Here is a 142,827-nt window from a genome sequence, read left to right as displayed (position 1 = left end):
TAAGGAGTCATGTTGAGTAGTTATATCCAAGAAATAAGCAGTCTTACTACTTATCTTTTAGAGAAAGGATTTCTGTTCATTGTAGGGACAGTTCTTGTTCACCTGTTGTAAATTGTCACTTTGGCTATCTGTGCTGATACCATTTCAGGAATACTTGTACCTTTTTTTTTTTTTTTCCCTCTGTAGAATTACTGACTCTAGATCTCATGGGTAGACACCCCTTAATGCATAACTTTGCATAGCTTGTTTATGGTATGATGAAAAAATCAGAATATGTTTCTTCACTGTCCTTCAGATCATTCACATACTTTTTTGGCTGATGAAAGTATGACACCATGGAAAGTCTGAGCATTTGTAATAGTACATCTGAATGAGTTTGCTTTTCCATGCAGGTCAAGTGGACCATGGAGGTGCTCTGTTATGGCCTGTCACTACCTCTGGAAGGAGACACTGTCAAGCTCTGCGTTGATGTCTACACAGACTGGATTATGGCTCTAGTGGCCCCTCGAGACTCAATCCCCCAGCCAATCATCAAAGAGCCAAACCTCTATGTCCAGACTATTCTGAAACACCTGCACAACCTTTTCTTACCCAGGTTGCAATTGGCATCAATCCAGCTCTCTTCTGTTTGTCATTCCAACTCTCTCTGCTGCAGGACAAGCCACTGACTCTCCATGTCTCTTGTGCGGCAGGTCAGAGCAGCACAGCCACAGTCACTTCCGCCTCTGCCAGCAGGTCCTTGTGGCAGTGCAGAGGCTGGCCAAGGAGTCTAACAGCATGGCAAGGGAAACATGGGAAGTGCTGCTGCTCTTCTTGTTGAGAATCAGTGACACCATGCTGGCTCCACCAACGGCCGGAGGTTTGTTTCGCTCCCACTCTGTCCACACCCCCTCATGCTCCTTCCCTCAGGGACTCAGCTGTCTCCTCTTCCTGGGCCTTCTTTTCGTGTTGTCAGATCAATAATGATCAAAACTATTAAAATGGATTGGGCTATTTTCTGCAGTTTTTAATGACTTGATGAAAGGCTCTACAGATATTATATGCTGTATGAAAACCTCTGGACTCTTTGTTGGTTCCCAGGATTTTCTAAATTTAGACATGGCTTCACTGTGAGTGTGTATATTCCTGTGAATAAATAATGTGGCACTAAAAAAAACTACCATGATGCAACAGCTTTGTGCGTTACAGTCAGAGTACTATGCTTTTCTGCAGACCAGTTAAGTTTTAATGTGGACTAACTTAGCTGAAACGTTCAACCATGCTTTTACAAAGAATACATGCACAAAATAAGCAGCTGCTCTTTCAGATTTTGAATGTTATGTTTTATATGTATTCTTCAGCATATGAGTTTCTTTTTGGACCAGTGGGGTCAAGAATGTTTCTGAGAATGATTCTGTTGGTCTGTAAAGAAACCAAATTTGCTGACCACTGCAGGGAGGCAGTCTAGTCAGAAACCAAAGCTCCTGCCGTAACACCACCTGTTCTACACATCTTAGAAGCCAAAAAAAGACACAGAAGGTCACAGAAAAACCACATTACATCTACTATATGTATATTATTGCAGAACGAGCAAACCTCAAATGTTAAACATACAGTTCTGCAGTTTTTCAATAAACCTGAACTTTCTCTACACTTATTTCTCATAAGTCTAACTAGAACCTATATTTTTTACATGTCTCTTTCAAGGATACATAGAGCATTCTGAAGAAAAAAGTGCACAGAACATTGTTAAAACATCATACATGTAGTGATGCATATGAGCAGAAAGTATTTTTCTCATAGTAGCAGAAGTATAAATAATGAATAAAATTGTGAATAAAATCAGGGAAGGATTTAGCTTGAAAGTAACAACCCATCACACCTGCATTAGACAAGCGGCTTAAGTTATTGTATCAAATACTTGTTCCAGGTATTTCTGTGATCTGTAAAGACACACTGACTCCTTGCACTTGGTATTTCACAGGAACATTATGCCTGTAATAAGTACTTGGAGTATGCTGGCTGCTGCACTCTGAGCATTGCGTTGAACACGTTTTTCAGGTGGGATAGCAGAAAAGCTGGCAGAGAAGCTGATCAGCGTGCTCTTTGAGGTGTGGTTCCTTGCCTGCACACGCTGCTTCCCTACTCCGCCTTATTGGAAGACAGCCCGGGAGATGGTAGCGAACTGGAGACACCACCCTGCAGTTGTAGAGCAGTGGAGCAAAGTGATATGCGCTCTTACCTCCAGGTAACCATACCAGGACAGCGCACCCGTCCTGTACTTTACTTCTTTTAATTACAAGGGAGAGTATATTGTAAACGCTTATATCTGAGTTACTGCTGAGAAACCTGTGCTGTTTACCACTAGTAGAGGCTGGGGTGCCCCACTGCTCCGTTAAACAGTGTATTTTATGAAGTGTTTTGATGTCAGGCATTGCCACACTAAGTTGAGTGGTTCAAAGTATATTTCACCTTTTTTAGCTTCATTGCAGATGCTGATTTACTTAATTAGCTTGTTAATGCAAATTATATAATGGTCTGTGTAGATGATGAACTGAAACCTGACTGGTGACCTAGTGCAGCCCACAGTGTGTTTTTCCAAACACTGAAAGAAGTTTGGATTGGTTTTCCATACAGACTGCTGCGGTTCACCTACGGTCCTTCGTTCCCTGTGTTTAAAGTTCCCGATGAAGATGCCACCATTATTCCAGCTGAGATGGACAATGACTGTGTGGCTCAGACCTGGCTCCGCTTTCTGCACATGTTGAGGTGGGGGCAGGCACTGATCATTTTTATTGTTTTCACTTATCCATATGGAGCCTTTCTCCCCTACCTTCAGACTACATTAGGTTCCTGTTCCTGAGTATGTTTTTCGGCATGATACATTCCAGTAATCCGGTGGATCTGAGCAACCCTGCCATCATCAGCACTACACCCAAGTTTCAGGAGCAGTTCCTTAGTGTCAGTGGCGTTGGTGGAGTCCCCCATGAGATGATCCAGCATCCATGTCTCAAGCAGCTGCCCCAGATCTTCTTCCGTGCGATGCGGGGAATCAGCTGCTTGGTGGATGCTTTCCTCGGTAAGTAAGGCCACTGAAGAATGGAGGCCAATTCTGACCTTTCATCTTGCTGTTTACCTGTTTATAAGTGTCTGAGAGGGTATGCAGGGAGCTTCCAGCACCACTGGCTGGTTTTTGCAAAATGTCACAAGAACTTTAAGGTGCTGTCATACTATTTGTTAAATATAAAGTATGTAAACTTGTTCTCTTCTTTAGGCGTTGCAGGCTCAAAAGCAGAGATGAATGAGAGGCTGCCCTCTTACGGTACATACTTGTCGGTATATGTCAATCAAAACAAAATAATGCTACAAATTGGAGCTGAAAGGTTTACAAAAAAATGAATGATTTCTGTTCATGTCACAATTAAAACTAGTCACAAAAAGGAAATATGATTGACATTTTGTTTGTTAAATATGGCTGTACTTCTGAATGTTTGATAAAAATGCTTGAACTACATTTTACGTTTATTCCAAATTGTAAATCAGCTGGGAAGACCATGCCTTAAAATGTTCAAGTGAAGTAGGGAAGCATGCCACTTCCTCTTGCTCAGTGATGTATTTGAAAATCCTCAATACTTGTGTTATTGAGGAGCTGCTTACTCACTGTTTCTGTGCTCTTATCCATGAAGACACTGCAAGTCAATAGCCCATAGCTGAAACTACAGTAGATAAGTTTTACATGGTTTTTTATGTTTTGTATGTTTTTGGGAGGCACGGCTATTGTCAAACACTGTCTTTTTTTTCTTTTTTTTTTCCCCTCCCTGTAGGAGTTACTGTGTCTAGGACCTATATCCGTGACAGGCTTCCCTCTTTAGGTATCCCTAGCGTAACAATATTGAATTGGCAAGGACTTTTGGTATTAATAATGTAAACTTAAAGGTTGAATTATGGTTTCTTTTTGTATGTAGCTGTACCATAAATTGCTTATTAAAACTTGGATTAAATAATTTGTCATTAGTTTGTAGCAGTGCTGAAGTACAGCTTAATGGATAAACTGATTACAATAATATGCTTTCTGTAAAATTCTATAAAGCTGTCACTCTGATTTTGTCTTCAGATTTTCTGTTGACTCATGTTGTATGCATGTTACTGACTGTATCTCACAGTTTTATGTGTAAGTAGGTATGGCAATGGTTTTTTTCATTCCCAGGTGTTGCAGTATCTAGGAACAATTTTCGAGAACGGCGGCCGTATGGTATTTAGTGGTGCTCAGCAGAATCATGGGGTTTGATTTGGGTTTATGGGCATGACACAACTGATCATGTGGTTAGCCATTGCATATGAATTCAGTATTGAACTAAAACATTACATTTAAGAAAATACGCAGGGCATGACAAAATTAATCTTAATTAGTTAACAGTTGATATACACGCTGAAGTGATGTGTATTGTAGATGGAGCTCATAGTATTTTATTAACTGTTGCCTTTGTATAGCCTGCTCCATCATGAGTCTGCCTGTCCTGAAATATGCAATGTGTCATTCTTGAACTGTACAACATGCCATTATGAGACTACTTTATATCTCTCAGAAGGATATAGAGTGTCTCTGATGTTATGGAATTTTTTGCGCAACTGCATGGTCAGAGGTAGCTCACTTGTGGTCACTTAGATCTGAATTTTTCAAACCTCTCTGACTTGAAAGTTGGGGTGAAAGTTGGCACAGAGGTGCATGATGAAAAGTCACAAATTCTATATTGATTTGTGTGAACAAGTAGCTCTTAACCAAATCAGTAACCTGGGTATTTGCATAATTTTCTTGAAAATGTGGATCAAATGTACCTTCTTTTGCATTTTGACATTTTTGGTTCCATCAACAATTTTTTTTTTTTTGATAGGAGACATTACACTTGAAATAAGGTTCTGTCCATGGTGACAGCTTAATGTAAAGCCAAATCAAGTATGGCAATGTGGCGAAAAATGAGTGTTCAGAGTAACAACTCACTTGGTCACAGGTTTTTGGGAAGGAGGTGCTTGATGGGGTTTGTTTTTACTTGTGTCATCCATCCTGCATCTCTCTCCCAGGTATTTCCCGGCCCCGATCAGACAGTGCCCCACCCACTCCTGTTAACCGTTTGAGCATGCCTCCCGCTGCTAGTACCACCAACACAACACCCCCCCACAACCGGAGACATCGGCCCACCGTGACTACCAAGACCACCAGCAAAGCCTCTACGGTAAGCCACTTGTCCTGGAAACCCAGGGTACTGCTATTCAGGCTTCCTTTGTGCATTTCTCTTTGGACTAGAAAGAAGAGAAGTCCTTAAAGCAGCAAGTCACTCCTCCAGATAAGTCGTCATAATTCACAATAGTTTACAGAAGTTTAATGTACAGCAGGTCCCCTATTTTACAAATGTACCTGGGGCTAAGAGTTGGTTAATTATTCAGTTTTAGTTGGATGCAGCATGAAGTTGGCCAGGGGCTCATCAGCCGTTCTACATTTCTATTCTAATTCTGTATACGGGTACTTGTGTAATGTATGCCAGAAAAACTGTGGTTTTCGACTAATTTGGTTAATTGACTCTACCTTGATCACGTCTGTTAAAGTGCACGTTCATGTCCACTGAGTTGTACATTACTTTGGAGAAAAATCTGCTAAAAGAATAAAGGTAAATGTCAGCAACCCTGAGAGGCAGCAGTAAGACTGTTTGGATGAGAACATTGTGGCACCATGGATTGTCACCTCCACTGAACAGCTCGCAGAGGCCTGGGTGTTAAACAGCCACACACGAGCTTGTACATTGAGTCTCCTAGTTAGGCATTTTTGCCCTGTTGTAAATAAAACACAGTAAAGAACTGTGGTCAGAGCTAGGGTGGGATGTTAAAAACCTTAAGGCAGTATATTCAGTCCCTGTCTGTCAGTGAATCAAGTGAGACTTTGTCACATAATTTGAATTGGTTTGCTAGCTTTATTTATGGGGGGAAAAAGTGCCCAGAATAACAGACTACAGGAGGGACACAGTGTCTCCTCAGAAAACGTTTCATTTTCTGCATGTGTGCGTATACATATGTGCACGCATATATTGTATGTACTGTATATACAATGTGTTGGCAATTTAAATTCAAAGCACAATGGGTAATGAGCTCTGTGAAACATGCAAACAAAAGCCTACATTACAAAATTTGAGTGAGGGAGGCATTCAGCTTGGCTCCCTTGCAATGCTTGTTCTGATAAGCTGATATATAACGCAAGCTGTAATAGGCCTACATGCATGGCTCTCCAAAAGCACATTTTGCAAGTGTTTCTGCACACACAGGCACGTGGGTATGTACATTTGTTTGTGTTTATCTAACAGCTTGTGTTTTTTTTATCTAACCAAAAAAACTCAGCCCCTCTGTTCTGGTGTACGTTGTTCTACGGATGGACTGGAAACATGCTTTTTCTGTAATGGTGGGGGCGCACTTTATTTTATGTTTACTTTAACATATCTGAACCAAAGAACAAGACTGAGCAATTCATTTCCACCGGCAAACAAAAAATATTGAAATGATGGCTTTAATGGATGTGACAATATTATAGTAGATATTGTCTCTTATTGTAAATGCCTTTTGATTTTTCTCTCCAGGGAAGTACTGCCCACCCAGCCAAAGTGTCTCATCCGACAACCTCGCCTTCTCCCCTGTCCAGTCCTAACCAGACAAATGCAGAGCCCCGGCCTCTTCCGGCCCCCTCCAGACCAAAGGTCAACAGCATTCTCAACCTTTTTGGCCAGTGGTTGTTTGATGCCTCGCTGGTGCACTGCAAACTTCATGAGGGCTTCAACAGGGAGAACAGTATGACTGGTAAGGATTGCTAATTTTTTTTTGGAAATTTTGTATTAAATTGTTTTGTTTTGCTATGCGCCTTTTCCTTCTCTGGTGCTCAAGCTTCCTACCTGCCAAATTAACAACGCCATCTGCTGTGCCATCTGTCTGTGTAGAGTTGTGAGAACTGCATCTGTCGTTGTGCCATTCTTGCTTTCAGGGCAACCCCTTCCAGCTCAGATGTCTCCCAAACCTTTGCTCTTCCTTGAAATCATTTTGACAATTTCTCTACTAAATCTTCCATTGTAATGATACATATGATACACAGTATGTAGTGATGATCTGATCTTTTATCAGCAGTGGGGTCACTACAACATGACCTTATTTAACTGCGCTGTGTGTAGCTGGGACGGAGCAGTTTCACTGGAAATCACTAATGGAATTATTCCATATCGCACAAAATATTGCTACATTGCTCAGAATTTTTCATTTTCTAGTAAAGAATAGATGATTCAGGACATTTTTGTGGACTACAGTCTGCAGTGAAAAATATGCATACCTTTACTGTTCTGCAACAGTTCTCTTCCATGAGCAAGTAAAAATTTTTTGGTTTAAATTTGATTTATGAGCTACCTACCTTGAAGCACATTTAAAAGCCACTCCCTCAAACCAGTAAGCTGTTGTGATTGGCTGGAGGGATTTAAAATACACCCAGGCTCACTTGGTCTTTCTCTAGCACTGTTGAGGATTCATTTGAATTTTAACATCTGAATATCCCACTTGAAATTGTAGTATTCAGTTTTTTAACTTGAATTTTAGAATTTGACTTTCACAGAGGTGAATTCAGTTTCTTTTTCTCATTGAAATTCTGTGGACTCTGATCTGACGCCATAATATTGCTATGTTTATGATAACAGTAAAATATAAGGGAGGTGCAGTGGATAGCACTGTTGCCACACACCGCCTGGATTGTTCAGGCCCAGTGTCTCTGTGATGGGTTCTGGGCCACTGTGACCCGTGACCAGGACAGGCGGTTAGTGAAAGTGAGTGAGCTCGTGAGGAAAATATTGGCTGATTAACTTTGGCAGCCTTTCTATCCTTGTTTCTGTCATTTTGTGGGACTGCAACAAAATCTTTAGTGTCTATTTGTATTTGACATCAGGAAGGTCGACACAAATCTATCATTCCAGTACAGTTTGTACATGTCTCTGACCTGAAGGGGTTGATTAAATCTTTCTGCAGAAGCTGGGAAATATCTTTTAATCCAGTCTGTCTCTACCCATTGTCCATTTTGTTCTGGTATCCTCTTGTGCATGCTAGATGTCCAGTTCTTGGCTGTTGTTGGCCTTGTTGTTGTTTTTTTTTTTTTTTTGGTTTTTTTTTTTTTTTTTTGGGTGTAGTCGTCTTTATCTGACTGCTACTCTGCTGTGTTTAAAGCACTGCCTGAAAGCAGGCTCACTAAAAGTCACCAACTGTTGTTCTCTGAAAAGACGAGTGCCTTGTAATTGGTGCTTACCAGTTATGCGTTAAATCACCCTGCCACTCTGGTGTGACCTTGAGGGTAACTATGAAACATTTTTTTGGCTTTAATTTTGAAATTAATGCAGAACATAACATTTTTATGCTTTAAATGGAAAGTTGTGTTGAATTATTTTCAGAGAACAACCTGAGGTTTTACTTTTAATGGAATATTCTAAAGCAAAAAAAATCTGTGCTACTTTAGTCAGAAATGCCAAATTGGTTTACCATTTAAGATATTTATAATATTGCTGTGCTTTGATTTGTTTCCATTTTTATTTCTATTATCTTGCAGCATCTTTTATCCAAATTCTTCTTTCTTATAAGTCTTGTAAGTAGGAGCATTAGCTTCACTAAATTGCAGTCAGTTTTGTTTTGGGTTTTCATTGCTGCCAATTTTTTTTTTTGTTTTGTTTTTAACGTTGTCATTGCGTCCTTGCTGTTGCACTGCATCCTGGGGATGTAGAACCACCCCTTTCCTTCCTGTGTTACAGGCCAAAGCCAACTGTGTCTCTGATCTGATTCGCTATGTGTCTGGTCTGTCATTGTCATTTGTCCTAGGATTTTGCTAATTATTTTTCCCAGATAACAAGCCATCACATTTGCTTGGAATTGTTTTTGTTTCTTTTCCCTTCATTGTTGATTTGGTTTGGTGTGGATGTTAATGCATGATTTTGGTGTCTGTCTTATGGCAGTGATATCTTGTTTGATGGCAGAACTTCAGGGTGGCAAAATGCAGATTTTTGCAGTTTCTCCTCTTTCACAAGTGAACTGCCAGCTCTGCTGAGGAAAAAGTACCACTGGGCGTATGCAGTGTGCCCTCTATCATGTAAGATGTGCCTGCAGAGGGAGAAAGTACTTAAACAAGTGTTATGAGAGAGAGTGCAAACCACTGGATGGTGAAATGGGTTTGTCAGACTAAAGTGTGTGGAACACAGCTGTGAATCTTAAATTCAGTGGGGTGTCCAGAGCAGGCGTTTCCCCACAGTGGGTGCAGTTTGGCAGTGCTCTGTGGGAGAGGACCCTGCTTCCCTTATGTGCTAAGGGTGGGTCCATTCATGCCTTCTCTCTCTGTCTGTGTCTCTGCTCAAAGCCCTGGCCACTCAAGCTGGTGTGGAGTACCGCAGAAAAGGCTCCCAGATGTCCACTGACACCATGGTCTCCAACCCCATGTTCGATGCCAATGAGTTCCCTGATAACTATGAGGCTGGGCGAGCTGAGGCCTGTGGCACCGTGTGTAGGATCTTCTGCAGTAAAAAGACTGGGGAGGAGATACTGCCTGTCTACCTCTCTAGGTACACACACACACACACACACACACACACACACACACACACACACACACACACAACCACGTTCTCTCTCTCTCAAGGTGTTTGGGCACAAGGGCACGGCTGTGATGCTAAGATCCTCTCTGGTTATGTGTATATAGACCTCTGTTTGTTAATTTTATTAGCTCACTTCATTACACTCTCAGCTTTGTTGTAATTTGAACATGGCTACAGTACAAAGGAGGGTCCTGTAGTGTTTATTTTCCGTGTTGGAAAAAATATCTTCACGGTTGGTTTGTCAGTATTCTGGTTTTATCCCTTGGCAGAGCTTGGGGAACAACATCTCCAACTGTTCTGACTGTGGGATTCCTTCCTCTGCAGGTTTTATATGGTTCTTATCCAGGGTCTACAGATCACAGATTTCATCTGCCGACCCGTGCTGGCCAGTATCATCCTCAACTCTTCGTCTCTATTCTCCTCTGACCTGAAGGGAGTTAATGTTGTTGTCCCCTACTTCATCTCTGCACTAGAAACTATTTTGCCTGACAGGTACAGACACCAGAATCCCGGGGTAAAATGTTCAGTTTTTTTTTTTTTTTTTCCCTTCCCCCTTCCTCCTGTCCTTTACCGCATCCTGCACAGCAATGCTCATGTCAGAACAATAGAAAAAGTGCATTACATCACTTTTTATATTTATTTATTTACTTGACAGTTTTCTTCAGAGTGACTTACAATGTTAAGTTATTTACAAGTGTTTACCCATTTATACAGCTGAGTAATTTTTTTACTGGAGTAATTTAGGGTAAGTACCTTGCTCACGGGTACTACAGCCGGAGGTGGAAATCAAACCTGTGACCTTTGGGTCTAAAGGCAGCAGCTCTAACCACTACACTACCAGGTGTCCTAGAAGAATTTTACAGAAGGGTGACTTTTGACTGTGGGTTCTGTTGCTAGAGCTGTGTTCTGTTTCCACCCCTCAGAGAGCTATCCAAATTCAAAACCTATGTCAATCCCACTGATCTGAGAAGAGCCTCTATCAGCATCCTGTTGTCGATACTTCCTCTGCCTCACCACTTTGGGAACATAAAATCGGAGGTAAATGAGTCTAGTTTGTTAGGTGCTTTATCTTCCTTTCAGTAGCACACAGAGAGAGACCTTTTTTTTTAATGAGGGGAAAAGGCTTCATTAGTGTCTTTACTCAGGCGGTCATACAAAGTGTACAAGTCATTTTCTTTTTGCAGGTCCTTTTGGAGGGAAAATTTAGCAATGATGACAACTCCCTTCCTGACAAAGCTGTCACCTTTCTGTCCTTGAGGCTGCGACTGGTCAACATCCTGATTGGAGCTCTGCAGACCGAGACAGACTCAGTCAACACACAGATGATTCTGGGTTTGTCCCTCTGCTCTTTGCTGGCCTCTTGACTTGCCTTTGCACAGTAAACACCCCTTAGAGTAATTGTCACTGTCTTTATCTGCAGGCGCAATGCTGAACATTGTCCAGGATTCTGCACTTCTGGAATCAATAGGCACACAGACTGAACTGGTATGACATTACTGAAGTGAAGTGTGCAGTTATCAGCTCAGCGTTTCCCTCCAGCAATGTGTGAGCTGGCATTATCAGGAAAAAAAAAAAAAAAACAATGCATGTCTGTGTGGCTCATGTGAAAAGGTATTCCTGGGCTACTGTAGTGTCTCAGCCATGGATCTGTGTTCCACGCTGGTAATGGAACTATCTGTGGCTGTGCAGGGTTGTGCAGATGGCAGCAACACACTAGTGAAGAGCCACAGTCGTAACAACAGCGGTCTGAGTACAGCCAGTGGGGGGAGCTCTGAGGCCACCACGCCAGACAGTGAGCGACCAGCTCAGGCACTCCTCCGAGACTACGGTAAGGATGCTGCCCCAGCAAGCGTAAGTTAGAGCTGTTGTGCATCACTGGACGAGGGATACGTTGAAGACCGGAAGGACAATGACAGTGTTGCTGAAGAGACCAATGGCTAATTTCCATTTTTAACTTCTGCAAAATGTTCAAATGGCACCCAAGTGAAAATTGTTTTAACTGTTACTTTTTTGTATCAGTTTTTACTGCCCATGTTTTATTTATATCTACGTGATTCACATACTGAAGTCAGAGAAAACACAAAGTTGACTGTGCCTTTATCTTTTTAGCCTACATGGTAAAAACACTAAGCAGATGTAGGAAGTGCTGGGTAAAAAGCATTTGTATGTATGATGAACTTGCTTTTTTTTTTTTTTTTTTTTTTTCGTTTTTGGTGTGTTTTTTTTTTTTTTTTTCCTCTTGTGGTATTTTTAAGGACATGTTTTCCACAGAGAAGCAAATTAATACTTCTATGATGTATTTTTACATTTTCTATTTGTCTCTTGTGCATATATGGAGATGTGTCACTAACAGCATGTGTCACTGTGTGTAACCTTTGCATGTTGTGGTGTTGATTTGCCTTGATTTGATTGGAATGTGTTGAGTGAATGGGCTTGTGCTGGCTGGCCACACAGTGACTGAACAGTTAGCCTCTACTTTCATCATGTCTGTTTATTACCTGAAAAGTATTTTTTTTTTCCATAATTTATTTGTGTGTTTAACAAAAATGCTGTTATGACCATTGTACCCTCAATTAAACTATTTTTAAATGCTTTTTCACAGAATTAGGGATATTGGGTTGGGATGTAGACATTGTTCAATTAAATTGTCTAAAGTGTCTCTGTATGCTAAGACTGCTTTAACAGATGGTTTGATTGCAAACTCTTATGAAATGCAGTTGTTGCATGTTTGTAATCTTGACCTGTTTTACAGCAGGTATGTATTTGCCCTCTTGGCAACAGACCTTCCTGTTTTGCATTGTGACATTTGTGTGACAAGGTGTCAGGATGCCTGTGCAATAGAAAGTCGTCACCTCTCGAATGGTCGTCTGTGGTTTTGTGACATGCTGACCGGCTGCGTGTGCTTGTTGCTCATAAGGTTGCTTTGCGTGTAGTTACTAATGCCTAGTTCTCCTCCCTCTCTGTGGTGTGCATGCGGTATTGGGGTTACATCATAGCTCTTCATACAGATACAGCCACTGGCCTCCTGATTCGTAGTATCCACCTGGTCACCCAGAGGCTCAACTCGCAGTGGCGGCCCGACATGAGCGTTTCGCTAGCAGCGCTGGAGCTTCTGGCTGGCCTGGCCAAGGTAACCCCTGTGGGCTATCAGGACCACATTAAAGCTTTCTTTGTTGTGAGGGAAAGCCTTGCACTTTGCCACCTGTAAGCAATTACAGTTAGCGCTGAGCTTCAAGTGCCACTGGAGTTGTTTAAAAGATTCTCACTTTCCTCAATGATTGACTGCTATGCCTCAGGTGAGGGCGGGCGTGGAGTCCACAGACAAGAAGCGTGCTGTCAGCTCGGTCTGCAGCTACATAGTGTACCAGTGCAGCCGCCCAGCCCCCTTGCACTCCCGGGACCTGCACTCTATGATCGTGGCGGCCTTCCAGTGTCTCTGCGCATGGCTGACAGAGCACCCCGACATGCTGAATGAAAAGGTAGATACCCCGACCCCCCCCCCCCCCCATCCTGATTGTGTCTGGCTTTGCCCCACAGCTGCTAAAGTGAAGGTAGATGGTGTCAATATGCATGTGGTCTGCTCTTCACAGGACTGCCTCATAGAGGTGCTGGAGATTGTGGAGTTGGGTATTTCAGGGAGCAAATCAAAGACTGGTGACCAGGAGGTGCGCTATAAAGGGAAGAAGGAGCACAGCCCAGCCTCCATGAGAGTGAAGGATGCTGCGGAGGCCACGCTGTCCTGGTGAGATCACATCAGGCTAGACAAATTACTGTGCACTTACTCCTGCTTACTGCGGTTTCTTAAAGTGGGTTTTGTTGTGATGTTATCTAGCTGGTAATCTCAATTTATCAAAAGGAACTTTGTGTGTATTTATATATATGTGTGTGTGTGTGTGTATGTATGTATGTATATACACATATATGTACAGTATGCTTATGAATTATGCAAATGCACCATTTCCTGTTCCAGCTGTAACATCAGCTTTCTCAGGGGGTCTGTAGAATTGGTTTTTCAGAGATTTTTTTTGGTAGTGTTCTCGTCTCATTCAATTCTTTTTGTCTTCATACCCGTCTACCTTCTGTATACTTGCCACCTGTGTTGATTAGTCATTTTTCCCCTTGCTGGCTGCGCTCCCCACACCAACAGCATCATGCAGGTGCTGGGAGCTTTCCCATCCCCCAGCGGGCCTGCCTCCCCCTGCAGCTTGCTGAATGAAGACACCTTGATCAAATACTCCAGACTTACCTCAACCAGCAGGAACAACTTCCGCTACTTTGTCCTGGACAACTCTGTCATCTTGGCCATGCTGGAGCAACCGCTGGGGAACGAGCAGAGTAGGTGGCTTTGCTGCTGAATGCAGGCAGCAGCACTTATTCAGCCAGCTGCCTTCTGTGAGAGTACAAACATGGCCTCACTGACTTCTGGGAAATGTATAAATTATTAATACCACTCTTCTCATAACACTCATTTGCTGCATTTTGCATTGCACTGTGTAAGTGAACCCGAAGATCAAGACAGTCTGTCTTCCTCCTTCTAAAATGCTGCTCTATTCTTGCCCTCAGATCCCTGTCCAGCCCTGACCATGTTAGTCCGGGGCATGTCTGGAAGACATGCCTGGACCATGCAGCTCTATCACCAGCCCAGAGGTGCCCGGGCCAGCCAGAAGGTGAGGCATATCTGTGGCATTCCCAGTGAGTCCAGAGTTTGTGTGGCCAGTACTGGTGCTGCAGATAAGACTCTGTACGTTGGTACCTAATACACACGTGTGTACACCATGCAACAGCCATTGTCATCCCTGTAATTACATCAAAGCAAGTAGCAGTTGAGGTAGAGTGAAAACTTACATTTACTGTAGGGCTGGCCAACCTGCAGTACACTTGATGGGTTTAACGCAATGTAATAATACCCCCAGTAGTGAATGATAGATAGCTGTTTTGTGTTAGTTGGCTGTTTCTCTTTGTTCCTTAGAATATTCTCAGTGGATCCTTTATAGGAGACCCCTCAAGGAAGTAATTGTAGTTAATGCTCTTGGATTGTTTTTCTTCTAGCAGGTTTTTGTCCCTGAAGGCCGCCCAACCCCCAAGAATGATGTTGGCATACGGTTTAATGTGAAACACAGAGCCTTCCCAGAAGAGGTGGATAAGATTCCTTTTGTAAAAGCTGATGTGAGCATTCCAGACCTTGATGATATTGTAAATAAAGAGGTAAGATCCAGCAAGTTTACATTTTACACTTATTTGATCTTCAGTTATTTTCAAGGACAGAAGAAGAGGATTGATGGTCCCTTACATCGGTGATGTGTTTTTCGGTTTACTGATGTTGTGTCCAAATGGAAAATTGCAATTCTTAAGCACATAAGCTGAACGATTTGTGCAGTAGTAAAAACTAAACATTACTACAGGTTTCTAAAGGGTCATGCCTTACATTAGCAGTAAGCATTTTTTGGTCATGTTTTTTTTATCTGACAGGATGAACTGTTCATGAACTGTTCACTTCATTATAATGAAAGAGAAGTGAGTCATCTTTTGTCTGGAAGGGGGCTCAAGTAGGGATAGCATCTTTCCTGTTAGTTTCATGGCATTTATTTTCCTCTGCAGTTTACTAACATGCATAATCAACAGACATTAAAAAAATCAAATTACATGTCAAGTTTCTTTCCCTTCTCTCTGTGTTATTGGGTGTGGGTACCTCGGTGCTTTGGTTCGGAGGTCGAGATGAGGTTTGGGGTCCCACTGAAGGCATAGGTTCCACTGAATGGCCTGTCTTTCTCAGCTGGAGGTGCAGCATGAGAAGTTGCGTAATGTGATGGTGAAGCAGATCGAATACGAGTCAGCGCTGGAGCATCACAGTGAGGATCTGTGGAGGAACAAGCCCTTTCCAGACCCCAAGATTGACTGCAAACCCCCTCCACCCTCACAGGAGTTCCAGACAGCCCGCTTGTTTCTTTCTCACTTTGGATTTCTGTCCCTAGAAGCACTAAAGGTATAGAACCTAAATTATTAGCATCCACGGTATATCATTCACCTTGTCTGAGACTTGTGGTGTACTGGCAGTGCTACAACTGCTCATATTAATTCTTCACACAGGAACCTGGCAATAGCCGCTTACCTCCTCACTTGATTGCACTGGATTCAGCGATGCCTGGATTTTTCGATGACATGGCGCTCTTAGATCTGCTTCCGTGCCGGCCGTTTGACACTGTTTTCATATTCTATGTGAGGGCAGGACAAAAGTGTAGCCAAGAGGTATGAATTTGAACACTGTAAATGGGTAAATCTGTAAGTTAATTTGGTTGAAACAGCTTGGCAACAAAGTAATTACACCCCCCCAAACTCATTCCTTCAATAGGAGTTCTTTGCCCACTGCTTCACTAGTCACATTTTATTGGTCTTTTATTGATCTTTTCTCACTTGTAGATCCTGAGAAATGTGGAATCCTCAGCCAATGTCCAGCAGCACTTCCTGGAGTTCCTGCTGTCACTAGGCTGGCCAGTGGACGTTGGTAGTCACCCTGGATGGACCGGGAGTATGGACACCAGCTGGTCGATCAATGCCTGTAGCGACAGCGATAGCTTACAGCAAGGTGAGTGAGCCTGCAGTGTTGTTCCGTGCTCATTAGTTGTGTGGAGAGCAGCTGCGGTGCTTTCCCGCACTTACTCATCTGCTATTCTGCCAGAGGAGGCCTTCACAGCTGAGGACAGTGGAGGAGCTGTGTTCAACGGCGAGAAGAAGGTGCTGTACTATGCTGATGCACTGACAGAAATCGCCTTTGTTGTCCCCTCTTTAATGGACATGTCCAGTAAGTTCCTCAAATGTGTTTTGTTGATTCATAGATGTTAATTTTGACTGTTTGATTTTTCCAGCATTTTCTCCATTAGTATAACTTAGTAACTGGGCTGGTCACTGGGCTGCATCATATATTGGTTTTTGCTTCAGCTCAAGGTTGAATATGGAAATGAAGTTCCAGTAACTCCTAAATCCTACTGTATTGTGACTCTCCAGATCCAGTGCTCACCCAGTCTGTTTCAAGGGTACTTTTGCACAAAAATAGGATTTAGCTGTGTTTATATTGTTCTGAATTTAAAGGGTTGTTTTGACAATATGAAGTTATACAGGCAGCTAGTGCGGTAGTGGTTAAGAGTTACTGCCCTTGCATCCAGAGGTTACAAGTTCAAATCCCACCTCCATCTGTTGTACCGTCAAGCAAGGTACTTTACCCTAAATTGCTCCAGTAAAATTACCCAGCTGTGTAAATGGATAAATATTTGTAACTAACTTAATATTGCAAGTTGCTTTGGAAAAAAGTGTTGGCTAAATAAATAAATGTAATAAGGATTATTTCTTGTGAGATAATCATTTAATTTTACTCTAAACTCTTGTACAGTGACATGTTATATGTTCACATGCATGCTGGTGCAGGTGAATCTTCAGAGAATGGTTACACACCAGTGGAGGTGGATTCCCAGATGGACCTGCTTCCTGGCCTCCTGAACCAGCCAAGCCTCACACTGGAGCTGTTCCCGAATCACTCTGACAACTTGAGTTACACTCAGAGGGTGAGGCAGGAGTGCTGGCCGGATGGGAATGCTTCTGTCTGAGTCTTTACTTGTGTTGTCCTGGAGACATGATGCTCTCTGAATATTTTTTTAGTGTAATTACATGTTCATGATTTTTTTTTTACTTAATTTGTTTTCATTGCAAATCAATATTCATTTACATTTATTCATTTTGTAGACACTTTTCTCCAGAGCAACATGCATCTCACATTTCACTTTCATGTCTAAATAGAATTTTTCAGTCTCTGACTTGAAATATAAATTTGAGTTGGTCTACTTGTTGATTTCTTTTGTTAGCTAAGTCCCACAGCAAGGGTAAAGAAAATGTCCTCTGGAAGGCCAGTACCTCCTCTGGGTCCCGAGACCAAGGTGCTTGTGGTTTGGGTGGAGCGCTTTGATGATATTGGTAAACACCCTTATGACATCTTTAGGCTGTATAGAGATTTGTTTTACTTGAAATAAAGAACAAATGAATGTTGTATACACTGCTGAAGATTATACACTGACAATTTCTTAGTTTGCTTGTATTAATAACCCTCCATTTGTTTCACTGCCCCCTTCAGAAAATTTTCCCCTTTCAGATCTCTTGTCTGAAACAAGTACTGGAATTGAGACCTTTTCAAACAACAGGTATTATTCGTAGTTCTCAATGTTATTTATTTCCATATCATGCAAGTACTCTTTGTATTTTACTTGTGAAAAGGTGGAGTCTTCAGTTCGGGGTCTTTTGAATGTTTCTCTCCCTGCACCCTTTAGTGGATATATGTGATTTTCTATATCTTAAGAACTTTCAATTTCTGAAAATTTATCAAATATTTCTTGTTAAATACTTTCTTGTTTTTCTGGGATTTATTGCATCATAGAGTATATTAGACATTCCCACAGATATAGGGAAAATAGGTGTGTGCACGTGCATTTCAGTAGGTGTGTTCTATCTTGCTACGGCCACCAAATTGTCTAGCTGTGCCATGGTGTTTGGATTCTGGACCGTGTCCCCCTTCAGAGCCTTGTCAAAGCAGAAGTGCCCAGCAGGGGCTTTATTACCATGTCTTACTGAAGCTCCATGTGCTGCCTCAGGGCTGCTGCTTCGGAGAAAGATGTGCCCATTGTGTTCATTCACCCTCTGAAGACTGGTCTGTTCCGCATCAAGCTTCATGGAGCCACGGGCAAGTTCAACATGGTCATTCCCCTGATAGATGGCATGGTGGTCAGCAGGAGAGCATTAGGTGAGCGTTATATACATCCTCCCCCTAAACCCAATCCCGTTCTTCGTGTAGGCACAGCCCCCCCCCCCCCCCACCGCCTTCTAAGCACTTAGCAGCTCTTGTCTTCTCTGCCAACAGGGTTCTTGGTAAGACAGACCGTAATAAATGTGTGTCGAAGGAAGAGGCTGGAAAGCGACTCCTACAACCCACCACACGTGCGTCGGAAACAGAAGATCACAGAGATTGTCAACAAATACCGCAACAAGCAGCTTGAACCTGAGTTCTATACCTCGCTGTTTCAGGAGGTTGGTGGGATAAGACAGAACCCATAACCCCACCCTAAACACAAAAAAACTGGGAGGGACTGTGAAAATTCTATATATTTCTAAAACAGTTTGTTACATCTGTCAGCACTTGGTCACGAACCTTGAAAGTAGAGCACCATGAAAAGCAGTGCAGAACTCACAGCCATCCTCGCCTTCCAACTTTGGCCCTCTTCACAGGACACACAGCCGCTCCCTTGGGGGTCAGACTGCACTGGGCTGGACAGCAGTGTACTAGTGAAGTGGTCTGAGTGACTGTTACAGCAGAGTTTAAACCATGTCACACATTAGAGCAGTGAGGTTACAATGTTTTCCCATGGGATTTTCCCCCCTGTAAATCATCAGCCTGGGCCTCTTTGCGGATACTTTGTTTCACTACAAGTAGGGGGACACTTATAGGTTGACATTCTCTTTATAATGCCTCCATTTAAATCAAATTGGGTTGTGAAATAAGTATTTTCTAAACAATTACTTAAGCTTCAAATTTTACCCAACTCCCCTCCCAGTAATAGGCACGTGGGGGGGAATCTTCCTTTTCCATAACATACCTTTGGTTCCAGCCTCTCATGTAAACTTTTAATGGTCTCAGGTAGTTACATGCATCTGTAGACAAATCATTTAATTCATTATGTACACTTGAGGTCTTTTTTCCCATGGTTTTCCTGTATTGTAGAACTGAAGTGTGTCCAACTATCATGGCACATTTAGACCCAAATTTTCTATTGATTTGGGTTTCAATCGCATGAGGTGTATGCTGTTTTGCTTGTTACAGCGTGTAACAAAATTTAAAATATTGCAGATCAGTCTTCCCTCTTTTTATTTCTCCTTTGAGAAAATGAGGAAAATTTAAGCAATATACCAGTTATTCAAACAATTTGGGTTTTAGAATCAATGTAATTAATGGTGTAGAGACTTTAAAATTGTCATGGCACCACTCATTGAAGACCACCAAGCCTCAGTTGTTACTGTGTTATGTACGTAGTGTATCTCTACTTCTTGGTCAGCAGTACAATTTTTTTCAAATATGTTTTATCTGTTTGCACCTCGTGTGTCCTTATTACTCTCATCCATTCCAGCTCTTATAAAGGATGCCCACTGTAAGGGCTTACATTGCTTCATACGTGTAGTACACTAATAGTAGACCACTTCTAACACAGTGTTAGTGTGTCAATTCTGCTGGCTCTGTCTGGTGACCCTTTTTTTGAAATTTTTTTTTTTTTTCTTTCCTTTCCTCATATGCTTACTGTTACAATTTACTTTATCTGGTCACTCCAGTTTGTTGCAGTTATTTTTTTTTTTTTTTGAGGGAGGGTGTGAAACACTACTATTCTTATAAGAAACTATTTCAGCTGACATTGGTTATGTGAATAAAGACAGGCATTTTATTCTTTTGGAAGAAAAAAGTTGTATTTGAAGAGTAATGTGAAGAAATATTAAAGCCATTGTGTGCAACCAATATTATGGTACAATCTACTTAAACATAGCCTAAACTTGATTTTTCTCTCTTCCTGTTCCTGTTGAACAACTTATCTGTAAATATTGCTGGCTTTAACTTGAGGTGTATAGAGCTGGATGACTGTGTAAATATTAAAATGTGAAGTTTATTTCATTTGTCTGAACTCTTCATGAGGAAAGGCACAAAACGCATCTTTGTATTTATGCCAATTGTGTCCAAAAAAACCCACATTGGCTATTGAATGTAACACATGTATTGATTAAAAATTTTAAAGAAATTCTTATATAAAGTTGTCCTGGATTATTATCGTCCATTTCAAATATTAAAACCATGTTAATAGGTAAGAGCAGCACTATTCATTTTAAGTGTCATTTCAAACCCCGACTTTAACACTGCGAGTATTACACAATTGTAGTTACTATTGGGATGCAAATCATTTTTCCATTTAGCTGATTTTGAAATCTGTACAACAGAAGTGGTCAGTAAAATATTAAAATTACTCCATTAAGTAAATTCTTTGAAAAATTGTATCAGGCTTTGAAGGTGTGTATTGTTACCTCTCTATCACCCTCTCCTGGTTTCTTTTGAATTGTGTGTATATGCATATACAGTATATATAAACAGGGTCATAATTGAATGTCCATATATAAAATGTCATTGAAATTCTTTTTTGCATGATTCAATCCAGCGGATGGAGATTGGTAGAAGGATCTCCACTCTCGCAATGCTACTGTGATCACGGATAACAGATGCATCTGATATGTCTGCACGTGACTCATCTAAAAACTCTGCTTGAGAAGGAAAAATGGGTGGAGGTCATCTGTGGTTGTAAACGTTGTTTTTGGTTTATCGGCTCAACTGCTTTCATCAATAGATGTACTCTGACAAAAACAGGATGTGGAAGTGAAGAAGAAAAAAATGTCAGGGCTGGGCTTTCAACTCCAAACTGTTCAGGCTGAGGTGAAACCCCACATGGGTGTCTTAGCGTGTACAATCTGTTACAGCCTGAGTGTAACAAAACTTTGTGTTATACTTCAACACCTTCCACCCCTTAGTGCCACTTTATGTGATTGTCACACATTAGTAACTGTCACCTCTCAGATTGCTGTACAGCTGTGAGCTATGATTACTGTGACCAAATTTTCACTGAGTTAGCAAGAACTCTATGTTCATTGCACCGCTATTCATACTCTATCCATAAAAATGATCGCTGATGAAATGATTCTTTAGGAAATACATGACATTTACTAAATGCTTTTCTCCAAAGCAACATGCTGTGCAGCTGAGGGCATCCAAAAGTGCATTCTCCAACAAAGTTCTTGCTGGGAGGGATTCAGCAGTTCTGAGGGAGAGAGGAAGATAATTTCCATGTCACCTGGGCCGGAACTGCTCATCACCAGGCTTTTGATATTGGAACCCTCACGAGCAGGACAAGCAGGAGTTTGCATGTTCTCTCCATCTTCAAATGGGTTTCCTTCCTCCGGCACTGGCCGGTGAAGCTAAACTACCCACAGGCCAACAGTGTGTGTTCCACTGATCTTCTCTATAGATGAGTGAATGATTCACAGATGACTGCACTGTATCTACTTTTACTCAGCTCACGAGATATAAGTAATCTCTGCTCAACGACTAAAGGAGAATGTGAAAGATCGAGGGGTAGAAAAGAGGCTCCTGGCTGGGGAGTGTAACTCCAGCAGGGGTCACTCAACGACTGGATGGGAGTGAAGGAAGTTACCCTGTTCCGTGCACCTGCTGCACCCTTATTTACATCCTTTAGCGCGGCTCTCTGTTCTTTTCACCCGTCTTCTTTTAGGCACCTGTTTAATAAAACCTTGTTTTTTTGGGGGGGGTCACAGAAGAGCTGCCTCTGTGTTAAAGGGCCGCTTCCTCCATGGACACACGTGTGTATCTGGGTGTGCGCGCCCGCAGGCGCCGCCGCTCCTTGAGCCGCTCGCGGTGCTCTCACTGACTCGAGCAGTTGAAGCGTTTGTCAGATTATTACTATTTTATTACCGTCCACTGTTGAATATATTCTGTTTCCTGTTTTGCACATCGTAACCTTAATCAAGTGTTAAAACATGAGTTTTCCTTCGTGCCTCCGAAGCGCAATATCACACACATTTCAGCGCACCGGTCAGGGCCACAAGGGGTCGTCGCGTAATGCTAAACATGGAACAGTTACGCAAAATACGGCAATCAAAACATCACTTTGTGTTTCTGTAATAAAGTCGGTGTGTTTTTTTTTCAGATGTCTTAACTGGTTACTGATAATCACTACACGGAATTTGATTTCACACTTCACCAACACGACCTAAAGCAAAAACCATACCAAGGTTGCAGTGTTGGATTACTCATTTTTTTTTTTTTAATAATGAAGAGAAAATGTTAAAATACGAAACAGGAACATGATGAACCGCGTCCATAATGTGGAGAGTTTTATGCTTTAATGGCTGTGAAGCATTGGAAACGCCACCGCGGGAAGGCGGCACACTGCAGACGACCCCTTGCGTGCCGCGTCTTGCCCTATGGGAGTCCGCGCGAGCCGAGCGCCTGGGCGGCGCGTTCGCACCGCGCGCTCACGACGCGCGTCTACACAGCAAGAGGAGGCAACTTTGAAGAGGGCGCGTTGCAGCGGCAGAGCTGCATCCTTGTCGCGACTAACAACTTACTTTTTTTTTTTATTTTGTTCCTGTAAGTTGTTTCTTTCTGTCAGGTAACCGAGCTCTGGCGAGCGACGTTTCAAGTTTTTCCCTCTCTTTTCGAAGGTACCTCAGCACACGAGAAAGTTCCGTGTGTGTCGAGTAGCGGCTCGCGAAGTGACTCACTCAGTGCCGCGGTCCACCGTCGCCCAACATGATGGCCGTGCGCTTTCACAGCAGGGCTACACGATAAACGGAGGAGACATTCAGACGCCTTGACTCCATTTGTTCGCATCTTTGTCTGCGCGCTTCTGGAGGAGCTCTGCGTCCGGCCCCCTGAGGGCTGTGTGTCGGGCGGCGCGGGGATGATGTGAGCGGGAGCGCGCTGCAGCCGCGCGCCTCGGTCGTCACACGTCTTGTCTGAGCAGCCGAAGGAGAACCCGGAGGAGAAGGAGGCGAGAAGGAGGAGCGGCGCCCGAGGTCCCCCGAAGCGGCGCCAGGATGAGCGCCGCCGCCGTGGTCGCGGACGAGGAGGGCGCGCCGGCGGAGAGCGGCGCGCAGAGCAGCAGAGACAACGACCGGCAGCTGCGCCTCAGGCTCTGCGTCCTCAACGAGATCCTGAACACGGAGCGCGACTACGTGGGAACCCTGCGCTTCATACAATCCGTGAGTCCCCGCAGAACTTAGGGCGGCCAGCAGGGGGCGTAGTGGTTAGGGCGGCCACCCTGCACCTCCCTGAGCTCGGACCCCCTCCACCCAGGACCCTGCGCTCAGTAGCAGAACCTGCTGTATGAAGGAGATGACATGATGGCCTAAGTGTCCCTGGAACAATCCAGTGACACTTAGTCCATCATCATGTCATCTCCATGAGTCAGGTGTCAGCTGAATGAAAGTTAATTAGTGGGGGCAGGGTACCTTGCTGTATTCCCACTTGTGTTTTACCATAAGTTTGTGATCTCACAACTCTGGCAGCAGCTGGTAGCATAGCTGGTAGCATAGCGGGTAGCGGATAGAGCTGCTGCCTTTTGGACGTACAGGTTGCCGGTTTGAGTCTCGCCTCCGGCTGTAATACCTTTGAGTAGGGTACCTACGTTTATGCTACGTGCAGTTTTAGGTTCACTTATCTGTGGTTTGTCTTGGGGAACACCCTTCCCCACAGAGAGAAAAGAATGGACTGCAAAGAAAGGAAACCAAAGTAATCAGTTGACAGTGTTTGCCTTTACCCTCTCAGGGCGAAAATAATACTGATGCTAATTTGCAACGTATGCTTGGAGAGGGTTAATGTAGTTAAGTTAAGGGGCTGTGTTCAGACGCGCCGGGCTTTTCTGCTCTCTGCTCCAGATCTGCTCGCTTTGCTGCCGCTCGGTGCTGTTGGAGCACCTTCAGGGGTCTCCTGTTGAGACCCAATCGCGACCGCTCTCCTAAAGTGTCTCCACACGCTGCTGCCAACAGACACCTTTACTCCCCCTGCCTGTTCGCTGTTTACTCAAGTCACTTCTCACATTTGGTTCACTCCACTCCTTTTGTTTCGCTGCCTCTCTCTCTCAAGTCTCCCTTGATCAGAGGTCTTTGGGGTGAAGCCGCCACTGTTTTCTCACCATAACCATTTTTCACTGTCGTCAGAGATTAGGTGCAAATCTTAAGTCCTGTGTCTTAAGGGGGTGTTCAAGTAAACGTAAAGGGTCCCACCAAATACTACTGTAAAACTCATGAGTACTGTTAACTTTTCTTTTTGTCCCCAAACCTATCAAGTTAATCCACTGATTTGTGATGAGTGACCTCCCTCCCCGAAGGGATTTTCTATGTGGACCACCTGCGGAAGAGCAAATAAGCAGAAACTGTGAGATGCAAACGTGTGAACGTGGCTTAAAGATGTGTGGTTAAATGCGGGACGAACGTTGCAACGGTGCTTTGCTGTGAATCTTCGCACAGGCGGTTTGCTCCCAAAATTCCACTGAAGTTTGAGGCTTGGGGAAACACGATGCCCATGCTGTTTTATCAAGTGTGCAGAGGTGTACAGTTCACCATCACTGGCTGTAAATAGGCCTTCAGTGTGTGCGTGTGTTCATTTGCTGAGTGCTACAGTGTAGTGAAGACTTCAGGCTGCCGCAGGACCCTCCAGCTGTCGAATCAGAAGAGGCAGATTCGAATCAAGGCAGACTCTCTGAGCTTAAATACCTTACCACATGAAGCTGGAATGTCTCCGAAATTAACCTTGGCAGTGCTCAGGTTGCTCTTAAAACTTTCCCCAGCAGATGTTGGAAATGAGTTGTACAGATGGTTCAGAACGCAGTGCTTTCGGGTTTGAGTCGTGCATGGCTTGGCAGCCGTAGACAGACAATAGCCAGGGGTGTTGATGGCAGCCACACTTGGAGATGAGCGCTTGCGGCTGGCCGTCAAGGGGAAGCATAGATGTTGCCGCATCTCCCCTCCGCTGTAGTATTGTGTGGAAGCCCTTGATGTGATTCATGTTCTCGGCAGGGGGTGTGGATTGCGACAGAGGTGGATGCAGACGCGGAGTGGCAGCAGTAAGCGCTCGGCTGGTCTGTCCGTCCCACCGTCGCGCTCTGCTCCTGCTCGCCTGGCCGCCGTCCCTTTGTTGGACTTTGTTGAGTGCAGGCCAGAGTCGAGGGGACAAGATGACTTTTGCAGCTTGCACGCTTTGGGTGCGCTTTTTTTCCACGTTCCCCCGAAGCGTTTAGCTAGTCTCGTATATCTGAGCAGCATAGTCATACAGATATCATTAAATATTTCTCTATTTAGCTGACACTTTTGTGCAAAGCAGCTTAAAACATCACGTTTGATTTCTAACATAGGTACGATGATTTACCCGTTTTTACTGAAACGATTCGGGGTAAAAACCTTTGCAAGGAGGGGGAGTCGAACATGGGTCCTTTCATCGTGAGGAGGCAGGTAAAGTAAGCAGAGATGCTGCAAACTGGGAGGAAATTATTCGTATCCATGTTGTTATTTCCCATTAGTATTGAACTTCTCAAAGCGTAATACCCCTGTGTTCAGTTATTTTGATTTAGTAAAGCGACTGAAACGCATGCTTCCTGAAGCAAGTGTGAGCACATCTCCACACCCTGTGACATCACGCAAATCCTTGAGTTGATAAAGATCACTGCTGTAACCCCCCCCCCCACGACTCCAAGCAGTGAAAGCTTTGTCATTAAAGGGCTCTTTTGGCGCAGATAAGGCGTCTGGCCTGGGGCTAGCGCTGCGCCATATGGTTTGGGTAAAGATAGTCCTGCCTGTCCTCCCTTCACAGAAGGACAGTTAGCAAGGAGCTGGGGCATCTGGGTGTGAGGGGGGGTGTCGCGCAGAACTGAGTCGATCCTTATTAAGTGTGACACACCTTTCCTTCATTAGGAAGTGCTTCTTTGTTCAGATCATTGGTCATTGCTTCTTCTGCGTTTAGCAACATGTCCACTTGCGGGGCAGGTTGTAAACAAGCACTTTATGGGTTGCCCCCTTTTTTTAAAATTTTTGTTTGTTTAGGTCCATTTTTGCAGTATGAAATGTTCTGTGCTATTCCCAGAAAATACACCAGTGTTCATGTGACCATAAGAGATCATGTGTTGCAGTGTTTATCTGGGCTGCACACACATCTGCTTGTTCTTTATCTTAATCGCTTGTCTTTTACAGATACAATTGTATGCATTCTTGTAAAATAAATGGAGATTTTTGTTTCTTGTAGGAATTTTAAAAGTGTTCTGTCTTGGAAGGGCAAGTCCTGATCTGTGTTTACATACTGTGAGTGGAACGCCTTTCCCAGCTCTTATGGTGGATAGTGGGGGATGTGAATAATGACTTAAGCAACACGCTTTGGGTTCGTTGGGTGGGATTTGGACAGATTTAGGGGTTTGGTGACCTCTTGCAGAGTGGGGTAGGTGACAGTGCAGGCCACAAAAGTCTTAGTATTCCAAGTCAACGGGCCTATTAATTACTGCCCAACTACAGCTGGTTTACTTGCCAAAAGGGAAAAGGGGGGGGAGAAACAATCTTTTTACAGTCCTGTGTATCATCTCCCACCCATACTCAGTGAATGCACTGCTCTTGGTTTAGATCATTCCACATTACCGCTCTCTAGTCTGATGGTCAGGGGTCTGGTAAAAATGGATGCATCGCAAGCGAATTGGAAACATCTGGATATGTCCTTGTGGCCCCCCACCGAAACAGCATAATTGCCACCTGTCTCAGGCAATCCTCTGTGGCGTGTCATTACCCTCTGAGAAGGCGAGCGCCTCCAAGGATTCGACTCCAGTTGCCCCGAGCCACAGCGGTATAGGCAACTCCTCTCTCCACAGGGAAATTATAGCTTCTTCTCCTTTTCGGCCAAGGCACATGATGGCCGTGTCATGCGACGTGTCCATCTCTGTCTGGGTTGGGCTGGTGAAAAGTCCCAGTATTTTTCCCCTACCTGGTCAGCAGTAAATGGTCTGTTTGCTCCCTCCAGTGGGGCAATGGTGCGTCCTTTCTGGAGAGTGCGCCCTAGTGAAGGTTTTTCCATGGCTGTGCACTTGAGAGTGCGCTTTCCAAACAGGATGGCATCCTTCTGGAATGCACCGAGTGGATGGGGAGAGTTCACAGTGGGCTTCCTGCAAGTCTGAAGCCACTGTTTGTTGGTGCTTGTCATTTTTTAAAAGATTGTCCAGTGCCACCGAATCACGTGTGTACAAAGCACAGGAAACCAGTTTCTCTACAGTATGTGCAGCTTCTTTGATTACTCTGATGTTCATATTTCATGATTTAAAGCCCCCCCCCGTCACTTTCCAACCTAGGTTTGGCTGACCTTTTTTGCCATAATTTAGCTGTGGTTTGATTTCATTGCATGATTCAAATAATGTTAAATACATTAGCTGAGGACTGTATTTGTTTAATGTACACCCAAAATAGTGTAACAATTACCAGAGTTTCTTAATCCCCCTTCAGAATAGCAAATTCAGTAGTCATGGCTGATTAAGCAATTCTACAATTTAATTGTTCTGAAGCATTAAAATTAAGCATTTTCATTCACATGGAATTCAGTGAACTGTCAGTTTTGCCAACGTTTCGGGAATGAAGAAAGAATTCCATGCACAACTAACACTTTTCTTACGCTGAATTCACATTAATGGAAAAAGTGTTGAATTCTTCAGTTATGTCTTTGTATTCTGTACAGAATACTTACTGTAAATGCATTCAATCAACAGCTAAATGGCAAGTTAATATCTCAGTTTGAACCAAAACCTGTAAATACTGGGGTCAGCCAGGCTCTGTGTTTTGGAAGCAGCTGCCAGTAGAAAACTGTGCTATCAGAAGGAGTTGAGATGTTCTTTTTTTTCCAGTGTTGCGACATAAATCTTAATCTTCCTATACATCCTATCATTACATTGTGATCATCCTATAAATTCAGGAATTAATCAAACATTCCGAAAAAAAGAGCAGCCAAGAAGTTTGCTGAACTGGCCTTTGTCAGGGTCATGCTGCAAGACATGATCTTGTGAAAGGTTCATTCCTCACGCAGCGGTTTGGTCAGCAGGACAGCCCGCAACTTCAAAGTGCTTGTCGAGCGTGCTTGTGTGCGTTCGCACGCAACGGAGGAAGGGGAGCGCCGAAGGCCTTAGTTTCGCAGTTCCCTGACTGTGTGTTTGTTGTGTTTCCAGACTCTCCTCATGCGCATTGCACTTTGCAGCGAGGCACAGGCGGGACACGGAGGAGAGGCTCACTTGTCTCCCTCCATGACTTGCTTCACGCTAATCTGCTTTGATGCTGCTCAATTTCTTTTTCTGCATATCACATGATGAATGTATTTCACTTTTGGCTACAGTGTTATCCAGAATTGACATTTCTCACTGCGATCCAGACCTCGATTTAACCTCAGCATGTGTTCAGAGGAATTCTAACTGGAATGGAGGTCATGAAAACTCCCTCCTTCATGAAGGAGTAGACTCTTTCAAATAGTTCTCACTTGTATTATTCAGGCACTTAGTATGACAGCTGCAGAAAAAAATCCTATTAAAATGGGGACTAGGGAGGAGCCTTAAATAAAGGTACAGCTTTTGAAACTGAAATAATAAGACTGATGTATATGTAGTGTTCTTTATGCTGATATTGACTGAAATGTATTGGCATGAAATCATCTTATCAAAAGTCTTGCATGGATATAACATACCCAAGTGGATATGAGGAATTCGAATTGGTGCCTACGTGACTGGAAGGCTTTCTGCAGGTGTCTCCGTTCTTGAGGAATGCCTCGTCTGTCTCCACATCTGTCACGTCTTGCAACATTTTTATGTTCTGACCTTTGTGAAAATGGAAACCTAGTAAACATTTGTGTGCACAGCGAGAACAGTGCTACTGTTTTGGTACTGAGGGTGTAAAACTGGGATTTCTCCGTGCTGTATTTGCAGACGAGGGAAATGCTTGAAAGAAGAAATTGCAGAAACTTTGAATGTGAGGGCAACAATTGGCCTGCTCTGAAGAGGAAGTTCAGATTGCAAGTTTCCGCTGTGACATCTAGTTTCCACGCTAGCGTCAGTCGGGGAAGGACTGCCTTTGTACATTTCCCTATGAGTCTGTCACTGTTCAGTATGCGACTTTCAATATTAACTCCTTCGTCTTCGTTGACACGTGAACTGAGAGGGTATATTATTGGGTCATTTTTTGAAAATCGCTGTCATGTACTCAGAATGAAACTTCACTACATTTCAAATCCATACCTTTTGGTTCTTTGTAATGTAGAATGGCATGCTGATGGTAGTACAGAGAATATTTGTGAGTCTAAATATGACCCCCCCCCCCCCATTGCTGACCTTCCTTTGGTGTGTGCACAAAAATGATGGTTAGCATGCTGTTGACTTACCTCACCTTGGTGCTTTCCATGTTTCTTTCTTTTACTGTCACTCTCACCCTGTTGAGTCAAATCCGTGAAGGCCTTTGATGGATGGAAGACATGCCTCTCACAATTAGCTGACAAATTGCCTTTTCTACATGCGGTAATTTCCCTTACCACGGTCATACACAAACTCGTAGGTAAGTGACATTTCGAGGAGCTGTTTTATCAATTCTGAAGTTTTGTAGGGCAGGAGTGCTGGGGAATCCCTGATCTCCACAATGCCGAGGCTTTGACCCCTTCACAGCAGGCTGTCCACCCACTTGACCTGTGTGTAAGTGGTGTGTTGACTTTATTTCAAATGGGGGAGGTGCAGATGAAAACATTTCCAATGCAGTGTCTGGACTGTTCATGACTTCGCGCTTGACAGTCAAGAAAACTGTAACGTTAACAAGAAATGAGTTCTTGAGGCCAGGCTTCGTTCCATGTCATGTATAGTTTTTTAATTTTTTTTTTTAAATTGTGCTTGTTCAGTAGCCTGTGTCTACCATTAAGTGAGGTATGAGACCTTGCACAATATAGGATAATTTTTTTTTTTGATAAATGCCATTTATTCCAGTTGTGGCAGTTTTAAAAATATTAGAATGTATTATAAAAGAAGTGGGCTTTAATTTTTTAAAGAACTATGTGTATTTAAAAAAGATCCAATTAACAGGGCTGCACTTTATGTGCAAGTGTGAAGCAAAACTTAACATCTGTTGACAGAGCTGTCGAACCATGGTCCTGCCCTTTCCTTCCCTTTTTTACAACATGAAGCATTAGGACATATTTAGTGCAGTTCTCTGGAGAAAGAGGTGATGGATGGTAGGTGTGGGTTGCGAGCAAGTAAATGGGGGCGGTACATGGCATGCCATGTGGTGGTGTCTTCATATGCTTTCAGCTCTGCAGATGGGACTGCAGTGCAGAGGGCAGACATGCGCTGGGTTTACCTCAGGCTTGTCTTCGAACCTTGTGCTTTTTTACAGGGATAGGCACATGCAAAAAAGCTGCCAGGGTGGAGTAACAGGGACAGAAACCAGGCTGTTGAACTACTGTATACCAGGACAATGTTAATGAAGGTGTGGAACTCTGAATTTCCACTATGCTGAAAAAAACAAGGGTTTGTGGCCTGTCTTGTTTTTAGTGCACATCCTCAACATTTTGCAGTAGAAAACTTTAGATATGTTTTTCCCTTTAGACCAGTTCTGCAATTTTACTGCTGATTAAGTAGCATTAATTTTGGATTACTTGGGGCTTGGCATGTTTTATACTGCTGCAAATGGTCATCAGTGAGACTGAACATTGAAGGCAGGTCTTGACAGGTTAATTCTGATACCTTCACTCCTTGCTAATGAATGCTGCGGGATGGTGATGTATCACCCTGACTGTTTTCAAACATCCGTCATTAACAGGTGGCAGCAGCTATTAGAGGTTGTCTGAAATGTATCCAGTATTTACATGGCATGAAACTGAGGCTTGCTGTGCAGTTATGTCTCACACACACAAACACTGACACACAAGGTCTCTGCATGTTTTATTAAATGTCCTCATTTTTGTTGGATACATGTAGTACTGCGCCTGGGTTGGTTAGTAATGGTACCAACATCCTATAATGGTTGGTGCCCTTCACTGCCAGTAAAGTAGTTAATAGTACAGTGATTTGTGTAAGGAATTGCTGAACTCAGTGAGGTGACTCTTAGATCAATGCAGAGGAGTGTATTTACTGCACATTGAAGTGTCCGGTTGGGCCTGTGTCTCACACAATGAACAGTTCTGTGAAGTACTTCTCTCAGGCTCTACCCCCTTCATCCTGGTCAGTGTGAGCACCTTGGATTGCGTTCCTTGTGTAGGTGTGGGCATTATGAGCATTCAAATGATTTGATGCCATTATGTCTGAAGGCTTATTTGGTTATCTGCATCCGCAGACTGCGTTTTGGTGTGAGTCGAGTTGGGTGTAGAGACAGGAAGTGTAAGTGCTCTGGGCGAAATTGTTAATGGCTTCATGGCTTTATTCCACTCCTTATTCTATGATTAAATGTTTAGAAGAAATTTAACTGCAGCAATGCAGGCCTGGTTGCCAAAATGTGTGGTTTGGTATGTTGATTCAGGCTCGTGTGTGAAATTTTACCCAAATGACTTCTCAACACAATACTAGATAGAACCTTTTGTATATTAAGAAGCATCGTACTGTTACATTTCTTTAGCAGACGCTTTTCTCCAAAGCAACTTCCAATGAACTCTATGTAGTGTTATCAGCCCACACAACTTATTCACCAAGGTGACTTACACTGCTAGATACACTACTTACAATGGGTCCCTCATCCATACATCAGTGGAACACACTCTCTCTCTCTGTCACTCACTCACTACAGGTGAACCTAAACAGCATGTCTTTGGACTATAGGAGGAAACCGGAGCACCAGGAGGAAACCCACACAGACATGGGGAGAACATACAAACTCCACACAGACTGAGTGGGGTCGAACTCATGTCCTCTTGCACCACCCAGGCGCTGAGAGACAGCAGCGCTACTTGCTGTGCCACAGTTATAAGATGGCAATGCACACATACTCTCACCCTATAGTTGCAGTATTTTTTTCCCGCTGTAATTCCAGGTGACAGTAGTTTTATTTATGTATTTTGTATTTTTATTGGCTACTTTGTATTTGTGTTCATAATTACTTGCCAGAATTGCAGATACCATTGTGATAGATCAACCTGGTGGAGGCAGTGCCATTTCATTCCATTCATTGGTGATTGTACAAAAACTATTATTGTGCCCTGCATATTCTTTACCTGTGCCAGATGCCACTATGCTCAATTTCTTTAATGTTACCATACTGCAGGTAAAAACACACATTGGTATGAAATCTAGGGATGCAGGGAGGTGGTGTGAGGGTTTGAGTAGAGGTATGTCATTACTCAAGAGCAGTAGGCCCACTTTAAAGATGCTGTCCTAAAAGAGGTATATACATATACCCTCTTGCAACCATGCAGTAAATTATCACAAAGTCAGCCTTGTAAAGTGCTGAGTTCTCTAACAAATGCCATGTACTTATGCCCCCCCCACTCCCATGTTCTCAACACAGTTATGCCATATCACTCTGGCCTGGCCCTTGAAACTGTTTCAGCTTGCCTAAATGAGAGAATGGAGCGAAAATCGTAGTTTATAAACCTGCAGAGGAAATGGGGATTTCAGACCACTGGCTTAAAGCACTTCTACTGTTGCTTGTTGGACTGCTGCCTGAATTCAAGGATGTTGTGTAAGGAAATTGTCATGAATTGAGTTAATCTCCTTTAGTGTTGTGCTTTCTAAATCACCATTTATGAATGTGAATGCAGTACAATTTGCCATAATTTGCTGGCACACCTCCTCTGTCTTTAGTTATTAAACACGGCTAGTGTTCTGTGCTCAGGCGTGAGATGAATGGTAGCAGAAAATAGAGAGGAGCTGTTTTTCCTTTCTTCAGTGCTCTGCGAAGGGCCAAGCTTCTGGTGATTCTGGGATACATTTACTTTACTTGGTTCTTTTGGAGGGAAAGGATGTACCCCAAGCTGCAGTGAAGCTGCAGTGAAGCTGCAGTGAAGGTGCATCTCCATCTTTCACTGTGCTGGAGGAGGGCAGTGCTCGAGGTGCAGCACCCTGCTGTCTGTTTCAGGCCACATGAGCCACCAAAAGAGCCATGAATTGGACTGGGAGCGGAAGTAAGAGACAAGAATACGATTAAAGGGGACATTGTTGTGTTCAGCCCTGCCGAAGGGTTGCTTACTGGGGGGGAGAACGCTGGCGTGCAGGGGCACAAGAGGTCAGATCGGATTTGAGCCCGTCCATGAATAAATGCTCAGTCCCCTCCTTCCCAGTGTGCACCCCCTCCCCCCTGCAACTCGGCCAATGACTGCCAGCCAGAGATGGGGCTCCTTGGGGTCCTTCACATTCACAGTCATTGTGGGGCCTTTGGGCTTTTGTTTAGCTCTGCTGGACCCGGCCACAAAGACAGGGTCCTCATTCATTTCCGCTCCACAAAGACGAAAGCGCCACCTAAACTCTCGCTGTGCCTCATAAAGAGACCGTTGGGGACGAGCCACTACTCTGAGCTTGGTTAGCTAGGCACCAAGAGGTGACTTGAAATTAGACTGAATTTGCATTTTTCCAGGGCTTGGAGGCCAAGCCGATTTTAGTGGAGTGCCTCTTCCTCCAGAAGGAGAAGTGCAGGATATTTTTTTTTTTTTTTTTTTTTTTTTTTTTTATTAAATGGATGCACGGTTGCAAAGTGTCCACTGTGTCACTCATTGCTAAATGGTAGTACGGTCAAGTAGCTTTACTTGGGAGGAGAGCTCAAGCATCTAAGCGCATCATATATGGTTATATATAAGAGGGTGAAGGAAAAAGTTGTCACTATTTGTGATGATTCTAGGCATCAGGCTTGAATTTAATATTAAAGTCCCCTCACCCTTAAAGTAAGGTTTCATTTTCTCAATTCTCACATAATTTTACAAGTAAACAGTGGGGGTGAGGGGAGCGCTTTGCTGGCTGGAGGTAATAGTGTTCAAATGTGTGCCAAATTACCCAACTTTTGAACTTCAGTTCAGTTGTTTTATTGAGTGGCCGTGAGAAGAGAAGCACTTGAGCCAGATGCAATGACGTTCAGAACAAGACGAACCACATGCAGTAAACCCAGAAGAGACATAGTGTAAAAGAAACCCTTGCAATTTTGCATATGCTAAGATAATGGGAAAGTCTGAACTCCAGGTATATTCGCACATCAGACTTGCAGTTACGTTTAGCCTGATGTCCAGCTCTCGCACTGTGGGTTCACATCGGGAACCTCTTTAGTTACGGTTTGGAATCAGTTTAAAAGCTTGTAAAATTCATGTGGATTAGCTTTTTTAAAATTTGACTTGGTGTGCATCTTTTAAACTGGGCTGCTATGGTGTATCAGTTTCAAATTTAACTGTGCATCAACCGTGCATCCGTGAGCTGCACATTGAATCGGGGGAGTTGGGTTTACTTCCACTGCAAATGATGGCAAACAAACAAAGCTACTTTTGAAGTGCTGTACACAGTAATCGCCATTGAGAATCTCACCTGGAAACATAGGCTCCTGGTGGAATTTCAGAATTTGATTGGACTGAAAATGAGTATGGCTCACAAATGAGAAAACGAGACGTTCCGGTAGAGCCTTACAAAAGTCTATTTCTGGCCAAAGCCGATGGTGGCTGTGGCTTGACACAGCCTGGCTCGGACAAAAGACGATGGGGCATCGGTGCTGTGCTGATAACATTCACTTGGGGAAGTATAGCAATCCGTTTTCCAGCCCCTTCTCCTCAGTTCTTCTCAGATTACTCCCCCCCCCCCCCCCCCCCCCACGCACACAGTTCTGAGTTTTGTAGGCTTGAAACCTTCAAAGTGTGTTAGTGTTTGAAAGTGTATTAAAAAGCCCATACTTCCGTCCTTCCTATGGAGGAGGGGTGATTAAACTATGTGGACTGCAATGCTTTCTGCAATGTGTTATGGCTACACAAAGCATAAAAATGCATGTAGTATGTGGAAAAGGGGTTGTGCCTAAACTACAGTGCTTGGTCCATCATGGCTGAGCGCAGACTGCCAGATCAAAGTGTTTGGAGAAGATGAGGCTCTCATTAATCTCATTAAGTGACATCCACTAACCATTTTAGCAGCTTACCGTGGAAAATCCTTTATGATGCAGTTGCTGTTCAGTCGACGTGGCCAGCTCTGCCGCTCTTGTGGCATACATCTGCTAGTTACATGGCCATTTCTGCAGTTGTTTTAGTCAGAATTGTCAGAACTTCAGTGCCTTTAGCAATCTTTGTAGATCTAGCCTTTTTTTGCACTACAGTAATGATGACAGTAATCCTGATTGCTGTCTCCTCAGACAAACCGTCAAAGGTGTGAACTGGTGACGAAATTGCCTGCAATGTGTGTATGTGACTGCTTTGCGATGGATTGGTATCCTGTCCAGGGTGTACTACTCCTTGTAACCTTTGCTGCTGGGGTGGGATTCCGGACCATCACGAGCGTGCATTGGACAAGTGGATATTAACAATGGATGGATTATGTTTCATTATCCTGTGAAATGATGGGTGCAGCAGACATAGACGGTCCAATAAGTTGACATGGTCAAAATGTTGAACGCTCGTTTCGTCTTAAAACAGGGTTTCCACTTTCATGTTGTTTGGAGTGGCTGCTAAAGGTTGACTGTAGCACAGTTCACAGCCTGCGGGCTTTATCATTATTGCCAGCAGTCAAGGCGATACAAAGGGATTCTTAAAAAAGACATTTAAATTCACAGAAATCCCCAGATTTTAAGTATTTTCTGTGGCTATAGGAGAAAAGTGTGAAGTGTTTTTGATTTTCACTTATTCATTTTATTCTATTTAAATGAGTTGTGTGTGTGTGTGTGTGTGTGTGTGTGTGTGTGTGAGTTGCCACAATTTGTGGCCATAGTGACATCTCCTTTTATGCCAAGTGTAAAGCGTAGCTTTTGAGTCAAATAAAGTCTTTAAAGTAAAAAGGCAGTAGTCACACCCAAAGCAGTCAATCAGCTTCTTCCTTAAGCAGTTCTTTTCCTGCTGAAATGCTGCCTGCAGACCATATAATTGTGTTAAACTGATGCGTTCAGGCAGACATTGACAGCAGACTGTGGGAGCAGCAGGTCTCTTCCTTAGGGAAGTCCACTGAAACAAAAAGACGAGCCGCGCCAGCATATGGCCAACGTGCGTTTGTGCACCTCGCGCTCTGATCGTCCTCGCTCCACTAGTTGACAACAAACAAAGCCCACCGTGTGTGTCCGACCATTGGCTGTCGGGCCGGCGGGCCACGCGGAGGCCACGCCGTACCACATGCGGCTAAGGGGGGCTGTCCGTCTGGCCTCATGGCTGCATGCCTGTCTGTGGTCTTGTCCTACGTGCCTTCCTAGGAGCACCCAGTTTTAGCATCTGCTTTTATTTTTTTTTTTTTTTTTATTTTTACGACTAACGCTGTTGCCCAGGATGTGTTGACAGCTGGGCCCTGCTGGATGAAAAGCCTCTTGTCTGCCCTGTTCCATCCTTAGATGGTGTCAGTGCTGATAGTGCATTGAAATGTGCAGGCTTGGCTTTGGCAGCGAGTGCATCACATTGCCACTCTTTGACTTGATGGGTACGATAAGGCTTCTTGCACGGTTGCTGCTGCTTTGTATTATGAAGCGTTTTCATTATTTTACATTTTTAGTATTTCTAAATACATAAGCATAACATATTTAAAGAAAGCTGAGTAGCGAATGTTTTACATTAATTATTCATCCGACTTACTCGTCGTGTTTCTCACTTTGTCACATGGAGCTTTTTTAAAGAGCTACTTCCCTTCCTGTGGTATCCTTCCTGTTTTGTGGTGAGCTGAACTTGAGGCTTTACAGAAGTGTTGTTTTTTTCTTAGTTCTGTTCCACTCAGAACTGTCGCCTTGCTTGTCTGCAAGAGCGATTGGGAACCTAATGGCAGACCTTGTATTGCAAAAGGAACTTTATCGGTTTTGTTTAACCTCACTGCTTTACCAACTATTTCACTTCCCTTTCAGGGGAGACTGCAATTGTTTAGTTCATCAAAATAAATCTTTATTTTAAAGAAAACGCATGTTAATGGTAATGCAGTTCATAAATACATATCTAAATTCAGCAAACAGTATGAATCAGATTGGTTACTAAAAATACTAAACATATTTTTGAATGGAATGCCATTAATTTGGTTTAAAAGTACAGCATATAAAATTCATCTTGGACCTGTCTAAGCATTGTTTTCCAGAGTAGTTGTTTGTCAGAGTATATATATTTCACTATATGCCTTCTGCCACCTTGCATTTATGAACTGTAAGCGTATTCACCTGTACTTTGAATAGTAACAGTATGTGCAGCACTTTACAGACATTTTCCTAGCCTGTGCAGTGAGAGGTTGCTTTTGTACAATTAATAAAGACTGACCTTTCCAAACATTGTTTTATTAGAGGAGGTTTAATATGCTTCATAGCGATAATGAGTTTAAGGACACCTCCCTCTGGGGTCTGGTCTGAGTACCTTTAAATAGAAATGGAGGCCCCTTCCCGAAGGGATTCACTTGGTAAAAACCTGGCTAGACCCACCTGGACCCATTATGTCACATTAGTGGGTCTGTATGGGGGCTACCACTGTGATATCACTGTGAGATACGGTGGTTTTGATCTTGCGTGTGGTTCTTGAAATACTGTGAAGGAAGACCGGATGACCTAACTCAAATTAGTGACTGGACTTAGCTCAGATGAATGGGGGGAAATCTCAACACTGTTCTTTCAGTCTTTAATATAAAAGCTTCTTTGTGTAATTTTCAGTGACAAATAGTGAATGGAGTGACACCACTATGGACAAATGCCTAACTGTATTTATGTACCTTTTCATTGTCATTGTAAAAGACCAAATCCTATGGGATCATTCAGAAGGATTGATTTGAACCTGCATCTTCTGTCTCTGTAGCACCCTTCAACAACTGCTGGTTAAAAAGTCCACTGGGGATTGTCTGTTGGATTACAGTAAGAATTAAGAGAACCTGAGTAGAATAACGCATTAAAACCATGCAGCGTTTCTCTGCACCTCGTGTCATTGCACCAGAGCAACCTGACTACGTCACCTTCGCACCAATGATCAGAAAGCCACTGCTGCTGTCACTTGGCGCAGAGACCTGTTGTTGAGCAACAGTTCCCATGACAACACTTGTATTTTGAAACACCAAATTTTTTTAAAATACAAAATTTCTCGTACTCGGTGACTCAGGAGTGCTGAGACGTCACAAAAATCTGAACACACAAAACATAATTGTTTGTTTTTTTGCCCGCATGTTGTTGGTTGGATCCTGTTTGTAGTTTTATGTTTTTGTACACTTTGTCCTTTGGCGAACCAAAAACGGACAGCAGTGAGCAACATGTTTCATCCTTAGTTTGATATTGCATTATTGATAACTGAATTAGATGTATCAGCTTTTCACCCCAACATTTTCCGTTGAGGACCACAGCACAAAATGAAATTGGTTTCGCATCTTATTGCTTTCAGTATCACTGTGTCTTGCTGCTCATGTGCACTGTGCTGTTTACACCTCAGGCCTCGGTTATTTGTGTACGTGTGACACAGTGAGCATATGGAAACCTGGAATAATAAGCTATGGAGCTGGAGCGTAACAGTGGGTCAGTGGCTGAGATTTGTGTCGTTTCGATGACACGTGGCCTTTACATCCGTCTGACACATTTCTGCTGGACTTGTAGTCCGTCCTCAGTGTTTGCGTACTAGGTGCAAATGACATGGGCTTCTTCCAGCCCTTTGCTTGTAGGAACTTTGGAACGGAAACCTTCCAGTACATGGATGCCACGTTCTCCATAAGGGGAATTATGTGTACGTTCAAGCTGCAATCATGTTTCTGCTGCAGGGGCCTGATCTGCTGTACCGGTGTGTGTTTGTATGTGCAAACTGTTTTTATATGCTTTGCTGCTGTTTAGGAAAACGGTGCACTGCTGCGAAGGGAGTCAAGGAGGAGGAAGACCCCCGTGACACGTGCCATTGCAGGCACCGAGGGTTCACTGCGAAAACTGCCCTCCGAAATATATGTTTATAAGTGGTACGTGATTAGTGGCGCTTGCCTTTCATTAAAGGCTGGGGAAGGCGGCTCTGTGGAAATGAGGTGGTGGGGGCAGAGGCCGGCCGTGTCCCAAAAAGCCTGGGGCTCCATCAAAGCCTACTATTGCCGAGACCCACTCCCTGACTAACCAGCATTGGTCCTGTCATTGTGGTTACGGGTGGGGAGCTGTGCTGTGCTTCTGTGTTCCGCCGCGTCGAGCAGTGCAGCTCTGCTGTTTGGCAGCTGCCCCCCAGCCCACCAACCCTTCAGCTGCCCTGCCCCTCACCCCATATGGTGTTAAGTGCTTTGATTTGGCTCCTGACTGTAGAAGCCAGATGCCTTTCTGGTTGAATTACGTGGGGGTCATGCAGCTTGAAATGTAAGCAGCTTTCTTCATTTTGAGCATTTATTTGTACAGTTTCACTTTTTTCGTATAGTTAATAAAATTGGCTCATTCAGCTTTAAAAGGGTTGTTTAATGCATGTGTTGGTTGTGTATATTTTAGCTCAGTATCCGTATAAACCATATTAATGTAATTTTTACACCACCCCCTTCCACATTTTACATTCAGGAATTTAATGTGGATTTTATCGTGCTCTCCAAGCTGTAGGTTTTAGAGAGACTGCGTTTTCATCACTTTCTCGTTCCTGAAATGTATGCATTTTCATTTCCCCCAAAATATTTGCAAAGCAGTCTGCCAAGAACAAAACTGTTGATACATGATGCTTCTACCGTAGACAGAGTAGTGGAAGATCAGTGTGGCTCCCTGCACCGTCCACCACAAAGCTGCAGTCTGCTACAGATCACAGTGTTCAGATGCCATGACTTCTCTTATGTGTTTTTTGCTTTTTTATTGCTTGAGCAAGTCCAGCTCTGCTGATTATCACTCCTGCATCATGTAAGATCCCATATGACTTCTGTGATCTCGCAGATATTTTAACCAAAGGTCGACGATCATCTCATTCAAGTCTGGTCTTCTACAGGGGCTTCCCCCCTTTTTCTTTGCGCCGCTTCCATGGCTTGTCCCTCACTCGCCGCACTCCTTTTTCTGTGTTGTTTACCCATATTTCAAAGCACTCTGTGGCCTTCCAACCCCAAGCCCTGTGTTGTCCTGTTCCTCCGGTGTCTGGTAGCAGCCACCGCACTTCTTGATGACATCCAGATGTTGGACACCCTTCTAATGATGAGCTGCAACATCTGCTGGGCAGTTCAAAGGAAGCAATTGAAAACAGGACAGTAAAACCACAACTATTAAAGTACTGCTACCTATTAAGGTCTTAATATTAATGGACAAAGTACCCTGACAATCTGTAGTTATGGAAATGTTTATTTTTAACCTTCCATTTACACTTTAAATGCTGCTGTTTCTTTTTTGCGCCTACGCTGCTTAAAAATACATTCCATTATTCTTTTAAAAAGATTTTACACACAGTGCTCACCACCATTTCAACTTTTGTCTCTGTTGCCCATTCAGTTCAGAGCTTGCCCTTAGCAGTCTGACATTTCAGGGTTTCAAGACCTTATGTTTTGAAAGGGTGAGGATGAGACTGGGTAGAGCCTTGTTTAGATCCAATATAATATTAAACTGAATGTATAATATACTTGATGAAACAGGACCTCAGAGTTGCTAGTTTAAAGTGATACTGCATAATTTGTAGCAGATTAATTACTTTGTGTAATTGACTTTTGAATTGATGGCTTCTTGCAGCACAGGAAGTTGCAGCAGATGGTCTTTTTTATTTATTTTTATTTTTTTTTTTTTTGTGCTTTTGAAGTAATGCTCACCTTGTGGATGAGCCATGAACTTTCGTCTGTATGTAAAATGCAGTACGTCTGCGTCTAAGGTCAGGCAGAGAGGTTTCCTTTGTACCTGCTGGTCATTCAGGGTTATGAATTTTGTGGAGGGACTGCTGAAGTATGTACTCATGGTCTCTTTCTCCTTCACCCCTGTAGGCTTTTCTGCACAGGATCCAGCAGACCCCAAATGGACAGCAGTGTCTCTCCCCAGAGAACGTGAAGGTAAAAATCCCCAGCTGTTGTCTGAACTGTGCGTTCAGACTTTGTGTTTACAAGGCAGCGTCATAAAACTCAGATGTAACAGACCATTCACACAGTTTGTTTAATGTGCAAAACACAAAGGGAGCTGAAATAGCAGCAGGTGTTAAGTGAACTACTTTGGGTTGAACTTTGTCGCTAGGTGCTTTTACCTCAAGGGCCTGCTGCTGGACTCGGACACAAAAGGAACACAACGGGTGCATGTTATTTCCACATATCATTGTCCTTTAAGTTTAATACGTTGTAATCCAACCCTTGAGCAGATGGGATGGAAGGCTGTCCACAAGCTTACTGACCCTTGTGAAACATAAGCAAGTCTGCCAGAATGTAATATGAGTCCTTCCACATTTACGCCACTTTTGACTACCAAGAGGTACTGATTGGAGCATGTCAGGGTCACGTCTTGAGTTTTTCTTCCTCCTCACCATGCCAAGTTTGCTAGCCCAAATGATGAAAATGAGTCTACGTAGAGTTAGGCAACACATCGACATTTTTAGCAAAACCATTTCTTGTTTTTGAAGCTAAACGGGACATTGCCTTCAGACCTGTGCAGTAGCAGTAATGGTGTCCAGTTGTGTCCAGGCCCTTTCAGAGGCCCTGGCTTATTCACATTCTCTGGGTGTGTGGAGTACTTGCAGCAGTGAGAGTGGGGAGGGACTGGAGTGGAACTGAAGGCCCCTAAGCCTGTCTGGAATCCATTCACAATCTCATGTTTTTATACAGTTTTTTTTTCTTTTTTTTTTATTTATTTATTTATTTATTTATTTTTCCTTTTCCTCACCCGCACCCAACAGAATGTTTGCCTTTGAGGGCCTTCACCTAACCCGGTGTTTGTTTTTTGTTTTTTTCAGTTTGTCCTTTCTGTAAAAGGCTCCTGCTCCGTGTTAGTTGTGAAGCTGTGTACGTGTGTTTATTTCCATGCTGTTAGCATCCATATTAATGAGATACTTGGGTGTGGATGACTCTCAGGGTTGGAGGGAACAGTATCTGCTTTGTTCTGCCCTGCTGCAGGGTTCTCAGCTCCTCAGGAAGCTTGGGAGCTCTGGCTCCCATGGCAGTGGCACTGTGACAGCGTGAGCCTGTCTCAACGGTGGGAATCAGGCTGTCCAGCTAACAGGGCCTTCTGTGTTCTCCCCCTTGTCTCCCCTGCCTGTGAAGGTCCTCTTCTCCAACATCGAGGCTATCCTGGAGGTCCACAAAGAGGTCCTCGCATCCCTGGAGTCCAGCCTGCAGCCAGAGCCCACTCCGCAGCACGCGCTCGGACACGTTTTCCTGCAGTTTGTAAGTACAATACCCTCAAATCACTGCTGTGCCGAATCCCACTTCCTGACAGCGTGGACCCCAAACCCTTTTTGCCAGTTCAGCCAGCCTTGGCAACCCCATTAGCGGATGTGCGCCCCCCCCCCCATTCCTCCCTTTGAACTCATCAGCCCCTTAATGACAACAAAGGCCCATGTGTACTAGGAAGGAGCGCAGTATTGGTCTCCCTCTTGGACACTGGGGAAACGGTGTTGGAAGTGCTCACTGTAATTATGAGAATTGGGAATTTAAATGCGGATTAGTGTTAGAGCATCGCTCAGAGGTATGTACAAGTGAAATGCTGTTCTGTCTTTTTGTTTTGTTTTGTTTTGTTTTTTTTCTTTTGGAAGTTCGGTTTTATCGAAGCAGCATCCCTATAGTTAACGTTCACTTAGATTTAATGGTGCAAGAGAAACACCGGTGTGTTTTAGACCTTTTCTGACAGCACATCTTATCTGCACTTTGGTCGTTGTACTTACCACAGCTCACTTTTGTGGAGCCCTGTGAACAAACATCTTTGTGTCGATAGGGAGAAAATGGGAGCCCCCTGGATTGAGAGTAGGAACCCCGAGGGCAATGAGTCTCTTACAGAAATGCTCTGCTAAGAAAGCCTTGAGGTGTCTGCTGAATGCGCAGTGCTTGTCTGCTCCCGTGTTTTATCCACCTGTGAACGGCAGACTTAGCTGTGCTGATGTCTGTAGACTTCTGCCTCTACATCTCTCTGTCTTTGCAACAGGTGGGATTTTGAAAGCGAACAGGGACTGTCCCCAGATCCACGTCATGATCTGATGGCACCTACAAAGCCTGAAGTCTGGCACCTCTGTGCATCAGCACATTGGTCATTTTTAAACTGTAACTCAATTGAGGTTGAGTCAAGCACAAGTGTGCGAAAGGTCAGAGTGTGTCAAACAGCAGCAGATGAGGTAATGTGTGCGTGTATCAGCACACTGAGCCAGGGATGTGGGTGCAATATGACTTTTTTGCACTATTAAATTACATTGTTTTATCTTAAGGCCTTGTCTCTCCCAGAGCAAATGTTGCATAGCCGCAAACATATATTTGAGTTTCTCTCAATTACTGAGAGGCCTGTGTCCATGTTTCATCTCCACCCTGGGGATACGGTCTCTGTGTGGGACATCAACAGGGACTGGTAGTTGCAACTCTGGGATGGGGCAAGGCCTTCTGATGGGCTCCATCTGCGAGCAGATCATTGTATTCACACCCTTCCCCCTCCTCGGACCCACGATGGGCCATGAGTACTGGTGCCATGATGCTCGAAAAGGTCCCGGTATCTGATTGATCTTGGCTGGGGGCTGGGAGAAGAGAGGTCGGAGTGGGACTAGGTTGTAACTCTATACAACTTGAACTGTCCACTAGTGACTTCCCACTAGGATCTCCCCACAGTCACTACCATTGATGACTGATTTTCCATGTAAAAATGTGAATTTGACAAACAGACCAGTTTCATTAAGTTCTCTTTTTAAAACAGGCCTGCGCTGGTCCTTGTTCCCTCTAAATGCAATCCTTCAGTTAGGTACACAACCAAACATACCAGAAAGACTTGGCTGCCAACTGAGGTAGGTTTTCTTTCAGGCGTGTAGTGATAATCGGACAGTATTTGCTTTATTTTCCCCTCTATGGCTGAGGCCACCGAGTCCCACCAACAGTGCTGTCATTATTGGCTCTATAAATATACATTTGTGCTTTATCAATTGCCTCTGTTTGATAGTGTCTGCAGCCTGTTTTTTGGCAGTGCTTATGCTCCATATGGCTCCAGAGCAGGAAATAAGAAGTTTGTCAAAGGCACAGTCTAACTTTGTGTGCTATTCTGAGCACAACCTTGGGCCTTAATCACACCAGGGCTCTAAAGTGTCACATGTGATGGGAGGCTATACCCTGCTGGAGCACCGCTCATATGCATCTAAATAAAGGCGCAGTGAGTTAAACTGAGGTACTCTTCAGTTGACCATCATGAGGTAATTGCACAGACTGTGTGATCAAGGTCTGTGTGTGAGAGGAGAGTTTTCTGCTGAGAAAGTATTTATTTCACTGTGTTTCTGAACCATGCTGTTGGTCCTCATAGATTGTCAGCAGCAGTGGCGTTCATTGTTCATGCGAGTATTTATTTATTAATTCAGAAACGGAAAGAACCACATTGTAATTTCAGTGTACATATCTTGTGTATTTGTTGGATTTCTGAAGTCTTGAAGGGACGTCTTTGAAAGGGGAAAGCGAACATGAAACTAACGTAGAAAGAAAAAGGTAACTTGCTCACATCCATTAAATTTTGAATGGAGCTTCTGCTATGCTTTGTCCATGGAGGTCAGAAGCTCTTCTCACATTACCACTTCACTGGCTGATGGGGCATGGCTGTGAAACTAATGGATGTGAAATTGCTGTCAATTTAGCAGTTTGCTTGGAGATTTTATGAATCATCACATTAATTCATTTTTGTGCTGCTGTGTAGAACTGTGCACAACACTCCTATTTTGCAATTTCCTTTGGGATTAATAAAGTTCTTGCCTGACTCTTTTTTTTTTTTTTTTTTTTTTTTTTTTTCCCCCCCCCCAAATTTCAAGTTTATTCTCATAGATTCAAGTACCATGTACATGTATCATGAAATTCTTCCTGAATGCTTCTCCACAGACTATGGACAAAGACAATAGAAATACTGCACAAACAAAACAATGACAGTGAGTAGTGCAACAGCAATAAATAATGGTAACAGTAGTAACAATAATACCAGTTGACAGCCATAGAACTCGGAACGAGAGAATGAGAATGCTTAAAGTGACAGTGTAATTTACCAATGTTCTTGGAGGGAACAGTCCAACTCGTGACTAAAGGCAGCACATTGGTTAGTGCTGTATATTCTTACAGCAGTAGGGTAAAAGCTGTTCCTCTACCTAGCTGTGCGGGTTCGAATAGACCTAAACTGTTTTGCAGATGTCAGGGAAGAGAAAAGTGCCCGTGCAGGGTGACTATGATCTCTCATGATGCGCATTGTCTTTCTGAGGCAGCGTTTGCTGTAGGTGTTCTGTACTGCTGGTAGCTGTGTGCCGATGATTTCCTGAGCTGTTTTGACCACCCTCTGTAGGGCTTTCTTGTCCTGTATAGAGCAGCTGCCACCCCAGGATGTAATACACTCCGTGAGGACGGACTCCACAGCACATCTGTAGAAAGTTTCACTGTACATTTGTAATTTTATTTATTTTAAATCTAGGCTTTCCGTTACATTTACACTTATTCATTTAGCTGACGCTTTTCTCCAAAACGACTTACAATGTTAAGGTTACAATTATTTACCCATTTTTACAGCTGGGTAATTTTTTACTGGAGCAATTTTAGGGTAATACCTTGTTCAAGGGTATTACAGCTGGAGGTGGGGATCAAACCTGCAACCTTTGGATCCAAAGGCAGTAGCTCTAACCACTACACTGCCAGCTCTCCCTACAGTTACAGCTTTCACACTGTGTTCTCAGTATCTTCTCAGCTTTCACTTGGCAGTGCAGATAGGTAATGCTTTCAAATAACTGCAAAACCCAAATAAGTATTTCAGTGACAACTTCAGTTGACCATGGTAATTGTGAAGGTGGATGAACAGACACCAGTTTATGGTGTGCTTCCTCACAGTTGGAGGGGAGTGGAGACGTGCTGCTCTGTGCCGTTGAGCAGTTGCTTTGTAACAGTGCAAATCGAAAGATGCTCATTCGCGTTCGTCGGCTCCTTGGAAGCAATACGTAATACAAAGAGGAATTTATTCTGTGTTTATTATAGCTATCTTCTATTTATTCCAGTGTTCATGTTTACAGTCTTAAAGGGTTTATTTTCCCCACAGCTTATGCTGTACTACAGATGTTCTCCCAACAATGCTTTGTCGTTACGGCTGCCAAAGCCTCTTAGCAGGTTTGCTTGCCCCTGGGCTACGGGTCTGTTTATTACAGAGATACAATGGCGCACTTAGCACTCGACTCTATAAATGGGCAATGAGAATGCGTGCTGTGCTCCAAGCATTGGCTGCATTTTTGTGGTAAAAAGCAGATTGCTTACCTCTGTTCCTTTCACACCAGTCAGTGGTAAAAGAGCAAGGGGTAATGGAGCAGTTGAAGGTCTGTCACTTTGCTCCTTTGGTTGTTGGCCTTGAAAGCGAGTGCTCACAATGGACACTTTGACACTTTTGGGCCAGTCAAAGCAATATGGGTGCCCTCTGCACAGTCTTTGACACTATAGTTTCCTCTGAGTAAATCTAGCGGCAGTGACTTGTTGCTGAGTAACAATGAGTTGGAATTATGTATTGCTCTATAAGCATAGTTTTAAATGCAGTAATAACTCATATTTATAACAATAGAAATAATTTTGTCATCAGTACCTTTCCATTACAATATGACTCATACATGTGGAGTAACGCATGCATGTGGATGTAACACGTACAATTGGCACCCATTCCCTGGCTAAATGGCTAAGTACTGTTTTTAATGTATAGGGTCTTTCCTAATGTTTTTTTTTTGTGCAACGTGTTCACTACATGTATGAGTTTTTCTGCAAGTGTTCTGCTCCATGCTCCTGTCTTCTCTGTGCCTGGAGCACAACTCGGTGCCTGTTTCGTCTTCTCAGTGCAGGAGGGTGAATGGGATGCATCTTTCAGGAGTATCTGTAAACTCTATCCTCAGAGTTGAGTTACCTGCTCCGACCTGATTCGGGCGCAGGTTCGGTTTCCTACTGCCACACAGAGCAGCAGTGCAGATAGGAGGCTCACTTCCCCATTCTGAGGTTAACCATCATGGCATTTTTTCAGCATTCCTTCATTTGAAAACATGTCCTATTGTGAAATTAAACCAAATGTAACCTAGGTAATGCTGGGGGGAAAAAATGAGAATGAGTGTATGCATGTTGTTTATTTCCATACTTTTCCATGCAGTGCATTCAGGATGCATTAGCCCAGCCAACAAATGACTTTAGAGAGAAATGTTTGAAAGAGCACAATTAGTTTCCTTATTATCAGTTTTACATGGACAGAGAGGCACTTGAATTGGCTTTTGTTGCTCTGCACAGTCAACCTTTTCCATGCAGATTTTCTTCATCCTTTCAGAAAGAACGATTCTCTGTGTATGGAGAATACTGCAGCAACCACGAGAAAGCCCTGAAACTGCTAATAGAGCTCAACAAAAACCCTCCTGTCAGGACCTTCTTGTTGGTAAGTTCCAGTCTTCCTCCGTTTTCTGTCTTTGTTCCCATTTACCATGAGGTAAGAGGTAGCATCTGGATTTTTGGCACCGGTAAAGACCAGGTAATTAATTTTCCCTGATGGAAAGCAATCTTAAGTTCAGTGTCTTCATTTATCCACTAAAGTTTTCCACAATAATTTCAGATAAAATTGATTGGCCTTGATTGACTCCTTTGTTTTCTGTTAATAGATGTGTTTACATTGGCAGGTTATTGGAACAAACCTGACAACTAGGATAAGAGCACAAATTAAAGATAGGCAGGTTTTTACTCTATGCTATCATGTTACATCAGGGCACTGTAGCATAATGAAGCTGTTTTCTTTCTGGTTTGTAGAAACAGAATTAAAATTAGCAGGCAGCATTCACGTCAACCATATTAGCCATTCTGGGATACTTGGGATTCCAAGATTTCAAATTAAAATAGCTTTTTAACGTGTAGTGTTGATGCCATTTGGAGATCTCCCCATTGCATCTGTGGTCAGTGTTCTGTGACTGGCCAGTGGCACACAGTGATTGTATGAAAATGACTCCATCCCACTGCTAGCAGACCATCCATTTTAAAAATGTATGGCTATTTATTCCTCAGCCTTTAGCTGCCCTTCTATCAGCTTTTGCCCTCAAGGACCTGAAACATCAGAACATTGGGAAGAATCCCTAGTCGTCATGATAAAATTATTCTGTACTCTTTTTTTTCTGCAACAGCTTCAATAATTGAATAATGTTATTGACACAGGCATTTCCAGAGTCAGGTCTTCCTTTAAGAAAACAGGGTCAGCATGCTGGGAATATAACTATAGTAAACCATACCTTGAAATGCATTCTCCCATTCTTCTACATGTTGATTTTACAATAGATACTGTTTGCCCATCATTTGTGTTTTCTTTTTCTTTCTTTAAATATAAATCATCATCAGCACTGTATGCTGCTGGGAGGGAAGAAGACCACAGATGTTCCCCTGGAGGGCTACCTTTTATCACCCATCCAGAGAATTTGCAAATACCCACTCCTGTTGAAGGTAAGCAGGTTCTCTCATCTGTTTGGTCTGTAGGAGTTTATTCTGTCTAAGTGAAAACAGAACACAAGGCAGAGCACCTAATGAGATGGTAGGTGTTTATTTTTTCCACTTTTGTTGGCTTCCTCTTCATCCCTTCCAACAAGATCCAAGCACATTAGTAAAGGCAGCTGTTAACCCCTGCCATGGGTGAAGTCTGCTGTTTGCTCTTCACATTTCTTGCTGAAAATTGAGCTGCTCTGTCAGTGGCCAGGCACCAGCTGGAGGTGGGCCAGGATTGTTCTTCTTGTTCCTTTCAATGTGCAAGGTTTTCCCCTCTAGTCAGTGTTTGTTTTTTATGGATGTAGTTTTTGATGCTTTTTTTTTTTTTTTTTTTTTTTTTAAAAAAAAAAAAAAAGTTCAGGAGACCAGTGAATAGAGTGGAAATTCACTGGTCCAGTCAGTCAGTTTAACTTATTTCCAAAGTATGACTATAGCATCGTTATTTTTCTCTTGGTTAAGACAGGTGGCTTACTTCCTTTCCCTCAACTGTCATTTTTTGTCAGAAGATTGTGTAAATTTAGTTAACAGACAAGGTCAAAGGTCACCAAGTTCTGTGTGTTAAGCAAGATAATGGTCTCATTTCAGAACAAATTACAGCGGTCATTTTGGTATTGTCACTCACATCCCTCAACTAAATCAGTGTGTTCTGTTTTGTTCCTACTGATGCTGTTATTGGCTACTTCAGCTTCTGTGAATTGATTCGCATGATTTTTCACATGCTTTACATGTTGGCGATTACCAGCTATAGTAAAGGTTGTAGAAAAATATTTTGTTTTTGTTAATACATTTACATTATTTATTTAGCAGATGCTTTTCTCTAACGCGACTTCCAACAAGCTCTATGTAGTGTTATCGGCCCACACACCGTATTCACTGCGGTGACTTACACTGCTAGATACACTACTTGCAATGGGTCACTCATCCATACATCAGTGGAACACACTCTCTCTGTCACCCACACACTATGGATGAACCTGAACAGCATGTCTTGTGGGAGGAAACCAGAGGATCTGGGGGAAACCCATGCAGACACGGGGCGAAAATGCATACTCCACTTGGACTGAGCAGGGATCGAACCCACGTTCTTTCACACCACCCAGCTGCTGAGGGACAGCAGCGCTACTCGCTGTGCCACCCATAAAATTTTTAAAATAAAATTGTATTTCATTGGTTTTTGTCTGGGTGCTCCTGTTGCCTCCCACAGTCTGACATTTCAGGTGAACTGATGATTCTGAATCATCCTTAGTGTGTATATCTGTGAATGATGATGTGCCCAGCAATTGTAGCAATTTGTTTGCCATTCAGTGACTACCCAGCCTCACACTCTTTGCTTCCTAGGATGGGTGCAAGACCACTATGTCCCCAAGTTGGATAAATGGTTTCTAAAATGGAAGGATTGTGTCAGTTCAGTGTAAGCAGGTTTAACTTGTGCAATTCATTCAGTGACCAGCTGCACCAAGGTTAATTCATGGAAAAACTCAGTTCACACCAAAGCCACTATGTACGATGGGTTGCTGTAACAAGGATTTAAAATTGCAGGTCTAAGTGAACATTTAATGTGCTTAAGTATTATAGTACATATAGTGTTGACCCCACCACTTTATTTTGTAATGCATATCTGTCCACAGATTGAAATGTCACAAACTTCGCCCAACAAAAGGTGCTTGACATCGCACCCCCTTTAGACGGGTAAAACTGAATTGCACTTACGTTGATCCCTTCCACAGGAGCTGCTGAAGAGGACACCGAAAAAGCATTCTGACTATCCAGCAGTGGAGGAGGCTCTGCAGGCCATGAAGACAGTCTGCTCCAATATTAATGAGACGAAGAGGCAAATGGAGAAGCTGGAGGCCCTGGAGCAGCTCCAGTCTCATATTGAGGGCTGGGAGGTGAGATGTTCTTCACATTCTGGGTGGTTTTATTTAACAGTAGGCGGGACCAGACATGAGTATCCAAAGAAGCCTTTTCCACCTGGACAGTTTATTTCCATATTTTGCGTGGGCTGAATCTTCATGATTAGGAAGTGCAATTATTGGTTGTGCTGTGAGAAACTCACTGCCAGGGTTTTGCTGTTATGTAAGGAGTCTTAAAGATCAGAACCAATCATATGTTCCCTTGACGTAATGCCGCAGGAGGAGAAAAGTGATAAAGCTGCTGCAAAGAGGACTCTTGTTGCCTCCATTTCTAATTTTCCTGTTCCTCCAATTTGTGGATTATTGCTTGAACTTCAGTGCCTACAGTCATTGATGTACTCAAAGTATCCAGTTAGCCAGTACTTGTATTCCATTTTATGACCAGATATTCACTGATATAGTATGAATTCTACTTATCGGTGCCGAAGAATACCATTCTTTATGTAATTAGCTGTCACCCTGTGTTGCTTTATGACTATTCTGTTTTGATGTCTTGCATCATGGACTGATTTTCCATCACTCCTAGGTATGACAAGGAAGTAGACAACATCGCTACCTAACCATGTATGTGCCTAGGGATGAAAATAATGGCAGTGAGTCGTGGCTCAATGATCTCGTTAGCAACTGAGTTGCCGTGAAAAGCAGGAAGTGAAAACTGCAACGAAGGAAGTCTGCGTTGCTTTTCGTTACTCTTAGCTCAGCTGTTTGCGTGTTGTGAGATATGGGTTGCTCCTGGTGCAGGCTGAGCGGTTTTCACACTTCTCTGTGAGGTGCCCAGTCCAGTGCAGGAGCACAGCTGGAGTAGCTTCACCACATGTCTCATCACTGCTGTCAGATTTTAACATGTGATTAACCAGTCCCGGCAGAGTACAATAGACAGGTTTTGTGCAGCATCTGCAGAAACGCTCCACAGTGCAAACAATGCGTGGTATACAGCTCGTTTTGGTCTCTCGAAGGTTGTGTTCTCCTCTTGTTGTGGCCAGACAGCTTGCTCAGTAGCAAATGACACAGATGGGCATAGCCGGCCCACACTGCAAACCAGCGGCATTGAAGGCCTTATGGTATTGCCCTCTTCACCTGGCACGCTGCGCTCTGCAGAGCTGTTTTGTTGAGGTTGACCGTTTACAAAGAAAAGGACCAGCTCACAGGAAATGCTGTTTCTTGTGAAGTGAGCTGTATGCACTGTCTTAGTTTAGGGGGGAAAAAGACAGTAAAGGCTGCAATGTCTCTTACTGCCCAGTTGATCAACAGTCCACCTGAATGGAATCGATTGTGCGTCTCTTGCAGTGCTGTGAGGTTGCTGCTTACATGGATAAATGTTATTAATGACATCATAACATTGGTGTAGGATCAAAGTAGCTCAGCTTCTTGAGCCACACGGTAAAGTAACTGTATATTTTAAAATTTGATGTTTATGTAGTACACATGTCAAGGTGCTTAGTTTTGTTGGCAGCTTGACGAACCATATTTTTAAAAACTGCTTTTGAATATGGAAATTACTATAATTGGTGATTTATGCAATTACTACTTATAGTGCACTGTATATTACTGTTGGAGTCTTCATTATATGCCTTTTTGAAGTTGAATTCAATTTTTATTTCAGATTTAGATGCCATTAAATTTAATTATAAATAACTCCTCAGAGACGAGTTCATGCTGACTTCTGCTGTCATAACGCTACTGAATATGGAGTTGTGAACTGAGAATGTTTCACTTTCTCGCCCATTCAGCAGGGATATTTAAAGTGAACTCCTCCTCCTCCAAGTTCATACCTTGTCATGGTATAACACATTTTGTGGAATGTACAGTATGAGGTGTGTGGTTGTGTAGGAGAAGCGTACCTGTGAATAAGTGCACGAGTATCAGCTTGTACATCTAGAAATGGGAATACGGGGAATGCACCCAGGAATACCAGGTGTTCTGTGTATGCCAGGTATATGTGCCTGACGGTTTGGAGATTGTAGTATTTTTAATTAGGCCAAGAGAAACAGCATTGTGCCAAATCAAGTTGCTCACAAATATTTTGTCGCTCCTGAAATGAACATACAGCATGAAAGTGTTTTTACCATAAACGTTGCCAAATCGGAGCTGTTACTTGTAACTGCCAACATCCTTATTTAAAACTCCCTCACGTGTCTTTTAGGGGACCAATCTGACCGACATCTGCACAGAACTGCTACTGCATGGGAATCTGCTGAAGATATCGGCAGGCAACATCCAGGAGCGAGTGTTCTTCCTCTTTGACAACCTCTTGGTGTACTGTAAGCGGAAATCAAGGTGCGGCTCGAACCTGACATGAGCCTTTGAAAGTTTTGTTTTTATTCACCTTTCTAAATCATTAAATGGTTGCACCCAATGGGGGCGTGGTGGCGTAGCGGGCTGGACGGGGTCCTGCTCTCTGGTGGGTCTGGGGTTCGAGTCCTGCTTGGAGTGCCTTGCAATGCACTGGTGTTCCATCCTCAGTGTGTCCCCTTCCCTTCCAGTCTTGCGCCCTGTGTTGCTGGGTTAGGCTCCGGTTCGCCGCAACCCTGCTTGGGACAAGCAGTTTCAGACTGTGTGTGTGGGTTGTACCCAAGAACACAGTCCCTGATTTGTCTGTGATACCAGATTCCTTTCTGAGCAAATCGGGAAGGTCCTGTGCAAAGTGTGTGTCTGACAGTCTCTGTCATGTCGCCTCTTCTATGAGGCCACTGATATAAACCTTGCATGATATTGTGCCGTACTGTACTTATGCCAGAGGTCAGCTGCCTTTAACTTTATATTTCCCCAGGGTTTCAGGGAAGAAGTCTACAAAGCGGACCAAGTCCATCAATGGGCCTTTGTATGTTTTCAGAGGTAGAATCAACACAGAGGTGATGGAGGTCGAAAATGTGGAAGATGGAACAGGTGTGTGCAACTGTATCTGTGTGGTCAGTCTTCTCTGAATGGATACAGTATGCAATATTTCTACATTAATGTGCAACATTTACAGTTGTGCTGTGTGCATGGCAAATCTACAATTAAAAAGAAATTGACACTGAGTGCACTTTAGTGTGTGCAAACTAACAATGTCAATAAGCACACTCCTCTGTAGTAAGGAAATGGTACGACAGTATGCTGTGGTGTGAAGTCTTGCAGTTTTAAGTGGTCTGTGTATGTGAAACCTGATGGTATAGCAGTCCAAGCCGGAAGCATCTCTGAGATATGCGTACCCAGGCAACCAGGGTTAAACATGGGTATTCATGATCTGCCTCCCTGATAAAACCACAAAAATAAACATTGCACTCAACAGGGTTTTTTTTTTTTTTTTTTTTTTTTTCTTTTCCTTTTTCTTCTGAGAAACTCAATGATCTGCTAGTTGTGGTACCCCCCATAACTTTTACAAAAGAAGGAGCAACTTATTTTTGTAAACTCTCATGCTATCCGTTCCTCTCTAGAACATACAACTAGAAAAGTGTATTTTTCATACGCAAGATGGGGTTGCTGACTAGTGGACACAAGTTTCTAGTGTGGAAACAAGTCACCCCTTTCCCTCTTGTGCTCAGAACAGGGTGGATCTAGGAGAGGAGGGAGGTGTAACAAGCTGACAGCCTGGCATGGATTCTGCTTTGCCATTACAGGGAGGGTGTAGAGGCAGTATTTGGCACTGTGCTGCAAATTGAGGCCTGTCAGCAGAAGCAGCTATCAGTCAGGTCATCTCTCACAGCTGTGTGGGAGTGAGGATTCTTAGTAAATTTTCATGCCTGACACATCACCCACCCAGGCAGCAAGTCACTGCACTTTGCCAGGGCCCCCCAGGCCTGGCTGTCCCTTGTGCCGATGCAAAACTTTTTTTTTTTTTTTTTTTTTTTCTCTCCCCCTGGTTCCTTTCCCTTGGCAACTTTTCCTGGTGACCCCATTCTGATAGAGCCAATCAGAGCTGTGCTTCAGTTCTGTCTGTCTGTCTTCTGACTGCACACACTGGATAAAAATGCCCCCAGCAAGGCCATTTAGTATATGAACATGCAACCTAATTGATACAAAGAAATGTAAAGCAGTGCTGGTGCAGTAAAAAGAGGGTAATGCCATCAGAGGAACAACTGCAGTTTTCCGTATGTCCCCATTCACACCAGTCTTATTATATAACCGCTTGCACACGTTTATCGCTCATTTGTTAGTCTTAAAGTATGTCAAAGGTCCTGCAACGTTTAAACCTGGGACAGAAAGTCACATTTTATTAAAGTAAAAATATGTATGATTACCAGCAGTTAGGAAATGTGATGTTTTTGTGCTGACAGTACTGTACATATTTTGATACTTTTTTTTTTCCTGCTTCTTCACAGCTGATTACCATAGCAATAATTACACTGTGACCAATGGCTGGAAGATTCACAACACCGCCAAGAATAAGTGGTTTGTGTGCATGGCGAAGAACGCAGAGGACAAGCAGAAATGGCTGGATGCCATTGTTAAGGAGCGTGAGCAGAGGGAAAGTGAGTTGGTTGTCTCTTGTCTTACATGCATCCTTTTCCATGTCACAGATACGTGTGCAGTTTCATTTTAAAATCTAGCAGCCGGCAGAGTGGTCACAAGCCGGTCACTCTGTCCTCAACTGTGAATCCGGAAGGAAGCCAGATTGAATGCGAGGCCTTAGTAGAAATTGCCTCATAGACTTCCTTTACGTCAGTCGGCAGTCTTGTCATACTGACAACAGCCATGCAATCGTTGAGTCAATATTGGCACATCCAGAAATTCATCTGCAAAGTAGGTGTCAGGGTCATGGTCGTCGTAACCTCCAGGCTAAGCTAACGGGGCGTACGCCTCGTAGCATTTGCTCCCTTTAGGGGTGCACAGTTTCTACTCAGCTTCTTTGCAGTGCTTTTTTCATGTGGGTCGGAGTTGCTTAGTTGACCACAAATTGGCTTTAGTTATGTCAAGGCTCCACGAGCGAATGGCCAGTTCACGTGGTCAGTATAGTTAGTGGTAATTTATTCATTTAGCACACTTTTTTTTTTCTTTTTTTTTTTTTTCTCAAGTCCCTGGGTGCCTTGAGTGCAAGGCAGCAGCTCTAACCAGTATACTTCCTGCCGCTTGCTATGAACTCAAACATATTCTTGATAATTCCTGTCTTGTGGACTGTGTAAGGAAAAACTGGAGATGACAAAGTTGTTTTTTTGGAAGCCTGTCAAGCCAAGTGTCTAATGGAGAAGGGGAGTTAGGGTCCATTGTTTACACAACATTAACATACAGCCGTGATGTTAGAACTGTGAACATTCTGGGAGAACATCACTGTGTGGAGTGCATTATTGTGGGTTGGTTTGCTCTTAGTGCTTTTGCTAGACTGAAACACAAAAATACCAGTTGTACTTTGAATGACCAAAGCTTTCCAAGCTGTTTTTGAGCAGAGCTGCACCTGAAAGCAGCTCCTTCATAGGTTGTTCTTTACTTTTTATTTATGTTGAAAAAGTTGAACATGTTCAAAATGTTCCAGGGTATTAATGTCTGTCTTTTATTTTTTTGTACAGAGGAAGTGTAGAGAGAGTTCTGGTTAATTGCACTGAGTAAACAGTCATGGAGTACACTACAAGCATCGTGTTGTGAGCTGTCACTTCCGTAGTGATTTACTGGATGATGTTGAACTGCCTAGCAACCCTATGATTGAAGAACTCCGAGATGTTCAAGTGTCTTTATGCTTGGACTGTAACCACCTTTGTGGCCATGTTTCAGTTTTCTCCGCCTTCTGGGCTCATTGCTGTGTACCTTCAGACCCTGGCGTCCAAAAGGTGGAGACCGACCACTGACTGTCAGAGAGTGATTGGCACCGCTACCCCTGGAATATTAGATCCTATATCACACGTAGATGTCTGACACGAATGTTGGTCTTGGAGGAAGCAAGGAGCAGGGCAGCCCTTAGTTCTTAGAAACCTTAAAAACCTCAACCAAAAAAAGTCTCTTTATAAAAGATGTGCTGCTTTTTCTCCTAAATTAGACACTGAATATGTCCACATCTGTATTTTGTCTCTGATCTGATGGTTGCTGTAGAAAGTGGCAGCAATGCTACTCTTCTAGGGGCTGAAACTGTTGCAGGTAAACTGAGCAAGATGCTACCTATTTATTACTTGCGCGCACTATGTAGGACTGCTCAGGGCTTCAGAGTAGTGTTTGTATGTAACCGCAGTCACTGGGCCGCTGTCCCTGAACTTTGGTCCTTTGGACTTGAAAGGTTTTTTTTTCACGAGGCCTTTGAACACCTGTTTAACGCTGGTGTGATGTCTCTTGTTTTGCAGGTGTTAGTCGGTATGGTGATATTTGATGCCTTGATGTATGTTTTAGGGTTTCGCACTTGACAGCTGTGATGTATGTGGCCCATTTTGAAACATGTATGAAACCGCTGTGAAGGTTCTAGATTATGTCTATGTTAAAACAAGAAATCAGCTCGGGTGCTGTTTTTAACTGCAGTCACGGGTGCGATTGTAATTCCTTGCATTACATTTACCAGAAAATGTTTGGTATGCAATAACAAATGTTTGTTAAAAATTGTGCCAATAAATCAGAGATGTGTGTGTTTAAATACTCTTTGGCAACCCCCCTTCATACTCTGAAATAGTAGTATCCTGGAGTAAAGCATCCCTTCAGTCACAGATTTAATGCAGCCCCCCCCCCCCACCCCTTGGGAGCAGCTAAGATCCGACCGCATCAGAAGTGCCCTCTCGCACATCGTATCAGCTTTCATCCACTGGCAGGGGCTCGTCCTACAGATGGACCATCAGTCATGCCAAACACAACTTCTGGGGGTTGTGCAGTTGTGCAGGTGGCCCCTGGAGTGCAGCTCTGCACACATCCCAGACTGCCCCCTGCCCCAACTTAGCTACAAGCGTGATTTATAAACCATCGTCTGTTCCTGTACTTGTTTAAGGAGCCTGTGACTGTGCTATAGGGACCATGGCTACTATTTCTGCCCCCAAGTCTGCTTCTCGTTAATCATTCTTTGAGTTTTTGAGCGATACCTTGGGAGGTATACCCAGCACGTCTTGTAACAAGCACATCGCATAAGGCTTTGTTTGTATGTTTAGTATGGCAGTATCTGCTACAAATCCTTTTAAGGCTCTGGTGAGTGATGAGTCCATGTTTTTACTGGACAGTCACAACCAGTGCTTAACTCTAAAGCATCTCATTTACACTCCATTCAGAAGGCTGGGAATGGAGGGATGCAAACCCACTTAGTTTGAACTCTCTGCTCCTTTCACTGGGCTTGATGTTTTTACACAATCGTGACACTGGCATTGACACAAGAGCAGCAGACCAGTGCCCTCGGGCAGCTGCTGTAATCCAAAAAGTGTCCAAAGTTGCAGGCTGTGCAGCCGTGCGCCGCAAAAAGGAGGGTGATGTCGGACAGCTGGCCGAGGAATGGAGTGATGGGTTGCGCTGACAGCTGGGCAACGAGTGGTCTTTCCCATTCAAACCGTTCTTTGTTCCAGCCATTCCAGATGATGCCAGTGCTAATCCAGCCTCTCTCTCTTCCATCATCCAATGGCATGAGACAGCACCCTGAACAACGCGGGAGTTTGTGGGAGGAGTCTGCAGTTCCCACAGTTGTAACGAACTTGAACATTTAATGAACTTCGTATCAGTGAAGACCCCCCCCCCCCGAGCCGTCTGTATCAGACCAAACAATATGCTTTTATGTATTCTTGTACTCCTTTGATTTTCAAAGCCCTCGCCATGAACTTGGATTATGCTCTGGAGTGTGAAGCTAATCCCCTAATGCGGCAACACCACATTAGCAATAGTGTGTTGAGCTGCCTGTTTCCCAGTGAGATAAATATATGCTTTTCCTTTTTGGCCCTGCTAGATGTGAGCCGCTGCGCTCTAGTCCATGCACGATGTCCCACATCCGAACCAGAACGGCCTCTCTGGGGCACACCATTATTTCTTCTCAAGTCCATGACTGCGTGTATTGTGGCAAAAGTGAGGATGTGTTAAGCCGACCATCGCTGGGTTCATTTCTCAGGGGTTTTGAGGCCCCCTGATTGTGTAGATTGGCATCAGCTAAGACCCCCTGTGTCTCCATGCCAGGCTGGGTGGAAGTCATGTGGATCAAGATGGCTTCTTTCCTACATACTGCTTTATTTCATTTTTCCCTCCCCTTATGAAAGAATTAGTGAAATACATTTCTGAAGTCGACTCAATGAAAATGAAACAACAAATGGTTATTTTGTATCATCAGGTAAGTTATTTAGAGACACGCAGTGGTATTACCAGGGAAGAACAGGAAAGGGTCTGTCAGTGCCTCACTTGTTTGACACACACACTGATGTTACCAGAGCACTTATTCATGCTTGAGATATGCACTGATGATGTGAACATGATCCCCTTGCTGTGGCAGGTCTGAAGCTGGGCATGGAACGAGACGCCTACATGATGATCGCAGAGAAGGGGGAGAAGTTGTACCACATGATCATGAGCAAAAGCCGCCATCTGATCAAAGACCGTCGCCGAAAATTTGCCATCGTCCCCAAGTGCTTTTTCGGAAAGTGAGTTTACAGTTGGTCGTATTGGAGCTTCATTTGGAGGGCAAAGATGTCCTCTTTTTAATGTCAGTCTAGCGGAATTAATGTTCCTCCCAGCGATGCCCCTACTTGTACTGAGTGAAAAATGAGGCCCGCGCTAAAAGCAGCGCTAATACATTTTCCATTACTCTGAAAGTTTCCGTAATATTCTAAATTGCAACTAAACACTGATGTTTGCACCAAACAATAAAAAATGTATAAGATTGCATGCGGTTGTCTAAGTGTCAAAAGGAAAACCCAGACAATACTGCTATTAATATAATGGCTTTTGCATTTGGTGATTAGATGTACATTAACTAAAATGTTCTTGGAAGTATCTCTTTCTCTATCATCAAGGAAATGACTGTAGCCTTAAAAAATTATTCGACTTGCATTGTGGAAGGTGTTTCCTTGCGAGATTAAGTTGTACGGATCATGTTGACCAACCTGTAGTGTTTTCCGGTGCTGCTTGTGTTCTGCGACCTGTGGTCCATTAGAAGAACACTGACATTTCATTATTGTTCACAAATTCCTCAAGGAAAACTCCAAATCCATCAGTCTGATTTCTGCATCCCAAACATGCTAAGTGATAGTGTTGTGACTTGTACAAAAATTAAATGCACTTGTACACAACAAAGTACTGCAATGTATTTCCGGCACCTTCACAGCAAATTTCTGTGTCTCCGAACAGAACTGTTCTGTGATAAAGATGTTTCCCAGACTGCACTGTGGTGCTAAGTGTAGTGGCCCTTTCGCAAGAATATTGATCATTCCTGAATGTTGATTTATATGGCACTATAACAACCATTTTAGTACCTAACATAAATTAACATAAGTTCAGCTCTCAGAGGGGCTGCATGAATATTTCAGGAATAGAAAGAAGCAGTGAAAGCTCAGGTGCGTTCTTCTGGCCTATAAAATCTGTGACAGATCTGCAAGAGGTCTGTTTAATGTTGTTCTGACCGAGGTTAGCCAGTGTTGTTGCACACACGAGCTAGTGCTGTTAGAGCCCTGCAAGATGCACACAGCACTGCTCACTTCTCCCCTGATCTCTCGGGTGAGTTTTGCTCTAATGAGTTACGTAAGCAGTGCGTTCGCTCCTTTTTCATGTCACATGCGAGGAGTGTTGACATCGTCCAGACTTGTACACGGTTAATCCACACTGCATGCACTCTTTTGCTACCCTGATGGCGGTGTTCCTCAGTTGTTTTGCTCAGTCTTTGTATAACTTGAGTAGAATGCAAACTCCGCAGCTCTGCTCCGCTCCGGACTGATGTAGCCAGGTAGTTCAGCTATGAATTATGCTGAAATATTCCTCTAGTAATCTTCCTGATACAGCTGTCTAAAGGTAAGCACATGGCTGAAGGTGTCTGCCCTACATGTGAAGAAAATATTTTCAAACATGCATGTATACATACATTGAGACGTATAAAGTGATTTCAAGACTGCCAATGTTTTTAATTTATTTTTTTATTATTCTCTCTGCATCCCTCATCGATATTCTGGGCACCAGTTTGGCTGGCATGGTGTCAGAACCTGAGAATAAAGACCCTCAGATTCATGCACTTTGAACTGGAGATGCAGGGACTTTCTAATCCCCATATCTGGGCAAAGTCCAGATTCAGTGGAAGTATTTTGAAAAAGCTGACAAAAAAGAAGCATTTTTGATTTTCCCAGCTTGGAGAAAGCACTGGAATTGTGCAGATTCTTGGCCCAGAAATATTATAGCCACTGATCCCATGGGAGAGGGGTGGGGGTAAACCGAGGTTTTAATTTGTTCTGAAGTGTGGGAGGTGCGGTTCAGCAAGCAGGGGCTCTGGGAGTTCCCAGTGCTAAGCGCAGGGCCTCTTCTCCAGGTGCTATGGGAGCACCAGGCCTCTGCTTGCCCTCTTTTCACACAGTGGGGCTTCAGTGGTGACTGTTGGGCCAGAGAGTTAGCTATCTCTGTCTCCCTCTCTCTCTGTCTCACTCATTCACGCATGTTTCTTCCCCTAACATTAGTGGAATTTGACATGGAGTCTCACGGTACTAAAATAAATTATTCCTAACCTTAAAGAAAACTTGAAAAGGTATGAATTTGATAATAAATAAGGTGGGTTTCTTCTTTTAAAGCTGGCAATCTTTTTTGTTTGTTTCAGTGGCTAAAGAAAAACATGGTCCACATATCCACAATAGTAGGTTCCCTAAGCAGTGAAATAATTAATGGAAACTTTCTTGTGTCAAATGGCAGTGAACTTGTCTGCAAATGAATGGTCCTGACCTATATGTGACCAGTACAAGACCCATGAAAGTAGCTCTTCGTTACTTAATAACGAATGCAGTGTTCTTCCTCAGTATTTTGGTGGTGTTGACCAGAGTGCCACTCAGCCCCTTTGTGTCGTCCCTTTCCCTGTGACCTTTGCAGCGAATTTGTGTCCTGGCTGATAGAGAATGGAGAGATCAGCAAACCAGAGGAGGGTGTAAACTTGGGACAGGCCTTGCTGGAGAATGGCCTCATCCACCACGGTGAGACAATCCCTTTTCCCTCCACACTGTTGACCCCCTTCCCCAGGTCACTGGCTCTGTCACCAGCATGGAGACATACTGTGACGACTCAAAATGATGAGCAAAACAGTCTTTTTTTTCCAAGAGGAACCTTTGCAGTGCAGCATTGCTTTTATCTTTTTCTGTCTCATAACTGAATACAATTCCACTCACAAAACTATGTAGGAATAACTGGTCAGGAAATACTTGTCATAGACTTATTTTAAAAACACCTGAAGATGGTTTATAGTGACCGTTTTTGTCTGATTTGCCCAATATACGAGTAAATTGTCAAGAGATTTTTTACACAGGAGGTGTATAAATTATGTGTGGAAGTCATGAGATTGTTGTATCTGGAGTGTGTGCTTGAGGACAGAATGGTTCCATAGCCCACAGAATAGCGAGTTATGCATGTTTCGCTTGGAAGCACAAATTGTTTTCTCTCCAGGCATGTGAGACCCTTCATATATCAGCAGTATGGCCAACACACTTTGGGTATAGGTGAGAGATGGGAGGCTGAAATACAATTTTTCCCTTGGGGATCAAGCTGTCAGCCTCATCACTTGAGATCCCCTTGAGCGCCATGGCCTGCAGTGCGTGGCAGGGAGACAAAAGACAGAATGGAACATTAACATCTTGTCACTGTGCAGTCATGCAGGTTGAGCCCTTGCCTTGACATGTGTGTCACAGGACAGTGTGACATTTAGTTGTTGATTAGGATTTTGGTGGTTATAGGAGGTTGTGTGGAACTTGTTCCAAGTGTGATGACCTTAAAGGTCACTTAATACGAATGCAGTGTTCTGAAATCTCCACCCACGGTCATCTGTGTGGTGGAATTTGTCAGTGTACTTTTTATGCCCACCTGGAAGCAGATATAGCTTCTGGTTCTGAATGAAATGCCTTTAATGTCAGTGCAGTCAATGAAATGTCTTCTATCGTGTCTGCACTGAGGTCAAAGAGCTCTAGAAGGGTCTCTGGTTGTAGTTTACAGTCTGTCTTCAGATTGTTTGCTCTAAAATCTGGAGTTGGAGTCCTTCCCTCATGAGGGTTTAGCAACTGAAAACCCAGATCACAGGAAAATGATGTGGCTTGAAGAAATTAAAATGGAAATAACTAGCTGTGAGTTCATTCAGTTGTGAAAAGGATAGAATGAGTTCATGACAAATGGATGTATGATGAGAAAATACTCCACTTTGTGACATACGTTTTTGTTGTCAGTGTCTGACAAACACCAGTTCAAGAATGAGCAGGTTCTGTACCGATTCCGTTATGATGATGGAACCTACAAGGCTAGGAGTGAGATGGAAGACATCATGTCAAAGGTAAGTATGCTAGTGCCCAATGATCATCTCCACATCTGCTTACATAACAACAATGAATTGTGTTCAAATGAATGATGATATTTGATTGTTGGGAGGCAATGATCTATGTCAGGTCCTTTAACTAATATATGGGGAGTATTTATTGGAATATTTATTAATCCTTTACTCTTATTGAAATTATTGATGTCTCTGGAGGTTATTTTGCTGACTTCCTCATTACACCTTTTGTTATATGAAACCCAGTAATTGATCCAAAGCTATGTGGAAAAAGTACACACAAGAGAACTGGTTGAATGACTAATGCACTCTTCATGTCTACAGGGCGTGAGGCTCTACTGTCGTCTCCACAGTCTCTTTGTTCCAATTGTCAAGTAAGCGTTGTCCTGCTTCTGGGTACATTTGACCAAAAGTGCTTCATCTTGCTAAGGCACACTGGTGCTGCTTAATGGTTGCTAGATTTTTTTCCTATAGATAAGAAAACCCATTTGAGGTTCACACTGCTGCTGTTGCTCTGACCCTCTGGGGATGATGATGATGCCCTTGCCAGGTCAGAGAACCATGGTACAGTTAGTGCAGTGTACCACCAGCTCTCCTCTATACTGAGAAGGCGTGAAGCAGCTGTTTGTTTTGTACAGCACTGAGCCTTTCTGATTCCTCTGTGTCACAGTGCTCTATCAGTCATCCTCCCCACCTAGTCACCTTTGGCAGTCGCACCAGAAATCTAAAATAACCCAAGTGTGTTATAAAGTGCTTCTTTTGTTGTTGTTGCCCATGAGATGTCTGGCACTGATTGAACCAGCAGAATGAACATTTGACTGTAAGATCCCTTTATTTCCCCTGGACCAAAAGCCATTCATTTGGTTCAGTAAAATCACAGCAACTCAAAAACCTGAAATTGGCTGTCTCGTAACATGCTGGTTCAAAGATTGTATGTATTTTGTTTTCCATGATTCACAGCGTGTAAACGCAGGACGACAGATACTCTGAAATTAGTGTTGCACATGGCAGCTCCACCCAAGCATGAAGTATGGGTTAAAAAACAATTTTACTGAATATTTCTGCAAAGCCCATGTTATCTTGATAGCATATTTGGGGTTTTTAAACTTGTATCAAATAAAAGTGGCATTCTAAAAGGGATTTTTCCAAATTTCACTGAAGCACTTATTTCTTTTGGGTTGTTAAATTCGACAAAGCTATTAAGTCCCAAGACCTGGCGTGCTTTTTTTTTTTTTTTTGTTCTCCCTTTTCTTGTTCTTAGTGTCTAAGAAATGCTCCTTTCCAGCTGTTGCCAAGGTAGTATCCTTGATTAAATCACATAGGAACAAGTTATACGTGCTCTGCTTGCTCCTTTCAGAGTGTTTATGTAAAATCAGAGCAAATTAATCACTTGAATCTTCAGCAGCATCCTGCAGTGCAAGCACTATTAAATGCTTTTGAAGTTTCCTATTTGTATGTTTGGTGGTGGTGCACTGTCAAAATGAGTACAACAGACACAATGAAAAGACTGACAATCTCCAGTCTTAAGAATTGGACAGTAAACATGTTAAAAGTGCGTGACTCCCATTGGCGTCACCACAACAGAGCAATTAGCTTGATTTAGACATTTAAATACCTGTTTTCTTTCAAAAGAAAAAGTGTGCATTTCGTTAGTGTGTTTGAACTTTTTCTTATCCTTTCAGTTCTAAGTGGTTTGCTGTCCTTCATTTTCCAATGCAGAGATAGAGACCATCATCTGAAAACATTCAAGTCAGTGGTTCCAGCAAGCAAACTAGTGGACTGGCTCCTGTCTCAAGTAGGTGCTCAGCATTCACTTTGTCACCTCTCTGAGTTCTCATTGGTAACGGAAAATTGCACAGTTTTATTTTGAGTATACAGGAATAGTGTCTATACTTCATGGACAAGTGCAGGTCGTGAAATGAGCAAAAGTTGGATAAGTCAGGTGTTCAGTGGCTAAGTCTGCGTGCTATTCTAGTACAGTAGGGTGAACCTCAAATGTGATTCCCTGCAAAGATCTAAGAAGTGCTGACTCAGCTGATATTGTGGCATTCTGGAGGGGAGTGTCTCTTCCTCAGCAGGCAAGCGGTGAACACACCCCATCTTCACTTCATCTACAGTGTTGATCTGCTTGGGAGTTTCAGTCCTGGCCATTTGAGTGTTCACCTCCTGCTGTGTGTGTTTCTCTGTTTGTGCTGTTTGCTAAAATTATTCCCTTTCCACTTTTGGGTTAAAGTAGCAAGTAGTAAAGTTGAAGTAAACACCATGTTCTTGTCTGCTTTGTTTTTGAGTTTTTTGGAACGCTGACCTATTTAGCACTTTTTGTTAGCATTCATGCTTATTCACAGTGCTGTAAGTATAGTGTGTTTATGTTTGTATTGAAAAGCAAGTGGGATGCAGTAGGTGGTTCTGGAGTTCCATATCTGTTGCAGTCTGATTGCTTCGATCCCCTGATCCAAGGCGTCGAACACGGAGCACTCATTCTAAGTGTTTGTGTGTGTGTGTCCCATTTGCAGGGTGATTGCTCCACACGAGAGGATGCTGTGATGCTTGGCATTGGCCTTTGCAACAGTGGATTCATGCACCATGGTCAGTCCTCTTTCAGACATGCTCCACATGTTGCAGATGTCTGTTTTTAACATAAACAGCCTTGTCAGTGAATGCGCTGTCTGTTTTGTTTCACTGTAGATTGTCTGGCTTGTGCTGGTGCAACAGCACTCAAATGGTCACATATGACAAGCAAACTCTTGTCGCAGATTTGTAAAGCTTTGCAAGCACCCATAAAGCAGGTTTCGTTGTACAACAGTTTGGCTTAAATGCATCTCGTGTCACACATTGGTTTATTAGATGTCATGCTGCTTTCATTCATTCCTCATTACACTTTTCAAACTTAGTACTTGGAGAATTAGTAGAGAAATGAATAAAACTGATTCTTAACATAAACACAAGTGCCTGAAACTCATCTTAACATGGTCTGTGAGCCTAGTTTGGTTTGCAGACTGATACTGTATGAGCCAGAGTGTGTTCTGTGTTAAGCTGCTGCGCATGTCTGTTTTCCATGGCTATCGGTCTGTTGCTGTTGGCGTGTTCCACATATGCTGAACAGATTTTTGCTTCTTTACTTGCCTTGTCACATGGCTGGGTCATTCCTACATGTACATACACACGTACGTATATGTTCGTAGTGAGGAAAGGTACTCAGGCTGTAGAGCACAAGAACAGGCTAGTTAAGTCTGCTACTGCAGCACACACATGGCCTGCCACTCCGTCCTCAGGGCCCAGTACGGTGTCCCGTTTCTTCACATAGAACCTTTAGAGCTGTTTTCATTGGACTCGTCTTTAAGAACAGAACAGATGAACAGTCTGTGCTTCCAAAATGTCTACGAAAACACACAGAAATGGGAAACAACAAAAAATTCTGATCGTCTAAAGACAGTGTTTACAGTTTGGAGGTCAAGAACATGATTGTTTCTGTTTCTTTTTTTTTAATGTTTTTTTCCTTTTCCCTTCCCTCTGTTCCAGGATTTCTCTATAGTTTCTTTCTTTCAACTGTGTTTTGCTACCAAACTGATGTATCTTGCACCATAATCTCTACTGTTTTTGTGGACATTTTACACTCCGAAAATTCTTCTCGCTGCTGGAAAAGAGAAATTGTAAAATTGTGGGCCGACATCGAATAGAACTTGTGACCATAAATCCAACGAGAGCGGTTTTGTGAAGCACTCGTATTAAGCTGCCTGTGTCGAATCTGTCCTCTGCAGCAAAGTCCCTCACTTCTCTCCTCTCTTCTTCTCTGCTCCACCAGTGCTGGAGAAAAGCGAGTTTAAGGATGAATCCCAGTTTTTCCGCTTCTACGCCGATGAGGAAATGGAGGGCACCAGCTCCAAGAACAAACAGCTTCGCAACGACTTCAAGCTCATTGAGAACATTATGGCCAAGTCTCTGCTGGTAAGGCACTGTTGTGTAGGCTGTGAAAGCCCTGCCCTGGGGCAATGGGTTCACATGCCACACCCCTTGTAGCTGTAATCACCATGTCGCATTACTCAGAGCGAGACCTGGACCCTCGGGCTGCCTACTTTGTTTCCTTCTGCTCTTCGCCGCTATCTGGCCCATAATTGCCATGCACGGGCTGTCTGCCCCCAAGGGAACCTCCAGGTCTTTCCTGCCAGATCTTTGAGGTCATTTTACATTGTGTAACAAAAGCATGGCAAGCAGTATTAACTGTGATTTGCAGAACAGTAATTCTTTTAGTGTAATGTTTGTTGTGAACAAATCTACCCGATTGATGTTCATATTCAAAAAATTCATTTCAATGCATGCTGCAGCCCAATAGCAACAGAATCGTAAGATGACAACTTTCAGATGATGTGTTGCAGTGGGAAACCTTGCTACCGGTGTGATTTATTAGGTGACACTAAAATGTCTTGCTGAAGTTTGGCTGACAGAACTTTAAATAAAGTGCCACTGAAAACAGAGCAGGAATAGGAAACACCTGATCAGCGATTGTTCAGTTTTCCAGGGGACAGGTGTGGAATTGTGTGTTTAAGCCACACACTGAGTACAGAAGCAATTTGCGGTATTGAATTTCTGTTTTGCTCCTTAATTGGCATTTTAAAATAAGATAAAGCAGTTTTTTGCCACCAAATATATCGCTGTGTAAATTGTCAAGGGAGGGGCTATGAATGGAATCCCGTTGGTTTCTTTTTTATTTCCAGTTCCAGTGATTTTGCCCCCCCCCCCCCCATTGTTTTCCTTAACCCAGGAATGTAACAGTACATAAAGGCAAATTTTGCTTTTGCCTTCACGTTACAGCAAATCACTTCAATTGCAGTCTTATAAAGGAAGCACATGAAATTTAATATTTGTTTCTAATACTTCTGTGTTGGCAGACCTTTTTAGAATGTCTTAAATTATAATTCATAAAGTTCATTTTTGCACCTTGAAACTACTCTTTACTCCCTTCAGTTGTCAGTTTTATTTATATCTTATATCTTATCTGCTTGTCGTAGCTGATTGTACAAATCTGTTCAGATGCGATTACGAGAATATGGGTATTGTTCTTGAGTGATTGCCAGACTGGTGAATTTCATCTAAAATTCGTCTTTTTTTTTTTTTTTTTTCCCCCTCCCCCCAAATTTTTTAAAATATTTTTTTGCCAGTATTTCATATTTAATATTTACCTTTCAGGTATTAGTGTTTTGGATTAAAATGTACTTTGATGTATTTTTGCCCATGCCAGTATGTCACAGTGACAGACACAGTTGTGCAGGAGGATTACTGCCGCATGCGGGCAACCTCTCCAAGTGGGAACCACAGCCTTATCAGAGGTCCCATGTTTTCCCCATGGCACACTGCAGCATGGTGGATGTCAGAGGCCTGAAGAATCTGATGGCATGTTGGGACAGCCTCTAACACGGTGGTGATAACCTAGGTGGTGATCAGCTGAATGCAGAACCTTCGCTCTCCTTATCTGGTTCCTTGGCAGGTCCTCAGGCATCCTCTGAAGCGACTGGCCCAGAAGAAGAGAGCAGTCATCCACAATCTACAGCTGGCTTCGCTCAAATAATTTGCTTTCATTTGCACGTTCTGATCTGTTTATACACATGCTGAATAATGCAACATTCCAAGTGTCGTCCTGTTATAACACTGCCGCTCTAATTCCAACCTCAGGGCCTCATTCGGTCAGCTAGCTCCAGAAGAGCTGATGAAACTCTGGTGAAATTGGCCTTTTTCCCCTTTAGTCTGTGCACACAGTGTAGTGTGTTAGCAGTGTGTTTCTCATAGCTGTGTTCTGTTTATAGCTGTCTATCCCCGTGCCCCAGCTACGGTCTCTGCTGGTGTACCCAGGCGTCAGCATGTTATTTCATGCCCTGAACCCTGCGAAAGAGGATTAAGTGCTGATCACCTTAGTGGAGTAGCTTTAAATGATTTATTAAATCATTTGGCTTGGTGTGCTGTGATCTTCTGTTCCAACCCCTACGTCTGTGACGGTAGTGGCATCCTGAGGAAGGGTAGTTGTGTCAAGGCCCTCTGGTTCCCTCCTAGAGGGCAAAGGCTGTTTGACATAATTAGACACCAGTTTTGGCATATCAACACTTGGGGGGGGGGGTCAGGTTAAACAGCCACTACAGAGTCCAGGGTAGGAGACTGATCCATCTCTCCAAAGCTGTGTCCAGCACAGTAACGAGATGTCTTTTCTCTTGCTTTTAAAGAAGGAACAGCCGTGAAGCATCTCCTGTGTCAGTGATCTGATTTGTCTTAATGGAACATAGCTAATCTGCTATATTTAGATGGGAGAAAGAAAGCTTTCAATGCTGTGGAAGGAAGCAGTGTTTGTGCGTGTCATGTTCCTCGATTGATGAAAATCTTCAGAGGAGAGGTTCCCTATGATGGTTTGGATGGCAAGCTCAGGCGCAACAATGTCTTGTTTACACTGTGATAGGATAGGTGGGTAGACATTTGATCATTTCCTGTTGCAGTTGGTTAGTCCTCTGCTCAGATGTGAAGTGCAGCTATAACCAGGCCATTTGCTTTTCATTTCTTTGTAGTCTAACTGCCTTGACCTTTAAAAGCAGCATGTCATGGTTGAGCAAACCTGGAAATATTTAATGTGACACTTCTTCCTGAAAATCGGGGCATCAGTACAGCCTTTATAAGTCATCTTTGAGGTTTGAGTGCCGAGTTAGTTTGCTGCTTGTTTTCTGACATTTTTATTTGAGAGGAAACACTGGTGGCTGTCCTGTGAGTCCAGTCAAATCGGCAACACTTGTGCAAACACCTTAAATTTGCAAAGGCTGGGCTGAAACCACATTAACCAAAGGCTTGAATGAAGTAATTGGGACCTATGACTACATCATTTTCATTTTGCTATAAATGTTTGTGATCAATAATCTGAAACTGGATTTATATTTAAAAAAGTCGCTGTCACAAAGAAGTTTCTATACAAACATTTATTTGTATGTGCCATGTCAGTTTTGGCTCTGAAAGCTTTGGGATGTGGTTTCTGCAAAGACCTGGTTCAGAAATGTGTGTGAATGAATTTAATCACACAATGTGTTTAAATAAGTCGAGCTTAACTGAAACCAGTTCAGCAACCAGCAGCCCACCTGTTTCCAGTGGCTTTGCTCTCATCCGTTTGGTCGGTTTCGTTTGTGCCATCGAGACTTTAACCGATGCTGTCACATGGAGGCACGTCCTTTAGAACGCCGCGGTGTTTCAGGAGTGACACTTCCCTGCAGGTGCCTCAAGAATGAGAGGGAAAAACCAAGACAAAGGCCACGCTGTGTTGAGAAAACAGCCACAGAAGCAGCATATTAAATGTTCGGTTTTAAGCTGGCGAGGAGGTGAATGTTTTGTGCCGAAAGGTTTAGCTGTTCCATGTCCCAGCATTCATCGATTACCTTCGTCTCCATCGACAGTAAAGCGCCGATTTGTTCACAGATCTCTACTATTAATCCAGCTCATTGGATCCTATTGTGTATTGATGGCCACTGCTAGATTCAGAGGGTTTTCTTTTATCATGCAAAAGAGATGATCTTTCTTATCAGAGCAGTGCAAGAAAGGGGAAGATGATGGCATGGCCCATGGTGAGAGTAGAGAAAGTGATGCGAGGAGAAAAGTTAAGCTAAATCCACAGCTTTCAATTCTGTAAAAAAATTGTCATCAACTTTGTTGGGGGTGGGGGAAGTTAAGACAATATGGGTCATTGATTTAACTTGAGTCATTTATGTGACAAACTCATGTTTGACACGGTTAAGTGATGAATGATTTTCCCTTGAAACAGTGACGTCAAGGTGCTTTACGTGCAATGATCTCAACGATATGTGACCTTTCTCACCAGATCCACCCTGAGGAGGATGACTATGGCTTTGAGATTGAGGAGAAGAACAAGGCCATCGTAGTGAAGTCTGTACGCAGGGGCTCCCATGCAGAGGTGAGAACTAATTTTCTTCCCATTAAACCGTAATCACAAGATTAATTGGATCACTCCAGTCTCATTTTGGGCAGGCCTTGTCTTTTCCATATGGAGTCGGGTCCTGGGGACCCATAGGCTTAACAGATCTGTCAGTCAGCCTCAAGGTCCTGCTTTCAGGTGGAGCAAACAATGTAAAAAGCAACAGGAGGAATCCAAGGTCAATGATTATGTCCGACACATCTGTGGAGTTCCCAAGTAATGTGCAGCTGCAGCTAAGCTCAGTTGTACAGCCTTTCTGCGCTGTTGCCTCCCAGATAGCAGCAGTGAGCAATGAGGCTGTAATTAGACAGGCTGAGCTTTGTTAGCATATTCCCATCAGGCCCTCCTTGTTGGCAGAACTCTCCTAGGGCCATGCGGAAGGTAATTAGGCATGCCTCTTCAGATTCTCATTAAAGCCACAGGGCAAGTTGCTTGCTTCCACTCCCATTCTCATCCCTGTGGGAGCGAGAATGAGGGATGGGGGGTGGACTTCTCTGACTGCAGGTGACTCCTCCAGCCACGGGAACCATGCTACAGACAACAAGGACCCTGTCTGACCGAGACAAGTTCTGCCTTTTTCTTAACAGGCCTCTGAATCTCAGGGCTGCCTGAAAAGATGCGGCGCTGAAAAAAACGAAGCAGTGGAATACTAAACGGTGCCGTCAAAAATTAGCTGCTTGTTTTCTCAGGGCCCTCCTCCGGGCACCTAAAGCATGCCAAAGCAGCAGTACATAATCCTGGAAGAGCCTCGCTACATATCTACAATGAAAAGAAATATAGCCCTCATTATCTCCTGACGTCCCCCGTATGAGCTGCTCTTGTCTTAACTTGAAACTCGGAGCTTAAGAGCAGCATTAATGTCTTATTGTACTCTTAACAGAGGACTTGCTGTACACAGTGTACCAAGTTGTGTGTTGTTGAAACAAAGCAACAGTTTCTGCTTTGGTCTCAAAGCTTTGGTTCCAGGGTCAGGTTCCTTTAGTGTCTGCCACAAATAATGGTGTATATCACATTTATGGTTTGGAGAGGCTCAGTATTGACTGGAAAGTTTAAAATATATAAGTGTACAAATTCCAAATTTAAGATTTTGTTCTTCCAGTTCACTGAATCTTATTATTTTTAAAACATGCTCTTGTGAGCTATGAGAGCTGTAAATAAATCGCAAATAGATTTGTCTGTTTACTCGTCTGTTTGTTCATTCTTGGTACAGCAAATCCAGTTGCTGTGATGTATCTCTGTAGAGACACTATTAAATGTCAGTATTTCTTTGGGGAGCTGAATAATGTGAGGAAAGGAGATTATCAGTTACAGACCAGTGGGCCTCTTCACTGTTGGATCGTGCTGGTTTAATGAACCAAGTTGTCTCCTTTGCCAGGGTGGCTCAGGTGATCGGTGACAGGACCGTGGGAGAAGCGGACAGGGGCATTCTCTGATTTAGTCCACTACTGAAGCTCACACACATACCATCAGATGCTGAATTTCTCACATCTGCACACACACATGCACGCAAGCACAATGTGTTCTGTGTGTAGCACATTCCCTGGATCTGCTTGGGCTGCAGAGGGCAATGGAGTCATGGATAAACAGAGACAGATCTGCTAGGATTAGTGGCCCATGCACGAGGCAGATGGAGGCCAATTCGTCTAGGTGACCACCTCATATGTGTGCAGCGTTGCCCTGATAAGTGATTTATGTACAAAATCTGAGCTACTCATATGAAGAAACGTTCATCTTAAAATATCCACCATTACCACATAGTCCACTATGTTGTGTAGCAAAGACTGATCTTTCAAAGGATTAAAGCTTTTCCCACCCTGTCATTTAATTGTTGTTACAAGAGACTTACAATGGCCTTCACAGTTTAAAGGATAACACAGTATTAACCATTTAATTTTCAGTTCATATTTCTCTGTAGTTGAGTCTTTCCCAGTCCACAGGCTGAACTGCAGAATACAGTGATCCATTTCTTGCAATCTATTCAGTATTCTTTCATGACACAGGCTGTATGCTCTGATATGTGACATATATGAAATCAGTGTGCAGTTTGACTAGATGGTTTGTTCTCAGCAAAGTCATATTTGGCCCAAAATGTGTTTTCATTCCTGTTCATATCTGCTGTGTTTCCATAGATGGCTGGACTTCAGGCTGGAAGAAAGATCTACTCCATCAATGAGGACCTGGTGTTCCTCAGGCCTTTCACTGAGGTTGAGACCATGATCAACCAGGCTTTCTGTATCCGTCGCTCTTTGCGGCTGCTTGTGGCCACCAAGCCGAAGGAGTAAGTGCCCCCAATATCCATAATACAGCCTGACACCCCAGGTGTAAAAGGCTGTGATTGTGTCGGTGGTCTTCTACACTTTGCATATTTTTGCAATTTTCCTACCTGACAGGGATTCTGAGTGACATTCAAAAGCTGTCATACCAAGGTTTTGAAATACGTCCTTCCTTTATGGGTGGGGAGATGCATGCATATTCTAACAAAGGTTTTGCTCATGCTGTGCCATGTCTTCAGGGCTTACTGAGACGTCCTCAGAAAAATTTGGGAAGTGTCTTTCTGTAACTTGTAAAATTTAAAGATGACAACTCAATCTCCTCTGTCCTCATCCACCGTGTTGTGGTTAATAACTATGAAAGTGCTTTCATTTTTACCATAAACCAGACATAAGCAATTAGTTTCACTTGTAAATGTTGATTAACATTTTCAGAGCATAAAATCAATGTGGATTGTAATTTTACTAGTGTCAGTCACTGGTATTAGTCATTGCTGATGCATTATCAGGTTTGTCATTAACAAAAATTTTAGTTGGATTTGTTTCGTCACCATCTTACTTATTGCTTTAGTTGTTCTCTGAGCATACCATTATCATATTGTTGAAGTTCTGCTGGTGGTCCTCAGGAGTTCTAATGTTTGTTTTTCTCTTATTCAGGGTTGTGAAGATCCCAGACAATCCAGATACCTTGTCTTTCAAAATCCGCGGAGCAAGACCCCCTCATGTGCATGCTGTGCGGAAAGGTGTGGGGATAGGTCCTGTTGAGTTTTGCACGCCGAAATGCAGTTTAAGTTTCATGCACTGGTTTCCTCGTGACCAGGTTTCCAGTTTATTAGGAGCTCTTTTCACGAAACCCTGACGGAGTCAACATCTTTCTTTTGAGAGGTTTTGCAGCTTGTCGGCCCTATACTGAACGGAAGGGTATATGTATTGACAATACAGCTGATGTGGCAAAAGGAGACGTGTGGTTAACATTAGCGTCCTGCCCCCCCCCCCACCCCCACCCAACAGAGGTGCGGCTGTGGAAGAAATGAAAGCAACTCTTTGGCTGCAGGCAGCGCCTCCTGCTCTCGATCTCTGCACGCTTCTGCTCAGCATGTGGTTAAGGAGTCAAATAGGCCAACATCAGCGTGCAGGTTTGAGAGCTGTTAGATTTTAATCTCTCGTATCAATGCTCGATGAACACTTGGGGTGTGATTCTGATTATACTTCTGAGCCTTTAGGTGTTTTCATATGAACAGCCAGTGCTGCACTCTTCAGAGTAAAACACACTTGAGCTATAGGATGTAAGAACTCTACCATGGTTGAATTTCAGTAAATTAAGTGGTTATCACTGCATTTTCTCTGTCTTTTGCCGCCTGTTACATTGAAATATTTTCTATAAAAAGACACAACTAAAATTTATGGTGGAATGTAGATGTTTCCAAATGTGCAAAACATCTGTAGTTGTTGGGGGGGGGGGGATGTCTGATGGCCTTTACTTGCACCCAGCAGTGCTGGAGAACACATGGGAACATAACCAGGTCTGATCACTCCCTCTAACATGTTCAAGATTTCTTGCACATTTCCTGTCTGTTCCATAGTGCAAAATATTCAGTTTTAGTCTTTTTTGTCACGATACCCCTGGGCTGTCATCTTTAGATGATTTTTAAAATGAGCCTGAACATTGTAATATGTAAAATTATCAGACTTGCACTTTACATGCAAATTTGTAATGGATAAACAGTGTACCCACAGGCCTAATGAAAAATGTTTGGAGCCCTGCTAACATTCAGATGTGAAACTCATTAAAACAGAACAGATACTGCCTGTCAGGAACGTGGAAGATGCCGCTACCCTCTGACTTAAATGATTTATAGTTATGTGATATTACTTGAGAATTAAAAATGGGAAGTGATAATTTGCTTACCAGCGAACAATATTTTTTTTTTATGGTCACATTAAGAGAAGCATTATGGCTCGTGTGTGTATGTATGGAATTATCCATATGTTCTGGGGAAGCTGAATGCATGTGGTTGATGGCTTGAACTGTCCAGTGAATTGTTAGGGAAGTGAATATATGTAAACGCTAAGCATCCAGCAAAGTACCAAGGAAACGTAATATTTTCCTGCTCCGGCGGCCTGTAAGGGATCAGAGGTGGTGATTGATTGTGATCCCGGGGGGGTTTCTCTAGCTGGAGCTTACACTGTTCCTCTCCTGACTTCAGGTTCAGCTGCCGCCTTTGCTGGCCTCCAGCCAGGACAGTGCATTCTCAAAGTCAACGGCAACAACGTGAACAATGAGAGCTACCTGGAAGTCTTGGATCACTTTGCTGCTCACCGCGTTAATCAGGAACAACAGGAGTTGGTAAAAGCACTGCACCTTTCTCACAATAATGGCTACAGCTCGACTACTGCTTACTGTTTGCGTGTCACCACTTGCTTTTGTTTTTGTCTTGCATCTTAAGCTGCAGATAGTACTTATCAGCTAGCAAAATATTTACAATTTAAGGCTGTGTTATGTCTTTGTACCTTTCAAAAGCACTGTGGAGATTTTGTGATGTTGCTTGCTTGAGAGGGCGTGTGTCTTTTTAGCTTGTTTGGTCCTGGACCAAAAATAAATTGTTGCTTGAAACAGTGGCATAGCAATAACCACTTCTGTTTATTTGAACCTTCTTCCCAATTCAGGGACTTACACAGTGGGTCTACAGAACATTTGAAGACGCAGAAGAGGAAAGAGCCTTCAGGCCTAGTATATCGGAGATGGGCTCCGACACAGAGAATGATGTCACAAACGGAACAGGTATCTTGCCGCAGGCATCCCTGTGACTTTCATATAGGAAGCACCTGAGGCTGTACATGGGGGGGGGGGGGACTTTTTTCCCCTCTGTAATTTACAGTTTTCCCAGTGCAGACCATGTTCCTCTGCACATGCACGATAAATGGACGTTGATGGAAAATGTCTCTTAATCATGGTTATGAAACTTTGACTTACCGTGCAGTAATACTCAGTGTGATGTAGGCTGTATGACGACAAGTCTGTGTTTTATTAAAAACGAGCATCATCGTTTAAGTGCTTGTGTGCAGCAGTCGTCACCACCTTCTGGGTTAGCACGCCAGGCAGCAACGTGACAGCACTGGGCCCAGTGGACACCTCAGCTCCCACAGGACACTGATCCTGATGGGGGGAAATTCCCATCAGAATATCCAACGAAACAGCTGTTGTGAATTTTTTTTTTTTTTTTTTAATTTTGTTTATTAATGCGCATTTGCCCCAAGGCACAGTAATGAAAAATGCACGAAGTGTTTCATTACATCAGCTGTTGTGGGCAGGGGGGCTCGGGGTAGGGGTCATGTCCTTCGCTCATCGCGCCATCATCCAGCGATGCACTTCAGAGGTTCACAGGGTTCTTCACCAGTCTGTCTTCTTCTCTCACTTCCTCATCCTGTGTGGAAGGAAAGGCAGATTAGTGGATGTCCCCTGTCTCAGGTTTCGCTGGAGGCTAAACATAGGTCACCCTCTGAGTGCGGGACCCCTGGCCCCCAGTAAGCAACAGCGACTCAGCTTTGTGCTGGTGATCTGAGAGCTAAGAAGCAGACTATGCCAGAACTCGGGTCCACCAGGTCCCAGCAGTTGGAGAGTTTATCTGGAACACAATATTTCCCAAACTCGAGTGCTGTTACAAATGACTTTAGTTGCTCTCGTTTCTGATCGGAACAAAGTGCAGATGTTTTAGTGTCTTGTGGGTACAGGTACTGAACTGATACATTGAATGATTGGTTCAACTTTCCACTTAATCTTTTTTCGGAGATGAGCTTATTAAAAGGGTGGACTTTTTCAGTCTACAAGTTTATATAATTCAAAACAACAAGTTGCTGTTTTAATTGTAATATGACTGCTGTCTGGAAATTTCGGAAATGCAGAAAAGATTTGCAGTTGTAGGTCTTGTACGTCTTGCCCCTCACTCCTGTTTTTGTTTTTGTTTTTGTTCAGACCCAGTGAAAGCTTTAGGGAAGCTGACCATCTCAGATAACGCTCCTCTGGTCAGCCTGACTGTTGACAATGTCCACCTGGAGCACGGCGTCCTCTACGAGTATGTCAGCACTGCTGGGGCCAAGAGCCACGTACTGGAGAAGATGGTAGAACCAAAAGGCTGCTTCAGCCTTGCAGCCAAGGTAGACGACACTGCCGACGACACCACAGTACCCATCAGCTCTTGAGTTCTTTCTGCAGTTGCACTGCAGTTTGCAGGTGTCCCTCTGGAGACTTCTGTTGTGTTCCTAAAAAAAAAAAAAAAAAAAAAGCTCTGGCTCTGTGGGTAGAGAAAGGGTGGAAGCTCCCTAGTATGCATGTCACACCTTTCACTTACTGCCTTTTTCTTCTCACATGTTGAATTTTGGAAAGCATCAATATGGAACTGAATTAGCAGCTTCCACTTTTACTTTTCCCTGAAGAGAATGAAACAGACATGTGTGCTTCTGATTTTAGATCAGTGTGTCTCAATTTGCTCTTTCCAGCATGTGTTACTGCCGCAAGGTTTGGAGGGGCAGCTTGTGTGTAACTTGGGTTCTGGGTGGGCTTTTGCCCACAGATTTTGGAGGCGTTTGCTGGAGATGACAGCCACTTTGTCAAGAACTGCAGTCAACTCATCTCACAGAGTGACCGTGTGGTGACCATGCCACAGTATGAGTTCAGGAACATCTGTGACACAAAGCTGGAGAGCATCCGCAGACGCATCCTTAGCTACCAGCAGGTACACGCCCTTCCCCCCGCTGTCCTGCTAACGATTCTCTACACACCACAACTTCACTCTTAAGGTTCTACTCCCTTTAGGCTCATGCAAACAGAACAAATTCACTCACATTAATAATATACTTAAAAAAATTTCTGGATGCTTTTGAACTCAGTAAACGGAAATGCTTACACTGCTTTCTGTGTAGCAGAAACTGGAAAGAGTGGGTGTGTGCGTGTGTGTGTTACAAAGGATCGTGGTTGTGGAGTCGATGGTTCAGTAGTCAAACGACTTCGCTATTCATTTCTCTCAAGACATTACTTGCCTTCAATAAAACTTTAGTGGCACCAGGCCAGTAATTATATAAAAACATGACACAAACAATTTTGAGCTGTAAACATAAATTGAAAAATGGCAGACTTATTAATAACAGTTGAGATCCAAACAGCAATTAAGTTCAGAACAATAATGCTGTTATTCCACAGGCTAATGATTTTTTTTTGGTGACTAGCATTTCTGTTATATTGCTGATATGGTTTTCTATAATCTTCCTCTTGGGTGCTTCATTACTACTTGTCCTGGATTGTGTCCACATCCGTTACGACTGCACTGTGAACATTCTCATATGCATCCAGCTGCTTTCTTTCATCACGTTCTGACCGAATAACAAGAGTTGCTGAGTGTCTTCCTCCCTCCAGTGTTGCCTTGATTTGCTGCAGTAATGGATTTTTCACATTAGGTTATTTCCAGGTAAATAAAAGTGCTTTTAATACAAAAACGCATAGATCTGCACTTCTCATAAAATGTTTTTGGACCATGTTGACCAGTGATGCGAGCCAGCTACATGTAGAATTTAATTTTACAGCCCAGTACAGGAAGTGAGGCTCCCTTTGTCCAGTGTGAGGTAATAGCAGTTTAAAGTTTTGGACCCTAAAAGATGGCTGCTGAGAAGTGAGCATGTGTCATACATAGTGTTTATATCCTCATTTTTGCCTCCTTTTACAGTTTGCGCGAGAGCTGAGGGACAAAGCCTGGCCCACGTTCAAGCAGGCCAGCAGCCAACCCCACCGGCTCAACTGTACTGACTTTGTACCCACCAACTGCCACATCAACCTGATTCAGGTCTCCTACCCCAAGAACACGACCTCCGCCGGGCGCACCTTCAGCATTCGCTTTGGCCGCAAGAACTCCTTCTTTGGCCTTGACCCCGACCAAGGTGAAGTTATGCCATTCTTGGCACAGCACAGCATTGACCCACAAGCAAACCTTAGCTGAGCAGCATTGTAACACGGCCGGGCAAACAGCTTTAGAACCCAGCTCGGCACGCCTTGGTTACAAAGTCATCTGCTCTTCTGTGCCCAGTGCTACCATTATATAGTCTTCAAAAGTCTTGATGCGTAAAATGATTGAATTTCTACGTACCCCTTTTTTCTCATTTTCTGTACTGAGAAGCCAGAGGACCATTTGTCTGCAGGTCTCTTCATTTCCTGAATGTGTTAAGCAGCCGTCAACATTTGTTTCTTCTTCAAATGAAGGGATCAGTTTAAACTAATTGTGCTCAAAGGAGTGAAGATGTGGTTAATTAGGAAAGACACTTTAGCAATTAAATCTCATGGCTGCAGATTCGTGTTTGAGAAGAGCTCGGTGAATTCGGCGTGCTGTAGCGGCGGTTCTCACGCTAAATTACCAGAGTGCTAAGTCTCCTGCCTAATTGTCTCCATCAGGCCTTTACTGGGCTCTGTGTGACTGACAAACCCAGTGAAGCGTGCCCTGATGTGTCTGTATGTGGTGGAAATTTGTGACAGTTGCCGGTGATATCATCCGCCTGTTGTCACGAAACTCAGTTATGTATTTCCGTGGTTTCGCTAAAGAAGTCATGGGGTAAAGCAAAGTGAAGTTCTGGCAGGTACTGTTGTATAGCACTTATCGAAGCGTACTGTGGGTCACAGCATGTTTCCTCACCCAGCAGCCGTGCGCGCAGTCGCCATGAACGGCACCCCAAGAAGCAGCAGATGAGGGCCAGCTGAATATCTGGCCTTTTGTATCATTTGGGCCCCATTCTTGCCTTAACATCTGCTAAGTGGTCCAGTATTTCGTGTGGGTGGTCAGATGTACTCTGATACAGCTATATCTTCAGCTGGTCCAGTCTGGAGGGTGGTTTCCAAAGTGTTGATGAACACCTTCATGTTCCATCCCTTCCTGTGATGTGAGTGCACATCTGGAGGGGTGTTCCATGAGGGACTGGAGCAACCAGTGTCTAGAGCCTCTTCAGCATCCAGCTGTTTGCTTGCTCTGTGAATGAAGAGCCCACTCATCAGGCTGTGTGCTGCCGTTTCTCCCTGCAGCCAACCTGAACCCCATGTCCCACACCCAGCACTGTATCACCAGCATGGCTGCGCCCTCCTTCACCTGCCAGAGCCTGGAGAACGGGGAGGAGGATGGTGAGCTCGAGGCAGACGGAGGTCCGCTTGACAGTAGCATGGATGGGCGCTCCCTCCAGGAACAGGGTGGCCTGAGCTTCCTCCTGAAGCAGGAGGACATGGAGACCCAAGATGCTTACATCCGCCTTTTCAACCGCATGGACGTTGCCGTGAGGGAGATGAAGCAGTATGTGGCCCAGATTGATGTGTAAGTACAGTGACGCCATCCGTCGTCATCGTTGTGACTGCGAGTCTGTCACCTCCAGCGATTTGCTTTAAAGCGGCAAGGAGGATAGTAAGACTGACTACCGTGTTTCATGCTCTGGTGTTTCATTTCAGAGTTAGTTCAACAAAAGGTTGCACTTGTAACAGTTACAGTGGAATCTCATAATGTGTTCCATACACTCGAATGTCTGCCTTGAATTTATGTGAAACCTTTGCTGTTCTCCCATGTACAAAGTGTTTTATTTTCTGTTAGTGGCTTGTGGAAGAAATCATGTTGTAGAAATATTCCAGAAAGGCAGACAGAGTAGGGGTTGAGGGGACGGCACCATTGAGTAAAACTGAAGTTTGTTCTGTGCTCTGCTACCTCCTCTGCCAGTCTATTGTCCTCTATAACGGAGCCCACCCAATCCGAGGGATACGAACCTCCTGCTGCCGAGGAGGCGCCGCCTGCCTCCCTTACAGCCGAGGAGAGTGACCTGGACAAGTCAGAGCACGGCGGGATCAAGAAGGTCTGCTTCAAAGTGTCCGAGGATGACCAGGAGGACTCTGGTCACGACACCATGAGTTATCGGGACTCGTACAGGTGAGGCTCCATGGTTAGGTGGGCCTTGTGGTGGCCGTGTTGCATTGGGCCTATTTTTCATCCACAGTGTTGTAAAAGGGCAGCAGCATAGAACCCTGGGAGCAATGGCAGTTGATATCAGCAGGAAAAAAAAAAAAATCAACAAATTTTTTTTTCAACAAACTTTTGAAAGAGGTCAATAGCTGGGGGGAATGATAACATCACTTCAACTCTTTTCCTCACTGTGAATTCTATGGTTTCATACTGTAGTAACTTCCTGTTTTCCAGCTTTGTTTTTGAAATGGGTCCCATTATTATTATTTTTAATATTTAAATCATGCTAAGGGCTAAAATTTGTCAGAAGCTTGTTGCTTGTATATGCTAGAATGGGTGTGTATTTTAATAGACAGCCATAAAGTATTTTCAGGCAGTGTGAAGTCCATTTTAAAAGAACCTCCTGCACGCCCTAGGGAGTGTCTGCTTTCATCCAGTCTCATATTACATCTCCAGTGCCTTTCATAATAGCAAACCCATCCTGCCTTATTCCAGTGTTTCCAGCTGGACCAGCCTTCAATGCTGCCGACAGGACGTTTGCGGGCAATAAGTTTCCCCTAAAGCACCCTGTGGCGTTGCCCCAGACTCTTTGTGAGCACTCAGGTGCTGGCCAGGCTCAGCTGGCAGGCCCAGTGGCAGGCGTAGCAGAACCCAAGTCTAGTCTGGGAGCGTGGCTTCTCTAAATCCGGAACCCGCAATTGGGGTGGGGTGGCACTGTGGCAAAGCAAGAATGATGTCTTCAAGGATTATGTCAGCCTGTACACATCAAGGGGGATCTTCTCCTTCATACTGGGAGGGGATGGGGGGACTGAGAGTCTTCTACCTGTGTGAAAGTAGCTCTGCTTGTGTGTGAAGGACTTATTTAAACAGGATAAACTCTTTTCTTGAAGTCTGAGTGTCCAACATTTGTTGCTAAAGACGATGTTTACAGTAGAACTGTCTCGCTGCGTCATTCTTTGAGACACTGTTGTATGTCTGACACTCGTGTGTGTGTGTGTGTGTGTGTGTGTGTGTGTGTGTGTGTGTGTGTGTGTGTGTGTGTGTGGGGTTCAGCCTTGAAGGTGAGCCCATTGTTAACAGCTGGAGCTCTTGTTCTGCTTTTATTCTCCCTCACACTTTTGCAGCATTCCAAGCCAGGGCATGCAAGGTGTGTTTGCAGTGCTCAGCCACACCCCAGTGAACTCTCCACCCTGCGATGACCACAGTAGATCCGCACCCGCCATGCTTCACTTTTATTGTCCTATCGAGACACTCCCAGTACATGAAAGAAATGCTAGTGGTGCATCGTTGATTTTGCAGTGTTGTATTACCTTCTGGAAAAGATTGACATGTGCACGTGTGTGTTTGTGCGCGCACCTGAGTATTTGATTTGCTGTGTGTGTCAAATTGTACAACCCGAGGGCAACATTCCTGTGGCGTGGCAGCCGACGCATGGGATGTGTCAATGTGGTTCGAATCAGGGCTGTCTGTTCGCCGCACTGCGGTCTGGTGCCCCCTAGAGGCCTGTTTCCAGCTGCCGGCATCAAGTGTGGTCACTGTTACCTCCCTGAGTGAGTTCATACGGCGTTTCTGTAGTTGCCAGCTGTATCCTGAAAGCAGATATTAGCCTTGGTGAGATGTTGCAAAGGTCCTTGGGTATTTGTAATAAATTTCGCTTTGTGTGCACCAATTACGGGCCTTTCTAAGCCTCGCTTTTTTAAGTACTTGAAACATTGCCAGCTTTCTGACTATTTAATTTTGCATCAAAAACCAACACATAATACTGCCATGTCTTACTTGTGATATTCTTGGCTCTTGCTCCTACCATACATAGAATAAGGAGTGATAACACCGAGGTAAGACAGCTCAGAACTAAGAATAGAAGAGGGAAGTTCTGCGGAAGACTACGTTATTGGTAAGAAGGGACACGCTGACAGTTATATTGGTCCACCCAGGATGGGCTTTGCCCTTCTGTAAAGGCCCTCCCTGCCAGGGTTTTCTGTTTAGGACATTACTCCTGAAGCATGATGGTGAACCGTCCAGCGTGCAAAGTGAGTTATAACAGCACTGCTGCAGTGGACTGTCTTACTGGAGTGATGGTTTCCACATGTTCATCTGGTCCAGGGCGTTGGAAGAGGGTTGTGATGTAACTGGAAACCTTGTGTGCGCTCTTTCAACAGAGCGATGACCCCGTCTCGACCGCTGACTTACTGCTGTTGACTTACTTTTTCACTGTGCAAAACAAACCATATATCAGGCTGGCTTGGTGAGAAGACGGTTAAATCGAAAACCGCATGTGCTCATTCACATGCAGACCTTTAAATATTTGTCGGTTTGTTTGCTGTGAGGGCGATCTGTGAAGAAGCAGCACAGGCAGCTCGGCCCTGAGCCTTGCCAGCAGGGCCGCTGGAACGCCTCGGTGCCGCGTGTGAAAGGGCTTTAATTAATATCCGTACGGTTTGCATTAAGCCACTCTCTTCAATTACTCTCTTCAGCTGCTTTTCGCTGTAATTACAAGCGAGTCTCCGAATTCCTGCTTGGCTCAAGCACTAGCGGAGCTCTGGTGGGTTCCACAGTCCCCGTGCCTTGACCTCTGTGTGTTGTGTTGTGTTGTGTTCCAGCGAGTGCAACAGCAACCGGGACTCAGTGCTATCCTACACCAGCGTGCGCAGCAACAGCTCCTACTTGGGCAGCGACGAGATGGGCTCAGGTAGGAAACTATTCATCAGGCTTGTTCTTGCAGCACGTCTGCGATTACGTGTTATCTAGAGTATCTACCGCATTCCACCGCAGGTTCTTGCAGGACAAGTGGACCGTTGTTTCACAGCAGAATGTGATTCAGTCCGTACTGGTGTGACTTGACAGAGAGCATAAGGATAAACCGCAAATGTTGGCATGGAAACTGATTAGTTTGAGTGCTGTGTCCGCACAATGTGTGTCGCCTTAAGTGTGGTGTGCTGAGTGTGTCGGCTCTGTGTGCTCTCAGGTGATGAGCTTCCCTGTGACATGCGCATCCCCTCAGACAAGCAGGACAAGCTGCATGGCTGCCTGGAGCACCTCTTCAACCAGGTAGGCTGCAGTTGTCCCGACGCCGGCACTGGCCTGTTGCGAGGAGCCTTCCAGGGCAGCGACAACCCCGATCGCTGCCATGCTGCTTTTGTTTTGTTTCCATAGTTCTCGACCCTGCATCTGGTCTTGGGAATGGCCTCTTGGTACGCAGATGCATCTGCGCTGCCCGCCACTGCCACATGGCGGTTTCTGCTTAATCCTCCTTGGGAACATTGCGTGCAGAGTTTTTTTTTTTTTTTTTTTTTTTTTTTTCCCCAATTTAAAAAAAAAAAAAAAAAAAAAAACAGGCAGACATCTTTAACAAATTACCCTCAGTTGCACTAACCGCCTACGGCCCTGCTTTTCCGAGCACCTTGACGGACTCTCACCTCAGCGGCCTGCTAACCCTCGACCACCTTTGACCCCATGAGGCGCATCGTTCTGCGCGCACAGGCAACCCCCCCGGGGCTGGAGCGCTCCGCTGTGGAGCCTGTCACTTACCCGAATGAGTTTCCTTCAAATGTGTACCCTGCCCTGAAGCTGTCGCTGACCATGTTGTGGGACATTTGGTACAGGCTATTTTTAGCTGCGCTGCAGGTGGGGGGTTTACTCCATGTCTTTCCTTTCAGGTTGATTCCATTAACAGTCTACTCAAAGGGCCGATCATGATGAAAGCCTGTGAAGAAACCAAACATTTTCCTATGGAGCACAGCCAGCCAGGTAAACAAGACTTACCCTGTTAGTGTGTTACTCACTCCTCCCCAACTGTCAACACACACTAATGTTCTCAGTGGGGAAAGGTGGAGAAATGTTTTGTTGTGACAGATTAGTCATTGTTGAGGCCATTTCCGTTCTGCTACAATTGTTCAGTACTTTTTATGCAATTACTTAGTTATGTATTTGTTGCCTCTAGACACAACATAATAGGTGAATAACAGTTGAATCGATGAGCACATGGTAGAAATGTCAGCCACAAAACCAGCAGATGGAGATGGTTGTGTGGCTGTGGCAGGATAGCTCTGTAGTTAGGAGGAGGAAACACTTGAATACTCCCCTTTGTTGTAATACATGTTTTTTTTTTTTTTTATTATTTTTATTTAAACACTTGTTATAATAGTGATTTAAGTAAATATCTGACACTTTATGAATGGGTGGAAAGCACTGGAAATGTTTGATTGGAAACCCATATACACTGTACCTGACCCTTCCAGAGTTGAGTCAGACTGATGATTGGACAGCTCACTGTCGCTACATAATCCACAAGAACATCCAGGAGGACCCGTGGAACCTGCCCAGCTCTATCAAGACCCTTGTGGATAATTTGCAGAAGTTTGTCGAGGGTGAGAGCAGTGATGAGGACAGAGCCGCCGTGCCCCTTGTGCTCCTTCTTACTGTCACTCTGTCCATACGGTGGCGCAGTTAATCGTATATTTTTGTCCGCTTCTCTTCCTAGATGGGAAGAACCAGCTGCTTCTTGCGCTGCTGAAATGTACAGGTAATCCTGTCTGGAATATCTCTCATTTTTGGAACACAGTATCAGGCAGCATATTCAGCTTTAAAACTTTTCGCTTGGTAGCATAAAGCTGCATAGAGGTGTGTGGTGCTCAGGTTTTATTTGTCTCTTTAGTGCGGATAGTTGTGTTGATGTATCCACAGATGCCTCACAGATCCCTTAATGCTGAGCGTGCTGTACACATGGTGATGATGGTCCATGCGCTGTCCTGTCCACAGACACAGACCTGCAGCTGCGCAGGGATGTGATCTTCTGCCAGAGTGTACTGGGGGCCCTCTGTACCCTGACCGAGCAGCTTCTGGCCGCTCTCAGCTCCCGCTATAACAACTGTGGCGAGTATGAGGAAGAGAGCAAGGAGGTCAGCAAGAAGTGGCTGGAGCAGATTGCTGCCATCGGGGTCCTCTTCAACTTCCAGTCCATGCTGTCTCTTCATATGGTAAGAGCTAGGGTGTGTCGCGCAGGACCAGGCGTGCAGCATCCAGCGAGGGTGCCGTCATTCCTTCCCTTTGACATCATGGCACCTTATTACTTACTCATCAGTCTTGCTCCTAAAAAACAGAAGTGTTCCTCCGTTCCAAGGACAGGACAGACCGTCCTAGGTGTCTCAGCGCGACTGTAGGTGTTGCCTGTGGCTCAGCTGTTGCAGATGAAACTTGTTACATCCCTGCTCTTGCCTTCTTGTGGCCAACAGAAAGAGGAGCGCACCATGCTTGAGGACACCAAGGCAGCCTTGCTTGATCTGGACAAAGTCAGTGTTTACTTCCGCCAGCTTGAGGACGAATGTCTGGTTGCAAGTAAGCTGTGTCACCTCACGCTGTTTATCATGTTTCACCTCTCGCTCAGTCACACCATTTTGAGGGTGTGTCGCTGCATCACGTTCTGCTTTTTTTCTGGACTTTTCCCTTCTGAAAAGCACTGGGACATTTCCTAACAATTCTGTCTGCACAAACTCCGGTTTTGGGGTATTTACATACTGTCCCTTTGCCATTATGCTTAGTAGAAGTATTCTTTAAAAATCTCAAGGATTTCAGCAACTGCTCTTGTTCACTGTAACAAACCTTATTGTTCTACATTCTCCTTGTTCCCGTTCTTTCTGCTGCTTGTGCTGCCGATGCACTCGCGGCACATCAGTGTTACGGTGGGACCAGGTTAGTGTGTGAAATGGGCAACTGCAGTCCTGAAGGTGATTTGCTTTTCCTCGCCCCACAGACACGTCCGTGTGCTACCACGTGGAGGGCAGCAGGCAGGCGCTCCGGGTCACCCTGTACCTGGACAGCTGCCACTTCTGTGAGCTCCCCACCCGCCTCCAGAACGGAGGAAGCCTCAAGCTCCACACCGTACTCTTCACCAAATGTGAGTGTGCAGTTGTGAGAAGCAGCTCTCGCTGTCCACGAGTAGTCTCATCTGTACTTACCCATACAAAGTGGTAATCCTTGTCTGGGTTACTTCAAGTCCCAGCAGCAAAGAAACGCAAACATGTGATGTAGACTGACCTGTGAAGACCACGAGTGTGAAGGAGCTGCTTGGGATGATGTGCAGAAGGGTAGAGAGTTGGTTGCGGGCTCCATCTAGTGGCTGCGCTCTGTGAGCGAACGTTGTACGAGACCACGTGTGCGGCTCTGCAGGTGTCCTTTAAACACTTTCGCCAACTGAAATTCATACCATGTCCCTTACTCTGCATTTCTTAATCCGTTATTGTATAACATTTTTCTCCAGACTTTCCAAGCTGTGCATTTTTGTCCAGTGTTTTATACAGATCGTCTTTGCTATCGCTGGTCACATACTGGAATAATTCAGGTCATTTACTCCGAGGCTCATGTGGCGGTGCCTCTCCTAGTATTTGAACCTGCAAATCTGGCTCACTACTTTAGGTCCTTAACTCAGGTGCCACCTGTTGGCTCTAACTCTAATTGAAATTTTGAATTTAGTGAGGGGACTAGAAGAGGCTCACCTGAAGTGTCCCCTGTAGGCTGGCAGGTTGTGCTGCTGAATAGGTTTCAGGACATTCCAGCTGACGGTTGTCTGTATGTTGTCAGCACTGGAGAGGCCAGACGGCATGGCACTACAAGATAGTGTGTCCATAGAGGAGTTCCAGCAACGTACCAATGCTGTCTCTCTGGAGAAGGCCAAGTCCTACTATCGCAAGCTCAGGTACGTGTTAACCACCTGTTCTGTCTTGTGTCGAAGTGTCTAAGTCTTCATGGTGCTTATGCTGGAAGAGGCCTGTAGATATTTCCTTTACTCTGATCTGTTATCAAAGTCGAAATGTCTTTCACAGGGCCTTTTACCTGGAAAAATCCAACCTACCCACAGACTCAAACAGCACTGCGGTGAAAATAGACCATGTAAGTGTTTCATGTGTAATTTTCATTTCATTGTGTCGTTGTTACGGATTTCAAAGACCCGGAACTGGTCCATCTGGAAATAGAGGCAGTCAACAAGCAAGAAGAGCATTAATCAAAAGGATTACAGTCAAGAACACAGTACAATCAGTTTTGATTTCTGGAGTTCAGTCCAGGTCCTGACTGACAACTGAACCCTAAAATTGGCCATAATTGTGTTTACTAATGTTTCTTAAATTAAGTGCACATGGAAGCAAATGTGAATGCAGACCCTGGTATGTTTTAATTGGTCATTCCATGTGCTTCATTGACACAGTACATTACTACAGAATAAGATTTGAATTAATATTTAATTGTAACTATATAATGATTGTAGTAATTTATTTGAAATAATTTTGAGAGCAGAAATGGCCAGTATTATCCACCCAAAGGAGAAAATTAAAAAATGTTTGGTCATCCTTTGAAATGTAATGGAATAACACAAGTAAGGCTGAATCCAAGTTTTACTTGAAAAAGTGGAATTCTTGATGTATGGATTGGGTGTAATGTTATTCACACATTTAAAGCACAGCTTAATCCAACATCACTAATCAAAGGATGACCTGCAGAAAAACAGCTAATAAAGCAATATGCCAGGGCCAAGGTTGAAGACTCAAACACCAATTAATAGACTACGGCACTTCTGAAACACTGTATGATCTTGTCTTGTGTGAAGCAACATGGAGACTCGAAGCCCTTACGAGATGTTTTTGAAGGGAATCGGAAGCTTCTTTCTCATTTCTGTGCAACTGAACCATTTGGCACGTATATCCATGACTGCCGTGTGCTCCTCCAGCTGCTGCGGCCCCTCAATGCCCTGGACGACCTCTGCCGGCTGATGCAGACCTATGTCAACGTGAAACCCAGCACTGCAGGCAGTGGGAGCTCTCATCCGTCGGGCATCAGCGTACTGCCAGTGTCGGCTGAACTCTGCAACCGGCTGGGCGCCTGCCACATTGTCATGTGCGGGACCGGCATGCAGAGGTACCCCCAAGAGCTCTGTCAAACTCCACCCCCTTCACCGTGTCCTGGCGGCCGCAGTCTCCAGCTTGGGTCACTTGAGTGATTCTAAAGTGGATCGTCTTTAAGATGTTCTCTTGAAGGCTGTTTTACACCAAATTACATACTAACCCCATTAAGCAGTGTTGTACTTGCCGCATTCCAGTGTCTCTCTATAAAGAATAATGAAGTTCAGATAATGAACTTGTTTCTGATACTTTCTTTGACCTCTTTAGGCTGACATTGTTCAGTTTGCATGCCGGGCCATAAAAGGTTAACAGATGAAATTTTGTTAACCCCAGAGGGGAAACTCGCAGCGTTTAATGTACAATACTTCAACTAACAAACAAACCCCCAGCTGTGTATTACTCTTTATTTTACTTTGTTGACATTTGGTTGAAAAGTGTTTGACAAACATTATTGTTGCACTGTGGTCTCGTGTGTAACCTGTCTGTCTGTCGTCCTTCCCTCCCCCCGTGAATGCCTTGAACTTGGATGTGCTCTCTGTACCGAGGCCAGTGCTTTTCTCAAACAGGACTGAGTGCGTGTGTCTTTTCAAACAGGTGCACCCTGAGTGTGTCCCTAGAGCAAGCAGTCATTCTTGCACGGAATCATGGTCTGCTGCCACGTTGCGTCATGCAGGCTACCGACATAATGCGCAAACAGGTACTGTTGATCTCCCGTAGCTACACTAGACATGCATGCTGCTCACTGTAGGCACTTAGAGATTCATCCCCGCAATCCTAACCCCCACACCCATTTTATGTACACCGTCACGTCACTGTGCTTAACTGACTGCTCTCCCATTTCAATCGTTCTTAAGTCATTTCAACATCTGGGAGCATAACCAAGCTACCAGACCTGCAAAATATTAATGCTGTGTGTGCGCGCCCATTTCTCTTTGCTTCACTGTGATTGTGTGTCTGCAGTGCCAACAGGGTTAATGCAATTAGTCAGAGTAAATTCATTTGTGAAATGGCACAGTGGGAATCGGCTGTTCCTCGGTAAAATTGTACTGCATAAGATGTAAACATGACAAATCTGTTTTGACAGGGCACCAGGGTTGAAATATCAGCCAAAAATCTCAAAGTGATGGATCAAATGCCACCCTCTGCACCAAGGTAAAAAAAAAAAAAAAAAAAAATACTTTGTGAGATATGGTTGGCCTACGCAGAAAAAGGAGTGCTGTGTGTTAAGGTGATGTGTTTGAAGAGCTCATGTTTACAGTCCAGGACATGGACTCATTTCATAGAGGGCCAGTGGAAGTAAAAGTGGAAATGCCCGGACAGGCAATTATACGAGTGTGTACAAGATGTAAAAAGTGTGGAGAAGAGACTGTCTGTCCTTTTATTGACAGAGCAGTGTGGTTAACTGCTGGAGCTTCTTATGTAGTGTGGGGGTAGTGCTCGGTAGAAGATAGTATGAGTAGGTGGTGGTAGTGTGGGGGGAGGGGAGAAGGTCTCTCTTATGTTGTCAAGGTGCTGCTGTGTGTGTGTGTGTGTGTGTGTGTGTGTGTGTGTGTGTGTGTGTGTGTGTGTGTGTGTGTGTTTTTGGTGCACTGCTGCATGTCACTCTTAATTTCTGCTTCTCCTCCACAGGCTCTTCAGGTTATGTTTACCACCTTCTGATGGGGATCTATGTTAAGGAGCAACTTTGTTTCATGACATAGTGATGTAGTTCTTTCCTTGTTTGCTACTCATTTGGATTGAAGAGACCCAAGTCCCTTTAGGGAGGGTGAGGAGGTGGCAAGAGCGTAAGGAAGCCACACAGTCTCTGGAAAGCTTTGCTGATCCTCACATGGAAGCTGACATAGGTTTAGGAGGTTTGGACACCTTGAAGTATGATCCTGAGCGGTAGAGGGAAGGAACGTTCTGGAAGAAGCAGGCGGCTCAAGACATAGTGCAGACCTGGACTCTTGGGCCCTTCTGGGTCAGCTGTGCTTCTTGGAGGCCTTCCCTCAAGGAAGATCCGGTGGATGGGAAGCTACGGCGCACCCCTGCCCTGCAGGCCATGCCTCACAGTGCGGGGGGGGCACATGAAGCATCCTTAACTGTATTACTGAAAGTACATGCCATGGACCGTGGTACTGTACCCTGCCGTGCACTGCAATTACAGTGTGCTGTGTGTCACACTCAGTCCTTGGCTATTTATTGCTTGTTGGACACAGATATAGAAGCCGAGTGCTGGCAGCAGAAGGAAACTGGGGGGGGTCAATGGGGGCAGAGCTATGTTGTGACGGTCCACAACACCCCACCCCCCAAGGTGGAGATTGGGGTCCTACTGTGACTGAGCAGACAGCCGAGCGACTCCACACCAACTGCACTATACAGAATTAGTGAAAAATACCTTATGGTTTCTACTGTCCATCAGAATGTTGAAGTGGCGTTAAACCTTTACTCCTCAGTAATTTCAGGTATTAAAAAGGTGAAAAACTAGATGACTTTTAAAGAATAGATTGTACCATATTTAATGGCTCCAATATTTTGTCTTTAAATCTTTGTTTTTTTTTTTTTTTTTTAAACTTTTTTTAATGAACCAGTATTGCAGTAGAGGAAGCAAAGCAGGATAGGACTGCAGAAATATTCAGAGTATCTTTGCGAAAATATTAATTGAGCCTGTTTTCTTAAGCTAATAATGGTTGCTTTTGCCAATTTGTATTAATGTAAATTGTTTAGAAAAACAAAAAAAAACAGTGTGACCTTTCTAAAGTTCTTTTCTGGTAACATACTTAAGCACATATAATTTTTTTTAATTATTATTTCTCCAGAGGGTGGTGTAATAACCTAAAATATGCGTAACAGGAAAGATTACCATGTCCTGTAGAATTATCTAAATATATTTTATTGCAGGAAAATTTATTTAAAAAAGGATCAGTGAAGTATAAAATATTGTCAAATTTTACTTATGTTGTATTTTTTGTACATATTTATAACAAGATTTTATTTTCAGAGGGACCAACATATAATAGATAGCAGTGTTATAATTTATGAAAACATGAACAAGATGCAATATATAAAGTAGAACATGTCAACCTTTGTAATAATACTGTACATTGGCACAAACTTGATAAAGACAATGGACACTGATGACACTTGGGTCTTTTGAAAAGCTCAGTGATGTTGACGTATCGTTGGGAAGTCGCCATTTCTGATCTCTAGGGGGGAGTGTTGAGGCTCAGGCCGTCGGAAAGTGCCGCTCAGAAGGGCTCTCTTCCGCTGTGTGACTCTGGGCCAAGCGTGTGAACGTACTTTGCCCCTACGTTGACTTCACGCGGCGGCACAGTGACGAAGGAAAGTGACTCCTTTAAAAACGACTGCAGGTAACTGGCAGAGAGCAACAGACGTCATTTCTGGTGCCTTCGCCTGCTGTAACATTAGTGTCGCTGGTCGTGTTCCTCTAAGGGGACGTTCGCTCAGCGTTTGTGCGCTTTTGACCAGTTTAACCCCTTTTTGCACTTGGACATCAGCAGACACAGAAAGGAAGAAGTTTATACCCTCAGCAACATCCCTTTTTTTTTTTTTTATTTAAAAAAAAAAAAAAAAAGATGCTTTCTATCCAGTTGAATTATCAGATTCAGGATGGGGGTCAGAGACCCGTTTCCTTATTTTTTTGTAACAGTATTAGCCTTAAGCATCTTCATGCAGCCTCATGCAATTTTTTTAAACTAAGTTTGTCATTGCCAGTAAACTGTTTATTGAACCGTAAAATAGTTCATTCTACTTTTAGACAGTTATTCAGACTGAGTGTTTTGTTTTAAACACATCCGAATGACCCTGAACATCTTTCACAATGAACCACTTGTTCTACTGAGAGCTGGAGTGCCGTGATCCTCCACTTATTGTTACCGTGGTTCAGGAAGCGTAACGCTCATGGGAGTGCGGTCGTATAAAAATTGTTGCGTCCTACGATAGTTGAGGCATTACTGTGTTATTACAGCACACACTCCTTGCATGTCAGTAACATGTCCTGTGTCTTGACTTTGGAGGGCAGACTAGCTCAGTATCTCTCTGTTCAACTAATGGCAACAGGAAAGTGCTGCACAAGAGTAGGGCTGTTGGACAGCAAGGAGCCCTGGGTCCGAGTCTCTCTATTTATCTGCTTTAGGTTACATATTCAAGTCCGTAGGGGTGGCAAGAAAGGGGTTTTTAACTTTTACTGGTGCTTTCAATAGGTCTCTATCAAAAACATCCTTGATTTTTGGGTTGTGTACAAAAGTGATAAAACAATTATTTCCCAGTTACTGGCCTTTTATGACTTTTGGCAACATTTCTGAAGGTGTTAACCATATATTGAAAAGGGAAGTCCTTCTGAATGTGATGAAAGTATTGTTTCACTGGACATTCAGGAAAATTAAGACCATTTGAAATGTACATGCATGTATACCACCGCAGATTTGTGAACAGAAATAAAGAGCATGTGTAGAACTAATCTGCTTCCAGTTCGTTCTCCAACACCTATATTTTAAATTATACAGGAAGGCAAGTTGTGGTGTTTTTAAAAATGTGTCTAAAAAATAATGGCCACTTGAAATGCCCATCTAGAAGATGTTTTTATTGAAAGTCTGACTCAGAGGTTCAACTCATTATTAAATAATACTCCCATAAGCTTCATGCTCTAAGTAGGTCTAATGCACCTGTGAGTATAGCCTATCAGTGGAATGCGTGTTTGCTTCCTGTTTCTGTTTCCTGTGTGGTGGTCTTCATGTGTGTGATTTGTGTTGACTTCTTCATACTGTATGTCTTCAACTAAACATTAATTAAAATGGAAAAAGTGATCACTTTGCCGATGGTTAACCACAACTGTCATGAAGTCATTTTATTTCTTTAAAAACCAAGCAATTGATACTGTGGCTTTATTTTCAGTTTACCTGGATTGAGTATTACATGTAATACTTAATTTTATTGCAGTGTTTCTGAATCTTCATTATTGTACATATTTTAGTTTGTCTGGTCTTAAACATTGTACAAAAATTTTAATTTCTTAAATGATTAGGTATTGTTACAAATTTAACTTTTATTTGCTAGTTAATAAAATGTTTACAACATAGTGCATTGATTTCTTATATAGTCCACTCCATATTCTTTATACCCATGAGGTACAGCATTATTTCCATAGACAAAACTGATTTTAACAGGAATTGCCTACAGTGACCATCATTACTGGCATAAAAGGAGCATAAATTAATACACATCACAAAAAAATCAAGGAAATCTCAAGCTTTTATGTGAAAGCAATTCTTCCAAAACAAATATTCATATATACACTGGAGATGGGCAGTGCAAGGCAATGGAAAAATAAAGCAAATTGTACTAGACAAGGATAAGAGAAAACAGTAAAATTTACAATAGAGAAATTAGTATGTACAATTTAATATATGGGAATAAAAAAAAAAAAGTTGGCTCCAAAGGGTGAAGAGCACACCTGACTAAGGTGGTCCACATTTCAAGAGTGAGGAGACCATGTCATTGTGGGGACAGGATTGCGGGGGGGCCCTTTGGTTAGCTATGACACCTATCAGTGTCCCTTTGCACAAAGCCCTCTAAATGTCTGCTTGTTCAAAGCTTTGTTCGTGTCCTGGTCTACAAAGCTGTTTTGGACCCATTGTTCAAAGGCCTTTCAAACCCAGGGCCGCTCCTGCCAGCCCACCTTTGCCCAGTCTCTCTTCCCTTTTCATTCCTGACATTATCATCAAAAACAATTCCTTGGGCACCTGCTTACCACAGTCCTCTTGTACCTACAAAACATCATTTGTCTTCTGCTTCCCATATGTGCAGCAGTAAAAGGGTGATTTTCACCAGTCTCCTTCCGAAAATCTTTTTTTGGGGGCTTAATGGAGTGTGTGCACAGAGAGCGAGGAGCCAAAGGTGTCCAAAGGGATGAGAATGAGATGCGTTGCTTTGTGGGTGTTGGCATGTGCATATCAGACAGCTTTCCTCCTCACTATGTGTGAATTTTAAACCTTGCAAGACTTTGAAGGAATGGACGACATGATATACACTAAAAATACAGTATTGGGTACATCGGCACATATGAAAAACAAGGAACAGAGCTATGAAAAATAAGAATTAGAACAGGACAGCACTAGGGGACTATGTACATTCAGAGCAGCGAGAGCGCACTGCTGCTCCATTTAAATTACAGTTATTAGAACCATTTGTTCTCACTCTTAGCCCACTTAAGGGGTGTAAAGCCAGCAGTGTGAGAAATACTAATAGCTGGAGCTCCTGTCACTTCTGGAAATGAGAACAATTTCTAAAATATAATGGAAAAAACTACAGAGCATGGTCATATTTATACAAGCTAAACTAAGGTCAGTCAATGCTGTTTACTCTGATAGCACCTCCCTCAGGTGGAAGGCGTGGACTGCAAAAACGAGTATCATTATCTGGTCGGATATGAACAGGAGTATTACATTTATTCATTTTGACACCTTTCTCCAAAATGATTTACACTGTTAAACTACATCCAATTATTTACCATAAATGCAAAATATGATTGTCAACACGCAGAGGAAAATAAGTCAACACAGATTCACCTGGTCGCAGTTTGTGCTTGTACTCTCACTCCTGACACATCTCATGAAGCAATGTCCTTCAGGTTCGTTCCTACCCAAAGCAAGTATTTGGCCAATAAAACATGACAGAAACACATGGATACCACTTCTTTACCTTGTCTGCTAGAAACCGAAAGTAGATCTGCTGTACAGATCAGGGTACGTCTCTTCCCCTGCTGCTTGCTACCTGCCATGGGAGTTGTGCTGGAACTGGTTTCCATGGATACCAATGCCAAGATGCTCTGTTTTCAACCTGTTCTGTATCCCAGATATCAGTCCCCTACAAACCGATGTACGGTTACATCTGTATTTATTTCATGCAAATTTGATGCATTACTTAATGATTAAACAAGGTAACAAACATTCTGTAAGATGTATTTAACATTTCTCTGTGGGCAGGTGGTTTGTTTTCATCAGTCGTCACTGTCTCACTAACATTGCTGTTGCCTTGCATTTTCTATCTATCTGCCCATGTAGGTTTGATATCACATGATTGACACCAGCAGTCATTATGTTGAGGACTGTTCCTTCATTAAACCTGTAAGCTAAAGGATACGATTAGAAATTGTGCTTTTAAATACACCCAAATTCTTGCTTTGAAAACCATTTTGTACGGAGGAAACAGGCGACAAGAGATGGTGTGTGGGCCTACTGCCAGTTTTCTCCCATAAACACACACACACACAGTGTATGAAATCGCTTGTCCGTCGTGGCAAACCAGAGCCTAACCCCGCAACGCAGGGTGCAGGGCTGGAGGAAGAGGGGACACACCCAGGACGGGACGCCAGTCCGTCGCAAGGCACCCCAAGCAGGACTCGAACCTCAGGCCCGCCAGAAAGCAGGACCCGGCCAAACCCGCTGCACCACCACACCCCCTTCCCCAAAGAGTGTCACTAAATGAAGCAGTGGTGTGTGTGTGTGTGTGAGGGCACAACTGCTGTCTGCTGCCCTTCTGAAACATGAAGGCTTTTGTTTTGTAATGCAAATGCAAGGTTTCCCTGTAGGTGGGCAACTGTAAAGGAGTAGATCCAACTACCAGGCGTACCTGTTGTTATCCAAAGGTGTCCGCGTGCAAAACCGCCTGTACACCTGTGGGAGACCCGTTTTCTACTTGTAGCGATATATAAGGTGTAAAGCACATAAACGCACAAAGAGAAAGAAATGCAGGCCTATTAGGTTGAATATATCACGGTGTTCCTGCCACTGTGCTTTAATAATGTTCTCTCGTTCCTTCACACCGAACCACAACTTTTGGCGCCACTTTTCCACAGAAATCCCGTCGATGGAAAGGTGGGAAGGGCGCGTGGCGCTTCGCATTATTAAAACACTAAGAGGATTGTAAGTAAACCAGCAGCACTTAAGTCACTAAACGTGATTTCAGCGAGCGAAACCAAGGTTAAAAGGAATCGTGTATGACTTGTGTTGGGTACTGCCTCTACTGTGCTGCCATCGTCTGTGTTCGCGTACGTCTGTCTAACGGTGTACCGTGCGCGCGCAATGCGTGTGGTGCTGCTGACGTCTCCTCGCGCCCCTCTCTCTCGGTGTCTCGAGGCGGCTCTCCGTCTCCCATTTGGGCGTCAGGTGGCCGGAAGGAGCGGCTCGCGGCGGGAGGTTGCCCAGCCCGCGCGACTCCTCTTCGCACACAGGAACCGGGAGCGGGAGCGGCTGCGCTCCTGCTCGTGCCATGCTCGTGCCCGGCGAAGGGCGCTCGTCCTTCCAGTCCGTCCGGCCACATCCATGACTGTGCGTTTTAAGGATGGTGCAGAAATCCCGCAACGGCGGCGTGTACCCGGGCGCGGGCGCCGAGAAGAAGCTCAAAGTGGGCTTCGTCGGGCTGGAGCCCGGCGCTGCAGACTCGGGCAGGGATGGAGCGCTTCTCATCGCCGCCTCCGAGGCCACGAAGCGCGGCAGCATCCTGAGCAAGCCGCGCAGCAGCGTGTCGGGATCGGGCAAACCGCCCAAGAGGAACGCCTTCTACCGGCGTCTGCAGAACTTCCTCTACAACGTGCTGGAGAGACCGCGCGGCTGGGCGTTCGTCTACCACGCTTACGTGTGAGTGAGTGAGTGAATGAATGAATGAATGAATGAGTGAGGGCGGTGAGAGACACTCACAGAGTACACCGCTGCACTGCACTTTCACTGCGTTCCAGTGCCTGTTCTGTTCCACTCCACTCCACTATACTATACTCCACTGCCCTACACTGCGTTCCACTCCCCTATACTGCACTGCACTGTGTTCCAATCCACTATACTGCACTGCTCTACACTGTGTTCCATTCCAGTACTGCACTTCACTGCTTTACACTGTGTTCTAATCCACTAATACTGCACTGCTCTACACTGTGTTCCACTTCACTATGCTGCACTTCACTGCTCTACGCTGTGTTCTACTTCACTACTCTACGCTGTGTTCTACTTCACTACTCTACACTGTGTTCCACTCCACTATGCTGCACTTCACTGTTCTACACTGTGTTGCGCTTCACTATACTGCACTGCACTGTGTTCCAATCCACTATACTGCACTGTGTTCCACTTCACTATGCTGCACTGTGCTACACTGTGTTCCATTCCACTATACATTCCATTATACTGCACTGTGTTCGACTTCACTGCTCTACACTGTTCCACTTCACTATACTGCACTGCTCTACATTGTGTTCCAATCCACTGCACTGCTCTGCACTGTGTTCCACTTCGCTATACTGCTCTATGCTGTTCCATTGCACTGTTGTGTTCCAGTGCTTTACGTTGTGTTAAACGTCACTCCACTGCTCTACACTGTATTCCATGTCACTATTCTCTACTACAGTGTGCTACATTGTGTTCCACTGCGCTACACTCTGTTTGTTCCAGTGTTTACACTTCATCAGTATATTTTGAATGACCCTCCATCCAGGACGCAGTGATGGTGTTACAGGGCGGGACACGGTGTGACAGTCGGCACTTGTGCTTATCTCTCCCAGCCCCCTTTGCAGGTGCTTGCAATTTGGTTACTTGCGTCTTCCCCCTCGGCGTGACGTCCCTGGATCTATACTGCGGTTCGATTTAGTTTGATATCGGAGTTAGGTCATGCACTATATCCTGTGTTTTGCAGTTGAGATCTGTTCGCCATGTGACTTGGAGTTCCGCTCGAAGAGCAGCGCGGATTTCCTTCATGATTCTTTGAGCGCGCGGCCGGTGGACTTCACTTCGCCGCGTAAATCATTTCGTCATCCTCACGAAGCCACGTGTCCTCGTCCTTCCGAGAGCGCTCGCTAAGGGGCTACAAGTTAGCCCGCGTGGAGAAGCGGCAATCCCGGAAGAGGAGGGCCGCTCATTTCGAGGGAGAGGGCCGGACCTGCTGCTCTCTGTTCTCTCCTTTTTCCCCCCGATTTATAATTTATACCGTGGCTCTTCACTCCATTTAATCTCCCCAGCTGGCCTTCTGTCCAGCTGCTGATGTAGAGAACTGCAGTGTGCTGACTTGAGTCCATCGCAGTCTCTTTAGCGTGTCGCTTTTTCTCCCTGGGGAAAAAAGGAAAAAAAAAAAAAAAAACAATTTCCAAATGCGCTGCTCGCTCTCACGGAGCAGAAGAGAAAAGTTGCAGCTGGCAGCTCTCGGTGCTCAATTAGATGAGTAAAACGACGGCAGCGCTCGCGTTGCGTTGCCGTGCTGAGAGGCGTGGGGCGCTTCGGGGCTTCGGCCAGTCGCTGCTGGTTACGCCTCCAGCCGAGGATCAGTGCTGGGCTCCGATCTGAGCCCGGTCTCCTCCTCCGTCGCCCTCTCGCTCTCCTCGACCCCGACCGATAGTTCCCTGGGGGCAGACGAGAAAGGGCCGCACATGTCCCCCCCGGTATGACAGTAAAAACGAAGTGAGGAAATCCTGGTTGCCTGGCGATGACCCATTTACAAGAAATATTTGATATCTGCCTTCTCTCTCTCTCTCTCTCTCTCTCTCTCTCTCTCTCTCTCTCTCTCTCACACACCAGTCGCTGCATGCTTTGCTCAGTATAATTGGTGTTTCGCTGATGTGCCAGTTAATCAAATGACAACACTGACCCCCAACTTGCAGCTAATGACGCTGTGGCACAAAAATAATTTAATTTTCGTCTCTCGGCCCAGACCTTTCCAGAAAAGCAATAATGCCTTATGTTTTTATTTTATTACCATGGTTTTCTTGTTTAAATGTTTCTTTTGGCCTTTGATATAGATGATCTAATGATGTAATGCATGGGGGGGGAATAAACCCATTGACATCCCTGAAGATTTAATTTGTGTCTCATGGTAGTGCTGGAAATGTCAAGACACAAGTGTGCAGGCAGAATGTCAGCGTGTCGCTCTACGCTACAGGGTTTTCGATGGAAAGGATCCTTTTTCCAGTGTCTTTTTCCACTCTTGCATTCGCGGAGTTCTTGCACTGAAATGAAGACGGGGAAGTCTGGGGTATCTTGCTGAGCTCCACAAATTGGCCAATCAATGCCGCTGCATCTGCAGTGGAGGCAGAAGTCCTAACCGGCACTCCGCCTCTCCCACTTTTCAGTACCATACTTGGCTCTCCGTCTCTCCATTTCTCACCGTCCGTGGTAATAAATTCATCGTTGCTCCCTTTATGTTTATCTGACGTTTTTTGCCAAAGCAACTTTAGTCTAACTACAACTATTTGCCCATTTACACAGCTGGGTAATTTTACAGGAGCAATGTAGGGTAAATACCTTGCTCAAGGGTACTACAGCTGGAAGTGGGATTCAAACCTACAGCCTTTGCATCTAAAGACCATATCTCTAACCACTACGCTACCAGCTGCCGATTTCATTTCCCTTTTTTTATCCGTTGTAGCCAGTTATGCTTTGCATCCTGAGGTCCAAACCAGCAATGAACCCACATCCTAATAATTACACCAGTTTAGGGACCTAATTTCCTGCTTCATCCACCTCCGCCGCCTTGAAACTGCTGCTTCAGTGTCCGCTTTGACACATTTCTGGTTGTAGATCCGACTGATGTATCGCAGAATATGCTGTCATTTACTGCTGAAAATGTAGCAGATGTTGCTGTCAAAAACATGTTGTGGTGCCACGTACCGTTTCTTTTTCCTTTTCACCGGAGTAGTAGTAATCGACATTGATGAGCATTTGTAAATCATGACTTGAAGCTGCTATGGAAAGTGCTGGAAGTGGTAAACAAACCAGTGCCGCTGGCAGCTGCTCTGACATCCTTCGCGTTACGAGCAATGGGGCGGGAGGGTCGCGTACGGCTCTTTCCTGGCACTCTGGAGGGTCCTGGTTCGAATTTCATTCCTGCTGCACCACCCTTGTGCAATGTGCTCGCCCTCAATTGTTGTAGTAAAATACTCCGCCAGTTTGAATGGGTAAATAATTGTATTTCTCCCAGCGCACGGTCCACACCAAAGGTATCGGTCGAGCATACAGTGGTAATAATGTCTGTCTGTGCGTAAACATCATGATTGATTTTGCGTGATCATGTGGGGCTTGTGGTTTTTGTGGAGACATTAAATGTGAGAAAAATCTTCCTTTCCCACACGAGAGATTATGAATTTTGATTTTTGGCACGGGGTGGATTTTCCAGGTTGCTGTCTTTGGAAGTTTTTCTAATATACCTTAATTATGTTGTCATCCTGAAAAGATGTTGCCTCTGCTAAGAGTCAGTGCTCTTTGTACTTCGCATATTTCTTGTTTTGGGAGCCTTTTCTTTCATCTAATGTTTAACTTAGACCCAAAATATGTCTGTAATTCTTTTTAAATCTAGCAAATGATTCTATTAGGTTTATCAGACAAAATTCTGTTCTCTCAAGCTGTAATATATTACACTTCTCTCCCCTAACAGGGTTAATTTACATTTATTCATTTAGCTGATGCTTTTTCCCAAAACAACTTCTAATGTTAATGTACCTATAATTATTTACCCATTTATACAGCTGGGTAATTTACGGGAGCAATTTAGGGTAAGTACCTTGTTCAAGGGTACCATAGCTGGAGGTGACATTCGAACCGGTGACCTTGGGGTCCAAAGGCAGCAGCTCTAGCCACTACGCTAAAGAAAAAAATTTGAAATTCCCAAATAGGCTTTTTTTTAATGTGCAATAACACCAAAACATGTTATAATATTCATAACAGAAGCCATTATTTCCTGCTCCCTACGTAGTACTCCTGAGCTAGGTATAATCCTGAATTGCTTAGAGTAACAATTGCTGTAAATCACTATAAGCAGCATAATATTGTAAGTGACTTTGGAGCGAAACATCAGCTAAATGAATTAATTATAATACTGTTGAGTCTTTCACTTGTATTTTATTTACATTAATCAATTGTTGGGATTGGTTGGCATATCGCTCTCCTTCCAGTGCGCGTTTTAAAAGAGGGGCTCGACCACTACCGTTTGAACCCTATCTATACCCTAGCAGTCATTGTTTCCATGGTAACGTAGAGGTTGATATCACGAACCACTGACCGATGCCACCAAGGAGCAGAAACATTTTGAGTTTGAGACGCAAGTGCGTGTATCTGTCCGGAAATGTGTGTCTATCTTCTGATACGAACCGTCGTACAGCATAAAATACCTGCCGTGGAAGTGAAATGACCATGTGCACGATGAGGAGTACACGGTCAGCTGCAACATGAATTTGCTGGTTTTCATCCTTTTTTTTGTCTTTTTTTTTCCCCCTAACACACGACAGGTTTTCCGAAAAGGAAATAACACAGCAAGTACAAGCCCTCCCCTGCAGCTGATCCCCTGCAGTTGCCATGGTTAAACGCTAGCGCTGCTGTGTCGATTGTCCGAGGGGTGTGGGTCAGCTGTCTAATGAGGCTGAAAGAAAGCAAGAAAAAACACGTTGTGCCATTTGCCGCGGGTCCCGTTTTCTCATGCCTCAGCTCCGTTTGAATTGCTGCAAGTAAGCAGATCGTCTGACAGTTTGAATCTCCTAGGAATGACTCTCTGTTCCGAGGAATGAGAAGGCATGCAGCCTCTTGGCACTGGAGTCGCAGATTGGGTCCTTCTGCCGTGGGCCACGTCTGGTGCCGGAGCTGGTGCGAGGCTAATCGTGAGCCAGTCGCGGGGAGTACCGCGCTGCCGGTGGAAATGATGTCATCAACACTTTGACCTTCCCGTTAACACCTCGTATTTCGGTTGTGTCGGACCCTACGTTGTTCCCTTCGGTAAAGCTTCTTGTGAAAACTGACATATGGAGTCGCAGGCGCTGTGTTGAGTAAAGATACAGATTCCTATCCTGAAATTTTCTCCCTCAAATCCTGGAAGGGAATATGCTCTTGAACTGTAGAGGAGCACGCTTAACCCGAATGGCAATTTCAGAATCTCCAGCCTTATGAAAGGATATCGTTGTCATTTTGAATAAGCACTTGCTAAAGGATAAATAATTAAAAATAATAATTTATGAGAGTACCTACGGAAGTTCAGCGTCATTTAGTCATAATTGCGCAATAGAACGAGGAGGCGTAGTTACAGGAAAGAGATGTGATCGCTGAGATTTCCATCAGAGATGTGCGATGTCTCAACTCAGTGTTTTTGTGGCACAACTGCAGAATTAGACATTTTATTGCCTCCAGGAAACGTGAGGAAGGGTGTGTAATAACATCATCACCAGCTGTGCTCAGGGTAACTGTCACTTTGCTGGGGAGAGACCATCAATAGGGGCTGTCATGGAGCGTGCTGACCGCAGCGCAGTAAGTGACCTGGTGGAGGTTGGGAAGCAAAGCCTTTGTCACTTTGCTGTGTATTTCCCCTAAGAAAACGTGAAGGTGTGCGTAGAGACTAGATACTGGTGCCTCGGTCAGAGATTGTGAGCTGTAAGCGTTAAGGATGGGGGCTTTAACTCCAGATTTCCGTCTGTACATCGTGTGGCTGTGTCCCGTGATTAGTGGAGATAGGCTCCAAGTTATTGTTTCCATTTGGTCTTTAATATGAAGAGGATTATTTTTATCAAGTAGTTGCTTGGCAAAGGGTGGGTGCGGTGGCACAGCGGGTTTGGCCGGGTCCCGCTTCCTGGTGGGTCTGGGGTTCGAGTCCTGCTTGGGGTGCCTTGCAATGGACTGGCGTCCCGTCCTGGGTGTGTCCCCTCCCCCCGTCCAATCTTGCGGCTTGCGTTGCCAGGTTAGGCTCTGGCTTCCCGTGACCCCGCAAGGGCAAGCGGTTTCAGACTGTGTGTGTGTCAGTTACTTGGCAGATGCTTTTATTCAAAGTGATTTGCAGTATTGGCTCATCTAGACAGCTCATTATTTTTACCATTCAAGATAAGTACCTTCACTGAAATTATCACAGCATAAGTACATTTACTCATTTAGTAGACACTTTTCTCCCAAGTGACACAGAATTGTTTGCCTATTTGGACAGCTGGATAATTTTACTGGAGCTATACAGGGTAAGCATCTTGCCTAAGGACACGACAGTACAAGGTGGGATCTGAACCTGCAACTTTTTTGATCCGAAGGAAGTGGCTCTAACCACTATTCTGCCTGCTTCCTAGTGGAAAGTTGGGCTTAAACTTGCAATCTTCAGATAAAGGGTTCATGTCTCTAACTGCCGTGTCACATTCTGTGCCCTAGGATGTGATTATCCATCCACCAATGTCAATAACCACTTGTCCAGAGCAGGGTCACAGCAGTCCTTAGCCTCTCAGGGAATAAGAGGGTGCCAGGTTGAGCAGGGCATACCCTGGATGGGACCTCAGTCCATGGTAGGGTAGCAGTAGATTTACAGGCACTCGGGGCAATTTAGTTACGGGTTCATGTGAAAGTCATCTTTGGATTGTAGGAGCTCTCTTTATCTGAAATTTCATAATAATGGCTCTTGGCTTTTGATAGCCAATTTTCTGTTTACAGAACAACAAATCAGTATAATGAAATTTATCAGAAGCTGTCCAAACAAACTGAAAGCTGTGTGAGGGAAGCTGAAGTGCAGTAATGTGCTTTGACGTGTGCGTCCAGATCCGTCCCTCTGTTGGTGTTTTAGGAATATGGGAGCGTTGCTTCAAGAGAGCGGGGCGTTATGAGAAAGAAGGGTATGAAATCCCACAGAAGTGTCTGTTGCCCATATCAGGTTTGTTACTGAATGGGATGGTTGCGGAGACAGCAGAGCAGTTGGCAGGAACAGTTTAGCCAATGGTCTTTTGGGTATGCATGTACATTTCAGCAGTAGTGCACAGTTTTAAAAAGTTGTTCACAATAACTGCAACATGCTCAGTGGATTCCTGTTTGGTTATTGCTCATCCTGCAGAGAACTGATCAGTTAAAAAGAAACCTCTAGAAAATTTTCCTGGGTTTTCTGAGCACTATCTGGAAGCAGGACAGAAAAGGCTACAGGTGTAATGCACCTTTGTTTTCTGAGATGTACCTTGCTTTGGGGAAAGTGTCTGCTAAATAAACTAAATGCAAATGTGTTTTAGATTGTGCTGAAATTATGGTTGACAGTTTTATAGTGATATTTGGGAAAAATTGGTTTTGAGATTTTGGATTCACTGGGAAAGCATAATTTCTCCCATTGGGGAAAAAAAAAAAAAGAGAAAGGTTTTCAGTATCCAAGATGTTGATATCTGCACTCTTTTCAGGAACAGATTAATTTCTTAAATTGAAGGATGGCCATATTTACAGTTTATGCTGGAATCTGGTGGTGTTAACCCTTTGGAAGATCAATATCTGAGCTACAGAGCACCCTCAAGACTCTCACGATGACTTGCCGTACATGTAAGAACGCGTTAAATATTCGCAGTTTGTTTACACTTACGTTTCACGTGAGGATGCAGAATAAAAACAGTCGGCCGCAATGAAGCCATCAAAACGGCTGTGCGCTGCGACCCTTTTCCGCAGCCACGGCTTGTGCCCTGCCTGCGTGTGATTGAACTGGAACGGGCAGCAGTGCAAGTACAGAGCTGCTGAGGAATGATGGATGAGTCTGCCAGGGAAGGAACTAATCGCAGTGAGACGTCACCAGGGAAAAGGCGGCCCCTGTACCGTCAGAACCGTGTGTGTGTATGTGTGTGTGTCTAAAGGGCACCAGGCCTCTTTCAGGTTCCCCGTTCAGACCTCGGCTGTAACTTTTGGCCCAAACGTCAGAGAGAGGTGAAGGGTCAGATGGCGATGGATAACACCCACGTCTATAGCACCGAGCGACAGCTGCAGAGTGGTGCTCCTCTTCAGAGCTGCGTCCTTCCGTGTTCCCCGCGGGGCCCAGTGGATGACAACGTGTGTAAACCGCGAACGCTCACCAGACCGCCACTGCAAACTGCATTTTGCAATGAGCCAATCCATTTGGGCTCTTTAATAATTTTTTTCCCACAAATGCATTTTTCCAGTAACAGGCCATGTTTATCAATAATTGATGATATTTAATTTGCTAAATTACCAGTGCTCTAATGAGTCGTACAGGAAGAAAAACATTTGGGTGAGTAAATAAAGTACTTAACCTGAATCGGCCAGAGTTGTTGCGCCGGGGGAAACGGTGCAGGGTGGAGCAGTAGAGATGCGCAGTAAAGCATGTGATTTTAGCTGCATTTGGCTGTCACTTCCTATGTCCCCAGGTTGCTTGTGTGTGAAAGGCTGCCAGGGACCATATGAGCCATATGGTGGAGCAGAGTGTTGCAGCAGGGATGCTTGTTACAGCACCGCGACCTTAACACCTTCGCCCCTCGCAGTCCAGCACTAGGAAGCGTTCAGGATTCCGCTCGTCAGAAGCTCTGTGTCAAAACAGAGAATCAATTTGCTGTATCATATGTGAGAAGGAAGGAAATTCATGCGAACAGTGTTTATGGGGCACAGAAAGACCATCTGGAAGTTAACTAGTACTGAGTGTAAATGCTAATTTTTTGTCTGAGCTTAGGTAACGCCAGCTTTGTGTACTAGCGTAAGGACGTAAACGGTTGAAGGAATACCTTAGTAATATACTTTGAGAGTATATTTAATTATCGGTATGCTTTTCAGAGTTCCTCATGGGAGCAGATGAGATCTGTCTGCACAGAGGTCATACCTGCAAAGGGCTTTTTCCTCTCTGAAACATGGAAGTGAAACGGTAGAGTAGTCGTGAAACAAAATTAGTTTTTCCCACATTTTCCAGCGTTTAATGTGATATTAATGTCTGTTCTGTGTTTTCTTGGTTCGCGGAGTAAATGCCCCAGGAGACCGTGCCGCCTTTAAAAGGCCGGTGCATTACCTCATTTCTTTATTATTAAAACCAACACCGTTCCTTGCATGCGGTGGCAAACCCTGGGGAATTGCTTGAAAGGATTTCTTTCCCCAGCCATTTGCAGTGGCCCCGTTTCCCTTCGCCGCTCTTCATTTTGGGTCTGTGGGCGGCGCGCACTCCTTGGTTTGCTGGCTCGTGTGTCTGCGAACATAGAGTGGCTTGGTCCCCATCTGCGGCCAGGGCGAGCTCCACAGTACCGCGACCACTAACATCGCTAATGGCAACAGCAATCGTTAACATAGTTAATGTGGCGTCATAAAACAGTGCGTTGACTCTTATAGTTCATCCATGAACTTGTTCTCCAGTGATTGATTATTTATTCCTTGACACGGAAATGATTTTGATATCTGCGATGCGTCAGTACTCATTGCGATTAAGGAGAGACACTTTGTGTTCCTTGTAATTCTTTCCTCATTTTTGATCGAAGATTCATTTTTACATTTACTTATTTAGCACTTTTCTCCAAAGCGACTTCCAACGAACTATGTAGTATTATCAGCCCACACACCTTATTCACCATGGTGACTTACACTGCTATATACACTACTTACAGTGGGTCACTCATCCATACATCAGTGGAACACACTCTCTCTTACTCAACCAGCATGTCTTTGGAGTGTGGGAGGAAACCAGAGCATCTGGAGAAGATCCACACAGACATGGGGAGATCATGCAGACTCTACACAGACTGAGGAGGGATCGAATCCACATCCTCTCACACCACCCAGGCGCTGTGAGACAGCGGTGCTACTCACTGTGCCATCATGCTGCCCCCCCAAAAGTGCATTTTTACAAAGCATTTCCCTTATCTTTCATACATTTTTAATCTGCAGCTGTAATATTTTTTTTATAATAAACCCAGAGTGCCTTACACAGGGCGCAACACATTTATTTTTGATGTTCGTCTCCTTGTTACTTTTTGTTGCAGCGTGAGTGTGGCTCTTCCCAGCACCACATCTTGCTCACGTGTATGGTCTTTGCTGTCTCTCTAACAGCGCGCGATAGTGAACCTGAGCTCAGAGTCTCTGTCCTCTGTGCCTCTTTAGATTTTACTTTCCACCTTATGACTGAAAGACATTTTCCTCATCTGTTTGTTGTTTTCCTTGCCACACCTTCACATTTGAGCAGTGTTTCTGTGTCCTAGATGGGTGAGTGGGTGGATAAAGGGATATATGCATAGGTGGATGGATGGATGGATGGATAGATGCATGGCACCACTGACGGCCGTAGTTCAGCCGTACTGCGAAGCTTGATCTGCAGAGGATTCTGGGAAGGGCCTTTCACTGAGTTTGTTACCTTCAGCTCATAATGAAATGTACCACAACGTCCACTGACGGTTGGCATCGTTTATAAATATTCATGATGACTTGAATGGCAAAATTTTACTGTTACACTCACAAATCATTGTGAGCTAAAGTTACCTTGTTAGGAGGGGGTACTCTTTGCAGTATACCCTAGTAATCCCCCCTCTTTTCTAAAGAGGCTTTTTTTAAAGCTTCCTTTCAGTTGTTTTGTTTGCCTTGTTCTGTCTTCTTGTGACAGGTCCAGTCCCTCTGCCGTTGCTGGGAGACGCGGTGCTTGAACCTGTGCTCTTCATGCAAACCCCATATTATCTTCGAGCCCTTTGCTCCTGACACTGAGGGCAGTTGGTTCTCTTGTTTGGCTGGAGGCAGTAGCAGCGAGCCATCTCCCTCCACCCCCCCACCACAGGGAGCACCACCTGCTCCTCTGCCTCCCCCCTGGGGCCAGCGTGTGTGTGTCGTTGTGTGAGGACACAGCTGCGATAGGTGGGCCACACTGCCCCCAAGCTGGTGGATCTCTCGCGGGGGTCTCATCACACAGCCCACACACCATGCAGCGCCTCGCGCCTTCTGCCGCACGCCGTGCTCACATGGCGAGGCTTTGTCCTCGACCATCAGCCAAGATGATGGGTGCGTTTATTGCCGTCTCTAGGGACGGCGGTGTCCTCTACCAGCTCGGAGGCCTTGTGGCAGAAGCCGTAAATAACATAATCGTGCAGCACAGGAGGAGCACCTGACGATGCCAGCTGCGAGACGATTTCAGGCGCGTCGACTGATGTCGCTTCGCCATCGCAGACGTAACGCTCTCTCGAATGTGTGTTCGAGGGTTTTTTGGTCATTGCTCCAAGCGCTTATACATTTGTATGATCTGTAAACGATGATGTTGTCAACGCTGAACCCGTCTGTGTAGCGCTCATCAAATATCTGCAAGTGTTTCTGCAAACGTGTTTCCTACAAGGGACTTGACAAATGGCTATGAATTTTTTATGAAGTCTTGAAGGAAAAAGCAGACATGCGCCTCGCGTAGTTTTCTGCCGAGGGGAAATGAAAGATTTGATGACAGCAGTTTCACTCGAAATAAAGATGCTTACAAAGAATCTCCAGACTGAAAAAGTCATTAGTGAGGACTGCGTTACGGAGACGGGTTGTCCGTTTTCTGACACGTACTGTGTTTCACTGTGTGCTCCGTTCCAGCTTTCTCCTAGTGTTTTCCTGCCTCGTCCTCTCTGTCTTCTCGACGATAAAGGACTATGAGAAAAGTTCCGAAGATGCCTTGTACATCCTGGTACGTACAACACACACATACTACATGGCTCACTTAAAAACTTTGTGTGTTTCAAGTCGACCTCCAACAAAATGAGTTTCCTTTTCTGTCCAGTTGTTTCTTCCATCGTTCCTTCGTCTCAGTAACACGACACAAGCATGGTAACGTTCACATCAGCATACGTGCTTCTGTTATTCTATGTGCAGTTTTGTGTTTGTATTTTTAATTTTATTCATAGCTGTGCGCTATTGTAATACCAGGAGACCATTTGCGGTGGAATTGTTTATTCCACATTTTTATGCATACACTGACACATAATGCACCTCGAGCGATGAGCTGTTCTTGAACCCATGCTGCACGCAGGAAATCGTGACCATCGTGGTGTTTGGAGTGGAGTACATTGTGAGGATCTGGGCGGCGGGATGTTGCTGTCGTTACAGAGGATGGAGGGGGCGGCTCAAGTTTGCCCGAAAACCCTTCTGTGTTATCGGTGAGCGTGAAACCTTATGAACCTGGTGCCACAAAACATGTGTGTACGCTTGGGCAGCTGGTACCTTGCATTTGATTTACCCAGGTTTAAATCCCACTTCCTCCTGTAGTACCTTTGAGCATTGTACTTACCCTCAATTGATGTAGTAAAAGTTACTTAGCTGTGTAAGTAGGTAAATCAATGTAAGTTGCTTTAGAAAAGTACTAGCTAAATAAATAAATGTAAATACATTGGACCTTGTTGTTGTGAAATCTATTTCTCCGTGTTTTTCCTGACTGTATTGAAAAGCTGGCATCACAAATAGTGTTGTCAGCAAGATGAATAATCGAAATGTTTGGTTCTTACAGTATAAAGTGTTAAAGAAGCTCGTGGCACTGCCCAGTATTTCCTGGGGATTTTCCATGTGTCTCCATAACTGAATCTCTCTTGTTCCTCTCCAGACATCATGGTGTTGATTGCTTCCATCTCGGTGCTAGCAGCAGGGACCCAGGGCAACGTCTTTGCTACCTCTGCCATCCGCAGCTTACGGTTTCTACAGATCCTACGGATGATCCGGATGGACCGCCGGGGAGGCACCTGGAAGCTCCTGGGATCGGTGGTCTACGCACACAGCAAGGTGACGGACGCTCAGGCCGGGCATTCACTACGTCCCTGTGAGCTTTGATGCCGACGTCTGCTTCGTGATCATAGGGTGCTGATGGCACTCAGTCTGTGCATGGGCTCATTGCAGTTACAACACAGTGAATGCACACTCTTCTTTTTTCCTGAGCTCCAGCGTTTGCAGGGCCTTTGTACAGTTGCGACAGCGTAGCAGGAGAAAACGAACCTCTCTCTGCTTCTTGAAATCTGTCACCTGAAACTAATTACGCTCTGTTATCACAGTTACGTCTTAATTATAGACAATCTGTTTCTCAGACGCCACTCTTTCTCTGATGAAACAACTTGTCCGCATGTTGATGAATGGCAGACTGTGTGAGGACATGGTTTGTTGTTCTGTTGCCAAAATGCTTTGTTTTGCCCGACCTAAAATAGAGGGTTTTTAAAAGTTGAGACTGTATTCACATATCCCAGGAGAATATCGGTGAATCGGTGCGTGCTGTAGGGGTTGATCATGACATGGTCCATAACCTCCCAAAGGGTTCATTGCAGAATATACCTCCTTCCTACATTATGCTCTAAGCTGCTTTGGAGAACAGCATCAGCAATCAACATCTGTCTATTTTCGTTAACCACTTGTCCTGGTAAGGGTGGTGGGGGTCCAGAGCCTATCCCACAAGTAAGGCAGAAAAGGGGAGTACACCTTGTACACTCAGTCATTCACACATTATAGGCAAATTAGAACCATCACTTCACCCAACTGGATGTCTTTGGACTGTGGTAGGAAACCAGAGTAACTGGAGGAAACAAAGACAGAATGTGCAAACTCCACACAGATTGAGCTAGATTCGAACTTCATCCCAAACAGCTTGTGTTCTGTGCAGCGGCAGCAATACCCACTGTGTCAGTATGCCAACCTAAATGCTCTAACATGTTGGGTGTTTTTTCTTTCTTTTTTTTTTAAAAAAAAATATTCATAAATTTTTCATAACTGCTTGTCCAGTGCATGATTGCCGCAGTCCTGAGCTTATCCTGTAAGTATAGGGTACAAGGGAGGGTAGACTTTGGGCAGGTTGCCAGCCCATCCGAGAGATGATGTCATCATATTATATTGTATATATTTTATGTAAGAGTTATTAAAACATCTAATACAGTTTATTCTCCTACATCGCGGCTTCGATTTTTCGTGGGTCGGCAACAAACAATTAAATGGGAATTTATTTTAAAGAGCTTTGTGGCCTTGTGTGGGAAACTGCGTAGCACTGCAGATGACGCGCATAGTAGATGAAAAGTAAAAGTAAAAAAAGTTTGTCAAAAATGCAGAAAATGTAATATTAATTTAATTTAGTGGTTAATACCATAAATATATATAAATTTTTAAATTTTGTAAAGTCGGGCGTTGCGGAAAGAAACTGGATATCCGCGCTTTGGAACACCAGAGGGTCTCACTGATGTGTCCAACATCTCCTCCTGTATAGTAATCTTGTGTCCCATGTTTATCTCACAAACTTTGCATTTCATACATTATGTAATCATGGGTCCAAAACATAAAGCTCCTAGTGTTTCAGAAACTGATTCCAAAAATTTAACAGAAGACGCGGAGTTTTGACCAGTGCAGGTGAGTTTATTCGAAGTTGGTGGACAAGGCTGGATTTGTAGTCGGGGACTGAAGAAGGGTCAGGCAATCAGGAATCAGTGTGTGGGAGAGGATCCAGAGACGTAGTCAAACGACAAGGTGAGGGGGGTCAGGGACCAGGAGACGTGGGGCAAAGGGAAGTTGGACATCTAATGCAGAAGGCGCAAAGGAGACGGTTGTCTCAAACGAGATTCCACAGGGACACGGTGGTAGACCAGCTCCGTTTATACCTGATCTGGTCGATTAGGATCAGGTGCCTGGGGCGTAGTGCTGAGTGCGACACCCAGCTGGAGGTGCTCGCTTTGCTCGCCTAGTGGGGGCTGAAAATTTTATGCAGTTTTCCCCCATCACGGGAGGGCTAAGCTCCTAACCCCCCACGATGTGGGAGGATCAACTGTAATTCAGGATTATATGCATTTATGTTATATACAGGGGGGTGCGGTAGGACAGCAGGTTTGGCCTGTGCCTGCTCTCTGGTGGGTCTGGGGTTCGAGTCCCGCTTGGGGTGCCTTGCGATGGACTGGCGTCCTGTCCTGGGTGTGTCCCCTCCCCTCTAGCCTTACACCCTGTGTTGCTGGGTTAGGCTCAGGTTCACTGCGACCCTGGTCGGGACAAGCGGTTTCTCTGTGTGTGTGTGTGTGTGTGTGTGTGTGTGTGTGTGTGTGTGTGTGTGTTATATACAGAAAATGACATTCGAGTAAGCAAACTTACTAATAGACTGTAGTAAGTGTTCTTATCGTAATAGAGCAGTTCCAGAGACCCATTTAACTTCCTGATGTTCGTTATTTTTAGTACCTGAAGTAGCAGCGTCAGCTCCATGTGACCTGCAGCACTGCTTCTTTTCCTCAGAGGTCAACATTAAATAGGACCATGGGTGCGGCTCGTGTTCACTACGCTGGCCTACCTCGACCAGCACTCTGAGTCCTGGGCCATTATTATACCTTGACTTTTGCAGCAGTTAATGAAACGGGCTTAGGAGTTCTCGCTGTTCTCAAAAATCCAGGGCAGCTTCACCATCATTAATATTGTGCAGGAGAGCCGTCAGACATCGTTAGCGTTGTGCAAACACTGCAAGACCAGATGGCCATCAAAGCGTGAAGTGGGGGTGTATAGTGACACCAAAAACCCCCAGGAATCGAATATCCCAGATTGGAGCGGCACGCTTGTTTTCGCAGAAAGGAAGTAAATTGTGTTGAGGGCTGCAAAAAGTTTGTAAGATGATCAGCGCAGCGTTCTGATGTTGCAGTGTTTCACCACCAAGCACAACGGGCTATTAGACGTAGTAGCTTCAGAAGAAGATGATGAAGACGATTGAACGAGAGGACTGTGACAGTGATTGTCGCGTGTCGCCCAAACTTCCAGACCTTCTGGGATGTGCTAGGCGTAGTATTCATGATGACAGCGTGTCGGCCAGCTCCCAGTTTCATTGTGGGCTTTCTTTATGATTTAACTCGCATTAAATTTTCTTCATCACTTAATGTTGTAGACTGTAGCCAAGAATGCAGTTTCACACTGGTTGGTAAATGAACATGATCACTTTCCCAGTTCTTGTGCTTCCACAGATATACCAAACAACAACTGGTGTCTGTCGGCAAACTTTAGCAGTAGATACCTGACTTTTTCTGCATTTTCTAAAATACTGTGATCAAAAAACGTAATTTATTTCGGTATCTGAAGTTTCACAAATGCATAAACTCTATTGATAAGCTCCACCTTTCCCATCCACACAGGAGCTCATCACTGCCTGGTACATTGGCTTTCTGTGCCTCATCCTGGCTTCTTTCCTTGTTTATTTGGCTGAGAAAGGGGACAACAAGGAGTTTGAAACCTATGCAGATGCGCTGTGGTGGGGTCTGGTAAGTGCTTGTTTACAGCCACTGCAATCACTGCCCATCCAATGACTTCAGCCTCTCTTATTTATTATTTCGTAGTTGCACACTAATAGCATCTAAAGCAGTGAGCTTGATTTGACTGGGGCAAATAGTCAAACTCATACCATACTGTTTATAAAACTGCATAGCTCTATGAAGCAAGTCTCTCTTTTGTGATTTCAGTTTTCCCGCATACGCGGTGATGTTACAAAGTACGCGAATGCTGAATATAGTTTTATAAATGTAACATTTCGAACTGTGAAATCCTTGTTTCATCCCAAGCAGCCCAAAAGTGCATATACAGTATGTCCAGAAATTCTGGGCTGTTTAAAGTAGGTGATAGACATAAGTGAAGAGACTCTTACTTATGTAAGAGTTGATTAAAAATTTAGAAGAGATACTACCCTAGAGTAGCCTGTGACACAGAGAGCCTGTAGCTCCCTCCTGTATTAGGGTTAGAAATCGGGCAGCTGGTAGCAGCTCCGAAAGTATGCTCTCTTTGGACTCAATGTTGCAGGTCTGAATGCCACCTCCAGCTGTAGTATCCTTGGGCAAAAGAACTTATCTTAACTTGCCCCAGTAAAATAACCCAGCTGTATAAATGGGTAAATAATTTTAAGAAGCTTAACACTTTGAAAAGCATCAGATTAATGAAAATGTACTGAGTTTAGTTAACGTATACTGCAGACCCAGAAGTGCTCAGGGTGCCTATAAATCCTTTCTAAAACAATTCGGTTCATCCATCAATTTTCTTTAAAACCTCCCCATGCACTGCAGGAATGATGTAATTGCCACCCCCCCCCCCAACCTGGTTTTAATTACATTTAATTTCATTGACTTGGATAATGTACACAGACATTGGAATTAATTTTTTTGTTCCAATTGCCTTGATTCTGTTGTCTTCTATTACTCGCACGAATGCTGTTAGATTCTGTTATCCTTTTAGAAAAGGATGTTTGATTAACGTACAGTCGCGGTTACAGAAGCTCTTTGAGGCTTCATATACTTTCAAGTAACATTTCTGTATGCATATGTAGGAAATTAACAAAGCTGTGCTCTTTCCTGTTTCAGATCACATTGACTACAATTGGTTATGGTGATAAATACCCAGTAACGTGGAACGGACGGCTGCTTGCTGCAACTTTCACCTTGATTGGAGTGTCTTTCTTTGCACTTCCTGCAGTGAGTTCACAGAGATTGAGTGGTGTGTAAAGGATGTAAAATAGTTTGTCACAGCTGTTAATGTTAACAGCATAAATTTAATATTATGTTTAAATAAATGTTCATTATCTGTACGTTACATTATATAATGCATAAGATTCATACTTTAAATAAGATGTATATCAAGTGTCAGGTACATTTTAAGTTGGGAATCTTTAGGTGCATTACAGTAAGAAGTGTTTTGATCATCAGTGACATATTTTGAACAGTGGTTCCTTTCTGTCAAAGGGTATATTGGGCTCTGGGTTTGCCCTGAAAGTTCAGGAGCAGCACAGACAGAAACATTTTGAGAAGCGACGCAATCCTGCAGCAGGACTCATACAGGTAAGACACAAACTCTTCACATACCCACCCAAGTGATGCAGAAATACACACACTGAGTGCAGACACAGCTGAGACCCAAATTCCACTAAAGGTGAGCTAAGGTTGAGTGCTATCTGGTCAAATTTGACTCCTGGATTCCGTTTGCATGCTTTTCACAGTAAGCAAGGGTACAGACATGTTCTAATCTTACTTCCTTCTAGAATGGAGAGACAGGGAGAAAACGCAATCTGTACACCATAAGCCGCATTTCATCCTGCACCTGAATTGGCAGCCTGGGTGCTGTGGGCCTCCAGGGTTACAGCTGTGTCGCTGTGCTTGAAGAAAAGATCTTCAGGCTGACTTTGTTTTTATTTATTGTCACTTAGATGGAGTTCAAGCCACATTTTACATGTCATTCATACAGCAATCAGATAATTCCAATGCTTTCACAAACTTCTTCCCACAACTGAAATTTATGCAATGCTACTGTTACTACTGTGACACTACAGTTATTAATACTACTATTACTAATTATAATAATAGTCAGCTGTGTTTATAGTATAAACCCAAGCAGTCTTCTAGGGTACAATTCAGAGCTATTAAAATATTATCTGATAGCGACACAATACCCTCTCTCACTCAAAACTTCTGAATCACTCTCAACGTTCTGGAAGTGTCTCGGGACACATCTCTTTTGGACCCCCTTCTCTCCTGATTTCCTATCTACTCTATAATCTGTTTACATTTATCTAATGTTAATTTTAAAAAAAGTGTGCTGTGTGTAATGTATGCTGGCAAAAAGGGGGATGTTGGTCTAATTATCATTACTTAGCAAATTGTCTGTATCTCTACCTCTGTGTCTGTCACAGTGCGAATGCGATTAACTTGACACACCCTGCAATTAAACCCACCTATACACATCATCTATATGCTCCCAAAAGATGGTCTGAAATTTATAGCTAGTGTCAGACAATTCTCTCTCTCTCTCTCACACACACACACACACACACACACACACACACACACACACACACAGAGACTGAAACCGCTTGTCCCAAGCGGAGTCACGGCAAGCAGGAGCCTAACCCGACAACAGAGGGCGTAGGGCTGGAGGGGGAGGGGAGACACCCTGGACGGGACACCAGTATGTCGCAAGGCACCCCAAGCGGGACTCGAACCCCAGATCCACCAGAGAGCAGGCACAGGCCAAACCTGCTGTCAGACAATTCATGTTTTTAAAGTTTTTGTCCCGAGTTCAGATCACTGCCACATTTCCCCTTTTGTGTCCGGAATCATCAGTGGCAGAGTGGTACGCACTCAGTTTGTCATGCTGTGAGCCGCTCTAAGCTGTTCCACTTGGTGGGTCTCTGAGTGTAGGTGGCCAGTACCTTGCCGGTTGCCCACGTGTCCCTTGAAAGTTCTGACACACACCTTGGCCAGCGGCTATAGTGGGTATAATCATCCCCTGCTGTGGAACCCCCAGTGACTGCTGATTCATATTCAAATGTAGGATGAGCTAACAGTACAATGCAAGGTCTAGAACAAGGGAAACTCAAAGAAAGGCTTAACTGGATAAGCCCACTAATCGTATTACGAACGTATAAACCACATTACTGGACCATATTACATATGTCCTGTGTCTTGCCGTTTTGCCTCTTGGTTCCTGGCAGGAAACTCCCAGTTGACTTATTTGTCAACTTAAATAACTTGAAAAATGTGCATCATACTGTTCTCAAAATGGAATGCAGAGATAATAAGGAAGCAATTACCAGTCTTAGAGGGAAACGTGTTCTCCCAATGATAGATTTAGCATTTTTGTATTCGTTTGCTGGTCGAGGCCTCTTAGCTTTGCTAAAAGGGGCTGTTGTGTGTAAAGGAAAAAAAACACATCTCCCCCATGCACCTGTGAGTCGAGTGTGTGGGCATCTGTGAGATCCCCAACAGTGAGAGGAGGCCTGCTGAGCCATCCTCTTCCACAGCAGAAGCGGCCAGGGTACCGGGGTATGTGCATCACAGTGGAACAGCTGATGGTCAGAGAATCACATTCTTTTCCTCTTTACTCTGAAAAATCAGGCTGCATGGAGGTTTTACGCTACCAACCTCACGCGGACGGACCTGCTGTCGACGTGGAACTACTATGAGCAGTCCGTTTCTGTCCCGATGTACAGGTATGGTACATGCTTACCCTATGCCAGCATCCTTGTGTAAAAGCACGGCTCTCTCTTTGAGAAACAGATTCTTGGTTGCCAGAGTCACATGACTGGATCAGATTCCTGAGTCATGTCCTGTGCTTGGGAAGGGGGAACAATCTTCAGTGTGCGTTTCATGTGATCCAGTCATTGATTCCAGTATTTCAGGTAATGAGGTGTAGTATTTCTCTACTTTTGCACTTCTTGCAAATATGGAAAGATGGTACAGTTTCTGCCTTTGTATTTATAAGAAATGAGCGAGACTTGTTTCCTGGACGTTCTGTTATCTGGCCCTTTTTTCCCTTACTGCGTTAAATAGAATTAGGAAAAAAAGAGCGTCAAAAATATTTGAAATGATAAATCAATTTTTGTGACCCAATCCTGTCTCCATTTTTCCTCTGCGTTTCACCATGCATTGAAGAAAGCCTTACTTGTGACAAATTTGTCACGTCTATCTATTTTCCTCCTGTTTTACACTGAAATTTAACAAACATTTCCAATTCCAGAAGCATCGCTCGGTGCAAAGGCAAGGACGGAAATAATTTCTCATCAGCGTCAGTCTATTCCAGCTGTATTCTCCACGTCTGAACGTCTCCATGCAGCCGAACAAAGCGTGGCCATGGCTCTGTTCTCTAGTGTCCTTCACAAGCATCCATTACAACAGGACCTTTATTCATCGTAGCACTGTCAGACCCGATAGCTTCCCGTCCACACCGAGTTATCTTTGTTGATCCACGGGTCCCTCATTGAGACTCCTTTAACCCAGCTCTGTGTCGGCTCAGTCCCAGAATAGACACCGTGCAGACCTCCAACAGACCTTCTGGTTCACTGTTCATTACCTCCCACGTGCACTTCTGTCCGTAAATTCTCATGGTGAATCTCACACAAGTTTCTATACAATATCAGCTACAATAAATGTTGTCTTAAGAAAGGAGTTAATGGAAGAATCTTCAAAAGCTTCATCACGGCACTTGATGTAGTCTTGCTTACTGTTTAGTGTTGCATCGCGGTCTCCGGAAAAACGACATTTCATTCCACTGTATACAAGCTATATAGAGGGATGATAATAAAAACCACTTGAAGTGTAACAAATCAGGCCAGTTTTGGTAAATATGCTTTGTGTATGCGGCATAATAAACAAATACAATGACGTAAATATCGAGAAAAGGGCTTATTGAGCACTCTAGTTTAGTTATGAAACACATGTAGGCTAACAATGTCCTGCCTTTTCATAAAGGCTTACAGCTGAAACAATTGGAGGACTGTGGCTCCAGCTCTTACGGGTGATGTTAAAAGGTGCTGGAAGCAGCTGCCTCTTCCAGCGGAGTGGTGCTTCACCAACGTCTCTGAGCGTAAATGTGCAAAATTATAGAAGCTTCAACGCTACTGTTCAGTATTCACATGGAGAGGCGCGATGGTGTTTTCATCGCACCTTCCAATTATTCGTTTACTGTTATTCTTGGCTATTCTCGTCTAGACAGAGCAACCCGACACAGATTGCACGCACGTGGCATGAGGTACGGATGTCTGCACTGTGCTCCTTATAAAGTGACTTGAAAGTTCATTAGGATTAAATTGAGCAAAAAGTCAGAGTAAATCAGATTGGCGCAGCCCTCAAATCAGTGTAAGTGTGGCTGCTTTCAGGCTCTACTGTTGGCCCATAAATCAAGCTGAGGGCGGCCGCGCTGATGGACCATATCCACTTACGGGATTTCTCATGGCCATTGCTCATTCTCTGCTCAAGCCCAACAGCGCATTTTAAAAATATGGCAGTGTGAGATATTTAATCTCGGGAGATTCGTACAGTGAGAAAAGAAAACGGAGGTAAAGACATCAGAGAACGCAACTAAGCACGACTGAGTGGGCTCAACGTGGACGTTGGATATGTGTCGCAGAGTTTAATGTCTTTGCTGTGTATTTTTTTTAAAGTGGTATAGGTTAATTTGCCCTTCCGGCATGATGGAGGAGTGGGACGAGCATCCCTCAAACTAAATGCTGTAGGCAAAGCCAGGTGACTGTTTCATTTCACGAGAAATGAGCGCGACAGACTTGCATCTGTTTTGGGGGTCCGGTGTATGTATACGGTGGTCAATGCAATCTTTCCCTGAAATTTTCATCTGACCTTCTCTCTCTTTCCTTTTCGCCCTACACTCTCTTGTGTTACCTGATCTGAGTTGTGCCTAACAGTTGACTTGTACGTGGTTGAAGTTGATCAATTCGATGTATTTTTATGGAACTCTTCACACACAGTGACAGAATGCTGAACAAAGGATTAGAGACGTAATGAGTAAAGGTCAAAGCTTGCGTTCATGAACATGTACTGTGGCGCGGAAACGCCAATAACTGCTGTACTGAAACCCTTGATAGGTTACCTGTAAATGATGGCACATCAATAGTGTCAGTACTTGTGTGTTAAATTATTGCCCGAGGTATTTCCACATGAGAAGTATCCTGAGCATAAACTCTCTTTATTCTTATTTCTTTATTTTCGGACAGACTAATCCCACCTTTGAATCAACTGGACCTGCTTCGAAATTTGAAGAGCAAGTCTGGGCTGTCCTTCAGGTTAGAATGACTTTTTATTATTATTTATTTTTTTTTTTTTTCTAGTTATTGCAGAGGCTTGAAAGTTGACATGTTAGTTCTTGGTGCGGCCTTAGTAAATTATTTTTCATCCGTAGTGTACCTGGCTGCGCTCGGCGCACTCAACCAGATCCATGTTAGAGAGTAGCTGCGGAATGCCCAGGAACTGCGAATGGCAATGATATATGTGTATGTGTCTGTGTGTGTGTGTGTCTCTTCCACGGGATTTAAAGGAAGGAGCCCCAGCCCGAGCCCTCCCCCAGGTCGGTGCCCACGGTGACTGTTTGCCCTTTGCTCTGCTCTGTCAGCGTATGGCTTCAAGTTCTGTCTTTGGGTTAAGTGCGCCAGTGTTTTGAGAAAGGTGTTGCTACGGTGTGACGCTCATCGTGTTATGAGTTCCGTTTAGGCCCAAGAGGATGTGCGGACGTTCAAGTATATGGTCCCCTTCGTGGGGCTTGGGGAGCCTTACAGTATGAAAGCTGTCAATCGGCTTTAGATTTGTATCTTGTTATCCACTCATCTGATGTAGCAGCACCTCGCCAGTATCAGAGCAAAAGTGAATTGTGTTCTTCACAAAACACTTGAAAACACTTGACTACGCAGCAATAAGCTGCATGTAATGTTGTCATTACGTGACAATGCCGAAACTAGACGGTCTTAACTGTTTCTCAGAGCGTAATGCGGATATACAGCATGTAGCTGCATCAAAGTGCTACCGATTATTTTACACAGCAGCAAGTGCTTGTTTCATGTAGTCATGTTACCCTAGACTTATGTTGTAGAGCTCACGGTGTTGCCTTGCTGAAGCTGAATTTTTCATCCAGAGAACAAGCCCTTGAGCCACGCTGAACGCCGCTGTACATCCTGCAACTCACTTCGAGGAATTAAAGCCACTTTCCTCTCCGTGAGATTTAAGCTTCTGCGCACACCCTACTCTGCAAAATAAATCTAGAACCATCATGTTTTCACAGCAGAAGAGATGAGTGCGGAACAACTGGCTCAGTTGTTTTGCTGCAGCTCGGGGGCTGCAGAGTCTGCTGGCGGGGGCTGCGGTCTGCTGTCGTAAGCTGTGTGCCAGGGGAATGTGGGGGGTGCTGCCTGGGCTTAGCCTTGGCACTGGAAATAGAGGGCCTGGGCAACTTTTTTGAATCCTTATGGCTCGAGTCCACGTGCAGCAAGGGGAGCTGGGGTTCATCCTTCCTATTCAAAGGGTTTCCAGACCAGACTGAGACCAAAGCAAGATGTTGCCACCGTTGCATAATTCAAACGCAAATCTGTCGTGTTCAGAGCGATGCTTTCCTGGAGGCAGCACGTGGGTTGAGTGGCCACGTCTCCAACCCCTGGATGAAATGTTCATGACCTGTTGACGTGATTATACCTGTGCTTTATGTTCCTTGCAATCTGCCAGAGTTGAGAACAAACTTCCTGGTCTCTCTTGTTTGTGTTTTGAAATGAAACTGTTTTAGGTAAAAATTTTTGTGAAGCCTTTCCAATAGGAAGTAATGAAAATCCTCCCCATCCACTAATATCTATTCTTCCTTATTTCTAGTAATGACAGTTCATGCAAAGAGAATCTATGTGGTTGCTGCCCAGGAACAAATAGGTACTGCAGGAATTTTGTGGCACACAGATGCTAACAACTGCACGGCTAGACTTTTTCTTTCAGCATTTGGGTCCCCTTCCTCTTTTTTCCTTATTCCACTTTTTAATTTTTTATTTATTTCTTTTTTTATTTAAAGGGGAAAAAAAACATTTACAGACTTAGTGGAGGTGGCCACCCTAGTCAGGTGCAATCTCACTACCTATAAATTATCACTGCCTATTAATCTTCTCTCCTGTTAATATGCAGACAGTGTTATGAGCATCCACAGCTCTCTTCAGGGCATGTACCTATTATCAATGTGAAAAACAAATTCCAGTGCAAAACAGGCACAAGTTTACCTTGAAACAGATAATTTAGCCCATATAGTGAAAGTCCGTCTAATTGTTTCACATTTGAATCGCAGGACATACAATATGTGGACTTTCAATATTCAGTATGGGTGCTCATGCTAGCATTATATATCACATATCAGTCAGTAGAATATTTTTCAGACTTTTACAGCACATTTTCACTATGCTGTTAGTCCAGTCTGACATTTCACCACTTGTCTTGTTGAGCAGCGTCCCCTCTGAACATCACATGGACAGTGTATTTAGTCCATGTGAAGGAAGGAACAGTAATGCAACTTGCATTTGAATGAATGCCTGTTTCACACCATCACTAAGGGAGCCCAGTCACAGGAAGGCCGATGGCCTGCTGTGAGCTGCCGAAGACTCGCTCTTGCATGTGGAGAATTCTGTTGCTCGGAGAAGCTGTATTCGGCCAGGTAGAGGCACGTGACAGACACCGGTGCATGTCTGACCTGGCAGAGCGAATGCTGTGCATGCTGGGATGCATGACAGCGGCATGCTTCCCATTACTTTCGAAGGTGCAGCAAAGCCGTGCTTTTAATGGAACCACAGTCTCCTGCATGAACTTCAGGTCCAACCAGACCTTATTTCTGCTGTAAAACCCAACTTTCAGTAAAAACATAGCTTCTCATATCAGCCCCTCAGATCTTAACCAGAAAATGTTCTCAGAGAAAAATAACATGGTTTTGATAAAGCCATAGACTTCTACATCCTGCTCAGTTGCAACCAGAACATGTTCCTAACTGCGAGAGGTTTGGTTGTAGTAGCCCTAGCACTCTGTGGTTTTACATAATTTTCGAGCAGATGTGCCAGATGGGAGACTGTCGATGAGCCTTTTCTGTTGATTCGATCACATGATGTTATGTTTGTGTTTCATCAGCAGCATCGCTTTTAGTGGCATGGCAACACGACTTCATCTCACCTGAGGGGCTGTGCGGATCCTGCTAGAAGTAACGGCTTTTCAGCTGATCACAAGGCTGCTGTAGATGAGCTAAGTGACAGAAAGAGCAGCTCTGTTGTGCGGAAGTATGACCGTTCAGAGAAAACCCAGCAGAAATAAACTTGAAGAAAGACGAGCAGAGCAGAGCGCAGTCAGGTCCATACTGCTGCTGTATTCCCGCAAAATAGCTGGTAGGCTGTGCCCTACCTGGAGCGGACAGTTTGGTGTGAAATGGAGAGGTTCCACCTGCTGGACAGGTGACAAATTGCACCGCAGTCACCAGGTGTGCGTTTGCTGTACTCTCTCGAACCCTGTCCCAGCATGGCTTGTACAACAAGAACGTGAACCAGGAAGTTCACGTGCGTAACTCTGGGGACTTCGGTTACTTCAGATTCAATCCAAAATGTTAGTTTTGAGTGAAGAACCGGAAAGGAAGAAAAAATAAGTCCACTGGCCATTTAATGAAGGGGTTAGATACAAAAATGTGGCTAGGAGCCGCAAATGTCCCTTTACTGCACGACGGGGGGCGCGCATCTCTGATGAGGTCCTGTGACTGGTACCGTTTTAATTAAACTTGGCAGCGTGTGTATATATGTGTGTGTATGTCTGTCTGTGTGTGTATATATATAACACACACACACACACACACACACACACACTCTCTGACTGAAACCGCTTGTCCCAAGTGGGGTTGCAGCGAGTTGGAGCCTAACCCAGCAACACAGGGCGTATGGCTTGGGGGGGGGGACACACACCCAGGACGGGACACCAGTCTGTCACAAGCAGGAATTGAACCCCAGACCCACCAAAGAGAGCAGGACCCGATCAAACCCACTGCGCGTGTGTGTGTGTGACACCCCTCTACTTATGTAAATTTGACTTGTCTAAATCCAGATTAATGTAAAAAATTCCCAGCATACACATTATTTACGCATAGCGCTTACGCAAAACATCTGAAATACGTTAAGCGCAAGTCGGTGTAGCCAGACAAGGCAGGGAAGCTGCATCTTCCCAATACCCACATGTTTTGAGCGATGAACACATCTCCTCTCCTTAGTGTACTAATTTTGTAACATATTTTTTACCCTTCATTATTTACAACGGATGGTTGTAAATGTGCACTTGAAGGAAAACGAGAACCGTCCCGCAAGCGTACAGCCATCGATTTGGAGATGAAATTGAAAATAAGGAAGTGTGAAGATGGACAGAGATTTTCGTCTGTAGCACGGGAACAAGTTTAGCCGTATCGACTACAAATTCGATATTGAAGGATGCTGCACGTATAAAGGAGCACGTGATTATGTTGAATGGTGGTGGAGGATGGGGAATCATCCGCATGTAAGTTTTTACTTGTGTAAGGGGTTAAAGAGCAGTCTATTTGCATAAGTCAAAGGGTGTCTATATATTATATATAATGGCAGTATTCATATATGCAAATATTGCAATACATATAAAATTCACTGAGCACCAGAGATGAAAAATGACTTTGAAAAAACCTACAGTAACCTAAAGTATCTGTGGCACATTGGAGCACGACGGCGCCCACCTCCTTTATCATCAGCAGCAGGTGAGACCATGGTATTTCACGGACTGACAGAGGACAGGAGCCATCACACCGCAAAGCTCGGACCCGTGTTGATGTGGTAGCTTTGAGAAGCTCCTCTTTTGGTTTAGTGTTTCTTCCTAACTTTTGTGTCCGCCCCAAACTGCCTCACGTCTGATCACGCCCTGAACCTGGTACACCTGATGTCCCCACCGTATTTTTAACTCATCTGTAGTAATTTTTTTTTTTTTTAACCTTAATCCATGATGTTATATGCTGCAAGACCTACGTAATACATTTAAGCATAATTTCTTTTAAAATGTGTTCTAGGTCTTTATTTGCAAATGATTAATAAATATCGATATATATTCCTTGTAGGTGTGTAAGCACCGCTGCGCCACCTGCACAGAGGTCACGTGGGTTTGGTCAAGGATGTGAGTTTTAATGAAAACGTATTTATGAGCGTAGCGACGACGGTCCAAACGTGGCACGGTCGTAAAAGTGCATTGTCTTCGAACGCGTGTGGCGTTACCCACTCGGTCACTCTGTATTGTTTCTCGGCTTAAATGCTTGTTTGCCCATGTGAGTGACCAGAATAAGACCGTTGTTGCGCTGCATTCTGTATGTGACAGCAAATGTGTGACCGTTACAACCAGGCTGTGAACAACTCCACCGCTGGTACCGCGGTAAACATAGCTGCATGTGCCCATATTTTGGTTCAGGCCATACACGTGACATGATTTTTTTTTTTTTTATGTTGCCAAAAGTTATGACGCATTATCGCTGACATTGCTGTTTTCTTCAAGTATCTTCCCCCTGACTCTTTATTTTTATATATTTCATCTGTGCTCTTAATCCGTTTTACCAGAGACAGCATATTTTATGACATTACTGCTGTGGCTGTGCTGTAGCGCTTTCCAGCCCAATTCATCCATCTGCTGAGTTGCAGAGCTGCTGAAGGTCCGAGCTGAGCCCTTTCTAAAGAAAAGGGATATTTCCGCCCCCCTGGAAGAGAGAGCTATTTTGTGGCAAGCCCTTCGAGAGGAGAAACACTCTGCACATTGACACACAAGCACATTAGACCCTAGAGCCTGCCTTTCTTCTGGTGTGTTTTTGTCCTTTTCGCTGATAAAACGCATGCTGGCAGATGTGTGTGTGCAGTGAGCTTGTGCTCCGGTGTTGCAGTGCTGTGTTTGTGTGTTTGCCGTTGCCTTTTTTTTTTCTTTTTTTTTTTTTTTTTCCTCGCTTGCTGTATGCGTGTCGTGTGCACGTTACCGAGGTGTTGCGCAGCTCTCGTTCCTTTCCAACCTGCTGCAAAGGTAAGAGGGATCACTACACACTCGGCGCTTTCAGCACTGACGTCGCACACCATAAATAGGCACTCGATACCTTACCTTAAGGCAGGTAAGCAAATAATTGAAAACGGTGGTTTAAAATCACTTGTGCTCTAAACATACAGTAAATGCACATCGCCTGCACGAATGATGTCGGTCCCGATTGCCATCAGTTAGCAGAAAAGTAGAGCCCGTTTGTATGTTTCGTGATAGTTTCCAGTTGCTGAAATGGTGACTCTACGAAATGTTGAGACACATTTTAGACACATGGTGCAGTGGGACGTAGACACTGGGACAGTGGTAGTGTAGTGGTTAGAGCTGTAACCTTTGGACCCACAGGTTCGAATCCCACATCCAACTGCAGTACCCTTGAGCAAGGTGCTTACCCCAAATTGCTCCAGTATAATTAATTACCTAGCGGTGTGAATGTAGGTAATTTAACATTGTAAGTCGCTTTGGAGAAAAGTGTCAGATAAATGCAAACAAACGTAAGTAGTTTCTCCATATTGCGTTGTGCGGGAACGGTACGTTTTTTGATTCCGAGCTGCTCCGACTGCTTTGTGTTCCTGTCGTGCTCTCATACGCTCTGTGGTACCACACACATCAGAGAAGGTGAGGTGATGTCCCTGTTGCTTCTTCTGTGGTTCCTCCTGCCCTTCCAGTCAGAAGGTGAGCCTGAAGGAGAGGGTGTTCTCCAGCCCTCGGAGCTCAGGGCCCAAGGGCAAGAGCTCCCCCCAGGGGCAGGGCATGCGCAGGTCCCCCAGTGCCGACAACAGTATCGAGGACAGCCCCGGCAAGGTGCCCAAGAGCTGGAGCTTCACGGACCGTAGCCGTACCCGGCAGGCCTTCCGCATCAGGGGGGCGGCGTCCCGCCAGAACTCAGAAGGTGGGGGAGCCCGTCTCTCTCTGCGCGTGTGTGTGCGTGTGTGCGTGTGTGTGTGTTTCAGAGAGAGAGAGAGAGAATGGGAGTCCATCCAAGTTGAGACAACTTCACTCTTTCAAAGTTCGTAGTTCAATAACATGCTTTTGTCTGTATGTCAGGGACCATAAAAAAAAGCACCAGATCTATTTGCATTAATGCAATCAAATAGCCCTTAATTTTCCTAGTGATGAGCACCTCGGTCAAAGGTCAGATGTGTTCAACACATTTTGCTCTGAAAGGTGTTTTAAAATATGTTTTCTTCCTTGCTGTGGTCTTTTTTTCCCCCCCTCAATTTGCTCTGTGTTTATTTCTATTATTTGGATGTTCGCCTTCACCATTATTTGATGGCGGAACAATGAACGTTTCTGTCTGAATGTTTGAACGTGATAAATGAGCTAAAAAATAATGATAGCGTGTGTTACGTAGTTAATTCTGTACACTGTGTAAGGTGTGTCCTCAATAGTTACTGTGTGTCCATTTTTCTAACTTTATGTGTCTGTGTTTTATGCAAAAATAAGTGTGTGTGTGTGTGTGTGTGTGTGTGTGTGTGTGAGAGACTGTCTATATAGAAGAGCCCAGTCCTCACCAGATCCTTTTCATTTCTCTGTTTGGTGCCGTTCTAAAGTGCTGATTGAGATGCAGGATGAAGATTTCAGATTGAAGAGCTCACCAGGTCAGGCAATTGGCTGCATTGCGTGGTTTCTCATCTTTGTACAGTAAAAACTGTGGCACAGCTGACAACCAGAGAATATACTGTTCTGAACATGTGTTTACCTTCTTTTTCAGAATATCAGTGCGATGTTGTACTAATCCTTTTGTTACTAACATTATTATTACTATTAATAATAATAATACTGGGTTATCACTGTTTAACCCATTGGTTTATTACACTTTCACTTTCTGGATAAAATTAAACTTCTTGTTGACTTTCTTATAAGGTGTTTTCTCTGCCTAATGAAGAGTATAAATACATAGGCCAATAGCCGCACATAGTTGTTCTTGAAACCCTTTCAGTAAAATCAAGGAAGACTGAGCTCCTGAAACAAACGTGGCAGTGTCCCATAATACATATTAGTGTAAAGCATAAACAGATACCAGTTCCCAATAATCAGCAGTGTATATTGTACATACTGTATATATACATTCAGATGCCCTTCATACACATGTAAGAAAATTCAATTTATTTTTGAAAATCAATTAGAAAACCTTTAGTCATTGTCCGAAATGCTCAGTTTCCATGTTCGCTAAAGAGTCAGTTTGTTAGTTTTCCATGTAGGAATACCATGGTTCTTTACTGCTTCTAGACACTTATATGTTAGATGGACAGCTGCCAGGAGAGCACTTTGGATGTACCACGGTTAATGAGTCAGCATGGTTCCGGAAAACAATCCCTTACTGGTTTTTTTTTTTTTTTTTTTTTTTTTTTCTTTTTTTTTTTTAAATATATAAAGCTTTTAAAGATTTTGTTGAAACATAAATGTGCCGGTTCATTTTACAAGTGAGCATGGATACTAAGTATATGATTTCTATGTTATTCATATTTGCTGGACATAAGGATGAGTTCTTAATACCAGATTGTTTGGAAATCCAGTACTAATACCCATACTTGATCAATTCTTTCATTCTCTTCTCTGAAACTATGAAGAACCAACTGTGTAACGATGGACAGTTTGATTATAATATCAAATATAAAACAAATTTACACTAAATCAGTATTCACATTGCAACTATTTACAAGTACAATAGAGAGCAGTTAAAATGAAACAATTGCCAAGAGGTATCAAAGACTCCAATTAAGTACTCTATACACAGTTTCAGCATAATGATGTGTAGTATTTAACAGTACTTTTATAAAGCTTAATGACACGCTGAGATATGTTACATTTAAAAGGCTATTTTACAGTAATAAGTGTGACAAAGGTGGGTAAGTGACTTTACACTAGGAGTAAAGGGCAGCATGTGGACAAAGAGTGCACAGGCAGCGTTTCCACTCAAGTGCAGGTAAAAATGATTGACCCAAGTACAGTAAGTGTATGAAATGCAGTAAAGATTAGGCTAGATGGGTAAGACAAATGAAATGTGATTGACTGGAGCACTAGGTGCGTCCCCATGCTGTCCGACACAATACGCAGCGCATCACTTTGTTCTTTGCCCCTAATGTTGTGCATCGTGTGTTTCTTCGTGCCACGTGCAAGCCCTGCCTACTGTTTAACCCAGATATTTATTCACTCCATGTATTTATAATAGTTGAGCAAATGGATGAAAAGCTGACTAGCTCTGTATAACTTTGTCTTTTAGTTTCAGTCTTTTATCTGTCATTTCCTATAATTTCTTACGGGAAAGATAACATTACTGGGTTTTTTTTGGTGTGCCTAGCACTTTTCTGTATTTGTATGATAAAGCAGGACCTCCTGTGCAATAAACCTAAAATAGCTTTATTTTTCTTTTAATTGCAAAGTTGCTTTCAATGTTTTTCTGCTCTAGGGGTAAAACATCTGGTTTGGAAAAGGTACATGACAGTTTTTCCATTTCACAGAAATATGTTCATAGTTTTTTGGTTCCCGCATCTGTTGGTTGCAAAATCTGCCATTTTTATTGGTGCTGGTGATATGTTTTTATACATTTTATAACGTTTTAACACTTATTATTAAATTTATGTTATTGAATGCTCATCTCTCATATATTTTGACCCCACAACAAATGAAATGTAAGATTTGCACCAAGATTTGATTCAAATCCGTTCTGTCAATGTACCTCTTCCTCAGAACAAAACTTTGAGAACTCAACATGCCTAAGGACAACCTGCCTGGCCTTTTAGCTACGACTGCTCAAGAAGTATGGCTAAACCAACTTCACGTGGTCCACAAAAGAAACGTTTCGGACGAGATCTTTTTGAAGAAACACTTTGATTTTTGTGTAATATCTCAAGCTTGTTTGGAAATGACCCTGTTTGTCATTGTACAGTCATTTCTAAATGATGATTTCATGGTTCTTTAACTGCCTCTGTTTCATGTCTCTCCTTTTCACTTCCTTGCAGCAATTGAGGGGTTAATCAGTAAGAATATGTCCACATGTGCAAGGGGGATGATAGTATGGAGCAGAAGGGCACTAGCTGTCAGAATGCTAGATGAAGCCAGCCATGCATGTGAGGCAGTAGAGTAATTCCATCAGCACTTTGGAGGGCTCATCGCGCCACGGTACTGAATGACAGCCCATGCGAGCAAACCCAGAGCCGTGGCTGCCTTTCCTGCATTGTCACCTGCATGAAGAACGCTGTCCAACCCCGGACTGACTCGGAGCCGCAGGCCACCTGCGGAGCCGCACTACGGAGCACTGAAGTGGCTCGGCCCGCACAAGGTCCTCCCTGGGGCGCCATGTCAGTCCTCTGTAGTCCACATCCATTTGATACATGTTCTGTCCTCCTCCATGAAACCCCTCAAGCTGATAGAGAAGAGTTTCAGTTGCTCCAAAACGTGGCCCCTTGCTTATGTTCCCGACAAGGCACTATATTGCATGGACACTGAGAACATGCTGGTCCTTTGCTAGACCTCAGATCACCTGTTAACTTCTGTTCCTATTTCCATTATGTTCTGGAGGCTATTTATGTGCTGCTTTGTTTTTGATTTACTGTACATTACTTTATTTCATATATTCATGCACTTGAGACGCACAAAGAAACAAAGTCGTAACATTAATATTTGATTCAGAAGCTTTGTAGGAAAGACAAGCTGTACGTTTTTCTGTAAACCTAGTTTTTTTTTTTTTTTTTTTTTTTAAATTCCAATTTTTAACTGCATGATTATGAAATTCTTGCTTTTATCATATGAGGTGTTATGGATACACATGCTGTGCTATAAATATGACGCGTTCCAGGATCATTATTATTCCTACTACAACAGTGAAGTGCATTGTTGTCCGTTATGAATTCTGACAGAGAACTTAGGTGCTGATGTATCATATACTGCTTCACCAAAATGAGTAAGAATATGAATAATAGACAGGCAGGTACCACCTTAGAAGCCGTCATATGGAGTACTATTTTAAATATACATTTGTTTGTACTAAGCAATGGCTCTGACATTTGATTTGCAGTTGCTCTTTGGGGGGGGGGGGGAAGGATTGAATGATCTGAACTACAGCTATGCCCTTGAACATAGTGCATCGGTCAGTTCAAAATAGGTCCCGCACAAGACGATATCATCAGTGAACCTTGGGAAAATTTCAATTAATTTTTTTTTTTTTAAATTTTTAAATTCTCATTGTTTTGTATGAAACAATGCACAGCGTCGTTAGAAAGTATTCAACCCCACTACATTACTTTGTGTCTGGGGTTTCTCATCATGGTGCAGTTGGTAATAAGTTAGGGATAATGACTTCTGCCCTGAAGGCTGTTGGTTTAAATCCTGCTGCTGAACTGCCTTTGAGTCATGAACTGCTACAGTATAAATACCCTGCTGTATAGATGGGTAAACAGTTGTAAAAAGCTTTGGATAAGGGTAAAGGCCAAACAGGAAATGCATTAAGTGTTCATTTTGGGCAGTTAACCCTAACCCTAAACTCCAGTAAAAAATGACCTAGCTCTATAAATGGTAAATAATGGTAAGAAGCTCGGTACACTACCCTAATACTGTAGTGGAGTTAGAAAAAGTTGTCAGTTAAGCAGTGGTTAATAATAATATCCAGTAGACTGTGCTCTCTCTTTCAGAGCAGTTGACTATCTATGTTTACTGGTGCAGCAGATTTAACTTACTGAAAAGATCAAGGACAAGACAGATCAGGACAAACGCATGTCATGCAGGAGAACCTCTTTCACTCAAGAGGTCTGCTGACAACCCAAAACACCCAACAAAACCACAAAGGGATGAATTTAAACCAAGCTGGTCAGTGTTCTGGAATAACCAGTTCAAATTTCATGCTTGAATCTGAAAATCTGCTGCTCACCAACGCCTTGTGTTTGACAGGTGAGAAAAGGGTGATTGTACAGACTCACCAGGACCGGTTTGCCAAGCATTGGGCTTGGAGGTGGATTTTGAGATTCAAAAGTTTGCATTTGTGTTGTCTGAGACTGCTCGTCCTGAGCGGAGTCACGGCGAACCGGAGTCTAACCCAGCAATACAGGGCGCAAGGCTGGAGGGGGAGGGGACACACCCAGGATGGGATGCCAGTCCATCTCAAGGCACCCCAAGCAGTACTTGAACCCCCAAACCTACTGCTCCACCACGCCCCCTGCTAGAATCGAAAGTAACGTTTTCATTATGGTAGAAAAAAATAGAGTAAAAAATTTGTTTTGCAAAATTTAGTTGGGGGGAGTAATGATTTCTTTATACTCACGTTTAAGCAGAACTATATGTAAAAAGTCTGAGGGTGAATACTTGCTGAAGACACTGTGCATCTCTCATTAGATGATCAATGTACAGAACTAATTCCATGCCTCGTTTCAAAAATTGAGCTGACGGGTATGACGTAGACTAAACTTCCTCCCATATTTTTGCAGCTACTCTGTCAGTGTTTAAAAAAAACCAAAAAAAAAAAAATACAAAGCAGAACCCACAGTGCCAACTACTGTAAAGTTCCATCAGATGCTTTCACACTGGCAACTGCTAGCTGCTCGTTGGACGTTATTTTAATTGCATTGCTGACTCGCTGACAAACTCATTTTTCTTCTCCGAAGCCTTTAAGCTTCCTGTATCAGCTTTTCTGCTTGATATACACGTAAACTGCACTTGTCTGAGAGCCACATTTCGGTTCCAGGGGTGTGGCCTGCACTGTAGAGGTCCAACTGCAGATTACGTGTATAAAACTCCATATGACAGAGGTACAGGTGACAGTAGAGGCCCAGCACCTGGCGGTGTTCTTGCCTCCTGCCAAACTGATCACCTGACAGCACCATGGCTGTATCACGGAATGCCTCCATGGCTTTGGGCCACAGTGGACAGGTGAAACCTTAGTCTCTGAAACACCTACTGTGGTAGCGCTGCTTCCGTTACACCTCTGCGCCCATGACTAACCACAGAGTGTCACGTACCTGCCCCTGTGAGCTCAAACCCCACAGTTGGGGTATGTAAGCGAATGGCCATACCTTGACTTCATTTGGTTCCATGCCAAACATGCATCTTGAATGTCCAGAGGTTCAGAGGTGGCTGCTCACAATCCCTGTCAACCCCAGGAGGTTGGTTTGTAAACTCTTTCTCTTGCTTTGTAGAAGCCAGCCTTCCTGGAGAAGATATTGTAGATGACAACAAGAGCTGCCACTGTGAATTTGTTACACAGGACTTGACTCCAGGTCTCAAAGTTACAATAAGGGCTGTGTGGTAAGTCTACATAAAATTTCTTCAGCAACAGTTCCCCCTACAGGCTGGAGGACCTTAGCAGAAATGGGTTTGCTTACCTAGAGCTTCTCGGTGGTCCTTGTGAAAATCTGACTAGGTTGGTAATGTAAACGTGTAATTCTTAGGGTAACTGAATGAAAGCCTGGCTTCACAGATAACGTCATAGAATTCTGGGGTTAATGGCTTATGTTTAAAGCATTCCTGAAGGTGATACAGGGATACGATGATGCAGCAGGTGATGTCAGTACCTTGCGGTTCCTCTGCTGCTCAATGGGTGTAGGGTTAAAATCCAGCTCGGGGTGTAGGGTTTGGACCTTGCAAATATGCACAGAAGGCGGCACTGGGAAACCCCTTCCTTTCCCTCCCTACACCATGCGAGGGGTTACTATGAGTTGGCTTTGACTCTATGGTAGCACTGTCAGTAATAAGCCCCCTATCAACAGTAATAAATTATTTAAATGAGATGTCTGAGGTATGAAGTATGGCAGTAAAAGGTGGAAATTCGTTTTGTGCTGTCAAAGTATTCATGTGTGCAACATGTACTTCCCTCAGCATTATGAGGTTCATGGTCTCCAAGAGGAAGTTCAAGGAAAGCCTGAGGCCTTATGACGTGATGGATGTCATAGAGCAGTACTCAGCAGGCCACCTGGACATGTTGGCACGGATCAAAAATCTACAGTCAAGGCAAGATATTCATCCAGGCCCTCAAGCCTTTCCTGTCCCATGACCACCCCTTTTCCTCCAAAGCTTGGCATCAGCTGGCCTCCTGGGCAGTCACAGGACGTGACACTTGGTTGTAAAACCCCGCATGGTGGCTGTACTCCACACGTACACCCCAGCTCCTGTCCGGTGTTCCTGAAGCTCTCCCTACGACGACGCATTTCCCTGCCCGTCTGCGGTCCTCCTTCACAAATTATATGTTTTACTTATGTGGCAAAGTGGCCCAGCATCCTTAAGGTGGGGAATGACTAGTACTTTTCATACAGGTCTTATCCTTAGACTTTAACTCTCAAATTATTGAGTCCTTACCTTCCATCTTGCCTTATTTCAAAACGTGTTCACGAAAAAGCAAAGCGGCAAGGAGGAGAGGAGCGTGAGCACTGGGCTCATTATCAGTTACTAATTTTAGGGGCAAGACGGAAAAGGGGGGGTGTCTCACTTTTAAAGGGCACAAACCATTGAGTGTCTGTGGTAAGCACAGTGTGAAAATCGGCTTACGTTCAAGTTCCCTTGATCTGACCTTCTGGCAGCCGTTGGCACTAATAAGTAGTGTACGCCAAAGACAGACAGTTAATCCATGTGTCATGAGCCATGGTGGCCATCCAGATGACTTCAGTAGTCTGACAGGGAGTCAGTCATCCTTCTTCCTCTTCTTTGGCATTTTCACTGAATGCTCATCTCTCACCACAGGGGCCAACCAAATAAGTACTGAATATATGTTGTGGGTTCCCAAAATGGTTACACATATATGTAAATATATTCCAGCTATCAGAATTGCAAAGATTGAGCAATAATGGATTGATGAGTGTGAACAGCACTCCAGTATTTACAATGCAAATAAAATGTTGGAAATTTGCAATGGAAACATGGAAATACAAAGCAAATAATTTTGCTGTTTAAATTGTCAGATGTTGTGTATGGAATATATTTCCACTTATTTGTCCATGTCTTGGTTCTCCTTTTTGGTTCATCTGATGTTTGTCTGTCAACTTTCATGTCTGGCTTCATTACACATTGTGCTCGTGTCTTCTCTATTTGCCTTGCCAGGATAGATATGATTGTGGGCCCCCCTCCACTCTCAACTCCCCGCCATAAGAAGTATGCAACCAAAGGAACCAAAGAGTCACCCCAATACTCTCCTAGGTTAGGACTCACCAGAATGCATCTCTCTTCTCAGATAGTTTCATTCTTTCTGTTTACCAAAAGCAAAGTAACCTTTTTTGATTCGGGCTACATGGCAGTGCGTACGTACCATCACCCCGAGAAGGTCTGGCTTTTGTTTGCATCCTTCGCCCAAGTTACGAGTTACTGCGTTATTTTGCCGATTCTTCGGAACGTCTCCCTTCTAAGTCTTGGTGCCGCAACCAGGGAGGGTTTTACGCGTGACACGTGCATGTACGTCTCGTCCTTCTAAAATCTCAAATCTAGAAGAGCAATTAAGGAAGCTTCCACCTTTAGTGTGTCTGTTCTTTAGCTTCAGAGCAACCCATGATCCAGCCCTGCCTGATGATGAAAACCCCTCGCGATACATGAAAAGCCTATAGAGTGACTGTAGGCAGCCGGACATGTAGCCGAACAAAAAACTGGTTAAGCTGGTTTGCCTGCAAGTGCACTGAAAAGCTCACCGTGCGATGAGATGTCTGTTGACCACAAGCAGCAGGGCTCAACAAGTTGAGCTGTTGTCTTAATGCATGTTGGCATGAAGCTAACGAAGCATGGCAGGAAATGCACACGTCACTCCGGCACATCCTCTCCGTTCCATTTGCATCACGCGCCTCGTCTCTTGAAGCCGAACTGGTTCGTGGCTGGACAAGCGGGGCGCCTGCACCACAACGCATTTCCCCACTGTCGACTTGTGTCTGTTTCAGCCCTTCGGGTTGGATCGCGCTTCTCCGTTAACGCGCTCGCCCAAGATGGAGTAACGGCCCACCCTAAAATAGTCTGGCCGATGCTCGTCACACCAGTAGCCGAGTGCCCGGCGATCGTACTCGAGCGGAATGCACCGAAACGCTCATCTGTTGTTTGCGTGGGTCTTTGTCCGTGTGCTGTCCGTGCGCTGTCCATGCGTTGCCGAGCGCAGGCGTGAGAAGAGGACGCCTGTCGAGCGTTTGAAAGGCTTGCTGATTGCCTCTCCATTTCCATGTTGTCCGGTGCACGTCCCCACTCCACTCTACCCTCCATGCTCACAGCTTGGCCATTGAGAACTGTCCCTGAGAGGACCCGATTCCACTGCCGCCGCCCCCACTACGCCATGCCACGCCACGCCACACCCTGCCACGTGCACTCCTGCAGCTCTCTCAGTTGGCAAAGCCAGTGCATCAGCAGCTGCAGGGAACCTCCCCACTCGATTATTTCTTTGTGCTAAATGATGTCCTCATGGTACATTAGCTATAATATCTGCTCAAGATCTCGCGCTGGTCTTTAACTGACTTCTGGCCACGATTCAATTTTTAAAAGCCATTGTCAAAAGGAGATTATAAATAGCATTTAAAATTAAGCAAATGTCTAATTCAATCTGGGCCAACCTGAGACAGTGTACTAATACCGTCTTCGCAGCACAGAAACTACGATGAATTAAATCCTAATCTGGAAAATATTAGTTTTGAACAGTTGGTGGCTTTTCTTCCCCTGCTGTGTGTCAGTACACCCTTTTTAAATATTCTGTTTGTGTTTTCAGCGTTTGTACTTTTTTGGGTGTCTCAGATGTGTTTTATTAATTCTCCGTGAAAGTATCATTTGGCGCTTATTGAAGTTGTCTATAATGAAACGTGCTTTTAAATTCAGAATTGCCTTTCTCGACTGAATGGTCTCTGGCAGAGGTTCACCTTCGGCATTTATGTATGTTGGCTTGTTAAAAATGCATTGATTCATCCCACTTGCTGCCTTTTTCCTAACTGGTAGAGTTGACCAGATTGTTGGTAGAGGTGGTCAGATAGCAGATAAAGACCGACCAAAAGGCACAGCAGAGGGAGAAATTCCAGAGGACCCAAGCATGATGGGACGTCTGGGGAAGGTGGAGAAACAGGTAAGGCAAACTCTTACTGCTGTCTGGCTTCGTCTTCAGGGCTGTGGAGCAGACCTCCTTTCTCCCTGACAGGTGATGTCCATGGAGAGGAAGCTAGACTTCTTGGTGAACATCTACGTGCAGCGCATGGGCATCCCGCAGTCGGAGACGGACGCCTACTTTGCATCCAAAGAGCCTGACCCAGCGCCGCCCTACCACAGCCCAGTGGAGAGCAGAGAGCAGATGGAGAAGAGTGGCTCCATCACCAAGATCATTCGCTCCAGCAGCTCAGGCCAGAAGAATTTTGAACCTTTGCCCACAGCTGTAGCTCCCCATGGCCACTGCCCCCCGTCCACTTCCTGGCATCAACATCCCATAAGCGAGTGTCACCAGCGCAGCCTGGGCAGCTCGCCCGTGGGGGACCCCTCCCTGGTGCGCATTCCCCCTCCTCCAGCCCACGACCGCTCGTCCGGAGGGCACAATGCGAGCACCCGGGGTAGTGCGCCTGAGGATGGGCGGCAGCAGCAGGACAGCGCACTGCGGGAGAGTGACACATCTCTGTCCATCCCTTCGGTGGACCACGAGGAGCTGGAGCGCTCTTTCAGTGGTTTCAGCATCTCCCAGTCCAGAGAGAACCTGGACTTCCTCAGCGGCGGCTACTTCGGCGGAGTGGCCCTGTGCGCCAAGGTCCGGCCCTACATCGCTGAGGGAGAGTCCGACACCGACTCCGACCTCTGCACCCCCTGTGGCCACTCGCCTCACTCGACGGCTGGAGAGGGACCGCTCACAGATAGGGGGTGGTCAGGCACCAAGTAGAGCCCCCGCAGCACCCCTGGCCTGAAGTGGGCCAGGAAATGTAAGTGGTCCCAATGAGGATGAGCACTGCGTTCCTCGCAAGATGCTTGTGCTTCTGATTGGCAGCATCCAGCATAACTGCTGAGGAGTTTGGGCTACGCTCAGTGCAGTTGGAGGTCCTAGCTGGACATCCCATAACGAGTCTCTGACCTTAATCCGAGGGAAGTCACGGTCATTTTACTCATCGTTGTCTACATCTTGCAGTACTACATTGCTTTGACCGGTCACGTAAAAGTGATTCCATGTCTCCGAGTCCGGCTCTGTTGTCACTTCCGTTGACGAGTGAATGTGACTCGTGACACGCGGAAAGATCACTCCCGCTCGAGGAGCCGGATGCGGGGTTTCGATGTACAACGAGACGTTCTTTCACGTGCACACACTTTGACCGCAACTCTCCATTGACCTGATAACGAGTAACTATCCCACGACCCTTCTGTATTGCCCAAATGCCTGGCATTTAGTTCTTTCGTTCAAAATGCTGTTAAGGATGCAGGGCAGCGGGGCTGTTAGAGCAAAGGGGGTCGGTCTGCATGCGAGTTAAAGCATGTCACTATTGGGAATGCATATCCGAACAACTTTTCGAGAAATATCAGGAAATATGCTGCAGATCTCGGTACCTGCACTTTGAATGTGGTCTTGGGCTGAGTTCTGAGTAGGGAGAAGACCTACTGTTTTGTTCTTGTAACACTGCAGGACCCCCGCAAAGCCATTTTTTTCTTACTGTACAACAGAAACATTTATTGGATGCTCTTACTCTGTATAATCTAATAAATACATTAGCTGGAAACTGTATAAACTGTAAACAATGCTGTTTGACATAAAGGGGGAAAATATTTGGTTCTAATACAATTTACTCAGCAAAAATGTATTTATTTAGTAGCATTTATTGATTTCATAAGTGTTTTTTTCCCCCTCAAATAAAAAAGGTTTGCATGTCACCTGCTGGATTAATTATAACTGATGTAGAAACCCGTGCAGTTTAGTAAGAAAATACAGAAAACAAAAAATGTATTTTACCTCAGTCTTTTTATAAACAACTATCTTTATAGTTCTGCTACTGAACTGGGGGTAAGAATCAGCTGACAGGTTTTAAAAGAGCGTTGGTTATTTAATTTTCCGTTAATTTAAAAAGTGGATCAGATGTAGCCCATAATATCTATGGCATGACATGACACAGTGCACATAACTTGAGTGTTTTCAGAAATAGCGAAAGGACTATTGTAACCGTGTAGTACAAAGTGTATTAGTGTAGTAAATCTCGCAGCGTAAAGTGATGGTTGCCAAGAATAAGAGATTCATACCCAGAATGCGCTCCCAGCGAAACGCCGCGAACATTCCTTTGAAATACCATGTATACCTGCACTGGCATTCCCCCGGCTCTTGTTCTGTCATCAGTTGAGCGCTCAGATGAACACAGAATGTGGGAAAAACACACCTTGTTCAAGGCCAGCAGGAGAACTGCACACGTGGAGCCTAAAATACAGTGCTGCTTGAAAGTATGTGACCCCTGTAGGGATGGTCATTGTTCTTGTATGAAATCTTAAACTTATAAAGTGAATATATTTTATCACTACTATATATATGTATGTATGTATGTATGTATGTATGTATGTATGTATGTATATGTGTGTGTGTGTGTATGTATTAAACTTATAAGATGTAAATCCTAAAATAAACCTATAGAATGACTAAATGACTGATTTACACACCTGATTCTACTTCCCTACTGTGTTTAACCAGTACAGCTGGGGGTTCACTTATTTTTACACCAGCACTACTTGTGTGTTTCTACAACACACACGATCTCCTCTAAAGCAACACATGGAATTGGTCATGACACACCTCTTATTTCACATGGAAAACACTGATTCTCATTAAATAACCATTTAGTTGGAAAACGTAAGGGATGCAAAGGGGTTCACACACTTTAAAGCAGCACTATAAGTGACAGTCACATTCGTTACTATATTACATTGTTGATGTCATCATCGTTGCTGTCTTTGACTGGTAGTTATGTGGTGGTTTTAACATATAAATTCCAGTTTAACTGCTATATGTCAATATATGTTGCAATACTGTGTGCTGTGTATCCGGAAAGATGGCAATGATGCGATGGACGTGATAATTAGGAGTGAAATACAGAAACATTTCTGAGCTTAATGCGCTACAGCTGAAAATAGGGACGTCTGCGCTCTGGTGAGGTGAGAAACTTCCCGATTTCAGCTCAAGATGTGAAATATGCGCTTGTGGACCAGGGTTAGAAAGAAACATTGTTTCGTATCATGTTTTGGTTCCTTCCTTGAGCCTCTACTGTGTTTCTGTCCAAATTACTGAAATTTCAAATGACAAGACAGTCGTGAGAATCTTGAAGTCTCGCGTTGCCAAGTCAAGTGCAGCTCTTAGATGTTTATATTGTGGAATGTGGAACTTCAGTGGACATACCAACAATCACGAGTGCGTAGAGATGTTGCTCATAGTCGTGTTTTTAGATTCACGGTGTAGAAACAAATGTTTTATTTGACAGTCGCAGGCCATAGCGACCGGAGTGACACGGGAACAAAGCCATCGTCTGTGCTGCTTCCTTTTGGGCTTTTATTATTGTACGTCCCTTTAATTGGAATCTTGAGGAATAATCCTGACAATGTGTAAAAGGTGCCGTCCGTAGTTATTTTACTAGTAACTTGTGACACTTTGGAAACCTGAGACTCTTGAGGATTTTATGCCTCCTTTAGAACTGTCTTATTGTCAAAGGGCACCGGTCCAGATGTACATGTAGAAGGACAGCGCTACACTTGAACCTCAAGGAGGAATTGCCCACGGTGATTCGTTGAGAATAACACATCACCTCAATGCACTTTTAGTTTATTTCTTTATATTTTCTTTCTTGCGTTGTAATGGGAAATGTGTTCATTGCTGAGGCTGTGTGTCGAGGCCCCAGCGCTGTGTACTCAAGTACAAGTGAAATGCAGTGATTCTTTGTGCCTTGTCCTTGTCTCCCAGCCTGGATGTGAGTCGTCCACAGGAACAATGTGCCCAGGTGTGGATGTATGTTGTCTTCACAGGGATCTCCCACCGCTGTGGAGTGAGGGCCGCTGGTCCAACTCGCACTGGAGAGCGGCAGCGGGTTCGAGTCTCACTGAGCCAATGCGCCAGAAGTCGGAAATACGGCTCACATTGATTTTTTTTTTTTTTAAAAGCTTTCAGTTGTTTCAGTGTGTGTTTCGGAAGCCAAATGTCTTCGCTTGCTGATATCAAGGAGCTGACGACTTATTGAAACGGTCGATTTACAAGAGTAACGCTGCATAAGTGCAAAACGCCACACCTTTAGATCGTGGTGTTTCAAGGTGTTTTCAGTGCTGCCTTGCTTGCCATTTTTACATCTTTTCCAAAGAATATCGTATTATAGATGCCTTGGAAGAAACCTTTTAACTGTGTGTGTCTTTTTTCCCCCACCTGTAGAAGGGGCATTAGCATCAAATAGAACACAGAACATACTTGTGAATGTATTATTTTACACCGTCGTGCTTAACGTTCCTCAACTTCCGTATATAACTTTAAATTATCCTTTTGCCGTGGTCGATTCAGAGGACATGGGGACACAACATGCTTTTCTGCAGTCCGAGGAGGGAACAAAAGTAACCAAGTGAAAACAAAGTAAATAAGACTGTAAAGGAGCAGCACAACACAATGTAAGGAGCTCATATATGCCTTTTTTCTTTTTAGCCTTGTTAATAATGTGGCACTTAGCATTAGTTTACACTAATATTTTTTTAAATGTGACTCAAGCCATTAAAAAGTGTAAACATGTTCTTTGGCATCAGATTCTACAATATGTATTGTGTTTTGTGGCATATAAACGGTCATACAAAACGTGATCTGTTTTCAATATATATACAGATTTCTGTTCTGAGACCAGTGCTTGCAAGCATGTTGTCAACACCTGAATGAAGCCATGAGGATAACTGTCACATATTATGTAGCATCTGTGTTGTAGGTCACTGGGATCCATGACCACATGGGAAATGTGTAATAAACTTTGTACATGGTGCAGTGCGGCCCAGTGTGTGTGTCTGTGTCCTTACCGTGGTACGGCTTTGCTTGTGCTTTAACAGTTCACCCCGCATTACCCTGCACTGTACTCAAACAGGGCCAAGGTGCTAAACACACACAGGCGCACACACAGTGTTTAATTTTAGGAGAGTCACTAGATGGCGGTCAAATCCAATTTACCAAGCTAAGCAGGAAACTCAGTCGACAGAATGATAACCGGCCTGCGAAGATGCACTTGTGTAAGTGCTTCCATCTCGCATTTCGCTGCAGCGAAGACGAGCAAGGTGCTTTATTGAAGAATAAAAATGTACAATTCAGATGTGGTTTGCAGAATTGCCAAGAAATGTCTAAATTCCACTTATGGCTGTACTGTGGTGTAGTGATGTGGTGAGGTTCAGGTGAAATTTAGAGGTTTTGACTCTTGAAGGGTCTGTCCTAGAAAGGAATCAGTTGAATCATTTCTGAAATGTTTTGATTTCATGGATTTAAATTAGCACCAGAAGTGAGGACTGCATGGCCCAGCAAGCTGTATTCAGCCTGAAAAGGTAGCAAGGAGCTTAAAGAAATAACATAGTAGTAGTAGTAATAGCTGTGGGTCAAACTGGAATCAGAAAACACACATTCACAGCAGAGAAATGTATTTCTTCTGGCATCATAGTCTCATCCAGCCATTATTTTTA

At 44.0% G+C, this 142,827-nt stretch overlaps 3 protein-coding genes across 19 annotated transcripts in view; all 3 read left to right on the top strand.

The window, feature by feature from the left end:
• Positions 1-20,028, top strand: part of LOC108932588 (ral GTPase-activating protein subunit beta-like) — a 22,792-nt gene extending 2,764 nt beyond the window's left edge. Inside the window, exons 3-33 of one of the 12 annotated variants that reach the window (XM_029246247.1) lie at positions 393-595; positions 693-859; positions 2,041-2,227; positions 2,617-2,748; positions 2,871-3,058; positions 3,254-3,301; positions 5,059-5,210; positions 6,600-6,816; positions 8,591-8,626; positions 9,389-9,590; positions 9,948-10,115; positions 10,547-10,661; positions 10,808-10,955; positions 11,044-11,108; positions 11,313-11,451; positions 12,632-12,753; positions 12,920-13,102; positions 13,214-13,365; positions 13,771-13,958; positions 14,187-14,290; positions 14,673-14,828; positions 15,093-15,137; positions 15,397-15,606; positions 15,711-15,869; positions 16,041-16,206; positions 16,300-16,422; positions 17,043-17,179; positions 17,477-17,585; positions 17,743-17,809; positions 18,257-18,405; positions 18,523-20,028. In XM_029246247.1, coding sequence (XP_029102080.1) covers positions 393-595; positions 693-859; positions 2,041-2,227; positions 2,617-2,748; positions 2,871-3,058; positions 3,254-3,301; positions 5,059-5,210; positions 6,600-6,816; positions 8,591-8,626; positions 9,389-9,590; positions 9,948-10,115; positions 10,547-10,661; positions 10,808-10,955; positions 11,044-11,108; positions 11,313-11,451; positions 12,632-12,753; positions 12,920-13,102; positions 13,214-13,365; positions 13,771-13,958; positions 14,187-14,290; positions 14,673-14,828; positions 15,093-15,137; positions 15,397-15,606; positions 15,711-15,869; positions 16,041-16,206; positions 16,300-16,422; positions 17,043-17,179; positions 17,477-17,585; positions 17,743-17,809; positions 18,257-18,405; positions 18,523-18,716 — 4,431 coding nt within the window. In that variant the 3' untranslated portion in view covers positions 18,717-20,028. Of the gene's footprint in view, positions 1-392; positions 596-692; positions 860-2,040; positions 2,228-2,616; positions 2,749-2,870; positions 3,059-3,253; positions 3,302-5,058; positions 5,211-6,599; positions 6,817-8,590; positions 8,627-9,388; positions 9,591-9,947; positions 10,116-10,546; positions 10,662-10,807; positions 10,956-11,043; positions 11,109-11,312; positions 11,452-12,619; positions 12,754-12,919; positions 13,103-13,213; positions 13,366-13,770; positions 13,959-14,186; positions 14,291-14,672; positions 14,829-15,092; positions 15,138-15,396; positions 15,607-15,710; positions 15,870-16,040; positions 16,207-16,299; positions 16,423-17,042; positions 17,180-17,476; positions 17,586-17,742; positions 17,810-18,256; positions 18,406-18,522 lie in introns of all 12 variants that reach the window. The other 11 variants (XM_029246246.1, XM_029246245.1, XM_029246252.1 and 8 more) reach the window with 11 other exon arrangements.
• Positions 20,029-22,583: 2,555 nt separating this feature from the next.
• On the top strand, positions 22,584-94,142 carry prex1 (phosphatidylinositol-3,4,5-trisphosphate-dependent Rac exchange factor 1). The gene is made up of 40 exons (XM_018748968.2): positions 22,584-23,468; positions 41,243-41,308; positions 42,503-42,625; positions 47,733-47,837; positions 48,782-48,883; positions 50,650-50,811; positions 52,979-53,112; positions 53,606-53,721; positions 55,137-55,286; positions 59,180-59,327; positions 61,747-61,847; positions 63,084-63,187; positions 63,509-63,558; positions 64,904-64,979; positions 65,698-65,770; positions 66,987-67,129; positions 71,022-71,114; positions 73,265-73,413; positions 74,063-74,148; positions 75,613-75,752; positions 76,073-76,187; positions 77,379-77,560; positions 77,977-78,138; positions 79,123-79,333; positions 80,463-80,745; positions 81,139-81,345; positions 83,979-84,067; positions 84,344-84,426; positions 85,035-85,125; positions 85,617-85,745; positions 85,859-85,900; positions 86,137-86,354; positions 86,610-86,712; positions 87,128-87,271; positions 87,955-88,069; positions 88,197-88,263; positions 89,096-89,283; positions 89,862-89,964; positions 90,352-90,419; positions 90,897-94,142. The coding sequence occupies exons 1-40, from the start codon at positions 23,304-23,306 to the stop codon at positions 90,940-90,942; spliced, it is 4,932 nt and encodes a 1,643-aa protein (XP_018604484.2). The 5' UTR covers positions 22,584-23,303; the 3' UTR covers positions 90,943-94,142.
• A 3,145-nt stretch (positions 94,143-97,287) lies between these two features.
• Positions 97,288-139,611, top strand: LOC108932562 (potassium voltage-gated channel subfamily KQT member 2-like). Of its 6 annotated transcripts, XM_029246197.1 has the most exons (18): positions 97,308-97,903; positions 109,538-109,628; positions 109,971-110,097; positions 110,538-110,713; positions 114,061-114,186; positions 115,273-115,383; positions 115,651-115,746; positions 117,799-117,893; positions 120,411-120,479; positions 120,731-120,760; positions 122,047-122,100; positions 126,930-127,153; positions 127,815-127,862; positions 133,392-133,500; positions 134,071-134,202; positions 135,286-135,381; positions 137,140-137,263; positions 137,336-139,611. In XM_029246197.1, the coding sequence occupies exons 1-18, from the start codon at positions 97,608-97,610 to the stop codon at positions 138,056-138,058; spliced, it is 2,727 nt and encodes a 908-aa protein (XP_029102030.1). In that variant the 5' UTR covers positions 97,308-97,607; the 3' UTR covers positions 138,059-139,611. The 6 variants fall into 6 exon arrangements, with proteins under 6 accessions (XP_029102029.1, XP_018604553.1, XP_029102030.1 ...); XM_029246198.1 differs by lacking the exons at positions 122,047-122,100; positions 127,815-127,862 and having other exon boundaries at positions 97,310-97,903; XM_029246194.1 differs by lacking the exons at positions 122,047-122,100; positions 135,286-135,381 and having other exon boundaries at positions 97,314-97,903.
• The last annotated feature ends 3,216 nt before the right edge of the window (positions 139,612-142,827 follow it).

This window comes from Scleropages formosus, chromosome 19 (assembly GCF_900964775.1).
Source record: "Scleropages formosus chromosome 19, fSclFor1.1, whole genome shotgun sequence".
NCBI lineage: Eukaryota > Metazoa > Chordata > Actinopteri > Osteoglossiformes > Osteoglossidae > Scleropages > Scleropages formosus.
This window is presented reverse-complemented; position numbering and strand designations above follow the sequence as displayed.

Coding starts and splice junctions, on each gene's coding strand:
- prex1 (XM_018748968.2), top strand. CDS start 23,304: ATGAGCGCCGCCGCCGTGGTCGCGGACGAGGAGGGCGCGCCGGCGGAG. Junction 42,626..47,732: donor GACACGTTTTCCTGCAGTTT/GTAAGTACAATA, acceptor TCATCCTTTCAG/AAAGAACGATTCTCTGTGTA. Junction 53,113..53,605: donor TACTGTAAGCGGAAATCAAG/GTGCGGCTCGAA, acceptor ATATTTCCCCAG/GGTTTCAGGGAAGAAGTCTA.
- LOC108932562 (XM_029246197.1), top strand. CDS start 97,608: ATGGTGCAGAAATCCCGCAACGGCGGCGTGTACCCGGGCGCGGGCGCC. Junction 109,629..109,970: donor AAGATGCCTTGTACATCCTG/GTACGTACAACA, acceptor TGCTGCACGCAG/GAAATCGTGACCATCGTGGT. Junction 135,382..137,139: donor TCACCCCAATACTCTCCTAG/GTTAGGACTCAC, acceptor CCTAACTGGTAG/AGTTGACCAGATTGTTGGTA.